Genomic DNA, 144,179 nt, shown 5'->3' on the forward strand with positions numbered 1-144,179 from the left:
GAAACTCTACTTAAATTTTTGGTGAATTTCTCAGACATCCTGAACCAATTTTCTGAAATAATTCTGAAGTAACTCTTGGTTTGTCTATTTTTGTCATCATATATGTGTTCATGCCACCTTAATTTTAAGTTTACTACTAATAGAAAGCAATTTTATGCAATTTTTATGGAATTTTGAGTTGTGAACTTGATTTGTTGTGTAAATTGTGTACAATTGTTTTAATCTTGTCTTAAATGAATTATGGCATCAATATGATGGTTTGTTTTAATTTTGTAAGATATATGAAGATAGCTTGAAGAGTAAATTGGTTTTCTTGATATTTCTTGTAAGGGCTTTAAAGGAACAAGTATATTTCAAAATTAAACATTTTCCAATGGTTGAGTTCATGATTTCTCTGTCATCCATGAGGGTTTATTTGGCTTAAAAGGAATTATTAATTTATCCTTAAGTTAGGTAAAGCTTGATTCAAAAATTTCATCCATATTTTAATTATTAAATTTCTTATGCTAAACCCAAGGATTATGAATGCTCGTATTGATAGGTGGACAAATTACTTATGAGGACAAAATAAATCTCGCTATGTTTTGAAAAAAACCTAGTAACAAAGATCACAAGAATTGCTACCTTTCCTTAGCCTATAACTAAAACATGAAACATGTAGCAAATGGAGAATCACTTACCTATTAGGGATGTGCTTGTAAGAGTCCTTTCAGTGATTTCAACAACCATATTTTCCTCAATGACTTAGAGGCTTTCCCAGTGCTTTCTACAACTTCTCCATGATGCTCCAAAAGAGATCTTCATAGACAAAAAAATTCAAATGGATCAAAGCATCTCACATATAAAATCAAAGGTAAATGAAATCCCTAATTTAACATACAACATATAAGTGAAACAATAATCAATTATAAACCATCCAAGTGATCAAGGAATCTTGCAAATAACATCAAAATAGATGCAATTAGGAAATAACAAGTACTTTTTATTAAATTCAAAGAAGGACAAGCTTATAGCCTAGTTTCCTTGATGTCACAAGCCTCCTGCAATGGTATTCATTCCTCCCCTTTATGACAAGCTCTTTAGAACCAAAATCAACAACATAAGTTTACAAATTGAAGTCCATTTTCATCCTCTAGTATTGTGCTCAATTTATAGGAAATAGGACGAGGTCTTTGGTTCCTCTTCTCAAGCAGTATGATTCTTAAGAGGAGGATATTAGTTACATGAACCAAGGGATGAGGCACATGTATGTAGTAATTCGAGGTTTCTAATTTGGATAATATTCCTCAACCAAACCTTCTAGAACTTTCTTTTTAATTTTTACTTGAATGACCAAGATTGCACAATTTATAGTGGAAGACCGTGCACAAAATTGTGCAGGCCACAATGGTAAAAACTACACATCTACAGGTAACGGTAAGGAAGCCTACACATATACTAAAAAATGGTTTTGAAGAAGTGCAACCAAAAATTCCTTTTGTTCCTAGTATTTTTTTACTTCAACTTCATAGGGGATTCACTTGAGACACTCATTCGATGGAGAGAGATCCAAATTGAGAGTCATGGTGACAAAATTTAGTGTAACATATCACCCCATAAAGTTCAAAGCCAAAAAATATGTTTGATGACTGAAGTTCTTTATCATGTCAAAGGTTCAGATCAGAGACCAATTGGCTAAGGACATGAAATAAAAAATCAAGGATTACCATATCATTCTCTCATATATATAAACATGACTGAGGTAGCCATTCCCATACTCAGAGTAAAATTATCTTAATGAATCAGTATGGAAATACATTTGGAGATCCATGTAACCACAAGGCACAATATGGATGTAGCCATAAATGGATCTGTTAGAGTCGGTCTTGTCAGTCCTCCGACAGAGATCAAACATGCTCTTACAAAGTGATTTTAAGGTGTCAAGGTCAAATTTTATCATTTCAGTGAGTCTTCAAGCAAAATTTGGTCACTAGGTACTAGGTCTAGGGTTTGCTTTTACTCCTGTCAAAGTTGTCCAAATGTCATTCCATGTCACCGTTCAGCTGAGTGTACCATCATTTAGATGGTTTTCATTATCATGTCAAGTTCCACTGGGTCATTTTACACCTTGTTCATGCTTCAGTTGCGCCTAGGTAAGGTCATTTCCCTCTCCTAGGGTTTTGAAGGCAATTTATCTTGGACGATCAAATCATCGGAAAAACTTGTATCCTGATGTTCATACACCTTCCACTATCCTTAAAGTAACTTATCAAACACTTCCCATCACTGATATCCCCCAAATTCCTCATTTTCGCACAAACCCTAGTTTCTTACTACAACCTGACAATTTTCTAGGTTGGACCTGTGTTTTGCCTTTTTGGACCCCTTCCCCTCACTCAATATTTGAAATTCCACTTTCCCCTGCTTCTTAACATCCCTCCCTACTTCCAAGAATTTTCCCAAGAATTTAGAAGCCGCTTATCCCCTTCATTTCGATTCATTTCGACAAAACTCTTGTTCCACACATCGGGATAGGTTTTACTCCAATGATGTTTCTGAGAAAGAAAAGATGAATTTGGGAAACTTGAGAGAGGTTTCTATCCAAAATAAGCCAAGGAAGAAAAACCTCCTTCACGTTTTACACATGTGTCATGGTTTTAGAGAAATGTCAAAAATACAATTGTCTCGGGAAAATTGATGCACCTCTTAAGTGACCTTGGGAAAATCAAGTTTTCTCCTAGCTCGGTTGGCAAAATGACTTTTTGGATGAGTCAAATGATAACAATACACAAATATCTTTCCAATGAGCTATCATGAGCTCAATTTGGAGTTCAAAAATGCATTCAAAAGTTGACTATAACAGCACTCTGCCTTGAGGCAGCCTCATTTGGCACATTTTGACCAGTCTTGGGAGATTTGACTTTTTCAGGGAAAATGAACTCCAAATTGAAAAAATTTACTTTTTTTGGAAATTAGACTCAATTTTCTTTCCAACGAGCTATCCTGCACCCAATTTGGACACTAGGAAGGCCTCCAAAAGTCACCTGGAAAAAGGCGTGGCGCACTCGGAGAAAATTTCCAATGTAAATTTACACTGGCGCGGCGCACTGGGAAGTTGCGGCACATAGAGCTTCCAAGGCTGATTTTTTTTTTTAATTTTCTCCAAGATTGCCCCAAAATGCATGGATTGCCATTGGTACAAGTAGGTTGAACTTCTCTCATGGTTTTTCATCCAAGATTGATGGTTGTTGATGGTGTTTGATGAATGGTGAAGTGTGTTAAAGAAAACAAACCCTATCTCTTCAAAATTTGCCAAGGAGATTGCTGCTAGGGTTTTGTGTTGCAACTAAGTATCCCCTCACCTCATCACTCCCTAATCCCATACTCTCCTTACTTCCCTTATTCCCCAAGTTAACATACCCCCAAAATTCACTAAGCCCATGCTCCCAATTCCCAAATCACTTATTCCTAAGTTCTATTATCCCTATTCCTAAACCCTACCATTCCCTATCACTCTCCTTCTCTCATTTCACTTGTAAAATCCTCAAATCCCAATTCCCAAACATAGTCAAGTGACTGTCCTCACCTTCACTTGATTGAACCACATTTTTCCCACACTCCACTATACCCATTGTCCCTATTCATCACAGTCCCTTCCTACTTGGCACATATTTGGCATTGAAATAAAGGGTACCAAATTCTCTTTTTCAACAAGTTGCTAAACATACACCTTGCATGGACATTATGGAGACAGACACTAAAACATCATATGAACAAGACAGTCATTTCCACCACTGAACTACATGCACCAAGAAGGCATCAAAAAGGCAAAAGAGGAAAAAAAAGCATGATCAACTCTGGATATTGGCCAAGGAAATCTTTGGCCCACCATAACACTTAATTAAGAAGCTCCAGCCCAAATTTCAAGAAATTTGGGGTAGTTTTGGTATTTTTGTAAATTTTTGTGCAAAAAACAGGTTTTTTCTCCCTGTGCGCCGCACCATGTGGCGCGCACTTACGATAGGAGGTTCCAAATGCAAAAAAGTTTATAGTTTTGGATTTTTCAAGAAAAATTATGATTTTTTGTGCATGGCCAAGAAGTTTGGGCAAGTTTTGAGTCCTCAAGAGGTCAAAAACACCCTAAAATTGACCTCTCTGCCCCTAATTCCACACACAGAAAGCATTCTTGGGAGATTGAGGTTTTGGAGGAAGAAATGGGCACCAAATTCAGAAATTCCACTTGGGTTGGAAAGTAGACAGGTAGGTCTTTCCAACAAGCACACTTGCGTTCAATTTGGACTTCAGAAAGTGCCTTAAAACCTGCTCCAAAGTGGCGCGACGCATAAAGTTTTTGGCGCGGCGCATAGAGACCCAAAGGCCAAAATCACTTCCGCTTCGCGAAATTTCGATTCGCAATTTTCTCCAAGTGGGCCCGCTCATTTACAATACATTCTTCCCAGCATCAATGATAATTTTTTGATTAAAATGATGACTAAATTTTTTCTATATATGACTATTAGTAGCTAATTTACAAGATCTTATAACATGACTATAATTTAATCATATTTCTTTGGTCATTAATTGGTTTTAAATGATGACTAAAATTTGCATATATATGACTATTAGTAGCTAATTTACAGTATCTTATAACACGACCAACATTTTGGTCATATTTCTTTGGTCATTAATTGGTTTTCTCAAGAATTCATATAATAATATATTTTGTTATATATTTGGTCATTAACTGCGATAATTAACAAATAAACCAATGACAAATTAATGACAAATTTTATGACTAAATATAATACTAAATGGTAAAATTGAGTAAACAAATTATTGACTAAGCTAAAATTAACTAAAAGTTGGTCGCATTATAAGATACTGTAAATTAGTTACTCTTGGTCACCGACTGAAAAATGGTCGTTTATATGCAAAATTTAGTTGTTATTTTAATAACTAATTAATGATTTTGTACTAGTGTATTTGCCATAGTGGTGTAGTTTAAAGGTCGCTCTTTTATGCCATTACGGTAGAGCCAATGAAAAACAAAATGCAGGAATAACAACTGGGGAAAGGCTCCTTCATATCGAAGCTTTGGAAACCAGTTCTTCCACAATCGTACAAAAACCATAACAATGAATAGAGGCCTATATGTCATGATCAAAAGAACACGGGGAGGTAACATTGTAAATTTAGAATCCCAAACTATAGAATAAAAAATAATTTAGCTCCTATTCAATCTAATGGCAGTCACAATCACGATGATGCATTGAGAGGTGACAAGAGTCAAATATGATTCATTGTTGATTTTTGAACTAGAGTCAAAGATGCTAGGTATGGTCATTAAAGGCCTATTGCTACAAGAGTCTATCACAATGGGAATTGTTGAAGCTCTAGCACAATGAACACTACTAAGGCTCATGTGATAAGCTAGAGAAGGTTTGCAAGGGCTAAGAAGAAATCAATGTAAGTTTTTTTTTTTTTGGGATAGGAGGGCACACACAGACACACATATAAAACCAATCATTTTCTGAAGGAAAAATGCTTCATATATTACACTAAAATCACAACCAATTTGCAACTACATTTTGGAGGAGAGGCCTAACAATAATGGCTTCCTCACTCAACACATAGTAGAAAAGCCAATGTGTCAGCATTAGCTGCTACTTCAAAATAGGCTAGATCCTTTTTTGAAAGATAATCCTAGCCATGATATAATTTGCTAACTCAGCGTTGAAGGCTGAAAATTCTTCTAAGTTGAATTTGCTAAGCTCCTTATTTGTTGTTTCCCTGCAGCTCCTCCTCCACAAGAAATAAATGATTTGTTGTATATCATACACCAGATATCTCCAACATGCATCCTAATCATCTAGTTATCTCATAAGATAATTTTACCACCTTTCACATCCAACAAAAAAACTACATATTTTATTGCAATCCAATTCCACATACTACACAACAACTCCAAAAATCATGTCGCATTGTCTGCTCCTGATGAAAAATATCACAATGTCCATTTGACCAGTTTATTACATGGATTTTATCCTCAAATACCAAGCTCTAATGAAGTGCAATCCAAACTTTTAAACTTTGCAACTTAAGACATATACTGGGTTTTCGTTAGTAAAACGAAAAATGAAACATAAAATCCTAACTACAATTTTGTGCAAGTAGGAGTTAGACACTCACCTTCCTCCCAGTTACTTATGTTCCTTTTTCATTTATTTTGATACTCAAAAGTAATTGAATCAGATGCACTTTAGCATAAGCCATAAAATAGCAACACACAAGACAATTACAAACTTCCTTTGTAGTGAAAAGTGTATATTGCAACTGCAATCGAACTTGACAAAAAAGAGTTTAGGAAATAAAAATATCACGTGTTAACTAGATGACTTGGAGCAATAAAGCTACAGCATGGAATCAGGCAATGATGTGCAACATCCCACTCTAATTCTGTGAGTATACTACAAAAATTGGTTTCCTTAATTTCAAATTATATGTTAACAATTCGAAAGAATCAATTCATGATTTTGAAACATCTAGGTGGAGAACTGAGTTTGTTAAGTCCATCCAGATTTCTATTCCAACACTTTCTCTTATTTTAGATGAACTTGTGCACTGATATCAATAGAATAAGCTGAACACAGGTACGTACCCTACTCATCTTCTTAGGTTGCAATTCAATGTCCCTATTATAAATTAAAAGAAAAAATATCAAACAAAAAATAAATTAAAAGACAACTCGTTTTTTAATTTGTCTTTTGCTTTCTTTTGGCCTGTAAGTTGGTGCTAATCAATATTTGCCCATTCTTGCATTACATATGTTACTGATACCCAAAATATTCCATGGTTAGTTCCAACACATACATATAACAACATTGGTTTGTTTTCCAAGCCTGATGTGAGAACAATTGAACTTTAGCTACATCCTTTACAAAAACATTTTGTAACCAAAACACAAATCACAAAAACTCTTTGTGACCAGAATAGACTTATTTAGGAAAATCAAACTCAAAGTATACAATTTCATTTACGTTTACCCTTACTAAACACAATTAATATTGTTCTTGAAAAAAAAATTTCTCTTGGATGTTTACCAGCCAATATAAATCCATGAACATCACTAACCAAACATAAGTCCATATCTAATTTCCCATGTAAATGTGTATTTCCTTTCTATTATTTCCCAAAAAAAACCTCATATAAAACCCTCTTAGTACTTCCTTGTGATCCATGGATGGTAAACTGTTGGTGCCTAAGTTCCAAACACCTAACTCTAAGGCAATTAAGAGAGTTTAACCTTTGACATCCCCAGTTGGGGGAGAGATCTCACGTTTGGCTCATGACTACTTGAGCTAACCCTTGGAGCTTCACAAAATATTTATATCCTCACAAATGTTTCAAATTTATTGTTTATCATTTCAGAGTTTGTTGTTTTGACTATTATTTTTTTCTCCAACAAGTAGTTGTGCAACTTAAACCCAACAACAAATTTTCCATTTTAGATTTCTTATATATCAGTGAGAAAAAACGTACTTATAGAGTATATGTGGAACTTAAACCAAACAGGTCTCCTTTATAGATTTGTTATTTATCAATGAGAAAGAGAACTCATAGAGTATATGTCACACCTCCTCTCTAACAATTGATTTGTTGTCACATAAACAAAATATTTCTCCATGCTCCAGTGACTTGCAAGCTTTCCAACATGTTGGGTGACTGTTGAACAGTCACTGGGCAGGAAAACAACATATATTTCTGTTTTTTATTTTATTTTTTGGCTGAATGATGTTTGCATGCCCCTTTCAAACTTCATGTTGTCTGAAAGAATGTTGAAGCTTATGCTAATTGTCAAATGTTAGTGACACCTAAAAACTCTATAAAGGATTTTTTTTTAAAAGACATTGTTGGACATGTAATCTTCTCCTGGATTTTCATTGATGCCTTATCTTCCTTTGACATTGAAGGAACATGATAATTAATGGTTTAAATTTAACGTACTAACATTGATAATGTTATGTTTCAACTACTGTTGCCACTACAGTTCTCTCAACGTTCACTATTTACAGATCTCATTATCTTAATAAACGTTGATTGTGTTTACTTTTTCTTGCTCATATGTCAATGTTGTTGAACCCTTGATTTGGTAGGCTTCTAGTGGGTTTGCTCAATGCTATCACACCGAGTCAAACAGAGTCTGTGGGTTTACTTGGCATCTAAATTTTTCTCGCACTTTGGTACTTGTTTTGTTGTCACTGGTTGGCTGGCATTGCTTTATCATTGCTGTCATTAATGTGTTCAGAGGTTGACCAACTAAAATTTCTTCGATGTCTCTGCTGGCAGTGTGCCACTTTCACACAAATTTCATTTTCGTATATCCAACATCAATTGTGAGTGGATTTCCACAAATGATATTGCTGGGCATAACACTTAGACTTAAAATGGCTTCATTTGCACTAGTTCCACAATGGACAACACACTTGCATGAAAACGTGAGCTACATTGGGCTTCCACTCCATACACTAGGCTGATGGAATTATCCAATTGATTGTAGCAACTCTTATGAAGGGCATGCTACTCAAGACCTATCAAATGGTAATTTTCTTCCAAGCACAGTCCAGAGAAATGTGCATGAGGTTCATAAGACCTTATTGAAGAATTTTAATAGGGCTTGCAAAGGAAGCATGCTGACTCAACTGAATCCACAGTTATCATAGAAACTCAAGGAGAACTTCCCAAGGGCTTCAAACATGTCTTCTAATAATTCATACAGAGGTTCACCAAATTATGTAAACACCTCAGGTGCTGAATATATTGATTTTTTAATTTATTTGTAAACTTGGTAGTGCTTCCTTTATTTATATTACTTTTCCAAAATCATTAACTTCCATTTGTTCCAGGTGGCTTACCTACCCGAAGGAAACTAGATAGCCACCTGTCTACATTAAACCATGTCCAAAATTTAAAAAGGTTTATTGCTATCCATCTAGCATCATTGTTTTGACTGTCTATACTACTATTTAGATAAAACAAATTAAACAAGTAAGTGCATTTCATCAAATAAAATTCAAATTTGAACAGGACCACTGCATCAATCCTCATCCAAGGATATTACTGGGATTGGCGCTTTGGCACTAGAACTTGGAATTTCTCTCCTCTACTCAATTCTCCACTTTAGCGCTTTTAGAGTCTATTCGATTCTTCCCAGGGCCAGGTTATTTCTGTAGGTATGCATCTGAATTGTCACTATTTCCCTGAGAAGTTCAGCCCTGACTAGATCCTTTTCCTTGTTTTTCTCCTATGCCTTTGTTCCGTCACCCGCTACTTGCTCTCGATTCAGGGTCATGGCTTGTGCCACCACATTCTTCATTACCCAATACTATTGTATGGTTTTCCTAAATAGGGAGTGCTTTCCACAAAAATTCCCTGGAGCAGGAAGCATCATTTCCCACTCCTCCATGGGGATGTCCTGGTGCTTAATACTGTCATTCAATTCCCTCTCCCAACTCACAATTTGGGCTTTGATTTCTGACGGGTTCCCTACCATGTAAGCATCGATAATAGTCTTCATGTGTTCACTATCTGATTTCCTCGCGCTTTTCCTAGTCGGCTTGCTTGTTCCTTCCTCCTTCCTGTTTTCTCTCTTGCCTCTCTTGGGGGCCATGATACTCGCTGCCTATCTGCAACTTTCGTTTTCTTGTTGTTCTTCGTTCTCCTCACTGTACTGTCCTCGGTATGATAAGATACCTATCAAAGAGCCATCGCATTTATCAGAATTACAATAGTAAATCAAAACTATATCCCATTTACCCATTTTCTTTCCCTTTCCAGGGTTTGTTGCCTTCAATATTTTTGTCGGAAGGGGTTTAGAGCCAGTCCTCTTTTTGTTAAGGGTTTGTTCCTTGCTTCGATATCCTGCCATTTTCCTACCATGGCAATAGTTGGCGCACGACCTGTCTATTTTGGCCAGCCTCATAGGTTCCTCCTTGGATGAGGCCGGCTTTTTATTCCTCCATTCGTAGGATATTCCTGACTTGTAAATAGCTTCCCTCTAGGTGCTAGCTCTAAATCCCTCCCCCCAAGGTTGTTTTCTTTCTTGGTTCGCTATATTCTTTGGATATTTTTTCCCCCAAGTTGCTTCCTTTTTACCTTCTATCTCCCTCCCATCAATTCCTACCGGGCTACCTACGGTCATGCTTTGTCAGGGTTTACTTCAGCCTTTTGTCCATTTATGGTCCCCTCCCTTCCTGGGTGCGAGACCCTCCCTCTTGATCTCCCTACCCCGGGAATTCATAAGCACTTCTATATTGTTTATGACAGTGTCACAGGAGGTTCTGGTTTCCTTTTTAACAAACTTATGCATGTTCCATCTCAGATATCCTATTTTCCTACTGATATTAATCCTGGGCCTAACGAGGATGGGGAGCATAGGAACTACATACCAATTTTTAGATTTGATGCCACTTTCATCCGCTATCTAGATCTCTGCTCTTCGGCCACCTTTCCTCTCACCAGCTCTTCTCACCATCATCTGCATGCATTTAGCTACATCTTGATTTCCGTTAAGTTTTATGTCCCTCCCCCTCCCGTCCCTTGCCTTTACTACCACCTATCTGGAATTATTACCTGCACTGATCCCTACACCATCCTCTCAGGATGCTACCCCTCTGTCCTTACTGCCATATCCTCTCATTAATTCACACTTTCTCCCGATTGCTCTTTCCGTGTACATGTTGTCATTATCCTACCACTTGCTAACATTCTTCTGCCTAGCCCCCTGCTCACTGCCTTGCCCTCTTCTTTGTCATTCTCATCCATCACCACCCTCATACTCTTAGGAGTTATACCCTCTCTGCCTTGCTCCATCACCTAACAGCTTACCTATCTACTCACTTCATTCCCCGCATCTGTCCTTTCTCCCACTTGTCCTCTTCCTCCCCCTTCCTGGTCTCATCTGCCCGATCTCTCTAAATTTCCTGTGATGTTCCCTGATCTAGGGTTCCTCTCTCTTCCTTTGTCTTTTTCGAGGAGTTGCACTAATTTTTCCATCTCCTCCATCTGGAGTAACTCTTCGTTGCTTGCCTCCAGAGTTCTTCCTCCATGCCTACACCCCCAGTTTTCCAGGTTGTCTGCTAGTTCATTGCCTTCCTTCTCACATGGGTGGGAAGGATGTAGTGTATCTGTCCTATGAGTTTGCCGATCTCCTGCACCAGCCAGGAATTTCTCCAGCTGTTGATGATTTTCTCCGATTGGGTTCCTTGCTATAGCTGTTTGACTATATCAATTATCATTTTCGAGTCTCCTTCAACCTGTAGATTTTGGTATTTCTCCCTTATGGCAATTTCTAGCCCTTTTTTAGTGCATGGAGCCCTGCTTCATTGTTTGTAGTGTTACCACAGTCCATTGCATATATTCTGAGATTCCTTCCCTTATTGTCTCTAAATACTCTGCCAATCCCTGCCTCGCTCGGGTTCCCTTTTGTAACCCCATCGAAGTTTAACTTAATAAACCCCTGTTGAGAACTTTTGAAGTGGTTGGCCTCCTCCACCTCATTTTTTTGGTGTATCCTGGTTGTCTTGTGTGTCATTCTTGGCTTTACGTTTAGGTATATCATTGTTTTTGTTTCTATTGGGTCAGTTTTCCAAACCTCCTCGTACCACCTCTCGATAAGAATGGTCTCTCTGATATTTTGTATAATTTGGTTCCATATCTCTGTTCTCGCTCTACCTTCCTCCTTAAGTATTAGGTGGTTTCTCTCGTTCCAAATATTCCACAGGCTAAAGCCTAGCAAGAGTCTCCATGCCTGTTCAGGATTGTGTTCTGGTAAGGTTTTTTCCTCCAGTTCTTGTTGTGTGTGGAGCATGAGTGTTCAGAGGTCTTTATTTCAGCTAGATGTATACCCCAAGAATTTTGTACACCCTTCCACACAGGGGGGTGCAGGGGGGGGACTTTTCCCCCTTGCAGAGGTCCAGGGGGGCTGACCCCCACCGACTGGGGGGTCTAGGGGCCAGCGATCCCCCGGTGGGGGCTCGGGGGCAGTGCCCCCGAAGCTAAAAATAGATGTAAAATTTCCTTGTAAAAGTATAGTAATTTCTAGTCAATCTGGGTCGTTCATTAGGTGGATGATCTAACGGTAGAAGTTATGTTTAGTTTAGGGTTTTTTTCCCTAGAAGGCAACCCCTCTCTATGTATGAGGACATTGTATTTTGAGGTTGTGTAATAGATGTGTATTCTCTATGTGAGAAACAGAGAGGTGAGACTGTGAGAGAAAACAAAGGATATTATAGCAGATCTGTTGTAGGTTGTGTCTCTTGAGTTTGTTAGATAATAGAAAGGAAGGACTGGTTGTTCAGTGTGGACATAGCCCAAACTGGGTGAACCATGTATATCTGTGTCTCCCTTGTTTTATGCATTTTCTATGTTTATATTTCTGCAATATTTTATGTGTTCCATTGCTCCGCAATATATAATTTTCTAACAGTTCTCTATCAGTGTTTTCATGCTATTTATATTTTTGTCACTGATTTCAAATATTTGTTGATGTTGTTTCCACAGGTTTACGCTCACTTTTCTTGGATTGGTTAGATGCTCTATGGTCTCTTCTTGTTCTCTGTAGAGGGCACATCTCGACAGGCCTTGCATTCCTTTTTTCCTCAGTTTGTCCCATGTTAGTGCTCTCCTGTGGCTCAGGATCGAGGTAAAGAATGCTACCTTCGGCCATGTTTTTGTTTTCCATATGCTTTCCCATTTTTTTGTTTCTGGATGTCTGTTCTATCCTGCTTTTAGTTGGTAGCCTTTTCCTATTGTGAACATACCTTTGATTCTGTCGCCCCATATTAGAATATCCGTCCCTTCTTTGATCGCTACTTTCCTTGCTGCCATTTCCTTTTCATAGATTTACCATTAGGGTGTTGCTGGTACTTCTGGCCAGTTTTCCTATTGTTTCCACTTTCTCCAATATTCGTCAGATTCTGGGCACCAGTAGTTTCATATTGTGTCACCCTGATTTACGCTGGTGAATTAGTGGATCTCCTTGAGCTACGGCTTGTTTTTGAGTTTTTCTCTCTATTTTCATGCTTCTTCCTTGAAGTTGGCTTTATCCCCTACTCTGACTTCCCAAAAGTTGTGCTCCCTAATCAGATCCTTGGTGGCACTAGCCAAATTCCATATTGCAGAGCCTTTCTTCTGGTTTTGACTTCTCAGCTTTCCTTCTAGAGACTTGGGCATCTCATATGTTCTCTCCCATAGTTTTTTCCATAGGTCTTCCCATCCTTGTGTCCATCTCCACCATAAATTTTTCCCCATTACCTTGTTCAAGATGTATGGATCTCTTAGACCGAGTCCTCGTTCTTTTAGGGATTTACTTAACCAGCTCCAGGATAGGAGTGCCCATTTCATTGTCTTGCTAGACCCTTGCCATAGGAAATTTTTAAACATATCTACCATTTTCTGGAAGATTGTTTTAGCTGTGGCTTGGCTGGTAAGTTGATATATCAGAATGGATTGAAGCACCGACTTTAAAAGAATGATGTGGCTCGGGATATTCAGCACCCTGAATGTCCAATTTTGCATTCTCTGTTGAATCTTTCCCAATAGGGTACTTCAATTGACCACTCTGTATTGCTGATCATTTAACAGGATACCTAAATACTTATTAGGGAAATTCCCAATTCTAAATCCCATGATTCTTGCTAGGAAGGCTTGGGAGGAATCTTGAGTATTGAAGAAATAAATTTCCAATTTCTCTTTACTTATCTCTATCCCAGAGGCCCCTCTGAAATATGTGATAATTTCCATTATCTTTTTTTCTTCTTTGAGCGTTGTTTTCCCATATAGCATGAAGTCATCGACAAATTTTTGGTGGGTTAGAGGGAGGTCATTTGCCCATAGTCTTAGGCCCTTCAGTTGTTCACTGTTAACTTTAGTTTTTATCCATCTTCCTAGTCCATCTGCTGCGAGGATAAATAGGAACAGGGATAGCGTCTCACCTTGCTTGAGCCCTCTGGATGCATTGAAAGCTTCTGTAGGTGACCCGTTTAGTAGTACTGACAAAACTGGCATGGTTATGATTGACATTACCCGACTTATCCACCTATCGTCGAAGCTGAATGCCTTTAAGATTTTTTGGAGGTATCCCCAATTTATTCTGTCATAAGCTTTGGCTAAGTCTAATTTTATCAGCATCCCTTTGGTCTTTGAATTTTTCAATGAGTGAATTTCTTCTTGTGCTACCACTATGCCATCTGTTATTTGTCTACCTTTGACAAACCCTGTCCGCTCCTGGGATATCAACTCTAGTAGTATTGGTTTTAGTCGATTCACCATAATTATAGCTAAAATTTTGTATATAACATTACAGAGCACTATAGGTTGAAATCATTATGGTTCTTCTGAGTTCTCTTTCTTTGGTATCAAGGCTAGCAATGTGGTGTTCAAGGTTGGATGCATTTGTTTTGTGCGTCTAGATTCTTCTACTGCATTCACTATGTCTTGGCTCATGAAGTTCCACATAGCTTGATAAAATTTTGAAGTGAATCTTTCATCCCCATGTGATTTATTCTTTGACATATTTTTTATTACCTCCTCCACCTCCGCTTTCATTATGACTCTTAGGAGAGCCAAATTCTAACCTCTGGTTACTAGTTTAGGGATATGTTGATTAGTTTTACCAATGTTGTCCTCCCTTATGATATTAGGTTCTATCAAGAGCTCTTTAAAATGTTGCACCAACAGTTTCTCCATTTCAACTTTCTGAGTTAGCCTATTGCCTTGGTGGTCCCTTAGGGAGAAGATTATGTTTTGTTGTCTATGTTGTAACATTGCCTTATGGAAGAATTTTGTGTTTCTTTATCATTCTTTTAGCCATTGGATTCTCAATTTCTATTTCCATAGGATTTCCTCTTGTTTTCTTCTTTCTTCCATATTATTTAGCACCAGTTCTTCCTCTTCTACTAGCTCTTCACTTCTTCCTTCATCTATGATTTTCTGTTGTATTTGTTTCACCTTTACCTAGTGTGTTTCTTGTTCCTTCTGAATGTTTCCAAATTCTTCTTTGTTCTACTTCTTTATCCTTCCTTTTAAGTCTTTTAATCTGAGTTGGCGGGTGTGCATTTTGTTTCTTCATTCCATCCTAGTCTCAGCCTCCTTCCACCAATTCTTCATTTTATCAATAAAGCTAGGTTCTCTTAGCCAGAATGCCTCAAACCAAAAGGGTCTATTCTGGTTCTGCTGATTCATAGATATTTCTAGTTTAATGGGCCAATTGTTGGCATTTTGGCACCAGTGTGGCGCTATGGTACAGGTGTTGTCCTTGATGGCAACTCACTTTGGTGACAAATCTCAGTTCAGGTGCTCAGAATGAAGGAAATCTTGTATACGTAGGTTCACCTTGACGAAGACGCATATACACGTGGGTTATACGTTCAAAAGTCGCGTATGTGTATACACGCACTTTTATGCACAGAAAAGCGCGTACATGGTGGGAAACGTTTTTTCGGTCCATGGTTGTTAGTCCTTGGAATTTGAACCTATGGTTTTGGACCATGGTATCTCATCAGATGTGTTGACCCTAGGTTTTTGGCCCTTGATATTGGTTTATTATGGTTTTGGACCGTGGTATTGTGGAAGGACTAAAACTATAAAAGAGGAAGGAGATCATGTGGCAAGGCATTATCTAATTTATTGAATATCTGATATTGTGCTAGATCTAGAATACTGGTGATTGGGTTATGGTGCAGATCTAGATCTAAATGAAGGAGGAACCTGAGCGAAAGAAGGATAAGGACTATTGATGGATCAAAATCTCAAGGCTTGAACATTGGTATCATTGTATGATTTTGATCTGTTATATGTGGTGCACTCTTGATCTATAAATCTTGGTTAACTAATGTCTGAATGTTTAAAAGAATAAATTATCCTTTATAGATCTGTACGCAGGTTCAGTGAAGTGCAGGTGCATATACACACTTTTTCTGTGAATGAAAGAAGCGTATATGCAGGTTGGTTGTGGTACAGAAGCGTATACATGCAGATTGATGAATAGTGAAGTAGCGTACATATCTTGATTTATGTTCTAGCTGTTTCTGTTTTATTGCTGCAATATTCTAGGTTTAGAATTGGTGTTTGATTACAGTTACTATGTTCTGGGTACAGCTGACAGAGAAGTGTTTATCTGATTCAGTTTTTGATTGGTGAAAGAGGTTTGGTTGATGCAGAAATACTTGATGTTTGATTGATATTACTTGTGGATCCAGTCTGAAAATTAATGAAATGAGGTCCCTGAAAGCAGAGAGAAGGTTGCAGCCTTCTGCAGGTAGGAGCCTGCGTACTAGTATCTCAAGCTAGTACAAGAACTAAGGGGGTTGGAGCTCCCTTCCAGGAAAGCTGGAGAACGAGAGAGAGTTGTAGCTCTCTGCAGGTTGCAGCCTGCGTACTGGTAAAGACTGCACCAGTGCAAAACATTGTAAAGAGAAGTTTCTAATTAAAAAGAAGATAGAGACGAATTGCAGCAGGGGGTTTTCACCCACATTGGGTTTCCTCCTTATATCTTGTGTTCATGTGTGTGACTGTCTTCTGCTCTGTTTCACTGGTTCTAGTACTGTTTATTTGCTTCTGATTCATAGATTAATAACTGACATCTAAAAGATAAATCAAATTATAAGTCTGCTTTATATACACGGTTTTCCCTATCTGAAGTTGTGTATATACGCGGTTTTTATTAACAAAAGTAGCGTATATTATCTGAAGTTGAAAAAGGAAATATTTGTCTTAATAATACTGATTCACCCCCCCCCCCCCCTCTCAGTATTATTTCCAACACCAATGGTACGACCCTAAACATGGGAGGATTGTTGCTTCATAGAAGATATATTTTCCAATGAAGTGTTCTATTGCTAAGAATCTGTTTAACCTGGATGTTATTTGTCTGCTCCCTCCTCTTCGGTTGTTCCACGTATATTTTCCATTTATGGTTGGGATATCTACCATTTTCAGTTTTTCTTGAAGGTCCCTGAACCTCGCCATCTCTGGCTCTTCTCTTTGCACTCCACCTTTCTTCTCATATTTTGATGTTTTCATGTTAAAGTCCCCTGCTATCATCCATAGTTTCTCCTTCAGAAGGTTTTCAAGCTGTTGTAGTTGGAGGAGGAAGCTCCCTCTTTCCGCTGGGGTGTGAGGGCTGTAAACTGCAGAGACTAGAAACCATTCTCGTTTTCGATTAGTCGGAATCTTCCCATGATTATTCTTTTCATTCCTATCTAGAAATCTACTATGATTTCTACAAGGTTCCATAGTATTTCTATGCCTCCCACACTGCCTTTCACATCTATGGACATGCATTCATATTTCGGTTTTATTTTATTTAAGATTTCCTCCATTTTCCTTCTTGAGATTTTTGTTTCCTGTAACAACATTAGTTGAGGTTTTTCTTTTCTTAACCTTTCTGCTAAGTGTCTCTATTTTCCTTTACTATTAAGGCCTCTTATATTCCAAGATGTAATTATCATTGGGGTACTTGGCTGGTTTGATGGAATATCGCCGATAGCAGTACTACTCTCCATGTATTCACTAACATTTCTCCCATGATCTGTATCGATTCCTATAGGTTTCTTCAACCTCTTTTCTTTTCACCTTTTCCTTTGCCCTAATGGTCTTGAGTGTTATCCTATTGAAGGCCTAGTTGTTCTACCATTTCCATTTTCCCTTGTCTCAGTTTCGCTTGGTATTGTTGAGATGTTTCTTCATATAGTCTTTTTTGCTCTTCTGGAATGAATCTTTTGTCCAGGTGTTTCCACTTATTTAATAGTTTCCGCAATATTTATTCTTCTGAGCTTAGTTCTTCTCCTTTACTTGTATCAATTTCCATTATTGTGTTATCCATCTTCTCCTTCCCTTCCTTTTCCTCCTTCTCTTTCAGTTTGCTTTATGCCTTCCTCTTGGTTTTTGATTTGCCTTGGCTTGTGCTACCTTCCTTTCCTTTTTCCCCTTGATTGTCCATTGTTTGGGTCTAGTTGTTATCTTCTTGTTGTTGTTGTAGGATTTCAAAACTATTTGTATTACTTGGCTGGGCTTTTTTTTGTTTCTTTCCTTCGTTGGCATTCTATTTTTTTTATCTTCTTTTTCATTTCATTTCTTGAAACCCTTCCTTGTCTTCTTGGTTTTTTATTTGCTCTTTATTCCTGCACTCCTCTTCTTCTATATTGATTGGGCATTCCTTGAACAGATGTCCATACTCATGGCATCTTCTACACCTAAATTGAATATGTTCGTAGTCTTGGGTTTGTTTCCATACCTCTTCGTGATACTCTAGCTCGACTATGTCTAGAATAGGGTCAACTATGTTCATGTAAACACAAATTATGGCGTATGAGGTGTATCTTCCTTTTCTTGTCGTTTATGCTATTTTAACAAAACTACTATTATGTTTCCTATGCCCTCTAGGATCTCTGGATCCCAAAAGTCCACTGGAAGCCCGAATAACCTAACCCATACTGGGGCTACCAAGAATTTTTCCTTGTCTGGGTTATAACATTCTTTCCAGTATCTCATGAACAATGCAGCATTATAATGAAAGTAAGGGCCATTCTCAAACACTTTTTCTTTATCTTGTAGGTTCGAGAATATTACTGTGAAGAAGCCTCTTTCTCCAAGCTTTAGCTCGATGTGGCCTTGGGGTTGCTATTTTTGTTGGATCCATTTGGTAAGGTCCTTTTCCATCGGCCATACTCCAATGAACTTGCATATGAGCGCATGGTCTTTCATGTAGCTTTTGTATCACTCCAATTTGTTCATTGGGATTATGAATCTTGGTTTCTCCATCGAACATGGTAAACACTTGCATCTACTACCTACCTACCATCGTGCTCTAAGGACAGGTCCTAGTTTTCTTGTTTCTCATGCCTGGTTTCTAGTGTTCTGGCATTCTCTTGCCACCGCGTCTTGATAGGATGGGATCTCTCCCCTCCTCTCCTCTTCTGTCATTTCTTTTGGTTCTTGGTTTCTGTGTCTATTGCTTGTTGTAGTTTGTGGTTCTTCCTCGTGCCACCTAACTTATGGCCCATTGACCATTAGGGTTGTAGAGCTCTATCCCTGTATTTCCTACAACGTTAAATGGTTGAATATATTGATTTTATAAATAGACAACCCTTTTTTTTTCCCAATCAAGGTCCAGTAAGAATAAAAAGCTTTTAGAAGGCTTTTACTCCAAGCATCTTGAATAACGTATAGGAACCGATCATATCAGAGAAGGAAACTATGTCATCAAGCTTTGAGCTGAGCCTTGGTCAACCTTCTCAGCAAACACACGCACTTCATGGTTCACTGCAACCTTCCTTAGATCCCCAAGTTTCTAATGCGACCATGGAGAGACATAAACCCTTATTTCCTGAGCGTATGGTGTAGAGAGTTTATGATCCAAGTGTGCCAGAGGGAACCCAGCAAAGTGGTTCATGCAATCTTCCTTCTTTTTCTGGCAACAAGGAGAAATGGAAAGAAAGGTAGTTTGAGAATCATCTATATGGAGTTGGAAGGTCAAATGTGATGGAATATGGATGCATTGACCGTTTAAAGGAAGATTCTATGAGAGGATCAGTTATGTCTATGTTTCTTCAATCTGGTGGGCATTTTGTTGGTACTGTAAGGGAGGTACCATTACAGTCTATGAATATTGTTATGGGGGATCCCGAACAACTCTTAAACAAGTTGACACACTTCAATGTTGATTCTCATGTGATGAAGCATGATGCACTATGGGCCTTGAGAAACCATGTCACATGGCTCTCAAATAAGGGTTACATTCGAAGCATGGATTATGGATCTAATCCAAGCCAATCAAAATTTGGTACGACAGTGGGGCCCAGTGCAGCCTATGACATGTATGAAAGCTTGTCTTCTTAAGTTCAAACAAAACAGAGTTTTGACAATAGGCTGCTACATGAAGTCATTTCTATGCAGTGCCTTCCCTTGGAAGTAGCCATATACAACAAGCAATCTCAAATGAATGAAACACAGAAATATATTGTGTCACCGATTGATACAGATATCAGAAATGGCCCTAGTCTAATTGCGTTGTCTTCTAGCTTTGGAAATAGTGATCGTTCTAATTTCTTTTGGCAAAGAGCCATAAATTATGCTCTTTCAAAGAACAGTGGCACTTTACCATTATTAGTATCAGCACACCTGAATATACCCAGAGTAGCTCGCGCAGCGAGTCTATCCAAGGTTACATATCATGTTTAAAATAAAGTACATGTTGAGGCATGCCAAATGCAGCATATGTATGAGGAACAGTTAAGAAGTGTCGTTGATTTCAGAGGTGGTATCCAAGCTTGAAAATCAAGTGAAACAACACCAAACATTTCTCACCAAGAATCAAGGTCTATGATGAGCTGAGAACAAGGTCAACTGGCAAGATTATTTAATAACATCACCATTCTAGTACAAAGGAGTTGCATTCAAGAAGAATTAAGAAATGAGTCCAACTCTAGTCAAGGAATGAGTCACATGGATAAACACACTCTAAGTAATGCTTGTAGAAATGTTGGTGGAATCAATCAAGTTCACAATGATCAAGATATAATGGATGCTCAGTGTCAATTTGCGATAAACAAAATAGCTGAACCATATTTTGTAGAAATTCCAGATATCCATATAGGTTGTTGGCAGCAGGTTCAAATGCAGGCTTACTCATGTGTCAAGGGATTTTCCTTCAAGGGGAACCTTGTTGGGTGACCCCAAAAAATTAGTTCTTTTAGCATTTATGGGATTGTGGAATTGCCTCAAAATGTTGTTTTGTTCTCTATTAGGAAACAAATATGTAAGTGTATATTTTCCAATGAGGATAGCTCTGTTCTTAATTGTGTAGAATTTGGCAAGAAGAGATATATAACCAACTGAAATCTTAGTGCTATCTCCTAATATAGGATGTCAAGGGTTTAGATGCTTTAGCATATTCTGAGTATTTCTCAGCTTTAGCAAAGGTAAGGAAGAAGTTTTGATATGTTTTTCTCCTCCACCCCTTGGATATACTATATAATGTTTCTACTCTTTCTAAATATTATTGTTTAATAAATAAAAAATTAAAGGCACCAAGGATATGCAGGCAACCTCTCACTCAAGTAATCACCAATTTTGGTTATCATTGCTACTCCCACCACTTACAGTAAAAATAGTTAAGATCTCTAATGAATGTTAAAACATTGGCAACAGATAATTAATTAGAGTGCCCTTCCAATAAAATATTATATATATATATATATATATATATATATTCCAAAATGTTTTGCAATGGCCATCTAATGTTTGCTATATACACTGCACAGTCACAAATGTGAACTACAAATTGCAAGGATGTCATCTCAATAAGTCCAAGAATACAAATCCATTCCACAAACTATGCAAGAGAATTGATGTAATAAGATTGCATGAGTGTATAAAAACAATACCCATGACAAGGCCCAAGAATGTAAGGGGAAGTAAACGTTGCATGCTAAAGTGAGGTAATGCAAATGCAATAGCACCAACAAGTATAGAGCTCGAGATGGGCATATAGCTTGTTAAAGAGGGAGAAAGGAATCCCTAGAATATCACCTCTTCCCATATAGGTGCATAGATTAAGACAACTATGGCATAAAGAAGTATGGCAACTGAATCTGGAGCCATTATTGACTTCTCTACATGGGAGGATGTAATGGGAGATGGAAACAACAGCAAGTCTAGATTAATTTGTGATAACATGTTCACCAAGGGGAACATCAAGCAACCCAAGCAAGCATCTATATGCCAATTTCCTTTCCAACTGATACGAAACGAATTATTTGGAAGAGGGTGGAAACGAGCTAAGCATTAGTACAATATTTCTAGTCCAACAGCTCCCTCTGCAATCTGTACATAGCTTGGCGTCTGTATGTTATATTCAATCTAAAAACAAATTGTATATATATATATATATTAGGATTACAAGTAATTATGAGGGTTACAAGCTCTTACAACGGAAATTTGGGTTTACTGGGTTTTGGGTCCAGATTTTGAATCTGGGCTCTGATACCACATGTGAGCACCCAACTATAGGTCCTCTAACTACTTCTACACTCATTCAAATAAATATCACTAATTTTCATCACAAGGAAAATTTCAGGTTTATAAAACATCATAAGCATGAACATATATTAATTTAATCTATAACATGTATAGCTTGTAACAATTTATCTGCAATATGTATAACTTGTAATAATTTACATAACTAAAATAAATGATTGATAATACCTATTCCAATAGCTTAGTTGAGATGCTCAAGAGCTCCTGACTCTGCTGGGATGCTCCTCTTGACTACCAGACTGGATTTACCTCACAACCAACTAGGAAGTAATTCCTAGCCCAGGGAACCTCCATAGGTTCCCTAGCCCTCTGAGCCCAAGTCCAACTAGATGTAGTGTGTCCAAGTTTAACAAACACTCTCCAGATCCAAGTTTGATCTCCTTCCCTCCCTTCTCTTTCCTCACATTCCTCCCTCAAAAGAAAATCCTCCAAAACAAAGCCAAGACCAATGATTTCCCCTCTCCTCTCATCATCCTTCCCCTTTTATGCCTATTCCTCCCATCCACCTCAACCACCTATCATTAATTTCATGACTACCCCTTCATCCTTTCATTTAGTATCCTTGAATTTTCTTACTATATCTTCTCCCAAGTAGATTTGAGAAGACATTTTGGGGATAAGATATGGATATTTAATTTGGAAATTAATTGGAGAAGACCATATCTTCTCCCAAGTAGATTTTGAGAAGACATTTTGGGGATAAGATATCGATATTTAATTTGGAAATTAATTGGAGAAGGCCATATCTTCTCCCAAGTAGATATTGAGATGACATCTTGAGATATGGATATTTAAATTGGAATAAATGGAAGGAGACCATATCCTATCCAAAATTAAATTTGAGAAGACAAGTTGGGAATTGATTAATAACAATGATAAAATTTGTATCAGTAAATAAAAATTACAGTTTCACAAATGTAAGTATAGACCAATATTTCTTGATAATTATGAGTCAATACTTTTAGTTAAATAAAATTTGCATGATAAGATTAAGTAGGGAATTATAGTTATGGCAGAAATCAAAAGAATCTAGGACCTATGACCTAGGGAAAGGTGACCCATTGCTGTAAATCAACATATCAAGCTGAATAAACCTACAATTTCACCACCTAACCTTGAACTGACAAAAGCTAACGTCCATCGACCTCCTAAACCCTTAACCAGAGCACCAGAGTTCCCAATGAAGAAAAGAAATAACACTCCAGACCAAAATCCACCTTCCACACAAGATGTAGAGACACCTAAATATCCAATGCCTCCATTGGCCTAGTGTCAACTGACCAAGGAGGAAGAACAAAACATAGCCCCTCTTTTTAATATTGAACAAGAACTAAGTAAGATATAAGTTCACATTCCTCTATTTGTATTAGCAAAGAACTTGACCTACAAACCACTAATACGAAAAATTATGGCTCCCTATAGGAAGATCACCCATAACAACACTCTCAATATTCAAGGAGACCGTCCACATGTGGATCATACACCTCATGTAGAGGAATAAGATGATGATAATCATCTTTTCTACATTACCTTGAATGTGAACAACAAGTTGCTACATGATTATATGTCGTAATTAGGGGCATCCCATAATCTCATGCCAAAATCAGTTATGGTATAGTTGGGTCTAGATATCACTAAACCATACCATGATATATACTCATTTGATTCAAAGAGAGTAAAGAGATTCAACATCATCAAGTACCTAGTAATCTCACTTACCAAAATATCCAATAAGAGCCTGGTCGTGGACATAGTGGTAGTCGAAATACCATCCTCCTATGGTTTTCTCCTTTCTAGGTCATGGACTAGGAAATTGGGAGCAAATCTTCAAATGGACATATCATATGTCACCATACCTGTTTTTGGAGGACAAGAACATATAATCTATAGAGAGGCTAAGCTCCTTTATGTTATTAGCGATGCTAAGAAATACGACAACAATGTATATGCCACATAAGAATCAATGGGATTCTATATTCCATAAGTCACTCCTGAACATGCTATGGAGATAATGGCTAGTCCTATGATACAAGAGCCAGCATACAGACTCAATCATGTTTGGAAGGCACATGAGCAGGAGTGATTTTGATACCACCCCTAAGGAAAAGCATCTCATTTTCCTATAAACTATAATTTTGTGCCACTAACAATGTCACTAAATATGAACCATTGGTTCTAGGATTAGAGACAACTCATAAAATGGGAATAAAGTATCTTGTAGTTTTTGGTGATTCAAAATTAGTAGTCCTAAAAGTGAAAAAAAATTATACTATCTAACACCCCCAAAGAAGGTCATACTACATGGGATATTATTGAGAATTATTTTGATTCTGTTAACAGTACAGTGTGTGCGGAGAAGATAATAAACTCACATATGCCTTAGCAATCACAACGAACAACTTTTGGCATCCTTCAGAGCTGAAATTGAAGAGTGAAGTGGAAATGCATTACTGACCATCTTTCCCTAACAACATTAAGAATTGACAAGTATTTGAAGATGATCAACAGTTAAAGAGGTTCCTAGAAATCATGGATGAGTTTTCAACAATCAATATTGACTTGAGTGAAGAACCACGTGATGATTGAAGTGAAGACTCTGACCAAGGTGACAATAACGAATTCCTAAATCAAGTAGGAGGACGTGAAGTTCTCCAACTAAATAATAGCTTCATCCCCAAAAGGTTGGTTCCTCTGGAGAAAATATTTGATTAGAATGATATACAAAGTAGTTCAGTCTTTAATCTAGTGGACAAGAATGTGGAAGAACATAACCTTGATATAGAGGAAAATCTCCAAAAGGTAAAACTTGTTAAGCCCTTGCAACTCGACTATAGAAAAGAGTTCGTTGAGTTATTCAAGAAATTTAAAGATGTTTTTTAATGGAGTTATGAAGATTTCAATACCTTTCATACTTCCATTATTCAACATAGAATACCATTGAAAGAAAATACTAAGACTTTTGTGGAGAAACTCACGAAATTTCATCCCATCCTATTTCCAGCGATAGAAAAGGAGATCAAAAAATCACTGGATGGAAATAGCATATTTCCACTGAGATATTCTTAGTGGGTGGCCAATTTGGTACTTGTCCGAACGAAAATTGGAGATATCACACTTTTTGTTGATTTTAGGAACCTAAACCAATGTTTATTGAAAGAAAATTATCCTCTTCCTAAGATGGAACACTTGCTACAAAAGGTAATAGGAGCATCCAAAATATCTTTAATGGATGTCTTCTCGAGTTAGAATCAGATAGAAATGCACCCAGATTACAAAGGCATGATTGGATTCACAATGTCGTGGGCTACATTTATGTATGATAAAATTCCTTTCAGGTTGATGAATGTCAGAGTTACTTTTGAAAGGGCCATGGATATTTCATTTGTAGGGGAGAGAGATTAGTTCATAGTAATCTTTCTTGATGACATGATTATTTTATCGAAATCAACCAAAGATAATCTAAAGCACTTAAGAAAAAATTTCCTCATGTGTAGAAAATTTGGCCTTTCATTGAATCCAAAGAATTCATTCTTTGCATTGCAAGAAAGGAAGTTGTTGGGACATAGTGTTATCACCAAAAAATGATCACTTAGCCATTTATAACTAGGTGGATTGAAATACACAATGTAGGTTTAATTTTTACCATAGTAAATTTGCTTTTACTATGGAAAATAATTTAGTAAACCATTTTTATTAAATTATTTTCGGATTTAAATTAAAAAAACCCATGATAATAATTAGATAAATCATCATTTATTTAATTTTCTCTACGAATAATTATTAAATCATTATTTAAATAATTATTCCTTGTTACATTTGACTAAATCCCTGATGAGTATTTGAATAAATCACTATTTATTTAATTTTCCTTATTTCTATTATTAGAATATTTATTTAATTTTCCTTATTTCTATTATTAGAATAATTATTAAATCACCATTTAATAATTATTTTCATTTCACACCTTTCTTAATTCTAGCAAAATAATTAATAAATAATTTTATTTGTTAATTATTTCTAAATAAATGCATTTAACCATTTTAAATATATTTTCCCTCTCCATTAAATAAAATAAAGTATTCCAAGCAATTAGATCTGAATTTTGTTAATATTATTTTATTAGTCTCCATTTTTTAGACTAAATCAATACTTTGTTATAAATAGGAGGGTTTTTCATTCACTCTTCGCCATGATCAGAATTATCGTCAACATTATCATCCTTTTTTATTTGAGCTCCCGTTTTGAGTTCTCTACTTTTTTTTGGGTTTTTCACATATTGAGAGAGAGAATAATTTTTTGAAGAATCAAGGAAATCGAAGGACAAATCCCATGGAGGGGGACTTACAAACCCATCTATAGATCTCCTTCACCAGGTGCTCTTAATAAAAGAATTTTTCAATCAAAAAAGTTTTTCCAATTGGGTTATTATGCTGGATATTTTATACTACTTCTTTGTGTTCTAGATCATATCTACTTTTAGTGCATGTTTTCTATTTGTGTCACTAGATCTGAATCCACAACATCGATCAACTTGTTTTTAGGGTCACTTGTCACCTAGTGACTTAAGTGAAGTATTTTTGGTACACCTCCCAAGAATTTTCACACTAGCAAATCGTGACCCCACAGTTGTAATAACAAATTTCTTGGGTGATTGAAGTTTCAGAAATTTTAGGGTATTCTATAGTTATTTTAGCCAAGTCAATTTCTACTTATAGTATTAAACCCTATTTTTTCATATTTTTGAATTATGGTGGGTTTTTGGTCTTTTCTGCAGGTCACAGCTACTAGTCAAGCAAGAGACAACAAGACTGATGCAATATCCACCAATCGAGACTTCGGGGAGAAGAGTGCACTTTTCAGCCCCATAAACAACTTACAGAGCATACATTTTCCTCATAAACAGGTCAGTACCTATGTTTTATAACTTTTCCATAATTTTTTTAATTTTTTTATAGAATTGCCAAGAGTGTTGTCTATAGATTGGTTTGGGTACTTTAGTTCTATTTTTCAGTCTCCCTAAGTCCTGGATCCACTCGATTTATCTCTTCGAGGAAGGAAATATCCCCTTAGGTTTTAAAGTACACTTGCACATTGTTAGGAAGATATTTGTTGAGTGAGGAGTCTAGGGCTTTCAACATTTTCAGCCAGTGATTTTTAGATCTAATCCATCAGTTTACAGATCTCCTCAATAAGTTTATTTTACCTTCTCTCCCTTTAGAGCTTGGGTTTTCCTTTTCCCCTTAGGATCCCCTTGAGCATCCTAGCTCTTAGAGTTTCACACTTATCCTTTGCACCATTTTTCACGTCTTTTCTTTGTTGTTTGTCTGCTTCATTTACAATAGTTGAGAGCCTTTAGATCCTAGTCCCTTGACAATAGATATTTTTTTCCTCTTTATGTGTCTTTTGGTAGCTTGTTTTCCCTCTCGTGCTTAGTTTTTTAGTAGCCCTTGTGGGTGTGGTTTTGTGTGCTTGATCGATTGTTTATTTTTTTGTCATTTTCTGATTTATTTATAGTATTTCAGCATTTTACTTTGAACAGCACATGACATCATGAAACATGGTTAATAAACTCATGCACTTGACATATTATTTTTGTGCACTTACACCTTATGAGAATGTGATCTTGGTTAACACCTCCAAGCAAAGACTTGAAACACTACACCTTAATAAATCAACACACATGGATTAAGCCCATTTGGGAAACAATGCCAAACAATCTTTGTAGTGCAGGTGTAGGATCAATGTAATAGGCTTCCAATAACATCCATCAGTCACTTTCATTGAGACATCAAATTTTACATATTAGGGAGCTTAAAATCCTTCACCATCCCATGGTCAAAGGCAGAGTGTGTTAGAAAATCAATTTAGAGGGGCTTATGCTAGGTCATCATGCAAGTAGTTCTCCTCGGGCCTACCCAACTCATGGCAAGGAATTACATGTGGTGGATAACTACCAAGAAGCTCAAGACTTGACCAACCCCATGGGACAAGGTAATCTTATGAAAAATCTTAGGAAAACACCTTATAGGACTGGCTATGGGAAGAAATTAGTTCTCTACCCCACCTTTTTCTAGACAACTCTACTTGTGGGGATTGAAATTTGTCAAGTAAGAAGTTCTTTGGAAGGCCATCTGAAACAATAGATCTAGAATTTTTTTAGGATTAAGATCACCTATAGGCTAGAGGTTTGTTTTTTGAAAGGAAGTGTTTTCTTTTATTAGAGTAACATCATTAAAATAGTTAATTTACACTTGGCACCACTGCACTAGGTGTTTTCTTGCTATTTGTTTCTCCTTTATTCCTATCATCACCCTTAGTCTAGACACCATTATGCCTCCAATGAATTTGTTGCATCAAATTCGAGGTCTTCACCCTCAATTCCCATTAGGACATATTACCCCTCCCCGTCGAGTTAGAGTACATCCACCCAGTCCTCCATCAGGTCATCATTCTGATTATGATTTTGATTATGCTTCTTCACTTAGTTCATCCTTTTATTTCACGTCTTCTCAAAACTATATTAGCGCCATGTTAGGCACCAACATGGGTGTGGGACCCCAGGGTGGTAACCCAAGTTCTAGCCGAGGTACACCCACCAGTGGAACCCCAACCGGTGTGGTCAATCCTACTCCCTTACTTTATTTTATGGATGGTTTAAGTCTCCCATATTTTAGCCATCTTATCAATGATCCTCTTCTCCATGATCCCACATGGCCAATTATGCCTATTAAACTCCCTTTAGACATCCAAAAGTGTTAATGTAATCCTGGAGAATATCAAACTAATCATGTTTGCTCCTTCCATATGTGTTGTTCATTAAATTCCACTACTAAAGACTCCATCTATCTTCATTTATTCTAGGGAACACTCATTGGAACTGCTGCTAAGTGGTATGTCAACTAGACTAGAGTAACCCATTCCACTTTAGGGACCGTTGCCACAACTTTTCTTTCATATTTCCAGTTACCTCTTTGTTATGATATCGGTACCTAAATTTTGAATTATTTCTGTCAAACCCCTTCCACTCACCTTTCTGATCATGTTCAGTAATGGTGTATAAGGAGGAGTATCAATAGAGCTCCTGATTTTGAAGATCGAGTCTATATGTATTAGTTCCTTCGATTGCTATTGGACCCCATTTCAAAATATGTCATGTCACACTTCCCCTAGTTTGAGGAAGAGGCACTCCAAATAGTCTTAAAATTTGATATGATCTATGCCCAGTCATGTTATGTTTACACTATCATCCATAATTTACGTCATCCTGGTGTTGCTAATGCACTAGGGGCATCGCATGCCATGGATAGCATAGTTGGAACCATATCACCATACGCTCCACCACAGATGAGTGATGTTAAACCTCAGGGGGGGACCAGTTCCACTTACAATTATCCCTCCCCTAATCCTTTTGACAGTAATCTTTATCCAGGTCTGAGCATGCCATATTCAAATCCCCATCTACATCAACTGATCTTAGGACTAGCTATTGCAACTTCTGCTTATACCAATTTTTCCCCATTTCCTTATTATTAGTATGCACACCCTAGCACTCCATCTTCTCTGGCACCAATGCCCCAGCCCCCCATGCCTGTTCCCCCTTCGCAACAACAACCACCTCCTCCACAAGGACAAGTGTATGCTTAGCAAAGTGTACCCAATCCTCCTAACCCCAAGAAAGGAAGAAGGGGAAAGATAATAATAACCGGAAGTCTAAAGGTAATTAAGGCAACCAGGTTCCTCCAACCAATACCCCGCAAGGTCCTCAACCTAATCTCGCAACCCAACAACAGGGTGGTCAGCCTAAGAAAATCAAGGGTCTTCATACAAACAAACGTTGTCCTTTTTTCGGAGTATACGATCATTACACTCATGAGTGTCCTCTTTTACCTCAAATGCGGCAAGTATGGGAATCTCAAGAAGCTTTTCCAAGATCACAACCATCGCTCCTCCTCCCCCACCTGCTTCATCTCAACTGGAAGTGCTTACCAGTCCTTACCCTCACTAAGGATACATAGATACCCAACCTACACAAGGTTAGCTAGCTCAACCAGCTCCACCATTCTTATGGTGAATTATGATGAGCTAAATACCGAGCAAGTAAACTTTCAGACTCGATTGTGCCAATATGACAAGCCACCTGCTAAGTCAGTGACTGAGTCCCAACCCAAAGTATCCACTGAGCCTCTTTCGTCATCTAATGGAACCTTACAAATCCATCAACCTAAGTTTGAGGTCATACCCACAATCCCTAAAGTTTGTTACGTCTAAATGTTGCTTCTGCTAAAGCCGCCCATACATATTGCATAGTAGATGACTTGGCGCAGTCTCCTACTACCATATCAATGCTAGATGTCCTCTAGATGTTCCCAACCTAATGGAAATCTCTACTGTATGCCTTGGGTGTGGTGCATCCTCAAGATGATCAGATGATTTCCGTTCATGTTGACAAGTTAGAACATACTCCTCTACCTTCATCCGTTTCATTCCAAATACTAGTATCCATTACAAACACCATTGTCCAATGGTGTATCATTGACGAAGGCACCTCCACCTAGGTGATGGATGTCAGTGTTTGGAAGCAACTTGGTTCCCTTGACCTATCCCCATCCACCATCACTCTTTGGGCATTGGATGGTCATCCTTCATGGTGCCTTGGCTTATACCACAATTATTGAGTCACAGTTGCTAGAAAAACTGTCCATATTGACATTGAAGTCATTGATTCTCCCTTAGAATATAACATACTTTTGGGTCATAGTTATACCTATGCCATGTCATTTGTGACATATATGGTTCACCGTAAGATTTTTTCTCCCCACAATGGAAATATCGTCACAATTGATTAGTTGACATACTATGATGCAAAAGCCCAGACATCACCTTCGTCCAACATTTCTTCCATGATTCACAATAAGAATATCTCATTTATCTTTCTAGGAGTATATAGATTCCATTTTTCTTGGTTCTTACTATGGCCCACCACCTACTCCTTGTGTGCCTATCTCATCAAGTGTTTGCATGCTCCAAGCATCAAGGGATGCCCACAAATGGTTCGATATGCCTTAACAACAAACCACACCTCCACAACCTGTTTCTCCTGACCCAACCCAACCTGTTGGTATTACTCTTCAAGAATAATTTCCTTCTACTAGTGTCTCTCCTAATCCATTTCTACCCAGAACCATTCCCCAAGCCTTAAACATTGTGGAGTAGTTCCTCTAGGCGACTATCCTTCTTGTTAGATAACTTTCTTATTTCTACCTCTCAGAGTTTAACTTACACCTGTCATGGCTATGTTGAGTTTAGCCAATATTACCTTGGGGATCCCAATATGGTATATTGATCTGCCCACAAACACTCCACTGAATCAATTGAAACCTTACACTTCTTTGACCCCGCTCCAACCAATTGTTCCCACCCCTACCTTTGCTTCAATTCCACAACAACCTAAACACAAGCCTACTCATGTTGCGAAAGCATCTGGCAAGTGGGATAAAGCCCAGAAAAGGGGACCTAAAGACAAGGCCCCCTGAGCCACTTCATCTCCTCCTAAGCCACCAAATCCTCTTCCTCCTTATGCTTTAGGTGATGTTTTCAATCATGCCACCAATAATTATCCTCAGATTCCTCATGTTAAGGATGTCTTCATTAATACCTTTCCTGATTCTAACATTCCTTAGGTCCATGTTACCTTACCTAAGTTAGCTAAGAAGATCTGATCATTACACACAAACCACTCATGCACTTTGTGTGATAACTATGGCCACTATTCCCATCATTATCCCTGTCTTCAAGATTTTCATGATACACTTCAATTGCTTCGTAAATTAGAGGCCGCTCGTAATGAGTCCACCTCTACTTTACCTACAGATTTTGGTCCCACTCCTACAAGGGGACAGGAGGTCTCTCAAACACGAATTGTGAGCCCTCCCCCTGATGTTGAGATGATGGATAGTTCTGCGCCTATTCTCTAGTTGTCATCATCCATCAGATTGATGCCTTGGAACTCCCTTGATTTATCCTCTTATGATTCTATTTAACCTTCTTCGATGAACACATATGTCTTGACATCGATAAATATTCCATCTACTAGTCATATGTCTCCCAGCCTTGACGATGTGTATGTGAACCTTGTCTCTCATGAAGATGTTTGAGGTAGCTCTTCTCCATCATGTGGTCTTTCTTCCTTCAAAATGCCCATCTTCCATTATGATGAAGAAATCATGGAAGTTATGACCACCCCTAATTACCCTTGGGATGATATGCACCATCATGTATACTTCCTTCCACAACAGACCCATGACCCATATGTTGTGGAGTCCAAGTATTTCATCCATGGTGAATTCAATTGCTTCCAAAATCCCATTCATGCACCAGATGATTTTGAAGAATAAAATATGGTTAACACTACCCCCACCATAAAAATCAACATTTCAAACAAACCTGGCATTGAAGAAAACATTGTCTTGGGGGCACAATGCAACCTGGAAGAAATTGACGCTTACACCAGGCTATTCAAGGAATTCTATGATGTTTTTGCCTCATCTTATTTTGAAATTCCTGAACTTGATCCCACCATTATTGAACAACATATTGACACTTGGCCTGATGCCATACCCATCCACCAAAAACAACAACCTATCCATCCTTCCAATCGTGAAGCTATCAAAGTTGAAATCGATAATCTCAAGCAGTTTGGTTTCATCTATCCTATCGAATACACCACATGGGTGTCTAATCTTGTTCCCGTTCTCAAGAAATAAGGCACCATCCATGTCTGCACTAACTTCCACGATCTAAAAAAATCTTTTCCAAAAGAAAAATTTCCCACACCCTTCATAGACTAGGTCATTGATGAGTGTGCAGGGCATGAGGTTCTATCATTTATGGATGAATTCTACAAATATAATTGAATCTATATTGGTTATGGAAATCAGTTGAAAAATTATTTCACTTGTCTGTGGGGAACCTTTTCATACAAAGTCATGCCTTTCAGTTTGAAGAACGTTGGGGCCACTTTTCAACATGCCATGTCCTATTTCTTTCATGACTTGGCTCACATTATCCTTGCATATCTAGTTGATTTCATTGCTCGTTCCAAACTTCGGGCACAACACCTTCATGATTTGCATATAGTGTTTCTACGATGTTGGAAGTATAAAATTTTCCTTAACCCACTAAAGCGTGTATTTTTCTTTCCTGTTGGACATATTTTGGGCTTCATTGTGTCCAAAGACTGTATCACTCTTGACCCGCTCAAAGTTCAAGCCATTCTTGAACTTCCTCCTCCTCGTAACTTTTGCGAGTTACAGAGCCTCCAAGGCAAAGCTAACTTCCTTTGTTTGTTTGTTCCTGACTATGCCATAATGGCTCATGGGTTCCTTTGACTCCTTCGATATATCATTCCAATCATTTGAGATGACCAAGCTCAACAAGATTTTGATTCCCTAACACGTGTTCTCACTTCTCCTCACTTGATTAGTCCACCAAAATTTGAAATGGATTTCATCTTGTATATCTCGAAATCCACCTATTTTGTTGCAGGGGTCATTATAAAAGAAGATTCTTCAGGAATTGAGCATGTCCATTACCATGTCAGTGAGATCCTCAACCATCCCCTTGTTTCCTATTCCTATGAAGAAAAGCTAGCATTGCCTCTCGTGTTCTCAATTAAGTTGTGACCAATTCCAACACCATGGATTTTCTATTGAGTCAATGGATCATTAGCAGGAAGTATGCTTGTTGGATCGTTATCCTTTAGGAATTAGATCCTGAATTTATCACAGGTAAGAGTAAGAAAGTTTTGGCCCTCATTGAACTCATTTCCTAACTACCCACCAATGAGCCTATTCTGCCGGTTAATGATGATATTCTAGATGAACACTTGTTTGTTATTACCTCTGATGATCCATGGTATGGTGACATCCTCACATATCTGTGAACCCAGAAATTCACCACCCATGTTACTCATGATGATCGATGACGTGTCAACAATATACTTTACCATTGTCTCATACATCGTGAAGTTGAGCAAGTGCTCAATGCCTACCATGGAAGCGCTTGTGGTGGTCACCTCTTCAGAATGGCCACTACCGAGAAAATTGTGTGTGCTGGGTATTTTTGGCCTTCTCTCTTTAGTGATTGTATTAAGGTGGTCAAACACTATTCGAATTTCCAGTTATATGCCCCTAAGGAGCGAGCTCCACCTACTCCCTTCCACCCAGTTGTCGCAGCCAGTCTTTTCTGTAAATGGTATATTGACCTTATGTATTTTTGACCCCCATATTCTAATAACCACATGTATATTATCATGGTCATCAACTATTTCACCAAATGGGCTGAAGCCATGCCAACGTTTAATAATGTTATGACTATTGCAGCCCTCTTCTTTTTCAACCACATTATCACTCGATTTGGGGTTTTGAAAAATTGGTATTAGACCATGGCCGACATTTTGAAGATGAGATATGGCATGAGATATCATCTGAGTTGGGCTTTGAATATCAATATTCATCGTCTTATTATCCCCAAGGAAATAGCCAATTTGAAGTTGTCAACAAGATCCTCAAGAATATGCTTCAATGGACATTGAATAAACATAAGATCAACTAGGATTTAGTACTCTTCCCTACTTTGTGGGCCTATAGAACTTTTGTGAAGACCACCACCAAGTTCACTCATTTCAACCTTGTTTTTGGAGACGAAGTAGTTTTACCAATTGAGTGTGAAATCCATTCCCTTCACCTTTCCGTCGAACTCCTCTTCTACACCCAAACCTTAGAACAATTACTTATAATTCTTGAGCATGGCTCCAAAGGTTGTTGTGTTGCATTGCAAACCATCGAAGCAACCAAAAGGTACACCAAAGCTTAGTATGACCACAGAGTCCACCCTCGTACCTTCCATGAAGCTGACCTTGTTCTCGTGTATGACCAAGCTCATGATGTCCTGTGATGTGGGAAGTTTGAAACATTGTGGCTAGGGCCTTCTATCATCCATAAGTTCTTAGGCAAGGGGGCATACCTATTAGAGGATCGAGAAGGAGAAATCCTTCCCAAGCCTTGAACTGCACTCTACCTCAAAAATTTTTACCGATAGCATTTCCCATTGAAATGTGTGTATCTATTTCTTTCTTCTTGCATTTAGGTAGTTTGCATCTGCCAAATTCTTTCACAATATCTTCTTGCATCTTTTAGATGGATCCATCATCCACACCTCATATCGATTTTGCTGATGGTGCAAGTCGCTTCACCAAGAATATTGCCATTCGTTAGTCTGCTCCAATGGCATTTGCATTAGATCTGCCACTAATAACTAGGCCAAATATTACATTGTTATAGGCTTGTTAACCTATGCCCTTGATTTTCGCATCCTTCAACTTCATGTTTATCTTGATTATTTGCTACTTGTCATGCAATTGAATGGTGTTTGTCCTGTGCATAATCCTGTTTTATTTAGTAAATATCTATGAGTTGAGATTTTGGTGCATGAACTTGAATCCATTTCATTCAATCATGTGCCTAGAGGCCAGAATCACTATGTAGCTACCACTACAAATAACATTCTAAATTGAAACTTATCACATGTAAGAGGACATCCATAAATAAATGGTGACCAAAATCATCACACAAAAAATATGCATAATCACAAATATGTATCTCCATATAATGTTCTGAGTCCACTACTCTAAATACATCCAACATGCTCACTAACATGTTATCATAAAAAAAATGGGGACGCACATGTCCCTATGCCTAATCACTATCATCTGGACATTCCTGAGCCAACAACTCCAATTCCCCAACTCGTAGATCTCATATTCCCTGTCCAGCCATCGCCATGCATTGCACAATTCCTTACCACTCCAAGGGAAGGCACATACACTCATCTATATAACAATATTCTAACTCATGCCACCCATGCTCTATCACCCCAGTCAGAAATATGTCACATCTATGTCAGAGATCCTCGAGTAGAACATCATCATCTGGTCTTTGTCGTGATGAGGTTCCCCTTTGATCTACAACCCTAGGTGTTGCAGCTCATCCCATGTATCCTACTGGCCTCACCGATGTTATATCTGCATACCAGAAAGTTTATAAATCAATACCACATACACATATTTCATAAACTATAAATGCATCAAATATATAGCAAATTTCACTTACCATCTGGGCCCCATGCTTGTCCTGGTGGAAGTTGTAAGTCAGGATCCCCCTGATAGTTCATGTCATTTTATGGATAACCATCTATGTATAGTGGCATCTAGTCCCAATGAGTGAAAAAATCACGTCAAAACACTCGTCTGAATGCCCCTCCACCTCCTCATCACAGTAGTTTCCCCCACTGGTGCATCTTGGGCTCCTCTAGGCCCCTATCACAGATTTGAACATGAGGTCACATAGTGGGGATCTTCTCAATGAAGAGTGAGCATAAAACTGTCCCAAATGAATTATAGTTGTCATTCGTCCTCCATATGCATAGTGTCAAGTATCATTTCAATGACGAAAACATCATCTCAGTCCACCCATAGTAGGTCCCTCCCAACAAACTCTCCACCAGCATCATCTGCCCTCCAATAATATGGTGGAAGGCATGGCTACCATAGCTCCATAACACCACTGTGGCTATAGCTCGTGTCTTAAGCATCTCCAAGTCATCAATCCAGATGGTCTTGCCCTTAGAATGACTACCCGATACACAATGATGCTCATTAAACTCATCAACATGCCTCCCACAAGGTAGCACTAGATGTATCTCCCCTACCAACCCCAAAGTGGGAAGTCCTATCAGAAAGTAGATGTCGGATTGTGAGCTCGACCCTATGCCCCTATAATACAAAGGCCTCCTGATCTAGATCCCAGTAACTAACTATCCTTGATAACAAGGGCTCTAAAACCCTCATCAAAGGGTTCTCTAAGACATTCAACATGCCATATCATGCCAACATCCCTCTCACTGATTGATTCCACTGAATCTCAGCATGAGGTGCCTCAAAATTGTGTTCTTGCCATAATATCTTTAACTCTACCATACCTTCAAGATATCATTATGTTTTTTCAGTCAAGAGTAAAAGGCATTCATGACCTGGGCTTAGCTTCATGTCTTAGCAAACCACCAGTATTTCCCATCCTCTGAGCCCAGAAGGTAGTTTTTTCCCTCAAAATTGCATTGGGCGCACTTGTGGGCCCCATTTTTGTGCTCTAGAGTGAAAATCAGGCCCCCAAAAGTGTGTTGCAACCATGAGGATGACCAGGCGTCCCACGCAAAGAGCTGAAGCCCTAATCTGAAAATCTAATCCACCAAAAGTGATGAGTATGGTGAGGCCACGTACCTCCAACTTGCATATCCTGATTCGGATAGTAGGTTTGTCCACTACAATCTCCAAAATATTTAGGGCCTTCTCCTCCTCCCCAAATTCTTGACAACTCACTCTACAAATGCACTAGATTTGGAGGCAAAAGGCCCTTTTATAGGAAAAATCCTAGTTTTTCTATCACCCATTATGACCAAACCGGAGCTCAGTTTGACGAACCGTCAACACCATTGGAAAGCTATCACTACATTATATTATGGGCCTCCTGTTTTTTTTTGTTATTTAAAACTTCACCCGAAAGCCATTTTTTCCATGATGTCTCAATTTGCTGCCTCTTAAAACCAAATCTCTTCATTTGAGACAACCGTACTCTGGTACCACTTTACCTTTCCACTAGTTGACTTGCATGTCGATTTTCACCATGACTAACCACCATTTAGTCATGCTTTGATGGTCCCCTATAGGCCTATCCCATGTGGCAACCTCATCGAGTCACCCTTCTTCAGAGCATCTGAGATGTGCCACCCCTGTATTTATGGAGCCTATTTTGAGTCTCCTTCAGTTCTGTTACAGTGTTTCATTTGTCGTCATGTAACATTTCTCCAACTTTACTCATTTTTTCCTCCATTTATTCTACTCCATCTTTGTCGAACCTGTATTTGAGTCAATGACCATCCCCTCTAGAATCAAGTCATTCGCTGCTAGGTTAACCATTTTTACTAGGCTCTGACAAGGGAAGTCATCAATGCACCACTCATTTTGTTTCCTTCCATCATCATCCCTGTTGTTAGTCTGCCAGTCACTCTACTATGTTCCCTCGTGCCTTTGTTGAGGATTCCTCATTTCCTTAATTTTGGCGGGCTCTCTTCTATCGACCTCAACAAATTTATTCCCGAAGAGTTCCATATTCCATATTCCATATTTTTTTGGTAACTTAGATCAAGAAAAGGGACTCATTATTACCCTCTGACTTGGTTGTTTCTAACATGCTCGACATCAACTCCTTATCACGTGATTTAGATTCGTACACTTGTGGGTTCCGTGATGCAGACGATTGTCCCAGTGATTCCTAGGTATGTGTGAGATGTTTCAGACCTCATGAGAGGATGGCTCTATAGGTAGATGATTGGCCTCTAAATTAGACATAAATTAAGCCCATCTAACCATCCTTCATCATATTAAACCTCTCATTTTTCATTAGATAATGTATTTTAAATGTTAATATGTTTATTAGGAAGGTTTATGAATAATTGCATTTGTGTGCCAAATATTATTTATTTTTGTGGAATATTATGAGAATATTGGGAAAATTATGAATATTTGGAGGAGGAGATAATTTAGGGAGTTTCTCCTTACTAAAGGAGGATCAATATTAAATAATAAATTGACAAGATATTATGGAATTATAACACAGATTGTGGAACTCCAATGATTGAAAAAATCTAGGAATGTGTTCCCTGCCATTTAATTCAGATTCCTAACATTGGGAACCATATCCACTAATCAAGGGATTTTGGTGGGGAAAGATTCCTCCTTTCATGGGGAATGATTCCTAATAACCTTTTATAAGTACCAAATCAAATTTTCCTCTAGGGGAGATTTTTATTATTGTTCTTGTGGAGAGAACTCATATTTTTGCATCTCCATTGTATTTTCTTGCAGGGATGTAATTGTATTGATGAAAATAATGAAGATTGGTGTCATGTTCAGCTTCTAAATATTGTTCTCCTCCATACGAATTATTTTCCTTTGGCTTGGCCATCCCAAGAGACTCACATCCCTTTTGTATCATTTTTTCAAATTCTTTACACTTCTTATTCAAATGCATCTCTTGTTCTTGTTTCTTTCTATTTCTACATTTAGTATTAATGATTTATTGTTGTAGGATTGAGTTAAACGGTTGATGTAAGTTCCTTTGTAGGATAAAAAGCATCATATCATCCTTGGAAAATATTTTTGAGGTCATAATAATCATTGAGCTACTTGGATTAGTTTTCTTATTCCCAAATCTAGATTTCTGGAACTCCTTTGTAGCAAAGAACAATAAAATTATGTTATTTTTTAGATCATGATAATGAGCTTCAATCAAGTTCATTCCACTTGAATTAGATCACAAAATAATTCTATATAATAACAAAATTTACCCCATTTCATTTTCACTTTATTAGGTTAAGAATTTGATAGATTTACTAGCTCATTAGTTCTCCAATTTCTGGATTTTAGACTAGTAATTTTACGTTGTTTAATAAATCTTTTCCATCTATAGATGGATTTGTGGATAGATGAAGACAGTAATGTGTGTTGTTTCTAGAGCTTCTACATTTCAGGGAGAACTCATCTCACTCGCCTCATCCAAGCCTCATCCCCATGTCACCAAAATCCACTAAAATCTCAATCCGAAATTCTTGTTTTAGAAGAAAAAATTGCCATTTCCATTGAGAAAATCTACCCATCTTGAAGCCCATAGTTTATTGTTGGGTAATGTATTCCACCTCCATGCCTTATTTTTCTATTATCCAGCTCTCTAGAGCTCCATTCCACCTTCTATACCACTTCCTAATCTTTCGTCATGTTCTCGTAATAAAACAAGGGATCTTGTAGGAACTAGTGCATCCTGTAGGAAATGATGTAGCAGCCTGTTTTGAGCCCGAATTCAGAAAATTCATCATTTAATATAGGATTAGGCCTCTACTTTACCTCCAAGCCATCAAAAACATTGTACCCCTCTTCCTCCACACCTGTCTACCCTGCCAAAGAATAAGGAAATATTATCATTTGCATTTATAAAATGAAAAGATAAAGAAAAATAATTCTTTTTATTTCTTAATTAGCACATGCATGTAGTAATTAATACTCACTAGGTCATATTCCATGCTCAGTTACTTTAAATCATCACATGTGATAAATAGGGTTGATTTAGGTTTCTTTTACATTTAGTTCCTAATCTTTATGCAATTAGAATATGTTTCTTTCCTTGTACTTTATTTCTTGCAATAGGTTAGGGTTTCCATTTCAGGTAGTTCATTTTCTACAATTAGTTTAGGATTTGATTTTAGTACATGCACTCCATTACATTATGACAAAAAATGAAGGACAAATTGTATGTTGCATATATAGTGCCAATACCTCTTAAGTTTGTACGAACCCTGTGCTGGTAATTAAAGTCGGTAGCCATGGGAGTTGCAACATCCTTGTTGCAATATCGAGGCTCATCACTTTTTGGCGCCATTGTTAGGGAGGTGTCAATGTATGCATTTTTTTCTTCCCTATTTGATTCATTTCTTTTTACTTTTTGCAAAAACAAAAAAAAAAATTGAATTAGGAATATTTCATTTCAAAAATAAAAAAGTGCATTGCATTAGTATTTTCATTCAATCATAAAATTAAAAAATTCTCCAACACCAACCCACCCCCCATTTGATCATGTGGTGTAGTAAGAGCCACATCACCATCCACTTTTACAAGTACAAGAAGAAGATATGGAAAATAATGTAGAAGAAATGGATGGAGATGATGACAATGAGGAGGATCCTCTCGAATTTCCCATTCAAGATATAATTTGATGGTAGTGTGAAAATGAAGAACATCTCTCCATCTTTTCCTCAAAAATTTCATGGTCTAAGGTCAGAGGATCTGGAAGCCTTTCTCATTGAATTTGAAATTGTTTGTAGATCTTATGATTACTTATTAAAAACTCAAAAACTGAGATTGTTTCCTGCAACTTTGAAGGATAGAGCTCTTAAATGGTTCATGAGTTTAGGGACTAATTCAATAAGATCATGAGTGATATGAAAAATATATTTATAGAAAAATATAAAGATCATGATATTAAAGAATAAATCTTTAGAAAGAATCAAAGAGAAGATGAGAGTCTAGATGATCTAATAGAGAAGTTCATGTATAAGGTTAAGAGGGGAAAACTACATCATTTAGGATCTGACACACTAAAAACCCTCTTACTTAGAACAATTAGGGATAAGTGGATTTATCTCCTTGATCTCATGAGTGGAGGTGATGTATACCAACTATCATTTGAAGAAATTTTTGAAACATGCAAACACATATCAAGAGGAAGGGAAAGATTAAGTAAATCAACATCAAGATCGATAAGTCAAGCTAAACTTGGAAATTTCCTTGATAGCTCTAAAACAGAAATTCCTAGCAATCTAAGTGAACAAGTAGAAATCTTAAGAATTCAAAATGAGAAAAAATAAGATGTTTATATTTGTGTCATCCATGCATAATCACATGATGTTAAATATTGCCCCTCATTACCAAGGTTAAAGGAAGTTTACCAAGAGGACAATGGAGCAAGTCAATTACCAATGCAATTATGTTATGTAGCTCCAAGAGGACCATGACAACCTATTCAACCTAGTATTATGCAAGAACATAATTCACAATTTCAATCTTATGCACATCCATATCAAAGTAATTGGAACACACCCTTTCCTTGGCAACATTGGCCATCTCAACCCCAAAACCAATCTTGGAAACAAGGTTGGCAAGTAACTTATGGCAGCCATCCACAATATCCTCAATATCCGCCATACCCAACTCCATGATATCCCTACCATTCACCTCCACCACAAAAACAAACCCAACCACATCCATCTCAAATATCCATTCCTACTCAACTGCCTGTACCACCATTTCCAAACCCACACAATGAAGTACCCCAACCCACTTACAATGCTGAGGTACAACAACTCCAAATATCTCCTTTCGATCTCAATGGTATTCATCTCAGCTTAGGAAGAATATTCAAAAAAATATATTCTTTTGATGCCATTGAAGGACAACATGCAGAAAAGCAAGATTCAAAAGAGAAGATAAAAAAATCACAGGTTGCACTTGATGAAGAGCAGATGGCAAAATCAGAGATTGAGAAACCCCCCTCATGGTTACCATAAAATCCTCCATGTCTTCAAGAGAACAATAAAAAAAATAGGAATATTTGAAGGTCAGAGAAGAAGAAGACATCCAAGATGATCCATATCATCAAGTGGACCAGGCGCATCACAACTATATTGAAATATGGTTCTAGACAGTCATTAAAGTGCAGCGACACTCTCTTCTTCGACTGTGCTTGATCCTTTCAAAGTCAAATAATTTGGTCTATGCAATCCAGGTACATGTCAAATCATATATTGCAATCCTACATGTTAGCTTATCTGTCATCTTGATGTGCACATGGCTCCATTGGAAGTATTCTTATACTTGAAAGTAATCTTGTTTTTCAGGTAGGGTAGGGTAGAAAAAAAAATGAAAAATAAGGGGGAAAAATAAAATCTCATGTTAAAACCTCCTTTAAGGCACCTGAGATTGGATCATTGATTGAAATCCTCCATGAGGTGGTCAATGGGTTGGGGAAAAATGGAAAAAGAGAGAGAGAAAAAAAATCCTAGGTGAAACCTTCCTTTGAGGTGCCTAGGCAGGCCTACTAGTTGAAAACTTCATCGAGGCAGCTGGTAGACCTAGAAGAAAAAAAGAGAGAGAAAAAAATGTGCTCCATGTATCTCTCTGATGAATGTAGGTGCCCTCCAACATCTTCAAGCAAGAAAAACAAGTTGGCACCAACAAAAGAAAAAATAGGTTAGACCTAGTCAAAAGAAGTCAAATTTTTACTTTCTCCTCCTTTGCTCAAATGCTTCAACATGACCATGGCCATGCAAATCCATCACCCTCATCTATTTCCACCATCCACTCATCAATTCCAAGCTTCTACCACTCATTTTCCTTGTTGTCCTAAAAAACTACAGGAATGCTCTGTTATACTACAGGAAACAAAAATACGTAGAGAAAAAAACTACCTGTGCCATATCTTGCAAACCATGCATCCATTTGCCAAGATGTTTTAGGGGGAGATGCATATGGATGATGGTAACATGCTCAAGAAATTTGATCAAATTCCAGTGCACATCTTTTGAGAAATCACCCTCCATCACCTACAACCATTTTTGAATTTTCTCAATATTCATGCATCCATTTAAAAATGTATTTCTTGTGAAGATGCAAATGGAGGATGGTAATATTCCCAAGAAATTTCAAAAAATTCCAAGGAACAATTTCCAATAAATCAAGCTCCATCACCTTCAGCCATTTTTAGTTTTTCTCGAGATTTGTGCATCCATTGGCAAACGTTTTTTTTTATGGGGAGGTGCATAATTATTATGGCAACATGATCGGAAACTTTCAGGCCAATCCATTCTACCATTTGGGAGATATCGACAAAACAAGTCTGCTACAAGAAGGTATCCTGAATTACTACAGCATCTCTACAAGAAGGCTGAAAAGAAGCTACAAGAGGAAATATGATAGAGAAATGGGTCAAAAGGTTAGGTATTCTTTAGGGAAGGTTGATATAGGTCCCCCAACACTTGAACATCAATAAGAAGACAACCCATCAACAAAATAAGATCAACAAAAAATAAAAAGCTAGCCAAGAAGATGTACCTAAGTCATTAGTAGAACAACAACATCAAATTAGCAGCAACATGCATGCCTCTCCAATAACCATCATGTAGGTATAGGTATGAAGTATTCTTGGCCTCTTATCTTGAGCATATTATAGTTAGAAATTTGTTGTCAATGCATGAGAGATGATGTTTTATAGGATAAGGATGGGTCAGCAATCTCGACCACCTTCAACTAGTTAATTCCAACTCACTCATTCACTCATGCAATGTGGAAAAGTCAAATTATGAAGGGTGATGATTTCATTGAATGGGAACAACAGTTAAAAGAAGAAATTTTTGCAAAGGATAAGTCACCATAGCACTCAAAGCCCTCCATCCACTTCATATTCACTATCTATCCATCATTCATCCATCCCATTTCATAGTTTCAAGAACAAACCCTACACTCTATTTCACCTTGAAAATTTCTTGGAAAAAACAAACAGAGCATCCTCTCTATTTTCACAAACCTACACTACTCCCTTTGAGCCCTAACATCATCCTCCAAACCCTCTACATCATTTCTCATCACTCCCATACAACTAAAAGACTTCTGAAATAGAAGGAATGGCTGCTACAAGAAGACGGAATGTTGCTACGAGAAGGAAGAAAGGAACAAATGATGCTAAAACCAAAAAAAAAATGGGCAGCGCCTAAGAAAGACCTAATCAAAATAGAAAACTCCAAGGAAATTAGGCAACCATCTATGCCACAAAAGAAAAAAAATAACGCAAGCTAATGGTCTCAAGAAACAATGATTTTCAATGCACAAATATATTTTTTGGCATGTACTTGTAGAACTTACAGCCAAGATTCTTAAGAGAAAGGATTGGGGAATGCATAAGAGAGAGGCCACGATGGCCACGAATGAGGCACAATGAGGTCACTAAGTTTCTCAGAGGATGAGCAACACTTTCAGCAGGGGAGTATGATGGGCCTCTAAATTAGACATAAATTAAGGCCCATGCCTCTAAATTAAACATAGATTAAGGCCCATCTAACCATCCTTCAACATATTAAAACTCTCTTTTTGCATTAGATAATGTATTTTTAGCTTTAATATGTTCATTAGGAAGGTTTATGAATAATTGCATATTTGTGCCTAATATTATTTATTTTTGTGGAATATTATGAGAATATTGGGCATATTATGAAGATTTGGAGGACGAGATAATTTAGTGATTTTCTTCCTACTACAAGAGCATCAATGTTAAATAATAATCAACAAGATATATGGAATTGTAGCAGATATTGTGGAACTCCAATTAAGAAAATCTAGGAATGTATTCCCTTCCATTTAATGTAGATTTGTAATATTGGGAACCAGATCCAGTAATCAAGGGATTTTGGAGGGGAAAGCTTCCTCCTTTCATGGGGAATGATTCCTAATCATTTTTTGTAAGTACCAAGTCAAATTTTCCTCTAGGGGAAATTTTTATTAGTCTTCGTGTGGAAAGAACTCGTATTTTTGCAGCTCCATTTTATTTTCTTGCAGGGATGTAATTGTATTGATGAAAATAATGAAGATTTGTGTCCTGTTCAGCTTCCAAATCTTGTTCTCCTCCATATGACTCTTATTTTCCTCGGCCTTTGCCATCCGAAGAGCCTCAGGTCCTTTTTGTATCATTTTTTTTATTCTTTTCACTTCTTATTCACATGCATCTCGTGTTCTTGTTTCTTTCTATTTCTGCATTTAGTATTAATTATTTTTTGTTGTAGGATTGGGTTAAATGGATGATGTAAGTCATTCTCAGGATCACAAGAATCATTTCATCCTTGGAAAATCTTTGGAAGGTCATAGTAATCATTGAGCTACTTGGATTAATTTCCTTATTCCCAAATCTAGATTTCTTGAACTCCTTTGTAGCAAAGAACAATAAATTTAGGATATCTTTTTGAGAATTCTAACGAGATTCAATAAAGTATATTCCACTTTAATTTGATAAAAAAAACATTATATTTAATAACAAAATTTTCCCCATTGCATTTTCACTTGATTAGGTTAGCCATTTCATAGATTTACTAGCTCACTAGCTCTCGAATTTTTGGATTTTAACTAGTAATTTTTCGTTATTTAATAAATCTTTCCCATATATAGATAAATTTGTGGATAGATGCAGATAATAATGTGTGTTGTTGTAGAATCTTCTACATTACAGGGAGACCTCATCTTTCTCACCTCACCCAAGCCTCATCCCCATGTCACCAAAATCCACTAAAATATCAATCCGAATTCTTGTTTTATAATAAAAAATTGCCATTTCCATTGAGCCAATATACCCATATTGAATCCATTTTTTTAGTTCTAGGTAGTTTCCACTACCTTCATGCCTTATTCTTCCATTATCCACCTTTCCCAAGCTCCATTCCACCTTCTAGAACACTTCCTAAGCTTTTGGCCTGTTCTTGTAATAAAACAGGGGATCATGTAGGAACTAGTACATCCTATAGACACCCTGTAGGAAATCATGTAGCGGCCTGTTTTGAGTCTGAGTGGATAAAAATCATCATTTAAGCTAGGATTAGGCCTATACTTGACCTCTAAGCCTTCAAAACCATAGTACCCCTCTTCCTCGACACTTGTCTCCCCTGCCAAAGAACAAGGAAAGATTAGCATTTGCATTTATAAAATGAAAAGATAAATAAAATTAGTTCTTTTTATTTCTTAATTATGACATGCATGCAGCAATTAATACTCCCTAGATTAGATTCCATGCTCAGTTAGTTTAAATCATCACATGTGATAAATAGGTTTTAGTTAGGTTTCTTTTACATTTGGTTCATGATCTTTATGCAATTCGTATATGTTTCTTTCCTTGTACATTATTTCCTACAATAGGTTAGGGTTTCCATTTTAACCATTTCATTTTGTGCAATTAGTTTAGGATTTGATTTCAGTACATGCACTCCATTACATCATAACAACAAACAAAGGAGACATTGTATGTTGCACATATAGTGTCGATACCTCTTACGTTTGTACGAACCCCAGGTTGATAATTAAAGTCAATAGCCTTGGGAATTGTAGCATTCTTGTTGCAATAGCAATGTTCATCAGTAGCCCCTTACATGACCAGATAGCCTTATATGTTGATCTAGCCTCAGATGAAATTCTACAGATGTGATGGGTTCAATTTCCACCGCTTGAAGTGCCCACAACATGCATGTCTCTTTCAGATAATCCATTCAGATCTTCAGAGCCTTTTCCTATTGAGCAGGGCTTGCTTAGTTGTTATACCCCTTCCCTATGTCAGATTGAGGGACATTATGTCTGATGTACATAGATGTTATTATATTCAATCATGGCCTATGTTTTTCCAGGCACATTATGTATATGGGATCCATTATATTATTTCTTAGTCCATTGATGCTAGTGTAGCATGTATCATGTATCATGTACTTTGTAGCTCAGTTCCACATTGTTGGACTCATCATTATTCTTTGTACGTAGTTATCTCGGTGGGTATGGGTATGGCTCCCTGGCTTCATTTGATATCATGTACTATCTCATAAAAGAAGACTTCTATCAATTTAGTAGGTCTCATTGCCTCCATTATTTTTCCATGCTTGACTTGCTTCAATTCTCTCTCTCTTTGACTCCCCATTTTGGTGTCTTGTGGAACTGCAATCTACAACGTATTTTGGTTATACAATTTTCTCTTAACACTCATATGTGTGGGGGCAATTTTTTATCACCAAAAAATGATCACCTAGCCATTTCTAACTAGGTGGATCAAATTAAACCATGTAGATTTAATTTTACCATAGTAAAATCACTTTCATTTTGGAAAATAATTTAGTAAACCATTTCTATTAAAAAAATTATGATTTAAATAAAAAACTTATGAGAATAATTAGATAAATCATTATTTATTTAATTTTCTCTAGGAATAATTATTAAATAATTATTCCTTGTCACATTTGACTAAATCCCTTAAGAATACTTAAATAAATCACTATTTATTTAATTTTCCTTATTTCTATTATTACAATAATTATTAAATCACCATTTAATAATTATTTCGATTTCACACCTTTCTTGGTTCTAGTAAAATAATTAATAAATCATTTTATTTGTTAATTATTTCTAAATAATGGTAATTAACCATTTTAAATATAATACTTTCCCTCTCCAATAAATATAATAAAGTATTCCAAGCGATTAGATCTAAATTTGGTTAATATTATTTTATTATCCTGCATTTTCGAGATTAACTCAATACTTTGTTATAAATGGGAAGGTTTTTCATTCATTCTTCACCATGATCATAATCATTGTCGACATTATCGTCTTTGTTTCTTTGAGCTCCCATTTTGAGTTCTCCAATTTTGTCTGGGTTTTTCACATATTGAGAGAGAGAATCATTTTCTGAGGCCTAAAGGACATCAAAGGACCCATCACATGGACATGGAATTTGTTATGAAACCAGCTCAAGAAAAGATAGAAAAGATAGATCAACGCCTTAGAATTCAGCCTCTTCGAGGGGGCAACCTCCTTTACATTACATAAATGAACAATTCTTGGATGATACAAATGAAAATACCTCCTTTCTATATATAGGAGTCTAAGGGGTCATAACATAATCAGAGCTGACATAACAATAATAATGTAAGGGCACAATAACAACAATAGTGGGCTTCTATGGGGCACAAGAGTAACAATATGGGCACTACATGGGTACATCAATATAATAAGTGGGTTTTACTAATAACAATAAGGGGTTACACTAGTAGTATAGGGGCCTAACATGCCCCTCTCCTTCAAAAAGTGTTGTCCTCAACGCTTGAGCAGTTCTTGATGCTTCTGTATAAAATTCTTGTCCTCCCATGTGGAATCTTCAGTAGGTAGGTTCTTCCACTTGATGAGATACTCTGAAATTGATCAATTTCATAGATGTCGGGTTCTTGTTTTTGTGACTACTCCAGGTTCCAATATGAGTTTTCCTTCCTCTTCAATTTCTGGCAATATTGTTTGAATTGGGATCTTTTGCAACTTTTTAATAAGTGGCCATACTTCTTTGTCCTTCTTCCATTCATCCCTTGCTTCGTTTATCCAATCTAGTTGGATAATAGAAATAGCACAAAACAATGCTTCCACATCCTCATCCTTGAAGAGTCTTCCCATTCGGTAAGGTCGCCATTTTTTAAGTGCATGTAGTATTGCCAACATTTCCTTCTCATAAATAGCTTGCTTGAGATGTAGCAGTAAAAATACCCAATCACCTACATCAAAACATTTTTCACTACAATGTTGATCTACCTGTTGTTTCGTTTGATTTTGCACCGAAGTGGTGTTATCCTTTAAAAGTTGGAGAACTTGTTGTTGATGCTCGATGTGATCTTTCATTGCTTGAACCTTTTTCTTCTTGATATGTCCTTCTATCTCTAGAGTTTGAGGAGTGGTAATTTCTTCCAATCCTTTACAAGATATGGTCGGATTCATTTCTTTATGCTCGATGTGATCTTTCACTTCTTGAACATTTTTCTTCTTGATATGTCCTTCTATCTTGATAGTTTGAGGAGTGGTAATTTCGACCAATGAATTACAAGATATGGTTGGATTCATTTCTTCTTTCTCGATGTGATCTTTCACTTCTTGCACCTTTTTCTTCTTGATATGTCCTTCTATCTTGAGAGTTTGAGGAGTGGTAATTCCTGTCATTGCTTTACAAGATATGGTCTGATTCATTTCTTCTTTCTCTAGGGTGGGGTCCTGGCGTATATCTTCTTCTTTTGATGTTTCTTGATCCTTTTCTTCCTCCTCTTCATATTCTGTGTAAAATAATTTATTCTCAGCACACTTATGACCTTTAGTGTATTTGCTATCACAATTGTAACAAAGCCCTTTTTCTCTTTTTTCTTCCAATTGTTGTGGTGTAACCCTTGTAGGTTGTGGAAGGCTAGGAGAAACAACACGTCCATCTTTATAGTTGTGAGGGGTAGACTTCCTTGTTGCCATAATTTTACTTTCAAATATGTCACAAAGCCTTTTTACTCTTTTCAATTGTTGTGGTGTTGCTCTAAATAAGGTGTTGCTCTTTGTATCCTCATAATGTGCTATCATTTCCTCCGTGAGAATTGACCACGTAACAAGTTGTTTACGAGAACAAAGCCCTTTATACCATAAAAATTGATCCAGTTCTAAATATGAAGATGTAATACATACCTTTTGTAACAGTGGTACACCATGTAGATCAAAATATTGCTCCATCTGAAGTATCCAATTTACCGGATCCTTGCCATCAAACTTTCGCATCTTGCTTTTTTTTTATTTTAGGACCTCGATCTTGAAACGATGGTAACTGTGTACTTTCGGATATTTAAGTTCTATAATTGCTACCTGTAGTAGCCCTCTGTGTGCTCTTTCCAATGCCACCAGTCTGATCCAATTTGGATTCTCCAAGGAAGAGTTATGCACAATCTCCCAAGATGACCTGATTATAGACTAGTTCAGTAGAGCGAACTTGTATGACGTGCCACGAGTCAATGTTTCAACCTTTGGATCTGAAAAAGATATACAAGAAACTATGGTCTGTCCTCTTTCTATACCTTCTTATGAAATTTCAATCCAATTCTCAGAGAGAAAGTTATGATGATTTTCCCCAGGTCACCTGTTTGGAATGTAATTCAGGAGTCTGCAAAAAGACCAATTTCCTCAGATCATATCTCCGCAAATATAGCGCAAACAGCTCTGAAATTAGGACCCAAGGTTTAGCGCGATTTCTTCTCAAATGGTTTTTTTTTTGTGACTTCTGAAACATCATAGAAAAAAAAGTTATAGTGAAAATGCCACAATGGCCTGTTTGGAGTAGCAAAACCCTAGAATCCAAAGCTTTGATACCAGATGTTATGAAACCAGCTCAAGAAAAGATAGAAAAGATAGATCAATGCCTTAGAATTCAGCCTCTTCGAGGGGGCAACCTCCTTTACATTACATAAATGAACAATTCTTGGATGATACAAATGAAAATACCTCCTTTCTATATATAGGAGTCTAAGGGGTCATAACATAATCAGAGCCGACATAACAATAATAATGTAAGGGCACAATAATAACAATAGTGGCCTTCTATGGGGCACAAGAGTAACAATATGGGCACTACATGGGTACATCAATATAATAAGTGGGTTTTACTAATAACAATAAGGGGTTACACTAGTAATATAGGGGCCTAACAGAATTATAAACCCATCTGTAGATCTCCTTCTCCAAGTGTCATTAATAAAATAGTTATTGATTCCAAAAAGTCTTTCCGATTGGGTTATTATAATGGATATTTTATATTGTTGCTTTCTATTCTAGATCATATCTACTTTTGCTACAAGTTTTCTATTTGTATCACCGTATCTCAATCAACAACAACCATCAACTTGTTGTTAGGGTCACTTCTCATCTAGTGACTTAAGTGAAGTATTTTTTGTACACCTTCCAAGAATTTTCACACTAACATATTGTCTCAAAAGAAGGTGTCAGGATCGACCCGTAGTCAGTAAAAGCTATTTCAAAGATTAGTTTATCTCATAACAAGACAAAAGTACAATCCTTCTGGGGTAAGATCAATTTCTTGTGCAAATTTATTGCAAATTCTACAAAACTCTTAAAGCGTATTACAAGTATGCTTAAACAATATATTGAAGTTAGGTGGAATCTAGAAGCACATCAATCACTTGAGTAGATCAAGAGAGCCATTATGGAAACCCTAGTTCTAGAAAGTCTTGATTTTACTAAAGAATGTAATTTTTTCTCCTTTGCATATTAACACACCATCGGGGTGGTTCTATTGAAAAAGAATGAATAAGGGCATGAACAAACTATAAATTCAATTAGTTTTTCTCTTAGATATTTTGAATTGAAATAAACAATGTTACAGAAAAAATCATACGCTATCGTAAAGGATTTTAAGGAATTTTAGGAATATGCGTTACACTAAAGGGTTATAGCATATGGGCCATTTGTAGTGGTGAAGGAAATTCTTGCTCAACCTGATAGTGATGGTCGACAAGGGAAATGGATAGCAAAGCTTCAAGAATATAATGTGAATACAAAGCCTACTAAAATGGTAAACAGTGAAGGACTAGCCAAGCTGCCAAGGAAAATCATGTTGCTCTTGAATCATCCACTAATTAAGACCTTTGTAATATTAGAGGAGAGGAGAATCCGTAATAACTGCCTCCTTAAGACAAAGAGAATCCATAAGAACCTCTTCATCTTCGAGGAGAGAATTTACAATAACTTATCCTTTTAGTAGGAAGGAACCCATAAGAACCCTTACCACTAGAAAAAATGAATCCACAAGAACCCTCCCTAGAGGACCTCTAAAAATTCAAAAATTATCCATGGTATTGGGATATCATATTCTTTTTCCAAAATCTCGAATGTTCACCTGAGCTACCAAAGGAAAAATGCATTTCTTTAAAACTGAAATAAATCAAATACTACATTATGGCCATGGGGGCTTCGCTGGGGGAGAAACACCATACCACATCCATTCATATTAGTAGACACATATTAAGTAAAAAATTACATAATATATTAAGCACATGTTAGGGGGTAAAGGGTTTTTATATTGACAATTATAAAAAATGGAGCTCAAAGTTAATGAAAAAATATAAAGTGGTATGAAAATTGTTAATAAAAAATGGATACCTACAATATTTAGTGAAAGTAGGGGTTTTTTAGATTGAGAAGGTGTATTGGGTTCATATTGGTAGGGGGTTAAATAATGTTATTTTTAGAGGTATTTTCCAATATGAAGTCAAAATAGGGGTATTGTATATCGTGCCACGAATGCATGTGATATGTCAAAGGTTCATTTAGTGAATCCCATGTGATTCTTGCTGAGGGATTTTTCTGGAAGGATCTTGCTAGAGTTCTACTCACTTTTGTAATGAATACCAACCATTATAAGTCACATCAGAATTCCATTGAGGAGCATGTAGAGGATATCAGTCATGGAAGGTAACAACTCACAAAATATTGAGGGAATGATACTATTGGCCCTCCCTCTTCAAGGATACGAATGATGTTGTTCGAGCCTATTTAGAATGTCAGTTATTTATAGGAAAGAAAAAGCTGAAGTATTTTTCACTAAATTCGATCCATATCTAGGTTCCTTTCTAGCAGTGGTGATTGGATTTCATCAGGAAAATACCAACTGAAGTGAGCAAGACAAATACATTCTCATGGCCACTTATTACTTCACCAAGTAGGTCAAAGTTATCCCAACACATAAGGCTGATGAGAATTCAATTATAAGTTTCTTGGAGGACATATCATTTCAGGATTTGGGTGCTCCAACAAGATTGTCACAGACAATGCTCTAGCCTTCAAGTCCTTCAAGATGCTGAAGTTTTGTCAAGATTACAATATATAGTTGTTGCATTCCACAACATATTAGCCACAAGGAAGCAGGCTAGCAGAGTCAACCAATAAGAGTTTGGTGAACATTATGAAGAGTATGTTGGATAAGAACAAGAAGAATGTGGATGAAAGTCTTAAATATGGCGTATGTGAAGACAAAATAAATACTGAAAGAGCTACCTGAACACATTTGTACCAACTATTTTATGGAATGGAGTAGTATTTCATATGAACCACATATTGAAAACAGTGAAATTATTGCAAGAGGAAACACTAGGTACCAACCCAGTGTAGACAAGGATCTATCAGATGATAAAGGTTCAAAACTAGAGAGATGAAGCCTTACCCAAAGCTGAAGCTCAACAACAAAAGGTAAAAGTTTAATTTGATAAGAAGACAAAGGAACAATACTTGCCAACTTGTGTCCTTGTGTTGAAATGAAGCTTTCTCAGAGCTGATAAGGGAAAATATAACAAGTTCGATAATCTATGGATTCACCCTTTAGGGTACCATAAGTCTTAGATAACAACACATATCAACTGGAGACACTAGATGGAGATCCTCATGGGAGTCCTGTAAATGGAAGGTTCCTTAGGAATTTCCTAAATTAACAAAAAAAAAAAAGAGTTGTTAAAAAACAAAAACAAAAAATTTATAGCTCAATGCTTTATATTTCAGTTTTGCTTTCCAATAATGCATGAGAGGAAACAGTTATGTTCTTGATTTATATAGATATCACATCACAATGGTTAAGGAGGCACTAAAATTGTAAAGTTATCAATAGACCGTAGGGGCCTATTGTCCCCCTGTAGAGCTGATGTTAGTGCCAGAACTGTGACATCTCATGAAGTGTAAGCTAAACTCAAAACTCAGGTGCAAGTGGGGAGGAACAATACACACTAGTGACACTCCCTGGCCAAGCTTGGGTGAAGTTCCATCGAGTGCACAACACTGAGATCAGGGTCATTGGGCACTGACATGCACACCTGAGCACAAGCGCATCAATATGGTGGAAGAAAAGACACTGGTAGAAACTGCAAACTTCCCAAATTTGATAGCAGAGACACTGGCCCATCCAATGGCCAAGATCCCTCCCACATGACGACTCCAACTAGGATTTCTACCCTCCACATCATTGATCTCCATACTTCCTATCACCTACCACCCACATGCACTTAGCCACCTCATGGATGTCGTTGTCCCACTCCTCCTCATCCACCTCACACTCCACATCACTCGCCAAACTAGGTTCCATATCCTCATATTCTACCCACTCACCACCCTCCAGGTGTTCCAACCCGACTACTTGGTATACCGCCTTAATGTCATGAGAATTTTAGTAGAATAGTTTCCTTGCATGATTACACGGTGGGGAGAGGAGAGCATTAGAGAGTCACAAAAGGTTCTGCATCACAGAGATCCATATTACATAGCTAATAAAGGGGGTGCGGGCATGGACACATGTAAAATGTCCATCACTTTGACATTGCCTCAGAAACTTAAATGGCTAGTAATAGTGCCATGATAGTGTGTGCCACATGTCCTCTATGGCATAATAATTGGTCCACGTGGCACACACTCGTTGCACCCCACATCCTACTAGCGTAATATGGTGTCATCCCCCAAGTCAACCTAAATCGGCTATAACATGAGGTATGAACTATAAAGGCATAATTGAGGTAAATCGTGACTCATTTATATAGACCAACCATATAAGCCATGAACCTCCAAAATAGTTAAGGCCAACATGACCTAAGTGAAAGCTTTGCAAATCTAGGTTAGGGTTTGGATATGCTAGAAATTTTTTTCTATAGGGTAACTTTCACTGCTTTTTGCAAGTCAATTATGTTTAAATATTTCTTTCAGTAGATGAAATAACACTTAAGTCAGTCATGAAAATATACATTGGGGAAGCTATAAATCACATGAAACATTAAATTATAATGATAGAATAAAGTTGGGAGCACCCCTAAACCTTTAAGAACTGAATTTTCCACACACAAATCTCAAAGTCTACTCCCTTCAACCAAAGTGTCACCATGGGAAAGTCAACATAGCTTCAGGGTGACACCCTCCCCCCATGACATCGAGACACGTGAAACTCCAATTTTGGCTTCAAAATTTCGAGATCAATTCATGCCATGACGTATTATAATCTTAACGAGAATTATACCAAGGCTATAACTGAATAATTTGAAGGCTCCCAACTGTCATCTCTAGAGCTAGGGAATAATCTAAAGAGAATGGAAGCGAAAAATTGTGAAGAAAAAGAGTATATCAAAAGACATGAAATTATTTCGTACCTACAAGTGAAGGATAATGGTGGAAAAATATCAACCAAATGAGGTAGAGAAATGATCTGGGAGAAAGTTATTAAAATGATTATTTAGAAATGGGAGCCACTAGAACTAGTGCAGGAAAAGAGTAAGATGGTCAAGAGAGCTCATAAAGAGATAGAGGCACTCAAACAAAATTTTGTAGAAATGTCATGCAAAGTCAAAGTAATAGCCAATTTCTTGAGTCAATTGACCAAATAGGAGGCTAGGAAGGAAAATTTTGATCACACCCACTTGACTACCAATGCTGCCCATCTAGATTGGAAGCACATGATGATAGTGCAACTGGAGGAAAAGACAAAAATCATGGTTTAAGAGGTGGAGAACTTTAAAGAGAGTTTAAGAAACTTTGAATTAGTAGAATGAAAACATGTCATGATTAGAAACCTGTAGTGTTGAATGAAGAAAGGGAAAATTGTGTCATACATTACAAAATACCTTATGTTGGTTCGATCATGAAAACTAATGAACAACTAGGAAAAATGTCAAGGGGGGACATAGTTAAGTCCTCATTTTAATCATAACCTAGTAGTCATAAGAATGTATAAAATAGTATATGCACAACTCATACAATAATATTTAATTATAACATGCTACAAGGAGTCCCTTGATAATTTTTATCATGATGTGAGTAATATGAAAAGCAATGTACAATTATGTATATTGAAGTTTATAAGTAAAAAATATTCATCTTAATGGGCATGGCTACCGGGTCTATTGTAGTAATATATTAATGGTGTTGACCTTATTCGATGCAGGATAGTATGTGTAGGTGAAAATTAAGAAGCACATATTCAATATGTACACAAATGTGCTAGAAGAGTAGCACGATATAAATGCAAGAGTATGTATGATTCAGAGTTGATTCATCACACCAAATGGAATAAAGTGTCGATTGAAAGCGAGAAAGATTAGAAGAAGTATTTTCTTTTTAGTATTAAGAAAAGATGAAATTTCTCTAACAATACGAAGAGTTTAGCAAAATACTAAAACCATACAAACCCAACAGAATGGGGATTGTAGCTTATCAGTTAATATTTCTTAGTCGTATTAAAATTTTTAATGTTTTCATGTATTGTTACTCAAGAGATAGGTACGTGATAACTTTCACGTAATTGAGTGGAAAATTCTAGAGTTAGAGCTGGATGAGACCTTCTGGAAGAACCCATTGTATTTTAAACCGAAAAGAGATCTGACTTTAGAATCGAGTTGTTGCTAAGGATAAAGTGCAATGAAAGCCTTTACTTCTAAAGAGGATACATGGGAGTAAGAATATTTAAATAAGAAAAGTTATAAAGAAAATTTTTTGGAAGAAGAAACTTGACAATGAACATCGAGGACAATTTTAATAAAAGGGGAAGAGAATGTATTATCCTATCATAGATGTAATATTGTTTTGGTTAGACTGAGTTATGTTAGAAAAAATGGCAGAAAATCTATGAAGAATATTGGAATAATTATGTAAATGAATAATTATTAATAAATAAATAAATGGGATGCATGTACCTGGGAATGAGACACCTAGAAATGAGATTCTTGCCAAAATTAAAATCTCATTCGTGTTAGATGATCCAAAAATACAAATTTTATCATAGGTTATAAAATTGAAATAAAATAATTATTAATTTAAGAAATTAAATTAATAATTATTATTCTAGAATGATTAATTAATGGAGACAATTAGAAATTAGTATATTGTTGTAACAAGATATGGCTCTACAAATGTGTCGTATCTTAGGCTCTATTTTAGGAGATTAGTTAGCTAGTTGGTTTGAATAGCATTTAATGTAAATGGACACTTGTTATTTAATAAGTGATCCATAATTAGAGGTAGTTAGGACATGGAGGTTATAAATAGCTCATTGCAAGAGTGTTTGGTTGTTCGGGAGTAAACTCTTGGAAAATCAATTATGTAATTGTTTTTTTTCTGATTAATAAAATTACGTGTGTGAGGACACTTCTGCCATTATTGTGGTATCAAAGCTCCAGCAGTGGATTTGAGGAGATTCCAGCTCTACAAGTTCTTGGAACACTCCATTGAATTGATTAGCAAATGTTTGGTATGGTATTTGTCCAATTTTTGTTGAAAAGGAATAGAAATTTTATTAAGAATTGAATAGCCCCTTCCAAAGAAATAAAAGTTTTTTACTGTGATTTTTGGCCTGGCGATGGAGGATTGGATTTAAAATCTTGCGTGGGTTCTTGGATCTGAGTTTTTTTATGTCACATTAGATTACTGTTTGCAACAGGTTAGTTCATCGTATTCATAAGTACATAAGCACCCTGCGTGAAAAGTTTGCAGGCTTCCAAAAATCTTTTCCCTTAAACCTAGTTTCATTCCTACCATCAATGAAAAATGAGTGTGGGTCATGCGTTAGTAGTTTTCACACTGCGCGGACTTGATGAACGAGGTAGGCGGGCTGGAACAATGAATGTAGGGAAGTAGTTATTGCAAGTCTGAATCGATCTATAAAGTCTCTGTATTTAATTATGGATGACATTTTCATGTTCTGAGCTTTGGACGCATAACATTGACAACATTTTCTGCACGTCAAGCACACAGAGCTTGTGTTTACGGAACAATCTGAATATATTAAATCTTCGAGCTCAGTATTTGAAAAAATCGGTTTCTATTGCAAGGGATTATTAATAAAGTTTTTTTTAACGGGAAACTTGTTGTTTGACGTTAAAGATTGATGCAATTTGCTCCAGGAGAACGACGTGAGGTCGGTTTTTAGCCATCATTCGAGAACATCAACAGCTCTGAAATTCAATGTGTAGGCTCTTCCGCAGGTGTACAAAATCTGCAGGTTCAGCCATTGCCAAAATACGGCCATCTGCTGTGAAGCGCAATGAACGGATGGCACCCATACGCCCTTTCTTGTTCTTGCAGGATAAGAATTCTAGATGAGATTATAGATAAGATTAATGAATGGGAGAGAAAAATCCAGTAAGTTTCTTAGCTAGAGAAATATCTTAAACTTGGATAAGAATAAAAGTGTCACAGGAGAGAAATGTAGATTTTTATGGAAAAGCCTAGGCAAATGGATAAAAAGGTCCACAAAAGTGAGAGGCTGCTAAAGGAAAATTTATCATAAAAGAAAGGTATTAAATACCCATTAAAGGGATCAACAAAGATTGTTAATTCCTTGGAAATAAATTCTTAACACAGGGTGAACTAGTGGATTATTGGTTATGGTTGGGTGATGAAAACATGTAATCTTCCCCAGTAAACTTCCATCGGGAATTGAGGTTAAAATATCTTTGTCATATCAATTGATTTTTCTCTTCTTGAAGTTACTATATTAACATGTATTACCATAGGTAGATGTTGGTTCTGATGAGTATGGAAAAAGAAATGTACATAAATAGTTATTTAATTATTGAATGCAATAATGACTTTCTCGATTATTAGGGAAAGATATGTATTATGAAATCTAATGGGAGAATGTCGGTAAAGTCAGATTTATTATTTTGTTGACGTGAAAATATTTTATTTGTACAAACTGATTGTGAGATCTTTAGATTATTTTACGGTAATATATACTAACTACTCGTAACCTAAATTTTCACTGTAAAGAAAAGAAACATAAGCTAAAATAAAATGGTCCCATGAAACGGGAATTAGGAGCGAGAAAGGTAGTGGAGAATATCTATGCAACATGGATCTTCTATGCTTTGGTATAGTAGTGGCATGATAGTTTTTAATAGAAGAAATGAAAATAAATTATATATATAAAACTTTTTGTCCTAAGTAGAACTGTAGCAACGACTGAGACCAAGCTGGTAATAATATTTGAAATTGATTAGTTTGGCTAAATCGCTTCAATCCAACTTTTCCAATTATTTAGAAACCGAATAGTTCCATTTGGATTTAAAATCATAAACGTAAACTTGTTCTAAGTAGTGAGTTCGACTCATTCATGAAGAATATCATGTAAATGCATCAATTAATTGAAGGATAGTTGAGCTTAAGATTAACTTGACTATCCTAGTACAAAGCATGTGGATCTTGGTAATAATGCTTATATAACTATGAATTAGAAAAGAGAATAGAATACTATTTAAGACAAAAAGTACGTAGGCATATTTAAATATGTGCAATGTAAATATAAGATATTAAAAAAATACCGAGTCAAAAAAAATAAAAAATCTTTTGATATAGAAAGTTCAACGATAGGTTAAGGTGAAATTGAAAATAAAAAAAAAATGCATACATATATACAACTATAGGATTAAAACTGGAAAGAAAACTAAGCCATCCAATTCGCTATAGCACCAGTGGGGAAATATGTAGCTACGAAAATCATGGATCATTAAAACACTATACGAGATAAGCGCAGTGAAATTATAAACATATGCGAAACTGTAATACGATTTCGCACTAGAAACAATATATATTACAAAAATATAATAGATGAAATAGGATCAGAGCAGTGTGCTTAAGTGGATTGCATATAATAGATGAAATAGGATCAGTGCTTAACTGGATTGCAGATTTCCGGAATATTTTGTGATCCGATGAACATGGGTGCAATCAAAAAATTGACCATAGCCATGTCCGTCGGATTCCAGAATATTTCGAGAATCTGCAATCTACTTAAAAATGGCTGATTCAGAGATTCAGAGTGTGCAGTGTTTTTAAATATCAGAAAAGGAGTAAAACTATTTTCTGTACAGAATACACCAATATTCCTGCTTAAGGAGGGGATTATACATACAATTGATCACTATAATAACTATGTCGTCATGAAGATAGAGTCGCCTAATCATGAGCCCTTAAAAAAATGAAAAGGAAGTAAAACTAGAACTAACTGTTTCAGAAATAGAACGATATTTAAAACAATTGAGTGATGAGTAAACTGGAAAGTGTGGTATGCCTTCACCCAGGAAATACACCTTGGCCGCCATCTAGAACCACTGACACTACTGCTATCACAATGTTCCCATGTGAGAAAGGCAGAGGTGGAAATCACGGATGAGAGGGTTAATTCTTCAAGGCAGAGGTACAGAGCATAGACACACGCAACGGATTTATCATTGTCTAAAAATTATAGTACTGATATTAATGAAGTTTATAACTATGGGCTGAATGTATATAACATAATAGATAACAATAAGGTGGGTAGGGTTCCACATATAACTGTATTCGACTTAATTGAGTCTCCATTGTAAACCCACAATGTATGGGTGAAATAACTTAGAGGGGCGTATAAATTTTATATATATATAACATAGTGACCCTGGAAACACCCAACATCAAAAAGAATGCGCAACCATGGTTAGGGTGTAGGTAAAGGGCAAGAGCTATTTCCAACACTATAGCATATTTATGACGCCTGACATGCGCGGGAGATAGCCCTTTATAACGCGCAGTTTTTTCTTTTTTTCCTATAGTCATCCGGGCGCAGTGCTATCTCCGGCGCATGTCAGAGTGTCATAAATATGCTATAGTGTTGGAAATAGGACTCGCCGTAGGTAAAGTATGTGGAGGATATAATTATTAAAGATGTGATGAGAATATCACCATATAAAGGTCAACCCATACATATATATATATATATATATATATATATATATATATATATATATATATTCTCAAAGTGAGACATAAAAATATTGATTAAGAACTTGAATGTATTAAGCAGCGGGAACTAAGGTTGCTACCTAGCTAAACTATTTATATAATCCTGATATTAGAACAATTGTATGGGGAAAAGTAACTATGTATCGAACTAAATAATAAGAGCCAATGATTAAAGAAGATATATATAGTAGCTTTGTTTTATTTTTAAAAACAATATTGAAAACGGGGACATGACAAAGCACTACCAAACATGAAAATATACCAAAGTGCAAACAATAATTTATGAGAATCAAACTTTATTAACGACACCCAATCAATTCTCCCAAGGAGGAACAATATGTAATGAAATAATTATGCTCCTAGAATAATCACTTAAGCTCTTTGATTATCTGTATTTTCGCATATCAGTGTCATGAGTCGGACTTACAAATTTATATGAAACAGTTGTATTTATATATTAATTCACACATTGTATACTTACATAAAACAAAAATCACTTTATGACTTTCTTACTATGCTAGATGTATTTATTTATAGTCATTCAAGGTGAAAGGATGATTGGTTGTTACACTGGCCCGTACCATTAAATGAATATTCCCACACCAAGCCATACTTCCGAACCATTAAATGAATGTTTCTACACCAAGTGATTATTGATAATACTTCATAAAAGAGGATCCTTGAAGATTTTATATAATAGTAGTGGAGTTTCGTAAAATTAACCATGGTATCAACAAAATTGATGCGAAGGTAATCACTATCAATAAATCCCTATATATTTTAAAAATAGTTTCCAGTCGCATTGATGTGAAGGCATCCAAACATGATTTCTTAGTTCCAGGAGGACCGTAAAGAAGGTAACATCATTTCGAAGGATGGCTCACCTTGTTATGAAACTCTTTTTGTTGACTGAATCGATCCAGGTCCTCTATGATCCTCTCCAATTGAAAGAGGAAGGATGCTTGAATGAGACACCCCTATATTCTTGGTATAGAGAGTTAAGCCCCTATTTATTGTCTTCCATTCAACTACACTATCTGCAATGTGATCAAACTATGTTGACAAAAATAACTTGTTTGGTCGGGCTACCTTTAGAGTATACATACATTGCTCGTCTTTATTGTTGTCAGATTCAATGTGGTGAGACTACCAACTAGTGGCTGCTAGGAAGAAGTCCACCACCCCGTGACCAGTGGTCAGATAGAAATCCGTAGTGCTTGAATTCTTGGAATGAAATACTATAGGTTTTGGGTATCGAGCCTCCGCAAGTAGAGGTCCAAGTTAGCATACACCTCATTGAAATTCTCTCCATAACTCCCACTATACTCTAGAATGTCGAGATAGTGATAGGGATCACAAGACAACCATTGATTGAAACGTCGAAGCAACCACTGTTTCAGAGATTCTCGGTATTGAAGAGGAATGATATTCTAGAGAAGAGTGAAGAAGCCTAATAGCGACCATATTTTCCCAATACTATTCCGCAACACTCTGAAACTTCATGAAGGGTTGGAGAAATGCACAAAAAGGAAGGATTACTTTGGAGAGAGAGGGGAATGGAAATGTGTTGGCAGATTGGTCTGATTGCAGCAACGCAATCGTGGAAATGCGAGCGACCACGATCTGTAGAACTAAATTCCCTGTGCACTTGGTGATAAAATCCCCGGTCACTTCGTATGCCAATATGGCCACCCACCGTGCCTACCTCGTCTCTATCAAGCACCGCCCCTCCACTGACTATTCGAAGCCTTTCGGCAGTAGCTCCGCTTCCCACTCGTCCACTGACGCCACCCCTTCGTCGGTGAGTATCCAATTGGGTGATCGCAATTTCATCCTCCCAATTTCATTTCAATTTTTTAAATATCCCACGTGACTGCCCAAGTTTAAAATGTGGTGGGAGTTGCCATTCAATGCAGCAACAACCTATTCACATCAATTAAAACTGCATTAACTACACTAAAACAACTAAGTCAGAGTGGTATTTCCGGTAGATGTTGGAGAAATGGATCTGATCTCAAAATGAATGGTGGTGGTTCAACATGCATGCTACTATGGTACCCGATCGTAATTAAGAATTTACTGAGTTGATGCCTTGATCAATGGCCATAAATGGAGACAGATGTAATTAAGGAGCATTAATATGTCAGTAGCTACATATATATTTTACTTTAAGGAACATTAATATATCAATAGCTACATATATTGGTGACCATAACACTACATTATACAAAGAAAATGATAATCCCTTAACATACGCATTAGAATTGTTCTGCATTCCGTCGAACATTAATATCTAGAGTATTTAACTACATCTGTACATGGAATTTTTAAAAATCATAAAATATATTATATTATGAAGGTTTCTGACGTACAACATCATAAGCATGTTATATTCTCGAAGTGGGTAGTGCACAACACCTTTAATTTGAAATACTTGGAATCTCATAATCTCATAATTGCGTAGTGAAAATCACTCAAAGCCTTATAAGAATATTACATTCTCATCAGCGCACAATGTGTAACCTTGCGAACACTTTGGAGAAATAATACGTAGAACATTTATTTACTGGTCGTATTGCATGCAGCTAAACGGACGTATCTCTTTAGAACCACATTATATTAGAATGTTTGACGAATTGCCAACACACGATGTTTTATGAACTAGAATTAGTACCTTAATTACTTTGAAGAGAAGAATAAGCTTATTATTCCTAGAGCAATTTTGTTTTAGGTTTATCACCACCAATTTTAGATTATCCTTTCTTAATGTAGTAATTTTAGATTTGGGTTTATTAGTATTTTTCAATGTATTCGGATTTAAAATAAATTTAAGTGTTTTTTTAGAGGTGAATTTATTTATGGGGAGATTTATATCAATAATCTTGTTATAAAAAATTCTTAACAACATATTAAAAATAATTTTTAATTTTTAATTAAAAGGAATAATATAATATTTTAATATATATTTTAACAAATATTAAAAAAATGTTTGTTAAAAACATGAAGATCTTTCTCCACAACAAAGAATGGAGAAGATTAGGAAAGTATGGCAGACGAAGAACTTTTGCAGCCATTGCAATAAAGGTGCACATCAGAGAGCCTTACATTGGAGGTTGCATCCAAAGAAATGTCTCAAGAGGGAAAACGCACATGTGAATGAATTAGTTGGTAAAGTTGTTAAACAAGTGAAACAACTACAAGAATATGATCCATTCAATTTTTGGAGTGAGAGATGGTGCTATTAGAGGTAGTAACTTATCATGGCCAAATTTTGTAAATCACATGTGAAATGATTGTAAAAGTGATGAAGTGTTGGACCTCACTTATGAATGCAACCTAGTGATCTTTTTGGCCATTTTATTGATATTTGGGGTACTCGTTTCTATTATGTTTATGATGTAAACTTGACCAATGAGTGAGTTATAAACTCTTGGAAAATATGGGGTTTTCTTAGGTCATATTTAGTCTTGTAAGACTATGTATTTTGCAAGTTGTATTACATGTTTGCATAAAGTACAAGTGCCAGTGCATCATTTATGGCTCCAAAGTACAAAGGTGAAGGACAAGGAAGTGTGACTTGTTAGTGCACTTATTGTGTACATGAGGGAGTACAACAAATTGCATAATGTGTTTATGCTTTTGCAAGAGAAAAATCTCTTGAGAGGGGAAGAATGACTCAAGTGGCTCTAGAAAGGATTAAAAATTGAAGTATTCAAATTTCATTGAAATTGAGACCAAAACATACAGCTCATCATCCTGGTTCCAATGGCGTAGATGACACTCAAATCTGAGTTCATATGTTCAAGATATTCGCAGTAAAAGTTTTGCTCAACTTTGCCCCACTAGCTAAATTTAGTAGGTCACCAACTAAATTTGGAGCACAACTAAAATTGGTGGATTGGATAAATTTGGCAGAACTCGCCAAATTTGGTAGCAGTTAAATAAGCGACATTTTTTCACTTTGTGGTGGTCATAAATGGTCAAATTGTCGAACAATTAAAATTGTCAGTTACCCAGCCTCATAGTTCCTCCCTGTCCTTCCATGCCTCCCCTCCTCCTTGTTTCCTCGGCTCTCGATTGCTGAGTTCTCCATTAGTTTTTCGCAGGCCTCTTGTCAGCTCCCCTTCTCGTCCCTTAGATTTCGATGGCCTTACTAGTTCTTTGCTCATTCTAGTGACTCTGTGGACAAGATGCACCCTTGAGATTCATATTTATCTGCGCTTATCTACGGAATTGAGTATCTTTCGATAGATGACTAGTTATCCTCTCTTCTTCAACCATTCCAGTGCAGAGGTTGACTTCAAGGACTCCGTGATCATGGACCAATATTTAGTATTAGGAAATATAGGAGATTTGGTTCTTATGAGCTCAACTAACTAGGATGGTGCCTCTATGTTGGCCTACCTCTCAGCTTGGATGGCTCCAAAAAATATGAAGAAGAATCACAAAACCATATAACCATATGCACAAAAAATTAACACACAAAAATTAAACTGGCGGAAAAGGGAGAGAACCATCATGTGGTCTCTCGTGCTCATCTAATTCACATTATTCAAATAATTTAATAATACATTTAAATACATGAGTAAGTGGTCTTAAGATAGTGTGTCTATCTTAGATTCACTTGGTCGAGACAATTTCTCAACTTACACACTAATTTAGGAGAACTTACTGGAGAGAATCTCTCATCCAAACTAGACTTCTTAGTTTGAGGAATTCTCATGATTTTATTTATTTTATTTAATAATTGGATTTATTATTGATTTTTAAGAGAGTGAGGCTAACATTCCCCCCCGCAATGATAAATCAAAAACGAACAAGCAACCATCTTCCAAGTTCTCAAGTTGATCCTCAAAAAACATTTGCTTAAAAAACTGCCAAAGCTGGATGCTGAAGAAACTACAATATCAAAAGACCATGAGTCAACTGCATATCTGATTCATGTCTGGATGTCGCTTGAAAACTCCATCACGTGCTAAGCTACAAAACGATCCAACTATCCTTTGCTTGAAAACAACATCGGGTGTCCACTGACACAATTTGATGAACGACTACTGGCATATTTGCTAATGATGATTGCCCACTGGCTGATGAAGATGCCCACTGGCTGCTTCGCTGATGTTGTCGAGGATTTTAGTTTGACAATCACTTTTCAATTTCATTGACATTTTCCCCCCTTCGTCCGCTGAAAGGAGAGGCATTCTTCTCCAAATTATATCTGAACTCCCCCCTTGTAGGTGGAGTATTTCACTGGTGTACTCCCCCGTTCAATTGCACGAGAGTACCATCTTCATTTGATTGTTGGCTGCAATATTTGTGAGTGAATCCGATTGTAAAACTTGTACAATCTTCTGGATGTCGATGACCATTCCCAGGGATCAATCCATGAATAATTTATCTTCAATCTAGCTAACTCTCGTTGGTTGCAGCATTTCTCTGATGTGTGATTTGACTTGCTGTAATGGCTACAAGGATGGAGATCAAAACATTGATTTTCCAGATGACCGATTCTTTGACAATGAGAAAATTTCGGTTTGTCTACAACTTGAGTTTGTGTGCATTTCTGTTTGTCTACAACTTCAGTGTGTGTGCATTGACGTCGGTCTACAAGTTGTTGATAACTTGTTGAGGTAATTTGTTCAAGTAATCCAGTACTAATGAACTGAATGGGCTTTGAAGAATCAAGGATATTCAAGTTGTTGTTATCTTTGACATATCCTAAGTCGCATTGATTTTGATTACTTTGAATTTCTTCCCATGGCTTGATGATGGGTTTGGAAGAAATTTGAACTGAAACAACTTCAACACTTAAAGCTGGTTGGATGAATGAAGTTGAATGATTAGCTTTCTCTAGATTGGTCAAAGACTTGGAAGCAACACGCTTCTCTTGCAACTCATTTCTCTACAGTTGCAACTCCATTTGAAGGAACTCAATCGTTGCATGTGCATGTTGAATATGCACTTGAATGTCAACAAGAGTTGTTTTTCTGATGTGTAATATACCTTCATTGTTTGAGAGGATCAAATTGTTAATAATATTTAACAACTGAATGCTTGTTGTGATGGGAACTTGTTGGAATTCACGCTCGCTTTCTTTTAATACTTGTTGGATTTTCAGAACTTGCTCGCTTGATGTTTTGTTGATTGTTGCACGCTCACTTGAACTTGTTTTAACAATTGATTATTTGAACTCACACTTGCTTGCTCTCATGCTCGCTTGATTTGATTATTTGAATGATGCTTGCTTTCTAGATGGCTTGCTTGAACTTGCTTGCTTGATTACTGACACTTTTTGCATTCTTGAATGTACTTACTGAATGTGTGGAGTTTAAAAAGGGAAGGGTGTCGAACATGGTCGAAAATGCACCCAAGAGACAAATGAAAATTTCAATCTTGATGAATCAGTTGAAGACTTACTTGACTTAATGTATTCACATTAACAATTCAAATTAGGGTACTGGTTACAATTGAGAATGCACCCATACAATTCAGTTAAAAAATGTTTATCTGCAAGTGATACAAAAAGTGTTGATGATGTGGATGTCATCTTGGCTTGAAATGCTTGATTTTGTAGTGTCCTTAACTTGATTGCTTTGATTACATGATGTGAAATGTGCTTGCTTGGAAGATCATCTTATCAAGTTGATGATTTGATGCTATGTGCTTATGAACTTAATCTTGATTACAGGAGCTTGAATAAGTGTTCTTATACTTAAGCTTGTTTATGTGCATATAGTTGTTTTTTTAAAGCATAATAAAGAGAGTGTTTTACAAATTCGACTCAAATCATGCAAGCTTTTGAAGACAAAGAAAAAATGCCCAACTCTTTTGAAGACAAAGAAAACTCATCAAATACGGTTCACTAGTTCCTCCATGAAATTAGATGCAACTCAAAACCCTAAGAACCACCATTGAATTTGTCAAAAGCTTTGGTTAGAAATTCATCTCAGGATTTGTTTGGGAGTTCAAAGGTAGGCCTTTTGTCAAGAAGCTCAACTACTTGTCAAGCGCATGTAACTTCTAAAAAATTCTCACCAAGGATTTCCTTGTCTCGAGGAGCCGAGAACCATCTCATTCCTAAAAGGAATCACCATCCAAACTACACGTCAAGCCTACAAAGCCCAATAAGATTTTCCAATCAGGATATTGAGAAGAAAGGTTCAAATCCAGCAGATCAACAACCCCCCCGTGCTACAAATTCTAGGAGAAAGAACAGTTTCTACTAGATGGCAAGACTTGCAAAGAAAACAAAAAACGAAATAGAATCCTGGTTCATCAACTTCATAGAGAAGACCTTAGACACATCCTTCAAAAATATGAAGAAAAATACAACAAAATCATTCATACCCTAAGAACTAAAATTCTCTGATACCACATGAAGAAGAATCACAAAACCATATAACCATATGCACAACAATTTAACATGCAAAAATTAAACTGGCGGAAAAGGAAGAGAGCCATCATGTGGTCTCTCATGCTAATGTAATTCACATTATTCAAATAATTTAATAATACATTTAAATACATAAGTAAGTGGTCTTAAGATAGTGTGTCTATCTTAGACTCACTTGGTTGAGACAATTTCTCAACTTACACACTAATTTAGGAGAGTTTGTTGGAGAGAATCTCTCATCCAAACTAGACTCCTTAGTTTGAGGAATTCTCATGATTTTATTTATTTAATTTAATAATTGGATTTATTATTGATTTTTAAGAGAGTGAGGCTAGTAAAATATTTGTATTGGGAGCTAGCTCCTCGTTCTTTTTTGAACAAAAAATTCAATACCCAATTATTTAAAAAAAAAATTGGAACTTGCCCTAAAAATATGGCAGATGGTTTTTGAATCATTATATTAGAATAAAAACTATATATATATATATATATATATATATATATATATATATATATATATATATATTAAATGGGGTCATGGGCCAACCCCCCTCCAACCCCTCCCTTATTATATCACATGTTAAAAAATAACCAACAACAATATTATACCAAGTGACCACCAAACAATGCGGGGCTAGCGGGGATCGAACCCTCATCGGTCACTTGGCCAATCTCTCCAAATGGGTGGCCCCATAACCAACACACCCCATTTAATATGGTGGTCAAACATAAAATACATCAAATATGACAATCCAAATGATTAAAAGGCTTGGCAAGTATGGAATTCAGGACTAGCCAAACTACATATTACCTTGCCAACTAGTGTGCCCAATGACGCTTGTTGGGAATTCCACCCAATGATTTTATTTAAACACAACATATTTATTTTCCCAACTGGCGGAACTGAGAGGAACCACACAGTGGTGCAGGGAATGGGCACTATTCTTGAGAAAGAATACTTCAAGGGAATATTCCCTAGAATATTCCATAAAATATTCCCTTTGTAAAATGTTGAGGAATCTTTAAGATTCTCTTGAAGTTGATTTTTGGTAAAGTCAGAATTATACCAAGTTTATACAAAGATTAACTAGAAATTCAACAAGAGTTTGTTTGCATGTTTGGTTTTCTAATCTGAGCAACATTTTCTAAAAGTAGATTGTTGAGGGTAGAACCATGAAGTTGGAACCTTGACACAAGAATCTACATGTAATATGAAACCCTACCTCGAGGCCCAAACTTGACAGTTTCAGAAGAAAGCCAAGTTTACACTCATTTTTCTCAATTTTTTGCAAGGAACACAATGGCATGATAAGTTTCTTCATATGAGTAGCAAATTTAAATCAACCTATAGAAGAGAATATTTGAGGAATATTTTCATATTCTAGCAGAGCCTAGATTTGACTGAGTTAGAAAGGGGTTGCGTTTGCAATCATTTTTCACATTTTTCACAAGAAACATAATGGTACGGGTAGTTCCTTTATCCAAGTAGCCAATTTTTAGACCATTCCTAGACTTGGAAGCATAAGGTGCTTTGTTTACATGTCCTTTTTATTTTTGCTGAGATGATGATTTGATTTTGAGATCCATGTATGCCAATTTGTTGGAGGATAATTGTATGCCACTTTATGTGAGAGACTTTTAGTTTGTCATATTGGAGGATATATTTTATGATTAAGTTCTTATAGAATAACATATCATGGAGAGACATGCCACTCTAGTTAAGGGGGGCTCATCCTTGTATTGACAAAGAATGCATCATGTAATCATCATCTTCTTGCAACAACTAATCAAGTAGCCCCCCAACTTGAAGACTCCTCATGCAAGGTTTTTTCCTTTTCCATGTTGACCTTCCTCACTTGATCTTCACTAATATATATTTCCTTGGTGAGATCTACATTTTAACTTACACTATCACTCAGATCTGGAACTTTCCTATCTTGTTTATGGGAAAATCCACCCTTCACTTGGCTAAAAGTTTCCTTGCTCAACTCGACATTGTGCAAGTCCAAGGCTCAAGGCTCAGCTTGGCCTTTAAGATTGCATAATGCATAGTCCTTGGCTTTTCCAACTACGCATTCTACAACTCTAGGGATCAAGCCTCACCCTTGGCCACAGAGACTGCACAATGTATAATCTATCCCTCAGTATGCCCAGGCTGAGACTGCGCATTGCCCAGTCTCAAGCCGCAAGCTTCCCCCATGGATAATGTGACGATAGAATGCACATTTCATGAAGCTAGTACCTTCCCCTAGTTTAAGAATTGCGTAATTTTTCCCCTCAATCATGTGGTTGATTCCTTGATGTTGCATTGTGAGTAATTTTAATCAAGCTAATTCATGTTTTCCATGAGTGCATTTTCCTCCTATATGTATTGTAGATGTTGAGAACTTCTCTTGATCAACCGCTATTATCATGGCCCTCAAAAGATCTATCTCAAAGGAAACTAAAAAAAGTAGCACCTGGGAGGAAGTTGAGAGTACTCCAGTAAACTTGCTAATTTTATCAAATACTCAATTGTTCATAGAAAAGGAGTCAAACATCACATGGAATAAAGTGAATGAGTCATTCTCTGCAAGAAGATTCAAAGAAGATATTCAAGACCGAAAAGTGTATTTCAATGTCCAAAGGCCAGGTTTACATAATATTGCATGCAGGTGCCCATCTTTCCCATCTACAGAAATTGTCAGATGGATAATATCTCATACATATTCCAAGACTATGACTCTTAGTAGTGCAAGTGGACAAACTCTTGCCTCTTTTCTGGCACCAGATTACCATCTCATGTATCATTTGTCAGAACTGGAATTGCTCACAGATTCTTACTTCTATGCAACTACTAGCTATTTGAGCACAATGGACATTTTCAAAGGCTTGTTGAAAGAGTCAGAAAAGTTCCCTCAGACACCCATCCACACCTACAAGAAAAAATATCTTAGGAAGGCTTATGAGTACATGATAGTTCTATATTATAGGATTTATGGTTAGTAGAGTATTGAGACCTTCCCCGAAGGTTGGGCGTTCTTGCTGAATTAGATTGTGAATGAAGGAAAACCATTTGACTGGTCATACTTGTTGGCCCAATAGTTGAATATCCATGTAGATAATGGCAAAAATCCTCACAAGGGAAAGTAAGATAGATTCTACATGTCTACCTATCTACTGGATGAAATATACATTGACAATTCATTTCGTGAAATGAATTAGACTTGTACACCAAGAGAGCATGTTGTGCACATTTACTACAAGTTTATTTCATAGTGCAGCCATGAAGGAGTAATGGAAAATATGGATAATGACTTCCTCATTCCATTGTAAAAATTAATCTTTAAGGAAGAACCACCTTTCATGTCATATGGGGCAATGGAAGTAGTGTCAGAAATAATAGATTGGTTTGCCTCACTAGATGGCACTTTCCTTAGAGTGTTTGGTAGAACGAAGATTCCACATCTTCTATTGAGGTATGCCACCCATAAGATAGTCATGCAAGAGAATTTTTACCATATTTCCATAGGGTTATCAAGCGTTTTTTACATGAAGAAGTAACAACCTTGACCCACTCTTCCTTTGCAAATCAGATTGTACGAAATTAAGAATTTTAAAGTTGCAAACACTTAAGGCAATGAAATAGACAAAATTCACATTTGTTCATTTAGACTCAATCTATATGATACTAAGAATTTTTTTAAAGAAGTTCCAGGGAAAATTTTAAGAACCCCCCCAAATTTACATGTATAATAAATGGGCGAATCTCCATGGTATATAGGAAAAATGGAAGGCGATTTTATCAATAATATGATATGTATATATAATTTTTTTGCGAATCTCTCACCAGGCATGGCGAATATTTTACTCAATTATAAAATCTTGTGTTTATTGAATACAAAAATGAAATCATTGCATTTCTTTAAAATATCTTTTGAAATCAAAATTACCGAAATTACATATCGATAACCTAGTGGGTGTAGGATAAAATTCACCCGTGCCATTCACAGAAAGCATGAGAAAAAACCTAATACTATATATAAAACCAAGAAAAATTCAAATTCATCACTTCTAGGGACCATATTTTACTCAATTATAAAATCTTGTGTTTATTGAATACACAAATGAAATCATTGCATTTCTTTAAAATATCTTTTGAAATCAAAATTACCAAAATTACATATCGATAACCTAGTGGGTGTAGGATAAAATTCACCCGTGCCATTCACAGAAAGCATGAGAAAAAACCTAATACTATATATAAAACAAATAAAAATTCAAATTCATCACTTCTAGGGACCTCGTAACCACCCTGCCAATACACAAGTATGTTCCTGTTTGCAATTAGAAAAATTACCCAAATTACAATCTGTTTACTCCACTTCTAGGGACCTTGTAACCACCCTGCCAATACACAAGTATTTTCCCGTTTGCAATTAGAAAAATTACCCAAATTACAATCTGTTTACTCCAACATATGTTGGAAAGTTATAGAAGGATGACTACTGCAATCAATCCATTCCTTTTAGCCCTGGATTTGTTTCAGTTTAAAACAGAAGTATACAAATATACTTGTCCAATGTCTATTCTTTAACCATTCACCTTAAGATGTTTTTACAATATAATTTCCTAAGTCTATTTAATATCTTCATTATCATAAAAACCAACCTATATTCATCTTAACTCCACATCTACCACTCTTAGGGGGATGAAATCTATTTATCCCTCTGAGCACTTGGTAGACCCAGAATTAAGATGGATCTAAGATAGAATTTCCCCTTTAAATAGTCTATGCTCACATGAATACCATGGGTTATCATAAACCTGGAGCTTAAAAATTACTATTAGTAATTTATAAAAATTGATAAAATTAATAGTTGATTTTTATTTTATTTTTATTTTAACCAAGCTAAAATGTTTAACATACATTAAATTACAACATCCATTTTTACTCTTGATCAGATCAAATATTTTTTCACTCTATGCTAGTTTGCATATCACGATATTTGATACCTCTCGGGGGTTAGTAGATCCATAGTAAAGATGGATCTATGCTGGTTTAATTCCCCCATTTAAATAGGCTACATTCCAAGTGAATACCATGGATCAATACCATGTGCCATTTTTATTTTTATTAATACTAATATTAGGGTTAATAATGTTTTTTTGCATGGTATTAATAACAATCTAGTCCATGGTATTTGTCCTATAGTATAAATATAAGGTGACTTATGGAGTAAATATAAAAAAATGTTTTATTTGTTTACCATACCTCTCGTTTATTTATATTTTTATTAATTTACCATACCATTCATAAATACAAGGTGACTTATGGAGTAAATATAAAAAATTGTTTTATTTGTTTACCATACCTCTCGCTTATTTATATTTTTATTAATTTACCATACCTCTTTTACAAATATGGTATTTGGCCCATAGGATTCACTTAAATAAAACCTCTTTCTTGAGACTTCATAAATAGAACGAGGGTTATGGACTAAATATAAAAAGAGGTTTTATTTATTTACCATGTGTCTAGTTTATTTATATTTTTATTTATTTACCATACCTTTTGAGTAAGTATAAAAGGACGTTTTATTTATTTACCATACCTCCACTTTACTTATATTTTTATTTGTTTACACCCTTGCATGTATATAAGGTGACTTATGGAGTAAATATAAAAAATGCTTTATTTATTTACCATATCTCTCATTTATTTATATTTTTATTAATTTACCATACCTATTTTATAAATATGGTATTTGGGCCTTTGGCCCATAGGATTCACTTAAATAAAACCTATTCTTGAAAATGGGCGAATGGATTCACTTAAATAAAACCTATTCTTGAAAATGGGCGAATGGAAGGTTGTAACTCCTAATTTCAAGGGCTAAATTTACCTTTTCTACCCTCTCCCTTAAAATAAGGTGGGCTATTTGAGGTGATTTGTAAAAATGTACTTGATACAAAATATTCGCCCACTAAAAATTTAAAACCCCTTAATTTCACCAAAGGGCGAACATTCGCCCCTAAAATCACCCCTATAAAGAACATTAGCAAAGATTCATTTTCAGTGGCTAAGAGGGGATTTTCGCTGGCCCAGGGAAGAAGAGATGAAGAATTGTTATAATTCCTCTGAGTCCAACAAACCAGTTAGCTTCGTAAGAACATCAGAGGTTTCTCTACAGAAGGAATTCAGGCTAGAGAAAGTACCAGCAAGAGGGTTCAACCTACTGTGTGAAAAATGTAAGAGGAAAGTTGCACACAGTCCAGTGGAATATGAAAGAAGATCCAATCATCTTCAAAGTGGCCATAATAGTAGAAAAGAGGAGGAAACAGAGGAAGCAAGAAGAACAGATGAAGCATAGAGATGAAAAAGAGCAAAGGAGATTGGAAGAAGAAAGCAAAAGAAAAGACTAAGAATAAAGGTGAATAAAATAAGAACAAAAAGAAGCATGGAAATAAGCTGATGAATAAAAGAGGGACCAACTACTAGGAGAGTAGAGTGAACAATTGTAGGACTAGGAGATTTCTCAAGAAATTGAGGAGTTGATTGTGATTTAACACATGGAGGTGGAACTAGAGCTATTGAAAAAATATTTTGATCTCATGCTGAGCACTCAGTAGATAAACATTTAGTCTCCCCCTCCTCTGACAAGAGAGCAAGCTCCAAGTGAGGAATATGAAATTGTTCCTCTTGATGAGTGTCCAACCATGGAAATGTACAATCTAACTTGAAATGAGATTCATAAGAATATTAGACAAGCAAGGAAGAAACATTTTCTGAAAAATCTCGCATCTCCTGGATTCATCAGAGAAAGGGGGATTTTGACAGACACCAAAAGGAATCCAAACGCCATTTCTGCGGCTAGCTTGGTCATCGTAGGTTCTACCAAGTCAAACACAAAGTATTTGATGGTTGAGAAAAAATAGTTGGAAAGAACTTACAGGCTACAAGGAAAGAAGTTGAACAACTTCGAGAAGAGTTGTAGAATGTAGCACTCGCACAAGTATATTTGGAAGAACTTAAGGCAACCATATTTTGTGAAGTATCAACATTGGGATAAATCATGTAGAGCCTTTATGAGGAGCTTGTCACCGTGCATAAATAAGTTCTCCACTTGCACAACATACAAAAGAATTTTAAGGATAATGCTAAATCCCTTAAGGCGATGCATACATCCATCATTTCCATGCATGAGTTTTAATGCAATACAAATGGGAACCATCTGAATTGGCAAAGAAAATAAGGCAACATGTAGAGTTTGAGAAAGTACAAGTCCAGATGATCATTCAAAGTAACAAACAATGCACCTCATTCATTGCCAATATTCATGCCTCATATGCATGATTATACAACATCATGGATTTCATGGTGAAATTGCACAAGATCCCATTAGTTGGCTCACTCGCTAAATCCAAATGCAGGAATCAAGTAAGGAAGGAGGTTGAAGAATACTTTCATCAATTTAGACATCACTACCAAAGAAAATCTTGAAGCGAACATGAAGAATATGAAGAAGTACATTATTGGCCTTGTCTATATCAATACCATGCTTCTCCTGCTAAATAAGGAAACTCAAACCAATTCCAAATCAATCTACCCATATGCCATGGAAGCTAGAGTCCACTTCTAGCCTGATCCCATTACATAGTTTGGGGGATTCATCACACACTCTAAATCTTGGCACTGTCATGTGACTGAGAACCTACAAGTCCAAGTTGCTAAGCTGGAGTTTCGCCAAACACAAGCTTAGCATTTTTTTGTCTTATTAGTTTGTCTAATTGGCTCTAGCAACTTTTGTCCTATATGGGTACATCTATATTGTAATGTTCTTTTGTAATTATTTTGTAAGTGAAATTCCAAGTGTTAATTATGAATGTGGAGAGCCATTTTGTAATGAAGTTGAAGAATCATGAGGGATCAAGAGTCACAAAAGAAAGATGAATTTAATCACCCCTATTGTTATGAACATGTCCTCATAACTCATGTAAAGGGCATTTGAGAGCTAAGATTTTATCTATGCTTTTAGCTTAGGATTAGGAGCTTCTCCATAGCATAGAGGAAGTATTTTTCTTTGGAGGAGAAGGTGTTGACTTCATGTTCCACTATTGGGACTAGTGGTTCGTCAATGGTATATTCATTCATGGAACTTTCACTTTAATAAAAGCTCAGAGCCGACACATTTTCATGCATATGTTTTGAATATAATAGGAATATCATTATTGTGTTTCTAATATATGTTATTTAATTTATGATAATTCTTATGAACTATTTCATTTACATTATTATGAATCTTGTTGAATTCCTATTGTTGTATATTCTCATCATGGTCAACTTCTGAACTATTTTGCAAGCTAACTGGTGATGTCTTTTATACTCATGTGTTGCTTGCAAGTTGCATACTATTGCAGGATTCTAAGGGGCTCACTCACTTTCCCTTAATCATGTTAGAACCTTTCATGCATTGCACTTGACCCTTCACAGATTCACACACTTGTCCACCAAAGTCACAAATACACCATTCTATGTGTTATTGTAGCCAAGGCACATCATTAAAACCCACTGCTTCAGAAATCAGGCCATATTTTGTATGGGTATCCTACTCCAAATGGTCTGAGCTCTGATTGGGATTTCATATCCGGGAGACTCCATAAATGTTGGTGGTTCTAGAACCATCAACAAGTTATATCAGTCCTGACTTCATGGATATGTTTTGCTTGAATAAGGAGGTGCATGCAAAATCTTGGTTGGTGAAGTTGGTTCACATAGCATGATTTTGGGTATGGATTAGTTGTCCATTCATAGGACTAAAGTGGGCTACTATGACAAGGATGTTGAGTTCCTGGATGGTTATGGGGAAAGGATAATCTTGTGGGGTAATAATAAGCATACATTAGTGAGAATTATTACAACTATACAGGAAATTTACAGTGCCAAGGAAGGGTGTGTATTGTTTGCAGTTCATATTTCCAGTTATAAAGGAAGGATGTTGAGGATGATGAAGATTTGAAGAGGTATTCAGTTTTGCAGCAATTTGAGGATGTGTTTCCTACAAATATTTCAGAGTTTCCTCATCATAGGGAAGTGGATCTCTCTACTAAGTTGGTACCAGGAGCAACACCAGCATCTAAGGCACCTTAGAGAATGAGTACTCCATAGTTTGTGGAACTGAAGTTGCAACTTAAGGAAATGCTTGATAGGGGATACATAAGGTCAAGTATGTTTCTTTGGGGTGAACCAATGTTGTTTTTAAAGAATAAGGATGGATGGTGCTATGAAGTTCTGCATCGCTTACAAGAAGTTGAATAAGGTGACTATCAAGAATAGGTATCCATTTTTGCAGATTGGCGATTTGTTTGATCAGCTAAGGGGAGTGTCAGTGCTATCAAATATGGACCTGAGATCAATATATGATCAGGTGCATATCAAAGAAGAAGATATTTACAAGGCCGCATTCCATACTGGGTATGGGCATTATGAATTTGTGGTGGTTCCTTTTGGTCTTACTAATGCTCTAGTTACTTTCATATATTTGGTGAACCATGTGTTACATCCTTGTCTGGATTATTTTGTGATAGCATTCATTGATGATGTATTGATAAATTATAAGAATGAGGAAGAGCATGCATAGAACCTCGAAGTAGTGATAATATTTCTAGGAGAGCATCAATTGTATGCCAAGATTAGTAAGTACCAATTTTTTTTAGATTGAAGTTCTTTACATGGGGCATGTTGTTTAAAAGGAAGGCATAGTAGTGGACCTAGAAAATATTAAATCTATCATGGAGTGGCTAGATTTTAGGAATGTGGATGAGGTTAGATCATTCATGGTATTAACAGGTTATTACAGGAGGTTCATCAGGAACTTCTCATGGATTTCCTATCATTTTACATCTTTTCCGTTAAAAGGAAAGAAGTTTGAATGGATTGAGGAGTGTGTAGCTATCTTTGAGAAGTTGAATAATTTTCTTACAAATTTCCAGTCATGAATATTACAGGTCGAGATAAAAATTTCATTCTATGTACAAATGATTGCAAGAGAGGACTTGGTGGAGTCCTAATGCATGACTGATAGGTGGTATCCTATCAGCTAAGGAAGTTGAATGAGCATGAGTATAACTATGTCACTCATGATATTGAGTTGGTAGCTATCATTCATGCCTTGAAGATGTGGAGACACTATCTTGTTGGAAGGAGGTTCATCTTGATGAGTGATGACATTGGTATGAGGTATTTGTTTGGCCAACCCAATCTGAATGTCATGCAAGTTAGATGGTTGAATACCCTAATTTATTTTGACTTCAAGATCATATAAATTAATAGAAAGGAGAACAAGGTTTCATATGCTATCAGTAGGAGAGTTCATGTGAATCATATTACAACAAATATTTCTTGTGGGATATACTTGGAGGAGAAAATCATGTAGGTAGGACAACATGATGGCATGTATGAGAATTTGAGGCATAGGTTGTAGAAGCAGGGTGAAGGTGATATGGATGAGGAGTTTCACCTCGTAAAAAATGGCTTTGTGAGATTCAAGAACATGATTTATGTGTCAAACAATAGTAAGCTCAAGTATCTTATCTTGAGGGAGTTTCATGTCAATCCGTATTCAAGTCACCCACGATATCATAAGTCTTTGATAGAAGTAAATAAGTTATATCATTAGCTGAACCTGAAGAAAGAGGTGGTTTAATTTTTTTCTAGATGCTTTGTTTTCTTGTATATCAAATTAGAGTGTAAGCATCACGTTGGTTTATTACAACCTATTTTGAATGCAAAGTGTAAACGGGAGGGAATTTCCATGGACTTCAATAAAATTTTGTCGAGGAAATCGAAGAAAAATGATTCCATCATGGTTGTGGTTAATAGGTTGAATAAGGTAGCTCACTCCATTGCAATAATGTCTACGAATTCGGCTAGTGAGGTAGCTCAGATCTTCATCGGGGAGATAGTGAGATTGCATGGTGTTCCCAACAAGATCATATCATACATAGATGCCAAGTTCACTTCTAGGTTTTGGGAAGAGTTGTTTGTAGGACTGGAGAAAAGTTTAGTTTTTAGTACAACTTATCATCTACAGAAAGATGGACATATAGAGAGGGTTAACAAGATTCCTGAGGATAGCTTGAGGATGTATGTTAACCTGAAAATACTATATCAATACCAAAAGATATATATCTTCTAATACCAAAAGATTACAAAGTTTCTAACACAGGTCACTATCAATTTATCATTAATATGATTTCATTTCAGTATGATAACTCATAAATTCAATCCACCTTTGAAAATTGAGAAGAAAACATAAAATGTAATTGTTCAAAGTCAAGGACTTCCTTTTTGATGCCATATTTCCATATACATATATCAGTAGAGCTTCTTTAAAATGGAATAATTAAATCAGCAAGTGTTGCTACTTGTCTGCCCATAAACCACTATTTTGAAAAGGTAATTGATCTTACAAATAAAAATACCAAGAAATCTCCTCATTAGCTAGATTGTCAATTTTCCTACACTAATATAGCTTAACTAAAAGATGTTATTGAGAAAGAAACAAATACTACATAGGAAGCAAACATGAAGCATTCCCATTTATTTAGTGGCCATGATCCTTTAGCATGCTTGCAATTTAGGAAGTAATCTACTAGATTACCTTTGACAATAAAGTGAATGAAAAACATGTAAACATGGTTAGTTTGAAACATGATTGTTTAAAATTCAAGCAGCTTGACGATGCAAAATTTTCAGCAAGCAATTTCAGTAAAGTTAAAAAGAATGGTAGTTATGGAGAGAAATGTGAATGGGAAATATGATGAATTTCCCATTGAAACAGTTCCCACAAATTAATTTTATACAAATAACAATGAACTTTCCTAATGCTACTACTAGCCTACCTACAAAGTTCACATGAGGAAAGCTATAAAAATGCAAAATTCCTCTTAAAGCTTGGGATATGGAAAAATTTGGTAATTCAAAGGATGGATACACAACTTGAAGATGCAATACTCATGAAGTGTAGAAAATTAAAAATCAAAGCTAATACATGTTAGCAACCTTGAAATGGGTACCAATAAAAAATAAAAAGATTGCAGAACTCCAAAGTACACACATATCTAGGAGATGCATGCAGATATGAGGTTGAACTGCATATATTAGAGTTTTAACTCATTTCACTGGTTGGTCATTTTACAACCAATTTTACTAGATATTGATCAATGCAATCAGCCCAAGGACTATCAACTAGTGATTTCACTATTCAAAGTGCATGTCAAACAACATTGTGGCACTTGAATCCACTTCCAAATGCAATATGCCAAATCTGATTTCCTTTTCGAATATGTTCTTTGACCTCAATGTAACTGAGTTCATACAAAATTGAGCTTGAGGAAGTGTTTCCAAAGCGATGTAGAGTCATCCTTGAAGCCTCTATATGTATTGGCTTGAGATGAAAGTTCTTCTGAAGCACATCAACCAATGCTCTTCCTCCAACATGAATACAAATGCTCAAATGCAAGCTTAAAATCTAGAATATAGGGTTTTATCTTCATATTGAAGACCTTTCTCCCAACAAGGGTGGCAAAGAAAATTAATTTCTCACTAATGGGAAGAACAAGAGGTCTTAGAGTTGTGATATTAGTCTTCAACAGTCCTCCTATTATGGGTATAAGTTCTTTGGATAATGACATACCGAGCTTGCTAGCTTCATATTTATCCTGATAAACACCATTGAATGCTTTATCATCGACTTATTTATGAGTTATCACAACATGGACAAGCTTTTAATTTTCACGACGATGGTCGGAGCACTTATTTGAAAGAAGAACTGGAGATCCCCCAACACAAAATATGAAATTGGGTACCAACATTTACATTTTGTTGCCAAAATACCAATTATGTGTAATGTTTTCTATGATCATAACTATTTCATATTTGTGTCTATGAAATTGTAACAAATACTTGATAAGATCAATGGAAATAAATCTTACATTACAACCCATTCCACCCAAATTTAAGATCTGAATGTTCCCTCTCAACATATACCTATTCACAATCATAACAGATAGTGAATGAGTTGCATTGAATAGACTGTAACTCACCACAATAATCGAGATATGCTTGGGTTTCAAGCCTATTTTCTTAAAAAGATTGCTTAGGGAACCAAACATGACCTGCTCGACTTCTTCTCATGCTATGGCCATGGAGGGATGAGGGGGAATATAATACATTGTAGTAGGAAGATAAGTGTTGTCTTCTAAACCCGATCGTTCCAGTATCTTTGCCTATAATTCCAAGGTTGAACCTTGAAAATATACCAAAACCTTCGAGTGTTCCATAAAGTGTTGGAAGTTCACTTTAAGGCTTTTATGGGACTTTTAGCAGGAGTAATCCATAATATACACAAGTTGAGGGTGAGACATCATATAGACCATGCACCTGAAAACAAGAATGGCCAAATAAACAAGAAAACTCACAAGATTGAATTGTAAATGGATCTAGAGGAATCCATTTCAAGAAGCATACGAACCATACCAATAATGATAGGGATCAATAGTAGAGTTAAGACATGTGTTATAAGATAATTATAGATGAGTTTGTCATATTTTAGATTGACACTCTAAAGGAAATCGAGAAGTATATGTGACATACTAATCTGGATAGCCAATGCATTAGAGTCATGATGGTTTGTTGGCTTGATGGGTGTTTAGTTTTACCCATTATAGTATTATCGTTAAGTCAAACTAGGTCTTGAGAAAAAAAAAATTGGATTTTGAATTTACCCTTCAAGCCAGACTCCAAGAAAGTCTCAGGTATGAGAACTAAGCTATAAATCTAATATTTTAGAGGGAAGAAAAAAAATATTAAAAATAGAACAGAGGATTCCTACATTGGGCTAGAAATTTTGAAGCTAAATGATTCCTGTAAGAAGTCAAAATTGATCCAAAATAAACTCTATGGCTACCATTGTCCATTGATTTTCCATGAAAATGATACAACTGGAATGGCAAATTTTAAAAATTCCACCTCTACAAATATTTCTTTCTAGCATGAACGTCATTGAAGCTCCAAACAATGAAACCTCAATATGGTCATTCAATCATAGAAAAAAAAACATATATATCATAGTCATCAATAATTTTAATTTAGAAATCAAATTGCAGAGAGTCAAGAGTATGAGTAATGAAATTACACAACAAGGACAATACTTTAAAAAAACAAGAAAGTCATCATAAACATCAAATCTATATAAGATAAACATGATGAAAAGGGGAAAGGAAGAAAACAAATTGATAGAAAAGTAGGACAAGGTATGGCTTAAGGCACCATCTATCGATACATTCGTGTTTTGGAGTCATGCCCTTAGTCTGCACTTTAGTTCTAGTAGCCCCAAAATCTGAAATCTTGATATAAATTTTTGCAGATATTATCCTATTAATAGACTTTAGATCCCTGTGAATAAACCAAAGACTTTATAGATACTCCATGCCCCTTGCGACATCTGATGCCCACTTCATTGTTAATTTTAAAGGCACTCAAAGGTTCCGTCTCTTGCTAATTTTGAAGGCACTGGGTGGTTCTATCTCCTATTAATTTTTAAGGCACTAGGCAGTCCTGTCTCCTACTAATTTTGACAGCACTCGACAATTCTATCTCTTTTCCAAAGGCTACCTCATAGAATCCCCCTTGGCATCCTCTATAATAATACACCAAACCATAATTTTCTACAACCCCCTATGAATCTCACCACATTCTGATGCCTAAGAGTGGCCACCATCTTGACTTCCTGTGTTAATTGTTGCTCCAAGATTTAGGTTTTGTTTGTATTTTCCTCCATCCTCTCAAGGATCTTCAATGGAACATCCTCACAATTGTAGGTACCTTTATAAAGTTTACCAAACACACCCTATGAAAAAGGAGGACCTGTGTTGAGTTTTATTAAGTCAATGGTGCACTCATCATATTCTTCAAGGCCATCGATAGGGCACATGTGATCCATAGGAATCTGTGTAAGGAAATATTATCCAAGGGTACGAGCATCTATGTTGTTATGGGATACATTGTGGGCTATGAACCTACCATGGGTTCTTGTCCTAGTTCACAAATCGAGGTGCATTAATATTGTTGTTATGTAATTGTTTGAGCCAACTTTGCCATCCATTTCTATCCATTATGTACATGGGCACTGTTGTTCCTTAAGAAAATACCGGTTGTAGAGAAATTGTGCTTAAGACATTAATAAACATTATTTTACTGTCACTTATTTGTTACTTAGATATAATTTGTGTTCTCAAATGAAGGACCTAGAAAACTTGGTCTTTAACCCTTAATACATATGTGGCTGGAAAATATCAGAATGCTATTTGTTCCTAGATATAAATGATAAATGAAGAAAGCTTGAAGGAAAAGTTAAAGTTAATATGTTGATATTTCACAAAAGCTATTATCCGTCACTTAGAAGAATTATGAAAATGAGAACTGAATCATAGACAATATGCTGCTTAACACAGAAACTACTATTTGTGACCCTTGGAGAAGTTAAAGATAATATGTTGATCTTTCACAGAAACTATTATCTATAACTTATAAAGGAAGGTGGAAAATTCAAGTATAGGAGCGCTCTTTTAAGGAATTTTAACTTCATCTACATAAGAAAATAAAGAACTAAAACTTCATTACTATACTTGAAAGAAGAAAACATAACATGACACATGACAGAGAAGGTTACAAAATTATACCCAACAACTCATGGAAACTTTTGATTCTTTCATTAATCAATGATGATATCAGGAATACAGTGGCCTAGTCTTCGATTTCTCCAAAATTCGAACCCTTTCTTTTTAAATTTTCCTCTCTCTATACATTGTGGAACAGTTCTTGATTTCTCAAACTGATGCATGAGAATTCAACCCAAGAGAAAATCATTGTAATTAAGTAGACGTAGGGGGTCATGTATTTTAGGGAAGTTGGATTCCTAAGTGATCAATTAATGTAATATTTAGGCTTTTGAGTGCATAGAATAGAAATTAATTAGATAATGTGAGGATGTTGTAAATTCTCTCGAATAAAGGAGAACATGAGTGGCTAATAATGACAAAAGAGTTAAAAGTAAATTATAACTCTTAAACATTTCACGATTCGAGGAACTAGAGCGAGAGTTCTTAGGAATTCAATGAGATTAGAAGTGGACATAGAGGATAGAGGACATTTAGGAGTCAGTTCAGAAGATCTAGGATTTGAACTAGAATTAGTTCAGAGAAAGCTTTCTGGTATAAATGTAAGCCAATGGGCAGAGTAAAGGAGGAGGCCATTGATAATGAAGAACACGATTGTGAGAGACAAAAAGTCTCTCATATGTAATCAATTGTTTATATTTATATATACAGAGCTTTTTTCCAGAACTGTATGTTGGCATTATCACACAAGTTTGGTGCTATGACACAGGTGTTGTCCATGATGGCAACTCACTCAAATGACAGGTCGTGGTTTAGGCTCTTAGAATGAAAGAAAAAGAGATATATGCAGGTTCCTCTTAACCAAGTCACGTATACATGCGGGTTCGACGATCAAAAGGCGCGTATACGTATGCACACTCTTTCATGCGAGGAAAAGCGTGTACATGTGGGAAAACTTACTTTTGGTCCATGGTATTTAGTCCTTGGTATTTGGACCTATGGTTTTGGACCATGGTATCTCATTCGAAGTGTTGAACCCAGGTATTGGGTCCATGGTATTGATTCTTTATGGTTTTGGACCATGGTATTGAGTAAGGCCTAAGACTATAAAAGGGGGAAGAGATCATTAGGCAAAGGTATTGACTCAAGCATTGAATATCTTACAAAGAGGAAGATCTAGAATTGGGTTATGGTGCACAACTAGATCTGAACCAAGGAGGAACCTGAGTGCTAGAAGCAGAATAAGTTCTATTTTTGGGTCAAGATCTTAAGGCTTGAATAGTAGTATCTTTGTGTGATTTTGATCTGTTATATTTGGCGCATGAGTTGATCTATAAATTTGATAATCTGGGTATAACTGATGTCTGAATAAGTGAAAAGGGTAAATTATCTTTTATAGGTCTCTATGCAGGTTCGACACAGCAGAGGTGCGTATACACCTGGTTCAATAACTCAAAACAACGTATACACTAGTTTGCCTTGAAACAGATGCGTATGCATGCAACTTTCACATATTGAAGTAGTGTACGTCTCACAAAATATGTTTTAGCTACTTCTGTTTATTGTTGCAGTGTTCTGGGTTCAGAATTGGTGCCTGGTCACTGTTACTGTTTTTTAGGTATAGCATTCAGAGAAGTGACTATTTGATTCAGTTTTGTTTGGTGCAAAGGGAATTGGTTGATGCAAATACATTTGATGTTTGATTGATGTTATTGATGGATCCAATCTGAAAATTTATGAAACGTGGTCCCTGGAAGAAAAGAGAAGGTTGTAGCCTTTTGTAGGTCAACACCTATGTACTAGTACATCAGCTAGTACAAGAGCTAAGGGGGTTGTAGCTCCCTTCCAGGAGAAGTTGAAGAACGAGAGAAGGTTATAGCCTTTTGCAGGTAGAAGCTTGCATACTGGTATAAGACTACACCAGTACAAAAAGATTGTAAAAAGAAGTTTCTAATTGAAAGAAGATAGAGATGCATTGCAGCAGGTGGTTTTCACCCACATTGGGTTTCCACCTTATATCTTGTGTCAATGTGTGTGATGATCTGTTCTATTTTACTGCACCTATTTATTGTTCTTATGGTTAATGAAGTTTTGAGGCACTGATTAAAGATCAACATTTAATGAATCATAAGTTTACTGATATAAGCTGGTTGCCTTAGACACAGTAACGTATATATGCAGTTTCCCATAGCTGAAGTAGTGTATACAAATCTAATTGTGAAATGAAAAATAATTGATTTGATAATATTGATTCACCCCCCCTCTCAATATTATTTCTAGCAATTGGTATCAGAGTAGGTCCTTCAGAAGAAGCTTGATCGCTTGAAGGAAGATCTATCATGAGGAGCAACTACAAAAAAGAGGCATCTATCAGGCCACCAATCTTTGATGGGAGCAACTTCATCTATTGGAAGGTAAGAATCATAGCCTATCTTCAATCTCTTGGTACAGAAGTTTGGGATATCGTGGAAGAAGGATACACATTTCCATCAACAACTCCTATAGATACGGCTGGTAAGAGGTAGTATGAAACAAATGCAAAGGTTGTCAATACTATATTAGGAAGTTTATCTCAATCAAAATTTGTCAAGGTTATGTAGCTCAAAACTGCAAAAGAAATATGGGACAAGATCGTTCTAAGCTATGAAGGAGATGATTAGGTAAAATGTGCAAAACTACAATCTCTCAGAATTCAATATGAAAATCTCAAAATGCACAATGATGAAAGTGTGGATAATTATTTCTTACGTATAGATGAGATTGTTAATCGTATGAAAAACTTGGGTGAAGAGATAAAATAAGTTACTTTGGTGGAAAAGGTTCTAAGATCTTTGTCTTCTAAGTTTGAATAAAAAAAAATTTCCATAGAAGAAAAGCACAATCTACAGAGCATTACCATGTCACAGCTGCACGAAATCCTAACTACTATCGAAATGAGAAAAGGGGGACCATCAGATAGGAGAGAAGCCACATTCAAAGCTTCAGGAAAATGAGATTACAATGATTCATGACATATGTTAGAAGGAGAGGAAGAATAAAACTTTGTTAAGAACCTTCAAGGAGGTTCTGGAAGATTTAGAGGTAAGCTACCTTTCAAATGTTTTGCTTGTGGAAGAGTTGGTCACTATGCAGCCAAGTGTCCTCATAAAGATAAGCTTGACAAAGGTAAGGAACCAGTTAGATGGAACAGAAAAAGGAATGTATGTAAGAAGAGCTATTATACACATGAAGACAGTGATGGATTTTCAATTAGAGATGAATATGAACAATGTAATGATTATAGACTTTTGATGGCTTTTTAAGATGATGATTTCTTGGATGCTATAGATGAAGATGATCTCTATGAAGAAATTTCTAAACTTAAATTCTGTTTAGAAGAAAAGAGTATGATCATAGATACTCTAACATTCCAACCTGTTGAAAGGGAAAAACACAATGAAAATTTAGAATGTGAAATTGTGGGACTTAGAAAAGATATTGAGAAAACAAAAGCTCTTAATCTTAGATTTGCTAAAGGATCTGAAACTTTAGAGGAGATTATCAAAGTGCAACATTCTCCTCTAATCAAAACAGGTCTTAGGTATTCTGAAGAAGCATCTCAAGCACAGAAGCCATCCACCTCCAAAAGTTATGTAGATGCAGTAAGGAGAAGTGAACAGGTTGACAATCGACATCCAAGGCATAAAGCATATCACCAGGTAAATCAGGGCCAATCTACTTCAAGGATGAATAGAGAACACCAAGTAAATCCAGGGCAATCTACTTCAAAGGTGAACAAAAGTTACAACCAACCGTAGGTAAATCATTCTCAATTTGCCTATGGAAACTACAATCACCTGGATGGTAGGTTTGATAACCACAGGAGTTTCTTCAATGGCCAATGTTTATCTTGTCATAACTTTGGAAACAAAGCTACTCAATGTGTTGCCTACAAGACCATCATGACTAGAGAAGCATGAAATCAAAGGAGTGTGACTGGGATCATGAAAAGGACCTACAATAACTTTTCTGCTCTTGAAAATGAAATAGAATGTTCTATTTGTAACAACTTCGATCATGAAGATTCTTAATGCAGGAGTAGGTTTCGGTAAACAACTCAGGAGGAGCAAGCTTCATTGAGTCCCAAATCATGGAGAAAGAAAGAACTGCAACTAGAAAGATGTGGTATAGCCTTATACGCGGAAGGACAGGAAAATCAATGGTACATCGACGGTGGATGGTCGAAACATATGATAGGTGATAAAGAAAAACTTCAGTCATATAGTGCCTTAGAAAAGGAAAGGAAGGTCTCATTTGGAAATGACACCCCTGCACTCATAAAAGGTAAAGATTCTATTCTTTTGAAAGAAAAGGTCAAAGATGGAAATGTTATGTATGTTGATGGCTTAAAGCATAATCTATTCAGTGTCAGTCAAATGTGTGATCAAGGAAATGAGGTAATATTTCGATCAAATGGATGTATTATTCATGGGCTTGATACAAGAGAAATAGTGATCAAAGTCATAAAAACTCCAAATAATGTATACTTACTCAAGGGAGGACAACAACAATGCTATCTAAGCAAGGATGATGAACACTGGCTATGGCACAGAAGATTGGGGTATCTAAGCTTCTCTCAGATAAGGAAAGCATGCAAATATTAGGTAGTTCGTGATCTCCCTGACATCAGAATTCCAAACAATACAATATGCAAATCATGTTAGTTTGGCAAGCAAACCAGAACTAATTTCCCTGAGAAGGATGGATCAGCTAGTAAGCCACTTGAACTTGTCCATACTGATGTATTTGGTCCATCTAGGAAAAGGTCACCTCAAGGAGAAGAATACTTCATATTGTTCATTGACGACTTTTCCAGGATGTGTTGGATAGGACTTCTTAAGCATAAAGACGAAGCTTTTGAAAAGTTAAAAGCATTCAAAGCCTTGGCTGAAAGCGAATCAGATCACAAAATCAAATGCCTCAGGTCTGATTAAGGAGGGGAATTTACCTCAGATGAATTTTTCATTTTTTGTGAAGAACATGGAATAAGAAGGGAATTCTCTACTACAAGGACTCCTCAGAAAAATGGAGTAGTGGAAAGGATGAATAGAACGGTTCAACAAATGGTTTGTGTTATGCTTGATGAGTTTGGAACTCCCGTAACCTTCTGGGGTGAAGCTGCATTTGCTGCAGTTACTGTTCTCAGCAAGACAAATGTCCAGGTGAGAAACACTCAAACTCCTCATGAACTTTGGTATGGTAAGACTCCTATGGTAAAATATTTCAAAATTTTTGGAAGAAAACGTTACATCAAAAGGACTGATGAAAACCCTGGCAAGTTTGAACTTAGAGCAGATGAAGGCATTCTCCTTGGTTACTCTTCCCAAAGCAAATGATATAAGTGTTACAATAAAAGACTAGGAAAAATTGTTGAAAGTATTGATGTAGTGGTTGATGAAGAAGGAAACAATCCAAGGCAGGTAAAATCTGAAGATTTCGAAGATGATGAGGACTATCTTTCAACATTAAATCAGATTTATGATGAAGAAGAAACCTATGAGGCACAAGAAGAATAGATAAGGGTAGAAGAAAAGACTCCATCTAGGTACGTTCAAAAGAATCATCCAAAAACTCAAATTTTGGGGCAGAAAGAGGTAGGTGTACAAAGAAGAAGAACTATTTGAAAAGCTTCAAGCTATCTAGCATTGCTCTCCTCCACTGAACCATGAAATGTAAGTGAAGCATGCAAAGATGAATGTTGGATCAAGGCCATGATTGAAGATCTTGAGCAGATTGAAAAGAATAACACTTGCGATCTGGTTCCTATACAAAATCATAAGAATGTCATAGGGACAAAATTGATATTCAAAAACAAGTTGAATGAAAATGGAGATGTTATTAGAAACAAGGCCAAACTTGTTTGTAAAGGGTATGCTCAACAAGAAGGCATAGACTTTGAAGAAACTTTTGCACCAGTTGCTAGACTTGATGCCATAAGAATATTCCTTACTCTTTCTAGCTTTCAGGAGTTCAAAGTATATCAAATGGATGTGAAATGTGCTTTTCTAAATGGAGACTTAGAAGAAGAAGTATACATTGAGCAACCAGAAGGATTCATACTTGGGAATGATCCAAAACTTGTATGCAGACTCAAAAAGGCTCTCTATGGTCTTAAACAGGCTCCAAGTGCTTGGTATTTTCGGTTGGACAAATATCTCCATCAACAAGGATTTTCAAAAAGATCAATAGATAGCAATATATATCTAAAAATTGACAATGATAAATTGCTAATACTTGTTGTGTATGTTGATGATATCATATTTGGTAGCAATGAAGAAACCATGAGTCAAAACTTTGCTTTGGTGATGTAGAAAGAATTTGAAATGTCCTTACTTGGTGAGCTCACATATTTTCTTGGTTTACAAGTCCAACAAGACAAAGACGATATTTTTCTATCACAAACCAAGTAACTCAAGCAAATCTTGAAGAAATATGGGATGGAGGATTCGAAACTAGTATGTACCCCTATGGTAACAGGATGCAGCCTCAGCGCAAATGATGAATCAACAGCAGTACATCAACCAACCTATAGATCCATGATTGGTAGTTTTCTCTATCTGACAGGTACCTAACCAGACATCATGCATGTAGTGGGAATAGTTGGAAGATTCCAGGAAAATCCAAAGGAAGCACACCTTCAGGCAATTAGGAGGATTTTCAAATATCTTCAAGGAATGCAAAATTATGGCTTATGGTATCCTAGAGATACATATCTCACACTTCATGCATATATAGATGCAGATTGGGTAGGAAGCGTGGATGACAGAAAAGGCACTAGTGATGGTGCATTCTTTATGGGTTCTAGATTATTATATTGATTCAGCAAGAAACAAAGCTCAATTGCATTATCTACAGCTGAAGCAGAATATGTGGCTGCTGCACCTTGTTGCACATAACTCCTTTGGATGATGCAAACATTGCAAGATATTCAAATCACTTGTAATCCAGCTATCTCCATTTTTTGTGATAATACAAGTGCAATCAGTATTTCAAAGAATCCAATCATGCATTCGAAGACCAAGCACATACCTATCAAATATCATTTTCTCCAGGAACAAGTGCTTGAACAAAAGGTCTAATTGGAGTATGTTCCCTGCAAGGAATAGGTTGCTGATATATTCACCAAACCACTGCCCAAGGAGACATTTGAATACCTCAGACAGAAGATGGGAGTAGTTGATGCATCATCTTGCTGTTGAAACTTATCTATTTCATAAAAAAGTGGTTGTAGGCGAGTTTCATGAGGATCATCCGCATACATACACTTGTTCCTATGGATACAGTTGCGTATATGTTGATTTGAATAAAAACAGTGGGCCAGACTTAGGATGAAAAGATTCTAACATGGGTCTGAAAGAGACCATCTGGCATAGGTTAAGGGGGATCATATACTTCTAATAATGCATTGTTGGCATTATCTTAGAAGATCTTGGTTCAATTTCACTATTTTTTTTGGTTTCAGGTGGAACAAGTGTTGAGGGAGAACATGGTTGCTGGTCTGAATGATGATTGACAGATGCTGCTTGTTGATGTCTATGATAGTCTTGTTGTAGATATTCTGTCTCTATGTCATGTATTTCTTTTATTATCAAGGTCATGTAATGGCCTATTTTGGTTTCCCCACTATGCCTAGCATGGATGATGTAATGTTCTTGTGTAAACTTTTGGTGTATTCCCACTTAGTTGGGTGGATGAGTCAATATTGGTATATCCCCACTTGGTTGGGAGATGGATGTATGGTGATAGGAAGGTCATTTATAATGTATAGAGTCATGTTCTTTCTTGTAGAACATCTTTTTGTAGACCTCTCCTACAGTCAGGGGGAGCATGGACAACATGGGAGAGCAGAGATTCCAACATCTATTCAATGGGAGCATAACCCTTTGCCCTTGATGTCGAAGGGGGAGAATGACTTTGAGTGACTTGGGGTTGCCATCAAGTCCAAAGGGGGAGATTGTTGGCATTATGACACAGGTTTGGCGCTATGACATAGGTGTTGTCCTTGATGGCAACTCTCTCAAATGACAGATCACAGTTCAGGCTCTCAGAATGAAAGAAAAATAGATATACGCAGGTTCCTCTTAACCAAGTCATGTATACACGTGGGTTCGACGATCAAAAGGTGCATATATGTATGCACACACTTTCATGCAAGGAAAAGCGTGTACATGTGGGAAAACTTATTTTTGGTCCATGGTATTTAGTCCTTGGTATTTGGACCTATGGTTTTGGACTATGGTATCTCGTTCGAAGTGTTGAACTCAGGTATTGGGTCCATGGTATTGATGCTCTATGGTTTTGGACCATGGTATTGAGTAAGGCTAAGACTATAAAAGGGGGAAGAGATCATTAGGAAAAGGTGTTGATTCATGCATTGAATATATTATGTAGAGCAAGATCTAGAATTGGGTTATGGTGCAGAGCTGGAGCTGAACCAAGGAGGAACCTGAGTGCTAGAAGAAGAATAAGTTGTATTGTTGGGTCAAGATCTTAAGGCTTGAATAGTAGTATCTTTGTGTGATTTTGATCTCTTATATTTGGTGCATGAATTGATCTATAAATCTGATAATCTGGGTATAACTGATGTCTGAATAAGTGAAAAGGGTAAATTATCTTTTATAGATTTGTACACATGTTCAACATAGAAAAGGTGCGTATACATGCTGGTTCAGTAATTCAAAACAGTGTATACATTGGTTTACCTTCATACAGATGCGTATGCATGCAGGTTTCACATATTGAGGTAGCGTACGTCTCACAAAATATGCTTTAGGTACTTCTATTTATTGTTGCAGTGTTCTGGGTTCAGAATTGGTGTCTGGTTACTGTTGCTGTTTTTTGGGTACAACATTCAGAGAAGTGACTATTTGATTCAGTTTTGTTTGGTGCAAAGTAAATTGGTTGATGCAGATACATTTGATGTTTGATTGATGTTCTTGATGGATCCAGTCTAAAAAATTATGAAACATGGTCCCTGGAAGAAAAGGGAAGGTTGTAGCCTTTTGTAGGTCACAACCTACATACTAGTACATTAGCTAGTACAAGAGCTAAGGGGGTTATAGCTCCCTTCCAGGAGAAGTTGGAGAATGAGAGAAGGGTGTAGCCTTTTGCAGGTAGAAGCCTGCATACTGGTATAAGACTGCACTAGTACAAAAATATTGTAAAAAGAAGATTCTTATTAAAAGAAGATAGAGACTAATTGCAGCAGGTGCTTTTCACCCACATTGGGTTTCCACCTTATATCTTGTGTCCACATGTGTGATGATCTATTTTGTTTTACTGCACCTATTTACTGTTCTTATGGTTAATGAAGTTTTGATGCACTGATTAAAGATCAACATTTAATGAATCATAAGTTTACTGATATACGTTGGTTGCCTTAGATACAGTTGCATATATACGCAGTTTCCCATAACTAAAGTAGTGTATACAAATCTGATTGTGAAATGAAAAATAATTGATTTGATAATATTGATTCACCCCCCCCTCTCAGTATTATTTCCAACACTATATAGATGTGTGGAATGAATATCGAGTGATTGTATTACATGTAAGCTAATAATTCGCAAGTTTTGTAACAGGGTTATAGACAAAGTTCTATAGGATGCACAGAGAGAAGAGAATGATTCAGAGGAGTCATTAGGGATCTTGGAATCCCGCTGAAGAATCAGAGGAAGCTCTAGAGAGGAAGCAAAGGGAGAATTCACGGAATTAAGCTCTAAGGAATCGAAAGAGTGGAAACCTAAAAACCTGAACAAAACCCCAAAATCGCAGGGGAACCAATGAAAATAGCGTAAAGTCTAAGTAAAAGGGACAAACGAAGAAGTGAGGCGTTGGCAGAGAGTAACCATTAGATCTTAGTGATCAACGGTCCAGTTTAAAAAATAGAGGAACCTAAATCAACTATCGGAACCAAATGATGGAGTAGATCAACGGTCATCGCATGTTAAAGAGCATAGGAGTTAACACAGTGAAAAGGCAGATTTATAACCTCGGGTGGTATTTCAGATGAAAAAGTAGTGGTAAGTGGTATTGAGGGCTTGGCTTCGATTCCACTAATCAGAGAACACATAGTAGCATAGGAGTGAGGGGAAACTGCTTTATCAGGTGGTTAATCCCTGTGTGCGTTGTCAACCTAAAGCAAATGTGAACCGTCAGATCTACTAAGAGTAGATCAACGACGAAGGTTTAATATGCAAGTTGGTCGATTGGGGATCAGGGTATGGAAGCGACATGCGATAATGCAAAGGGCCGATGGGTGCAGACGCGATGAAGTTATGAGGGTTTATAAAGCTTGAAGTCTGATAGTTCAATCGCATATCAAATGTGGAGGAGGTGTGTATTAATGTGACCCGCGGAGGAGCCGATACCTGATTGTGATAAAGGTGGAACCTCGGGAAGCATGTCAAGACCATACTAAAGTAGAAAGGTTTGTTTTGTGGGTATTTCCTTTGTAATGGTTTATAAGGAAATAGCATCGATTGAAGGTTTTTACGTGTTAATTATATATAAACAATGCTAAGAAAGGAAAAGGTTATATATACATGGTTAAGGGGTAACGAAGGTTATGAGGGTTGATTTAATTCCCAATATTTGGATTTTGCCTAAGAGTTAGGCTATGTTGGGTTTTATCAAATCATTCAGTAGTAAAACTGATAAAGGTCCTTAACCATTGATGGTTGTAGATTTGACTCCTTTGTGGGTTAAAATACCTGGGACTAATGTGTGTATGCATTGTATATGCACACTATGGGTGTAAGTAGGGGCGGGGGGGCAACCTAGCATCATTAGTGGTATCAGAGAAGAATTGTAATCAGAGCGGGGAAAAGATTTCCTATGAAAAGGAGTTTGCACATAGAAGACGGTAATGTGCATAAGTTAACTGATGAATGATAGAGGCTATAATAGAAGATTGTAGGGGGAACTTTTGAAGTCCCTGGGAAATTGTAGTAGTTCCAGTAGAGGCTTGGAGTAGATAGGAACAAAGGATTCCTTGAATAAAAAAAGAGAGCAAGATTGATCTTGGAGACCAAACAGAGGAAAATCCATTCAAAGTGCAGAAGAATGGGAGAACAAGATCATACATAGATCTTAGAGGTAAGATAGTGTGTTTTGTTTCAATTTGAAATTGAAGATTGTGGTTGCAAATGAAGCATCTAAGCAAAGGACAACAAGAGAAGGTGTGAGAGGAGAACTAGATGTGTTCTTGAAGGCAGAGTAAGGAAAACACTCTGAAGGAGAAGTGGCAGTGAACCTGAAGAATCCAAACACAGATTGGACAGAGAGGATAGCTGAAGTGTTCTCAAGAGAGAGTGAAAGATTGCAGAAGCCTAGAAGGAGCAAAGGTGTTGCTCAAGAGGAGTTTCTAGATAGAGGACCCATGCTTACCAAAAGAGTGAGTGAGGAGAGCTTAGTAAGGTAAGATTGCAGTGACGAGGACTAGCTGTTGCAGATGAGTGAGGAGCGCATGAAGAAAGAGGAGAAGAAGATGACTACCGATAGTCATAGCAGAGGTTCAGAGAGAAGCCATGGTAGAAGATATGAGAAGAAGAATGCCAAATCAGATGGCAAGAGGATGAGTCAATAGGAAATTGACAAGGAGATTGTGGAGTTAAAAGAACAACTCGATGCATTAAGAAGAGTACTAGAGGAAAGCTAGAGACTAGGTTGGGTCTTGAGGAAGAAGCCAGTGAAGTGGAATAAGTTGTAGAGAAGGCTATAAGAAAGGCAAGTAAGATGGCTGATGGAAGACTCAAAGAAGCTGAGTTGGAAATCAAAATCGAAGTGTCCATTTTTGAAGCAGAACAAGGTGAAGTTCTGAGAGAAAATGAATACTTGAAGATTGAAACTTCAAGTGAGGCCAAAGGGTCACATGGTTTTAAATCTGACAATTTGTGTATGTTTGCAGGTGAAACATGTAAAGAAGGAAAATTTGCTGATATTTTCATAAAGGAGGAATAAGACAAGTAGAATATAAATTCTATTATGGAAGAAGATGAGATAGATAGGTCTCATATACAGTTGGGGAAAGATATCAAGCAATGAAGTGAAGGGCTTGAGGAGATTGAAGAGGATACCATTGAATAATTTCTGAATCATATGAAGAATTTAGAACAGCAAGGAGATATGATGGCTGAAACATCAAGTGGGACCACAGGGTCTTATGCTTTTAACACTGATGGTTTGTCTGTCAATGCAAAAGAAATGCAGGAGAATATTAATGTAGATGGTGAGACAAGGATAGCTCTTAGAGAAGGTAAACAACAAGAGATTAAAGGAAAAGTTGAAGAAGAGACTATGTTAGTTGAAAGCAAAGTAAAGGATCATCAGTTCACTATGATGATAGGCACAGTGAAAATAGCCATGGAAACTGTTGAGAGCGTCAGTAAGAAGGAAGGACATCTACTGAAAGATGTTAAGAAGGAAGAACCCTATGCAAAGGATTTAACCTTGGGAGAAGGAACACTAACAAAGGAGTGTTTTGCATAGGATGAGCAATCTTTTGAAACTGTCAGAAGTATGGAAGATTATCTTTCAGAAGATAAAAACTTTGAACTAAAGGAGGATGGAGAATGTCTCTTAAATGAGAGAAGAAGTGATTTATTGCAGCAAAAATAACTTAATAATGCATTGATATTTGAAACTGTGATAACACAGGAAGAATTTCATGTGAAAGAAGGATATGAAATTCAGTCTGAAGAGCTAATATGTGAAGCAACAGTTGAGGCTATTGAACCTTATGATTTTCGAATTGATAATTTGTGTGTAAATGCAGGAAACATAAGTGATGTTGAAATACTTGCAAAGTGTTACAGAGAAATTGCATTGCTGGAATATTTGCTGGGAAATTCAGAGTATGACAGTATAATTGCAGAAGAAGGAGTTCACTATAGTGGACAAGAGCAAGAAGACATCATTAGAGTAGATGATGTGGAAGAGAGTCTAGTTGATAGTCTCATGAGTTCTTTTGAGAATTCAAAACAACATACTGAAGTGCTGACAGAGGAGAAAGAAACAGAGCAGCAAACTGAATTGTTGCTGAAGGAAGATAAGGCACAGAAGCCTTATGTTTTTTATTTTAACAAGTGTTTTGTGAGTGAAGGTTTTGTTATAGATGCTGCAGGAAATTTGGCACAGATGAGCAGCCAAATAAAAATGGAAGAAGAAGATTCTATGGAAGAATTTAATCCATGCAACGAAGATGCTCAATTACTGGAGAGAATGTTGAAAAGTCATGGTTTAGTGCAGACAAAAATAATCATGAAAGAGGGAAAGGATGAAAGGGAGGCAGTCAACATAGGAGTCAAAGCAAAAGTTGAAGCAAGAGCAAGAGCAATGTCTACAAGAGCAAAAGTAAGAGAAAAAGTAGACCAGTAACTACAAAGTGAAAGTAACCAACAACAGTTTGAAGAGTTAGTGGACAACAACAACAACCTGAAACAAAGAGAAAGAGGCAGAAGTAAGTGGAAATGTATGGACCAGTCCAAGGATGTACTGGAGATAGAGATTGAAGAAATGTGGTAGATGATGATGAAGCAGTCCAAATGGAGGAAAATTGTAGCAGTAGGAAGCATGATCAATTAGAGTTTGAACCAGATTGGCAAGGAGAAGAAAATGGAGCAAAAGACAACAAAAGTGCAATAGCAGCAAAGGAACAAGACATTTGGGTGGTTACAAAACAAAGTATGGGATCCAGGAAGACAAAGATTAGAAGACACATGATCAGGAGATCATGATATTTTCTACTTTGGGAGTCTGATGCAGGAGCATTCAACCCAAGAGAAAATAATTGTAATTAAGTAGACATAGGGGGTCATGTATTTTAAGGAAGTTGGATTCCTAAGTGATGAATTAATGTAATATTTAGGATTTTGAGTGCATAGAATAGAAATTAATTAGATAACATGAGGATGTTGTAAATGCTCTCGAATAAAGGAGAACATGAGTGGCTAATAATGACAAAAGAGTTAAAAGTTAATTATAACTCTTAAACAGTTTCATGATTCGAGGAACTATAGCAAGTGTTCTTAGGAATTAAATGAGATTAGAAGTGGACATATAGGATAGAGGACATTTAGGAGTCAGTTCAGTAGATCTAGGATATGACGCAAAATTAGTTCAAACAGAACTTTCTAGTATAAATGTAAGCCTATGGGTAGAGTAAAGGTGTAGGCCACTGATACTGAAGAACAAGCCTATGAGAGATAGAGAGTCTCTAATATGTAATCAATTTTTTATATTTATATATACAAAGCTTTATTCCAGAACTGTATAGATGTGTGGAATGAATATCAAGTGATTGTATTACATGTAAGTTAATAATTTGTAGGTTCTGTAACAGGGTTACAGACATAGTTCTATAGAATGCGCAGAGAGGAGAGAATGATTTAGAGGAGTCATTAGGGATCTTGGAATCTAGCTGAATAATTAGAGGAAGCTCGAGAGAGGAAGCGAAGGTAGAATTCATAGAATTAAGTTCTGAGGAAGCGGAAGAGTGGAAACCAGAAACCCTAAAGAAAACCCCAAAATCGCAGGGGAACCAATGAAAATAGCATAGAGTCTAAGTAAAAGGGATGAGCAGAGAAGTGAGGCATTGGTGTAGAGTAACCATTAGATCTCAATGATCAATGATCCAAATTAAACAACAGAGGAACCTAAATGGACTATCGGAACCGACTGATGGAGTAGATCAATGGTCATCGCATATCAAAGAGTGCACGAGTTAACGCAGTAAAATGGTGGATTTATAACCTCGAGTGGTATTTCAGGCAGAAAGGCAGTGGTAAGTGGTATCGAGGGCTAGACTCCGATTCCACTAATTGGAGAACACGTAGTAGTGGAGGAGTGAGGGGAAACCGCTTTATCAGGCAGTTAATCCCCGTGTGTGTTGTCAACCCGAAGCAAACGTGAACCGTCAGATCTACTAAGAGTAGATAAATGGTGGAGGTTTAATATGAAAGTTAGTTGATGGAGGATCGAGGTATGGAAGTGACATGTGATAATGCGAAGGGATAATGGGTGCAGACCAGATGATGTTATGAGCATGGGTTTATAAGTTTGAAGTCTAACAGTTAGATCGCATATCAGATGCGGAGGAGTTGTGTATTAATGTGACCCACGGAGGAGCCGATACCTGATTGCGATAAAGGTGGAACCTTGGGAAGCGTGTGAAGACCGTACTAAAGCGGAAAGGTTTGTTTTGTGGGTATTTTCCTTTGTAATGGTTTATAAGGAAATAGCGCTAATGTAAGGTTTTTACATGTTAATTATATGTAACCAATGTTAAGAAAGGAAAAGGTTATATATACGTGGTTAAGAGGTAACGAAGGTTATGAGGGTTGATTTAATTCCCGATATGTGGGTTTTGCCTAAGACTGAGGCTATCTTGGGTTTTAGCAAATCATTCAGCGTTAAAACTAATAAAGGGCCTTAACCATTGATGGTTGTATATTTGACTCCTTAGTGAGTTAAAATACTTGGGACTAATGTATTTATGCATTGTATATGCATACTATGGGTGTAAGCGGGGCAGAATCCAGCATCAGAAACTTCCCAAATTATTTAACTGCTTCTTTATCTATATGAAGTAAAAACTATTATAGAATTTTACGGAGGGTAAAAGTCACCTCAAAGAACATGAAAGAATGGGAACATAACTGAATTCAGAAGGGGATGATAACTACGGGCTTGCTCTGTTAATTTGCTTTCAAATTCCTCTATAAATGCCCTAATGATGCTTAATTCATTTTAGTCATAATGAAATGTGTTTAGCTTGTGTAATCATGGACTTACATGGGCATTTTGATTGACCAAAATACAAAGAATACATACCCGCTTGTCTTCCTCTTTAGATTCAGCTCTAACCTTGATTTTCCACTTTACATAGCGAAATTAATGCAAACCTTTGATTAATACGGAACTCAAAAGAGTTAATCTTTCTTTATAAATATGTCAAATCCGCTTGTTCAGCACTCTGTTGACTTCCATTGTAAATCACAATCACCCCGATAAATCACTGCAAAACTTATCTTTATGCACCCTTAAGTAGCATAACTATGGTAATATTGGACTTATGCATAAATCCTTCATATTTGCGCTTTTTCCATTATATATCTTTTATAACATAAATATGCCATAAAAAATGCTTTTTCTGCTTTTAATACGGGCTCCACACAACTATCGAGGCATACCTCTTCCGCCGATATATCCCCACCGTAGATCTGCGCTTTCTAGATCAAACGATCTATAAAGATTTTGGGTGGGACATAAGCTTGGAGAATACCTACCTAAAATGGTCGGTTTTCTCTCTCCACCCGACAGCTACGTGTCAAATGATAAGTGGGATCGGGTGAGCTCCAATAAACACCACTTACCATTTTTGCTCCGCCTGAAATCCCACTTGTAACTTTAAATCCTCCTTTTTGTACACCTCATGGACCCACTGGGCTTATAAAACATAATATATATATGCCTCGGGTATGGCCTATTCAGTGCTTATTTCTATTATAATCCTTTATAATAGAAATACATATAAAAATGCAGGGCTTTTCGATATAGTGGACCCTCCAAGACTTTACAACGAAATATATATATATATATATATAGATATAGATATATCTATTTCGGGTTCGACCCTTATCGCAGATCGCAATCGGCGGGATCACATACATATATAATAAGCACTCTATCTTATTTTGGACCCACCGGCATTATAAATGCAATATATAACTTTTCGGGTCCGCCATCCCAAGTCACAATCGATGGAACCCAATGTCCATCGCTCTACGGTGCAGTGGATCCGACAGGACTTTAAACCAAAATGTATATACCTTTCGGGTCCGGCTATCATGAATCACAATAGGTAATTGTTTGAATAAACCAATACATATGCATTCGGTGCTTCACGGACCCGCCAGGCTTTTAAATATAATATATATATTTTGAGTTCAGCTCTTTAACACTTTAACACTTATTTCTTTTGTGATTCCGATATATTACTTTTTTTCTTTTATGTTTTGATTCTGATATGCAATTTATTACATCTCGCTCTTTCCTTATGTCTTTTTTTTTTAATATTTTTCAAGTGATTTTTTTGAATGAAACAAAAAAAAACATGTTACCACATCTGGCTCCACCTGGGGATAGTGCTTTTGCCACAAAAGCACTAAGAATTGTAGATTAGTGCCTTCACTTCGAGCATGGAGTCATATATTGCTTCGCATAAACTAAAATGCTATGGCATTTGTACACTGATTTCACTCAGGTATTTACAATGAAATGATGCTTATTCTTTAGAACTAGACGTAATGCTTTAAGTATTTCCCATTAATAGGTAGCTGTAGAGTTTCACCATCAAGATTCTCAAGAATGAAGGTATTATTGGATCTTACTTCAGAAATTCTAAAAGGACCATACCAGAGAGGATCAAACTTCCCATGTTTACCCTTACCTTCTCTTATGGTATCCCATCTCAATACTAAATCTGCAACTTTAAAATCAATTTCCTTGGATTTTCTATCAAAAATATTTTTCATCTTGGATTGATACATAATCAAGTTGTCTCTTACCTTGTCCCTGTTCTCCCTTAGCTCCACCACTTTGTTCATTATTCTTATCAAGGCATTTGGTTCTTATTTCACCTCCTGAATCATTGCAATCATTGGCTTCACAATTTTACTTGGAAATAGAACCTGAGTTCCATATACTAATTGAAAACGTGATTTCCCTGTAGATCTTCTTGTAGTTACTCTAGCAGCCCACGGAGGAAACTTTAACTTCAAATCCTAATCTCTTTTATTTTCTGCAATGGTTTTCTTAAGGATCTTCATCAATGTTTTGTTAGTAGATTCAGCTAATCCATTTCCCTGAGGATGATAAGCTATTAAAGGGGAAAAAATAGCATTATACTTGTGACAAAAAGAAAATGAACTTACTTGAATTGAAGACTTGAGCATTGTCTGTTATAATTTTAATGGGGCATCCAAATCTGTTGAAAATATTTTCCTCTAGAAACTTCATTACTATATGATCAGTTTCTCTCTTAGTAGGAATTGCCTCTACCCATTTGGTGTAGTAATAAGTTGCTGTGAGAACCAACCTGTGTTGTCTGCTCGAAGGTGGATTGATTTCTCCAACAAAGTCCAATCCCCATTTTCTAAATGGCTCCTCTATGAAAACTCGAATCAAAGGTAAAGGGGCTAATCTCTTTTTCTCAGCAAAAAGCTGACACTTCTAACAACTTCTAACAAACTTATATGTATCACCAAATAAAGTAGGCCAATAAAATCCTGCCTTTAGGATCTTATGTGCAGTTACTTTCAAACTGTAATGTCCTCCACAAAACCCCTCATGATAATCTTTGATTGTTTCTGTAAATTCTTCCTCTGTTAAGCACAGCAATAAAATTCCAGCAGGATCCTTCCAGTACAATCTGCCTTCCAGAATCACATATGGTTGTGCCTTGATCTTTAGTGCCCTATAATTTGTTCTATCTAAGGATTGGGGGAAAGAAAGAAAGCACAAATAATGAATTATATGCTTATACCATTCTGAAAACAAACATTTATACTTGATCTTCATACCTAGATCTTGATCTCCTTCACTTTCTTCAGTTGCTTTTCCATCCACAGGTGCCAACAAGTTAATTCCCAGTGCATAAAAGTTTGATTCTGTCAACATTTTTGCCAATCCTTTTCCTTTCACCAACTTTGTGGGTTTTATGTCCAAATCATATTCTTGGATCTTGGCAATCCACTTTCCGCTTTTGCCTTCTATATCTCCCTGTAGTAATACATCTTTCACTGCAGCATTTGGCACATAAACAACGATTTGGGACTGTAGCACATAAGTTCTAAAATCTTTCAGGCATTTTACCAAAGCATACACCTGTTTCTCAAGAATATTATATTTCAGCTCAGAATCCCTAAGAATCTGACTGAAGAATGCAATTGGGTGCTCTCTCTCTTCATCATTCTCCTACAGTAAGACAATAGCTATTGAACTTGATGATGCAAATGAAAAAGCTTGGAAAGACTTTTGGTAATTAGGGTTGATTAAGACTGGAGTTCCTTGTAATGCCTCTTTAATCCTAGAAAATGATTCTCTAGCTTCTTTGGTCGAATTCACTTCATTATCCTTCTTTAGCATATTAGTAATTTATTTTACAATTTCTACATAGTTGGATAAAAATCTTCTCAGGAAGTTTATCTTTCCTAGAACTTTTGAATATCCTTTTTACCCCTAGGCAATGGTATTTTTTGCACAACTTGTACTCTGGCTGGATCTATCTTCACTCCTTCTCTTGAAACAATGTTTCCCAATAGTTTTCCTTCTTACAAAGAAAAAATGGATTTCTTGGGATTTAAGGAAAGTCCAAATCTTTTACATTTATCAAAAGTATTTTTCAAATGATCCAAATGTTCTTCATCACACTTTGATAAAATAGTAATATCATCCAAATATATTACTACAAACTTATCTCCAACAAAAGCAATGTCCATAGCCCTTTGAAATGTAGCACCTGCATTCATCAATCCGAAAGGCATTCTGACATACTTAAATGTACCCCAGGGAGTTGTGAACGTTGTTTTCTTCTTATCCTCATTATCCACAACCACCTAGTTATAACCAGAAAATCCATCTAGCATTGAAATTCTAAAAGATCTCGTTACCTTCTACAGCACATGATCCATCTTAGGCAATGGATAGTTATCTTTCAAAGAAGCCCTGTTGAGATTTTTGAAGTCCACACACAACCTTATTTCTCCATTTTTCTTTCTTATCGGTACTAAATTAGCCACCCAATCAAAATACCTGAGTGGGACTATTATTTTGGCATCAAGCAACTTCTTAACCTCTTTTTCAATTGATGGTAGAAGCAGAGGATTTATATGCTTAATCTTCTATTTGTAGGGTTTAATTCCCTCCTTCAAAGGAATCTTATGTTGAATAATATTTACATCATAGGTTTTTAGATCTTCATAGGAACATGCAAAGACATCAACATAATTCTTGAAAAGTTTAATATATATAAAATTAGGTGAAACTCCACCATATAATTTGACTAACCTGGGATTCTCTTGAGTTCCAATGTTGTAATCCTGAATATGTTCATCTTGTGAAATTTTTCCTAAGTCCACAGTCACATAATTGGAATTAAAAAAACTTTCAAGAGGAACAAGTCCTTTGGAAAAATATTATCTTTCAATTGAAAGATCTTTTGATTTGCTATTGAATCTTTTAAACCATAGGCTTCTACACTTTCTGTCGTCTCTTCTTCATCCTGATCAATTTCTCTGCCCTGGAACGTTTCAACCATAGTCAAAAACTCCTCAATCTACTGGTCATCCTCAAAAACTTGCCAATTCTTAACATTATCAGGAACAGAAGGTCTGTGTCTCATTTCTACCTCATATATTAGTCTTGGATTAATAGGAGGCTTGAAAGTAATAGCAGCCACAACCAATGAATCTGCCAATCTATTCTCATCTCTTGGAATGAATTGAATGCTAAAAGCTTCAAAAAAGTTCTCAATCAAATCCCATACCTCATTTCTGTATGCCTGGATCCTAGGATGTTTTGTTTGGCAATGATCTTTTATCTTCCTAATAATTAGCTCCAAATCTCCAAAAGCAAAAATTGACTTAACACCAATCTGTTTAGCTGTTTGTAGAGCAATAATCAAGGACTCATATTCTGCCACACTGTTTGTTGCCTCAAACTCTAATTTAAAAGAAAAAGGGAACATATTACCTCCAGGTGCAATTAGAAGAAAACCAACACCTGTTCCTTCCTTGGAATAAGCTCCATCAAAAAAACATTTCCACACTTCTTCCCTTTGCAGCTCTGAAATTACATTGGCTGAAGCAAGATGCTTCTGATTATCTTTAGCCAGCTCTGCATTATCATGTAGTGTGAAACAAGAAAAGTCATCCTTCTCCTGACTATATACATGTGAATTTCTTGCTCCATTTTTTGTAATTGTTTTTACAAACCTAGTTTCTTTATACAATCTCCTCTCCCCCCCACCAAAAATTGGTATAACAGCATATGCAAAATCTAGTTTCAAAACACCTCCCAATTTAGCCCCCAAGGACCTAGATAGAAGCATTCCAAATCTAGCAGGAATATCTGCTACAACAACATGCATGACCAAGCTTCTAGCTGGAATTTGGGTTAGTGACACTGCCAGATCCTTAATAACTCCCAAACACTTGACCTTGTTTGAATCAAAAGAATACAAATCCCTATAAGGTTTGGTCACTTGTAGATTTAGTTGCATCACTGACAAAGGCATAAGATTATGTGAAGCTCCCGAATTAAACATACAATTATGTAGGAGGAAATCATGAACCAATAGGGAAATATAAAAGGATGTATTGAAGAATCTACTTCCTCTACATGCGGAGCAAAAACCACTACTGGTTTATCTTCCTACAGATTCACAATGTTATTTATATTCTCATTTTCTTTTAAATTAATAAACTCAACAATCTCCTATTGATAAGTAGGTGTTTTTGCCAATTCTATAAAGGGAACTTGTATTCTTACCTTTTCTAACTCCTTAGTAAGACTAAACAGGTGACCCTATTTAGTAGTCCTTTCATTCTCATCTTCACCTTTCTTCATGATTGGAATTACTTGAGGAATTGAAACAAGTTTCTCCAAAGGGATTTTTCCAGTTTGATCTTGAGAAGACTAACCTTGAAGTATTTATGTCTTTCCATTTTCATTCTGCTGCTGCTTTCCTTTATTTACTTGTTTTACAGGCTGAGATTCTTGTGGAGTCACCTTTGGTGAGGAAGTTGAAACTTGCTGCTCACTTTCATTTTCTTGATTTCTTAATCTTTTCCTAGATCTTAGGTCATATTTCTTATGTAGTTTAGCCTACATAAAATCAGAGAATTGTTTCCAATATTCATCAATTTCATTTTCATCATGAATGGCATCTGCTTCATCATACACATACTCTTCTCCTTCAATGCCAAGTTCATCTTCATCTACTGCATATAATGTAGAAATTTGTTCTTCAAGTTGTTCTTCACTAGGATCTGCTTCTATATATAATGGTGCTTGAATTTGATTTTGATATTTTCTTTCCTTTTGCAAGATTTGCAAAGGCTATCTTCTGTATTGGGGATTAAAGTTCTTGTTATACTCCATTTGTCTCTGAGAGTTCTTATTTTCTAACTCTAATTTATTTACCTTATCTGACAAAATTTTAATTACATTACACATATCCTGTAATGCTTGACTTTGAGAGGATTCCATCTTTGCCTTTCCATTGTCTTGTATAGGATGTGTTTCTGGTGCTTTTCCTACAGCCACCAGATTTACTTCTATCTCTAATGCATCAGTTTGGATCTGATCAAGGGTTGGAGCTCTTCTTTCCCTTAATGTAAATCCAAAATTTGATTCAAGAGCCCCTGCAAAAGTTATTTTTGCACCAGCAGGAGGAGGCTTAATCTTTGCTAGAAGACTATTGTACAATTTGTTAAATCTTATGACAAATTCAGCCACAATTTCATTAGACTTCTTCTTTATGGCATTAAACTCTGTTAATGAATACCCATGGTCTCTTTTTTCTCCCCATCTTTGAATAAAAAAATGTTCCATCTCTTCCTAAGAATGAATAGTATTATTGGGAAATCCTTTAAACCATTTTCTTACTTCTCCATCCAAGAACTGAACAAAATGTCTTAGAGCAACATCTACATGTTCAATACCTTTGTTTGCTGCAAAATTGCAAAATACTGACACATGATTCTCTTCCGTTTGTTCATCTTCCCCTATAAAATGAGGAAGACTTTTGAGGTAATCCTGTGGAATTTGATTTAATGGTTGTGGCAATTGAGGAGGTGCATATCTATTCATCAAGAATGCAGGTACTACCATGTTTATTTAACTTTGATTACCAATAGATGTGGAACCTAATTGAGAGGTAAATGGAATGTGCAAAGGTGGTAATGTGGTTATTGGTTCAAGTTGAATAATTATAATAGGTAAATGAAATGTAATAGACTAAAAAGATTGGTCTTGACAGCTAGGTTCCTGAAATGAAGATGATGAAAAAGATGACTCTCTATCAGATGAATGTTCGGATAAGGTGCTGCCTGATGCAAACAATGTAGGGATTGTTGTAATTGGGATCTTAGACTTCCTAACCCTCCTAGAAGCTAGCCTTTCAACATTTGAAAGAGCTTGAACCTTCTATTGTGAAGTGTCTGATCTTGTAAGGGGTCTTCTTGAAGCCAGAATTATTATATTGATTCAAAACAACCAAATATTTCCTCCACACTGAGCAACCAGAGGAAAATGTGAAAAACCCAAGGAAAAGTGTTCTTGTCTTCTCTCCCCGACAATGAGGCCAATTAATGTTGTTCCTTAAGAAACCAATTTCCCGGCTGTAGAGAAATTGTGCCTAAGACATTAATAAATATTATTTTACTGTCACTTATTTGTTGCTTAGATGTAAGTTGCGTTCTCAAATGAAGGACCTCAAAAACTTGGTCTTTAACCCTTAATACATATGTGACTGGAAAATCTCAGAATGCCATTTGTTGCTAGGTATAAATGATAAATGAAGAAAGGTTAAAGGAAAAGTTAAAGATAATATGCTGATCTTTCATAGGAACTATTATCCGTCACTTAGAAAAATTATGAAAATGAGAACTGAATCATAGACAATATGCTGCTTAACACATAAACTACAACCTATGACCCTTAGAGAAGTTAAAGATAATATGCTAGTCTTTCAGAAAAACTATTATCCATAACTTGGAAAGGAAGGTGGAAACTTCAAGTATAGGAGCACTCTTTTAAGTAATTTTAACTTTATCTACATAAGCAAATAAAGACCTGCAACTTCATTACTATACTTGAAAGAAGAAAACATAACATGACACATGACAGAGAAGGTTACACAATTATACCCAACAACTCATGGAAACTTCTGATTCTTTCATTAATCAATGATGATATTAGGAATACAGTGGCCTAGTCTCCGGGTTCTCCAAAATTCGAACCCTTTCTTTGTAAATTTTCCTCTTTTTAGACATTGTGGAACAGTTGTTGATTTATAAAACTGCCCAAATTATTTAACTGCTTCTCTAACTATATGAAGTAAAAAATATTACAGAGTTTTAGAGAGGGTAAAAGACACCTCAAAGAACATGAAATAATAGGAACATAACTGAGTTTAAAAGGGGTCGATAACTGCTGGCTTGCTTTGTTAATCCGCTGCCCAATTCCTCTGTAAATGCCCTAATGATGCTTAATTCATTTTAGCTATAATGAAATGGATTTATCTTGTGTAATCTTGGGCTTACATGGGTATTTTGATTGGCCAAAATACAAAGAAAACATACCCGATTGTCTTCCTCTTCAGATTCGGCTCTAACCCTGATTTTCCACTTTACATAGCGAAATTAATGTGAAAGTTCTATTAATATGGAACTCAAAAGAGTTAATATTGCTTTATAAATCTGTCAAATCCACCTGTTCAATGCTCCGTTGACTTCCATTTCAAATCACAATCAGCCCGATATATCACTACAAAACTTAACTTTATGCACCCTTAAGCCGCATAACTATGGTAATATTGGACTGATGCATAAATCCTTAATATTTGTTCTTTTTCCATTATATACCTTTTATAAGATAAATATGCCATAAAACATGCTTTTTCCACTTTTAATACGGGCTCCGCACAACTATCGAGGCATACCTTTTTCGCCGATATATCCCCACTGTAGATCTACGCTTTTCGGATCAGGCGGTATATAAAGATTTTGGGTGGGACATAAGCCTTGAGAATACCCACCTGAAATGGGTGGTTTTCTCTCTCCACCCAGCTGTTATGTGTAAAATGATAAGTGGGATCGGGTGAGCTCCAATAAAAACCACTTACCATTTTTGCTTCACCAGGAATCCCACTTGTAACGTTAAATCTGCCTTTTCATATGCTTCGCGGACCCACCGGGCTTATAAAACATAATATATATATGCCTTGGGTTTGCTTTTTTAGCGCTTATTTCTATTATAATCATTTATAATAGAAATACATATAAAAATGTAGGGCTTTTCAATAAAGCAGACCCACTAGGACTTTACAAGAATATATATATATATATATATTTCAGGTCCAACCCTTATTGCGGATCGCAATCAGTGGGATCACATACATATATAATAAGTGCTCTATGTTATTTTGCACCCTCCAGAATTATAAATGCAATATATATCTTTTCGGGTCCGCCATCACAAGTCGCAATCGGCGGAACCCAACGTCCATAGCTTTGTGGTGCGACGAACCCGAAGGGACTTTAAACCATGATGTATATAACTTTCAGGTCCGGATATCATGAATCACAATCAGCAATTAGTGAATGAACCAATACTTATGCATTCGACAGTTCACGGACCCACCGGGATTTTATATATAATATATATATTTCGAGTTCGACTCTTTAACACTTGTTTATTTTGTGATTCCGATGTATTACCTTTTTAATTTTGTGTTTTGATTCCGATATGCAATTTATTACATCTCCCTCTTGCCTGATATCTATTTTTTTAATATTTTTCAAGTGATTTTTTTTAATGAAATAGAAAAAACATTTTACAACAGGCACAAACACACCTCCATTAATGGTCTACAATATTGCCACACTCTCGACGAACATGGCCTTCTCCAAGCCTATGAAAAATCCTTCAGTGAAATCATATTACATTGTTGTATAATTTTCTCCTTCTAGCATTCTCAAACAATTTGTCTACCCCCACACCCAACTTGATCACATGTAGTTTACACTTCGTCAATATATTAAAGCCAACCTTAAAAAATACATTATACCACCATGAAAATACAAAGAGCTACACTATACCCACAAGGTTTATTTGCAGATAAATTGAAATAATCATAGATGACATCTATTCCAAAAACTATTGGTTATCTTTAATTAAACCTAGATTTGTTGAGATTCAAGGATAATGAAAACCCACAGTTCTCTGCATGGGTATTTTTGGGTTTTGTTCAAAGTAGCAGATCAAGAAACCAAAATGAGAGATTGCGACATAAATCACCCAAATATAATGATTGAATCTTTCAATGCTAGAAGACGATGACCAAGAATGACCAAGACCATTTCTCCTTCACTAGGTTGAGGGCTTCGAAGGGACAAGGGCTAATTTTCAAGAGGCAAGAATTGGGAGGCTGGGGGCAAGGACAGTGGGCGGAGGTGGTTCTAGGTAATTGAGAATGGAGGACTTAAAGCATAACTTTTTGCTATCGATCACCTTCCTCTATCCCCAATACCATAACAAAAAATAGAATGGATCACATCCACGTGTTGAAAAATAATTTGTTGGATGATGATGAAAATGGAGGGATGGGATTTGCTGGGATGAATCGGTTTTGCTGAGTAAAATTCATCGACAAAACATCTTCAGTGTAGAAATAACACTATGTCATGAGAGAAACAATGTAATAAAAATAAAATATTAATTAAAATAGAAAAATGCCAGTTGAGATGATTCTATTAATTTATCTCAAATTAATGTCTTAAAAGGCCCCTATGTGTAGTAGTGCTTCATAACTCATATTCAAATTTAGGAAGAAGATCCTAACTCACTTAGTCAAAAATTCATGGAGACCTTGTAACTCTCAAAATCCCATAATGATAGCACCAATGGGGGATTCAAAAAGCCATTAGATCAAGGAAATCAAGACTCAACATAGGGTGTGTAATAATGGTGCAAATCGCTCCTAGTGTCATATTCTTGCTACAATAATAATCAAGCTCTCCAAATGTATAGAAACTGTGATAGATCAATAACATTATACTCTAGTTCACTAAAATGTTGGAAATATGACTAAGGTAGTTAGGAGGATGAGGAAGCGAGGAATGATAAGAATACGTAGATTTGAGCTAGGAAATAGCATATGAAATGAATCCTAACACCATTCAGACTGATGCAGATTCAACTTAGGATACTTTTCCAACACTCACTTATCCTATCACCATCTTCTTTGAGCTATCATACACACTAGCTTGAACACTACACTGTCAAATTAGAGATTCCCTAGGGAACCTTCATATGGTGGCAACTTAATCCTTCATAATATGAAATGGAAACTCTTGTAATAAATTCCTAAATACCATATTATAAAATGAATTAGACTACACTTGTTGATGAAACTTTAGATAGAGTACATGCACATGCCAAACAATTATTTTATTATCAAAATAATTCAGATAGTTACAACAAGATTCACCTCTATGATATAGAGTTTCAAGGTGATATTTTCCCAAAAATCTAAAAGCTAATAATAACCAAAAGGCTTATTTTTTAGCCTAAGTCAATAATGTGACTTATTTCAAATGTAAGCATTATATTCTAACATTGTCCTAGATGATATTTTGAAGGCAGAGGTTTATATGTGTAAACCTCAAGATTTCTAGGTTCCTGGAAAGGAACATATGGTATGTAGATTGGTTATGGCTCTTTACGGTCCTAGATAAGAACCAAGATATTGGTACATCAAAATTGAAAAACATTTGTACAATAACATATTGAGAATAATATTTTCTGATTAAAATCTCTACATTAAAAGTGATTATAGTGCATAGATATATTAGTGGTATATGTAGATAACATCATCATCATAGCTAGTGAGGCCAAACCAATTACCATGATAAAATTGAATCACATTCAACTTTTGACATTACATATTTAGTCTTCCTATAACATTGCTTAGATTTTGAAGTTTGGCATACTCAAAATTACGTTTTTACTTTACATAGTAAGCGCTCAAAATGTCCATTAGACAAAATTCAAGATTCTTGATTGTAAAAATACATACATATATGGAGAATTTGAAACTTTGTGTAACACCCTCCTCCCACCTTTACCCAAGTTAACTGGTCTGTCAAGTTAAACACGTGATGATAGGGTACTATGATGTGATTCAAATCCCCATATATAGTTAAGGAAGTGGAACCCATAAAAAAAAAACAATTCTGACCTTCCACACATGTTATAAAACCTTCAGTAGCCAACCAACCCTTCGAGGTGACCATCCCCTAAGATAACTTGACATTTCCCCTCCCCAGAGTCTCATTTTCTCCCATGACAAGGCATGCATGTGTCTCCAACCCTCTAGTCACTCCTACAGTAAGGAACCCACACAACTCTTCAATTTTTCAGCTAGTTATGAGCCAACGACAGGAGACTTTGTGCCACATTTTCAGAGCCAAGAATCAGGCCACTGCTCAGAACTTCATGAAAACTTAAAAAATGATAAATAAAGTTGAGATAAGATTACTAATGTAAATATTTAATCAATGACTAGATTGGACCCCTACTAGCCATGATAGACATTTTGTCAAACATGTCACAAATATGTAATCTACATGTCATCAAAACATATCTGAGCATAAACATTTCATATTTATTTGAGATTAATAATGAAGAATTGAGGCCTTATCATAATAATTGAATTATCATATATTAGGTCACATATTCATTATTCATTCATTTTCTATTGGAAACATGATAAACTCCATACTTTAGGACTATCATAAAACATCCTCATATCAACATATATTCAACAAAAATAACAAATATATGACAACCATAAAACTTAATATGAACAAGTATATCTACCCATTGAATACAAGAGGAAATGAGTTTTTATTAACATATGAAAAATGGAATGAGGTCTAGGACTTTCACATACCACCTAACAATAGATTGGTTGAACCAAATCTTTCTTTCAGCCAATCACCCCCCTACCAGATTCTAGGCATCAATGTGGGCTATCATGGAACAAATCCAACAAAACCAAACCAAGTCTTCCAGAGGAAAAACTACCTCAACCCTTAAGCAATGGTTCCACCTCACGACCTAACATCACTAACCATCACTCGATTTCCCTCTACCCAAGTTGTCAAGGTCTCTAGAGTGCTTTTTCCAACTAAGGCTTCCATGACTAGTAACTCAGCTCACAGTTGTTCTTAGGCTTCCAAAGAATTTTTCTAGACAGACCTTCCAGGACTAGTAACTCAACCCACCAAGGGATTCTAGAGAATTTGTCCAACCAAGGCTTCTAGGACTAGTAAATCAACCCACCAAGGGATTCTAGAGAATTTTTGCAACCAAGGCTTCTAGGACTAGTAGCTCAACCCAAGTTGTTACAGGGCTTCAAGAGCATTTTTCCAACCAAGGCTTCTAGGAACTAATAACTCAACCCATGGACATAAGTAACATGAGAACCAACCAGAAAATGAAAGGAAAGAAACCTACAACACCCTGGCTATCCAAGGAATGTCAAGGCTAGACAAAACCACCATTAACCCAAACAATCCTCCAAGCCAATGACATATCATAACCAAGAAACCACATGCATGTGCCATGCATGCTAAAGATAACAAGGAAATCATAAATGCAACTTGGTACGTGAAAGTAAAACTTGATGTAGCTGTTGATCCCGATCTTTTCTTATTCCTTCCTACTATTCCTTTCCCTTCTTACTCCAAATCCTAAGTATGCCACACTCCTCCAAGAGTGCTCAAAGAAACTCTGTGTGTCCAAGAGTATGAGAAAGAGACTATAATAGAAAACTCCAAGTGAAAACTGACAAAAGACACATTGATCCTCATAAGCTTTTTCATTAATGAGGCCTCCAATTTCTTCAGTTTTCCTGTATTTTCCTTGATTTTCCTCCTCACATGTAACCTATGACCTTTCACCTTCCTTTTCTCTTAATTTTCATTTTTCTCATAAATAAAATTCCAATTAATGCTACTTTGCTTTTCGAAATCCTTTTCGATTTCCTTTCCCAATTTCCATAGCTATTAATTAATCATAATTGATCCCCATCTCTATGTTTTTGCCCAACATTTAGGTTGGAATATGTGTCCCATGACCATGGTCATTATTTTTCCTTTATTAACTTTATTACATGGATTTTTTACTAGGGTTGTTACACTTTCAGCTAAAGTAGACTCAAAATCAACAAATGAGTCAGTTTATAGGCAACTTGTGCGAAGTTTGACTAAACTTACAATCATTGGGACATGTCTTAGTTTTTCAATTAAGTAAATATCTAGGTTCTTCATAGAACCTAAAGTAGAACATTAGATAGAAATAAAAAGTTTTTTGAAATATGGTAAAAGTACAATAGATTTTGGATTACTATATGGTGAAAGTGATGCATTTCATTTAACTCGTTATATAGATTCTAATTGTGTGGGATCAATAAACAATTGAAAATTGATAGCTGGATATGAGTTCAATCTTGGAATGGATGAAATTTTATGGGTTGGTGAGAAACATGTAGTTTCACTTTCTTCTACAGAGGAAAAACATAGGGAAAAAATAAAAGGAACATGTGAAACAATTTGTCTTAAAGGAATAGTTGTAGACTTGTTGCTTGAACAAACCAAGCCAATAATTATTTTATGTCACAATTAAATTGTTCTAAAATTACCAAAGAATACATTGTTTTGTGAGTGCACCAAAAACATTGATGTCCATTTTCATTTCATCAGAAAACTTGTAGAAAATTAAGAGGTTCAACTTCAATATCAAGACACAAAACAGTAGATTGCAGACAATTTCACCAAGCCATTTGGTCAAGATAAATTTCTCAAATTTTGAGATAGGTGTTGTGTATTTTCCAGAAACACCATTAAGGGAGTATATTAGAGTGATTATCAATAATATTCATTTATTATTAATTAACATTTACTTTACATAAATACATAGTATATTAAGTGATAAAGCATTTACAGTGAATAAACAGGAAGAATTTACATACATCCTTCTCCTCTTCGTTCATATATATGTAAGAACACATGATTTTGAATGAAAATATAAATTTATTGTTCTCATATCATCAATATATTATTTTATGCATTTAATCTCGGTTTAATCCAATAATAATATTCGAGTCTAAAGTTGCTCAACCCATATTTTCTACACTAACAAAGAGAACATGGCATGTTTTTCTTGTATGCAATATGAAACAAAACACCAATACATGACATGTCCAAAATATTAAGAATTATTAATTTCTTTATTGAGAGTAATATAATAAAATTTTTCTTGAAATAGATACCTAGAGGTATGGTCTGGAGAATTTTATTCCCAATTTCTTGACTATGTTTTGCAGTCATGTCTAAGGAAATAAATCTAGCACCTATAGCATTGGCTTGTATATAGTTTAAAATAATCCCTTTTGGTTTCCCACAAAATTATTATTAATTACGATAAGACCTCATAACTCCAACCTAAGCTCTTCATTTAAAATTCTAATGCACATAGAAATTCACAAAGTTAATAAATTCATTGTGATATTTCTATTGGAATATTCCCTTTTAACAGTCTTAGTCAACCCAATAGCTCCTTCTTTGGCTGCATTGTAATTAGCTTTCCCTATATTTCCTATGAAACCAACCACAAAATATACATTGACGACTCTTCCCTGCAAGATATCAAAAAATACATTAGAGGTAACAAAAACCAACTTACCATAAAAAATTCTAATTTTAATTTTAGTATGTTACTTAGGTTAGAAAATAGGGGCAAATACTATCGTAATATCCATTTGGTACCCCTCTTTTTTTGTGCATGGACTACACAACACTATCACATATCACATAAACATTTTCCTAGTTTCCAAGTGATGAGGACTTTATGCAAGGCACCACATATTAAACGTTTGTACATATGGAGTAAATTGTAGGATATAGTAAAGTTTTTAGTGAGACATAATTCGCTCACTGAGCCTAATTTTGTTTCCCCAATCCATGAAGCCACTATGTACATATGATGTAATCTCAAAACATGGTCTAATAAAAGCAAGAGAATGGATGTTATTGGTATGGGGGGCTATGATATAAAAAGTGGTATGGAGAAAAGGGCAGAGATAGGCTAGGATAGGTTATTATTCTGGAATAATGGGTATCAAGTAAATTTATCATCTGAGATTAAACCAAAGGTTGGTGTTTAAAGAAGTTATGAAAGGTTAAGGCACTGGAAAAATTCCAAAAAAATTTGTGGCTAGTCTTGATGAACAAAGTACTAACACATAATAGTTTGTAGAAGAAATCTAAAAATGTCCCTAGAATATACATTTCATGTAGGGAATACGATAAAAATGTAAGTCATTTTATCATAAAATGTCCTTATGTAAAGAAGCTGTGAGAAAAAGTGGACCAATTCATAAGTTTTAGGAATGGTTGGGAGGGAGTCTCTATGAAGCAATGTTTGAAAAGTATGTTATCACCACTCTCCTTTGTATAAAGGCATATCCCATTTACTGACCACAAAGTTTTTCCCTTTAGGCTTTCACACATCAAAGAAAATCCTTGAAGCTTAATGCTACTAAATGTTGTGTTGTAGGTACTTAATTGCACTGGATAAATCCTAAGGGACTAAAGCTAAAATGCATGATGGAATATGAGGTTGAATATCTGATCCAAGACATGTACAAGGGGATCTATGGAGGTCATTTTGTATCAAGGGCTACAACTCGTCAAATTAGAACATTTGGGTACTACTAACCTACCATGTTTTCTAATCTTCCTAAATTTATGAGGGCTGATGTAAAATGCCAGACATTTGTTGGAAGACAAAAGCTCCCAACATTACCTTTGAAGCATGTCCAAGTAGAATCCCCTTGCAATAGTGGGACATTTACTTCATAGGAGAAATACATTCCCCTTTCCAATGGCCAGCATAGATGAATCCTTATAACTATTTATTACTTTATCAAATGTGTAGAGGCCATTCCCACCATATATGTCACTGATGACATTATCATTAAAATACTGGAAGAGAAGATATTGTCTAGGTTTATTTGTCATAAAATAACATTAATCATACAACACTAAATCCTTTAGATCCTTTAGGATGTTATCTATATATAAAAAATACAAAATCATCCCCATCTATTTATCTGAATACTACCCCCATGAGAATGGCCAAGTTGAGTCTTCAAATAAAAATCCCATGAAAATTGTCAATAGTACTTTAGCAAAGAATAAGAAGGCATGGGACTCATAGCTTAGGTATGCACTATGGGTGAACATGATAAACACAAAGAGAGCCATAGGGAAAGCATTTCTCAACTAGTATTGCATGGATGTAGTGTACCTATTCATCTAGAGTTACTTATGATGAATCTTCTACAATATTTAGTAGAAAAAATAGATAAGATCCAAAGGAGAATAAATTAGTTGGTGAAGGTCCAAGAGAATATAAGTCAAGATCACAAAAAGAGAAAAGAATATTAACAAAGGATGGAAGGAGTTGTTTGATAAACAATTCAAGGCAAGTGACTTTAAAAAATGAGGCCTAGACTTACTGTGTGACAAGAGACATGAGGACCCATGCAAGCATGCCAACCTTAAAAACCTATGGTTGGAAATATATGTCATTAATGATAAATGAAACAAAATCTCTAACAAATTCCATTTCACTAACCGGAAGGGGTAATGGTTTGATTTTTCTATCAATGGGAGACAGCTAAATAACTTGAACTCACTTTTAAGGGGAAGCCATATCATAATTTCACTACTTTCATTCATTTCCTTTAATTTATAAATGGCAGGACAGTAATCATTTTCTCTAAGTGGCATGACTATAATAACAACTATGAGGTAGATATAAATTCCAAATACATCAATATGATTCCCATTCCCTCCATCTAAATGACCACTTATAGCTTTGAATGTGTTAGTTTGATTTTCAACTTCTTCAAGTTCACTTTTTGCATGAAGGATTGGTATTAGATTCTTAGTATTACTTCTCATAAGATCCTAAGTGTTCTTGGCATCATTCAACACTGAACTAGATCTCTTCATCAAGCCTCTAAACTAGTTAAGTAGATATTTCATCATCAATACTAATGGGTTGACACAATCTACCACTAGTGATCCTCTCCTAGTTTCCATGCCATGTTCATTATGACCTCATTATCTCCTCCTCTTAGCTATGTACCTACTACAAAGAGCCTTGAAGAAATTAGGTTGAAGGAAATTCCTTCCCCTCCATTTTTAGGAAAGAGCTACACACCTTGCTAACAAATTGAAAAGGATATTTCCATCTCTAATGTCCAAAAACCAAAGGGGGTTTATTTAGGAAAGGAAAGGCATTGACAATATTATATTGGTGTAGGAGGTGTTAAAAATAAGCAAAATAAATAAGGAAAAGGAAATGGTTATGAAATTGGACTAGGTTAATTCATTTGAGCGAGTTAGACACTCATTTCTTTATTTTATTTTACATTAATTTGGTTTTAAAAAATATTTTATTCATTAGATTTAGGCTTGCATATGATCCCCTTGGATTCCCCCCATTAGTCAATGGAATATCGACATCCATCGTGAACCAGTTGCTACTGGAATGCCCACTGTCACATGAACCAATAGTCACGGGAACAATCTTTGTGAACTAAACCAAGAGCTAATCAAGGGAATAAAAGAACCTTTGCTCGCCTACCCGAACACATACTCTCAATACCGACGCTACCTCTACCTCCATGTCAACAGTAGCCTGCCTAACTTGATTGATTCTATTGAATGAATGAAGAAAGTAGTTCTCATCCAATCAGTGAGCTACCCCAATAAGTTTTTGTGGGGTGAAAAGCCCCATCTCCATACCAAATTTTCATCCTTATGTGTCGTAGCACAAATATTGTTGTTTATGATAGATGGATATTAAACACTAAACATAATTATAATGGTATTGTTGGCAAGTACAAAGTTCATTTAGTAGTTAAAATCTATGTGCAAAGGAAGGAATAAATCATGAATAATGTTTTTACCTATAGTTAAGATTACAACCATAAGAGTTGTGCTAGATATTACAATGTTTCATAAATTTCTTGCTAATAAGATGGATGTAATTTTTTTTTATTTTTTTTTGAACAGGTGATATATGAAGAAATGGAAAAACCACACGGAGTTATGTGACCTAGCAAAGATAACCTTTTTAGTAAGTGGCATAAAGGATTGAATGCTATGGAAAATTCAATACTATAGAAATGCAAGCAATGTAGAGGCGAAGACCTACATATTGGGAAAATTGAAGATCTAAAGAAATGTAAATTGTGTTAGTTATAGAGATAGCTAGCCATAGCTATAAGACAGTTGAAATAAGATTTTTTTATGAAATATAAATATCTCTGCAAATATAAATTGGTTTAGGTTTGGTCTAGAAAATAATGGCTGACCAATGGGAGAACTCTCAAAATCTCATTCTCAGTTGATATCGCAGTAGGAGAACTCATATTGCACAAATTCAAGAAATCTAGAGGTGGTTGGAAGACTACATGTAAAATGTATAGGGCTGTAAGATTTATAAACATTCAGGTGCGATTATAATCTGCCTACAAGTTTTGAAAAGTAAATTAAAATACTAAGCAAAGAAAAAGTAGTAGCGAGTAAAATTTTTAGAATTCTCCCATTGATCACCCACTTTTTTCTATACCAAACATAAACCAACGTATATTCATAGATATATATATTATTCATGAAAAAAGGTCTTATTTCAGGTGTTCCATAGCTTTGGTAAGCTATCTTTGCAACTAAATTAATCACCTAAATCTTGGCATGCATAGATCAATTATTATTTAAGATAATCACGATTCTGAAAATGTGGTGTATACTCCAATGTGTATGTACAAACCACTACAAGTGGAAGACTTTTATTTTTTGGAATGAACAATAAATAGATTTATATTATTTGGAATGAACAATAAATAGATTTATATTAGAAAATGATGTGGACAAGCCAAACAGTTAAGAGAGTACAAAAGGTGGAACAACTGTAAAGCTATCTGTTTCAAAAGAATACACATAAGTTCAAAAACACTGCTAAGTAGCTGGGATACACCTATTGTTCAGTATACAAAAATAAAGATTCTAGAAGTATAGGCCTTAACAAACTTGAAAAGAAAAAACACCACTTTAAATGAATTCAAAACACTTGTAAATTCTCATTATCACTCAGGGATCCTATTTGATTCCATTCATGAGCAGGGAAGAAGTGGGATGGTTGTGAATAAGACAAAGCCAAAAGATGGAGCGCACACTAAAAAGAAATTGTTTGGAAAAAACAAACTTACAGAAAATCGAAATGCGTTGAGTGTGGTATTGTGTCGATTGAAGAGTTAATTTTCCCGTTTAAGGGTTTTACTAGAGGTCAAGTCTGTGTTCACAAAGAAGGGAGAGATCCATGTTGGGAAGATTTGCACTTCTAGAGCCAGTCCAAGGTAATGACTCACAAAACATGGCCGTGACTTGTGGCCCATAAATTATGGAGTACTGAAGAGGTCTGCACTTACACCAAAAAATAGACCCCAAACAAAAATGAAATCTCAAGACAGTGTCGGTGAAATAGAGCTATACATAGAGTAGTGGAGCGTTAAAGAACTCACCTTAAACTAGCAGACCCCTATAGCTTCCAAAATAATCCCACAAAGAATCGAACATACTATCATGTTAGGCTAGTGGTTTATGACAAGCTCCATCCCAAATCAATAATATGTCTTCCTCGTCAGTTAAAAGCCCTCGTATTGAACCTGAACCATAAAATTGAAACGAGAATAGGTAAGAAAACCCTTGAATTCAAGAATAAAATCAATGTAAAAACCCTCAATAATTACTGGACCATGAATGGGTGTTCTAAAAATCTTAAGAGATTGTTATTATATAGTTCATCACTGGAATGAAATTTTCTCATGTTCACGGCTAACTTCTATGCGGAGTCGACAAGGATTTTTCCTCAACTGATGACGTCTTTGTTGAAGCTTCTGTAGGGGAAAATTCCTTATATTGAAATTTATATAAGGGTGAAAACAGAAGAACCCTCAAAAGTTTAACTCAGGAGAAAATTAAATGGGTCTTGGATTATCTCAAAACTAATTTTTCCGCGTGGGGTTTGGATGTGTTGGTCCATCGCAAAGTTCATAGGGTACGAAGAGAGTTGGATGTGTTTTTCCATCACATGGTATGAAATGGTGTTGGTACGAAGTTCCTTTTAAGAGAAGGCCACGAAAATTTTAATGTATAATTAAAATTTTAACATATTATCACTTGTCATTTTTCATAGGTAATAATATGACAAGTGACGAGTGAAAATGTATGCATATACAGTTAAATGAGTCCATCTATAATTCTCAACTTATCTTTGTCTTTACTCTATACGTGTAAATTGTATAAATTTTAAGTTGGTTTATTTAAAGGAGCCTTTTTATGGTTTATATGACACCTATGTAATTTCTTTAATATTGATAGGTGTTATTTAAACAGTATGTTAATATAAAAAATTACATTTTAATATTTATTTAAATGAAAATCATTTATATGAACTTTATCATTATTATTATTATCCAATTTTAAGGTCATAACCAAGCTATACATGAAATTGGTTGTATGAAACCCCCTTCTTTGTGGGACAAGGGACCCACTTCTGCGTAATGATTTGACTGCTAAATCTATGAAGGTATACATACTCTACCCCCTTGGGTTATTTTAATATTTATTTATAATAGAAACCTTAATTTTATATTAAGTTTATAAAGAAAGATGAAATAATTAAAAAATAAAACAAATCTTATTATTTAAATAATAGAAAAGACATGCCACAATGTAAAATATGAAATGACAACACATGGACTATAAGAATGTATGAATGAAAGAAATGCTTGTTAAACCTACATAAGACAACACATGGATTACAAGAAAGTATGAACGAAACACGCGTTATTTTAAAATAAAAAAACATCTTATCATTTTCTCATTTATTCATCAATTAGGTAAATGGATTTTGCACTTTCTTGTGTTTTCCTTTAAGGAAAGATTTAATTTTGAGTATGGAAATACTTTGTAGAAAGGTTGGATCTTATCTTTAGGTAGTTGATCTTTTCGGCTATGGGTATTGGCAAAAGAAATGGCTCCAATAGTTACTAAAATACATTTAATATTTCTTAGCTCCCAATCTAATGGTTTAAATAGAATAGCTTATCGACATATATCAACCACATTTTATTAATGTGGTTTTGCTAGTATTAAGACAAAAATATAATTTCATCTTAAATTAATGTCTTAAAACCTTGTTTTCTGTAATAGTGAGCTATTGTGAGCAGGATGATGAGAGTAGGTGCGTAAGTTTCTTCATTGTGACTCATTAATAGAGGAAATTAGTGGCATTATGGGGACACAGATGGACAAGGCGAGAAGTAGTTGAATGACCTAACCTATAAATTGAGAGAAATTGGTAATATTAAAGTGGCAAATTGATAATATTAAGGATATCTTGGAGGACACAACTATATCCATGGAGATGCTAGCTACTGAATATGACTTTCATAGTAAGTTCATATGAAGAGTATAGATGATAGGGTGTTATAATGATTTAAGGACTAGATAGGTGAATAGATCAGATACTAATTGTGTGATGAGGTGCATGTGAAGCCTTAGTATAGGCACCGAAAAGAGAAATTTGGATTGAGTAAAATATTCTTGGGGGTTAGCGACCATACAATCAAGAACGTAAGTGGATCATGGAGGAGTGTGATGGATAAATTAATTCCAATGTGCCTCTCCTCATGTATTTGGTAGGGATGTATGATAGAGCTTCCTAAATTCTGGTGGACCAATTTTAGCATGGATAGGATGAATCATGTAACCATCTAACTTCATATTCACAAGCTGAACCTATCTGAGGTGTCATGAGGGGAAGGTGTTGAAACTGAGTTTTATATATCATAGATTGAGGATTTGTGAAGGTTGACGTGATGTGGAGAGAAATATGTGTTCTTGTATGACGATGTTAGTTCTTATGAACATTGGTGTGTTGGAATTATGGCTCTAGTGTTTTCCTTGATGAAAACCTACTCTAATGTCTAACCTATCTTGATGATTTATGCTTTCATTGATTGTATGAACTGATGTGCATAGTTCATGTCTGATATACATGATCATAGTAGGATAGTATGGTTGAAGGAAGATCTCCATTTAGTATGTCTCTTGTTTATCAATGTAATTGATGTAGGTCTTGGATGGAGGATATTTACTCATGATTGTAAAGGTATTACAGGTGTTCTATTAATTACCAAAGTATCTTGATGATTGAAAATGGGTTTCACAATAGTTTCAAGAAATACTCTTGAACAATACTCTCAGGAAGCATAATACTCTTAGGAAATACTCTTGTACACACTCTTCCACAATATGTCACGAAATAAGGGCATAAATATAACATGCACAACATGATACACTTTGAATTTGATAGTTAGTGCATAGAAATTGGTTTACCTTAGGCATGTGGTGTTGTAAGGGGTTCACTTTTGGATGGATAGATAGTTTGGGTGCACATAAAATGTGTTTAATAAAGATGATGACACAAGCACACACATTGAGTGATATATTGAAACACACCTGATGGATACGCATATCATATGACACACCTGGATGAGGATTTTTAAAACACATCATGTACTAGATGAGTATGGTCTCATGGCATTGAGTTTCCAATTGATCAACCTATAGCATATGTGTTTTTGGAATACTAAAGAATAAGCCTAACTTTAGTAGACATTTATAAACAACTCCTAAAATTATTTCACTAAATGTCTCTTCTCAATACATCCTTCTAATAAAATAATTCATATTTTAGTATATTAAAATAAAATTATGTTTACATAATCATGCATATATCATATGTTCTATAATAACCCCCAATGTACATATGATTGATAACAAGTTACGGGGCAGGCAGGCCCCTCAAGGAAAACCCGTAGGGAAACACTAGATATATCCCAAGCAATGAGTCGCCACTCATCAATCAAGAAAAATCAGCATGCAAGCCTTCATAAAGGAACCCTTAGAAAAGGGTACATCTTTGAAATTCTCAAACAATGGGAAACCACTTATCAATCTAACAAACTAGGCACATACGCCTACATAAAATATCCCTTAGAAAAGGGCGCATCTCTCAAATTCCTGAAGATAGGCATAAAACCACTACAAAATAGGTCGAAAACCCAACTTATAACCATGAAGAAAATGGCACAAGGTCACCAATTGAGCCGACATGGAATAACCCAGAGCAGATTTGATAGGAACCAAAATGATCGTGAAGCCAAAAACATGGCCAACCCGATGCAAGAAAAATACCCATGGTAGTAGATAAGTAGAGAAAAAGGATCGCAGGTCCAATGGCATCATGAAATCCTTCACACTGACGAACCCCATCCTTGATTGTCTCTATCATATTGTTCCCTATCACTAGCTAGCCAACACTACAACTCATTGCCGATAAAATTTCATTGATGATGGCATTGAAAGGATCAAAATCATTTCCCAATGCCCCCTTGTTATGTATATCTCTCACCAAGGAAGAGGAGTCTAATATGCTCTCCCTCAGTGAAGAAGAAATATCATTATCCTCGCGGACTACAAGAACGAACCTTGCAGCCTTTGGCATATTGACCACGACCAAACCTACAACTGAATCCACCTACTCTGACTACATTGCATTGGATAACACCTCCTCATGCAACCATTCTGATAAACTATCAAATCCTAGAAATCCCTAGCCCTTGCAGAAAACCCTCGCAAATTCCTCTCCATTCACATATGATTCGAAAAATGTAAAAAGGTACTATTTTAGTATAATATTCTCCCTCATGTGGCATTGAATAATCCTTCATTGAACATGATAAAACACTTAGTAAAGTGAAAGGTAAAGCACTTGAAGCCACTCATTATGTTGTGGCGCATTACAACATTGGAGTGACTAAATACTTATTTAATGCTTCACTTGTTTCATGGAAAGATTCCTTGTTTCTTGAAATGGGAACAACATGCCACATGAATTTAAGAGGAGATTTCTTCAAAGAATTCATTGATGATGTTAATGGAGAAGTATACATTGTAGAAAATTCAAAACACAAGCCATCAGGGGTTCGCATCATCAGGCTGAAATTTCATAGAATTTGAAACTTTCTTCTACATGATGTTATATACCTCTCACTGTTAAGGAGAAACCTGTTTTATTTGGCCCACATCCAGCAGTAAGGACACTCCATTAATATATTTGATACAAAGGTCAAGGTTAGAAAATCACATATCACTCACTTTTCATTACTGGGATAGAAGAAGAAAAACTTTTGAAGCTACAAGGAACCTCTACCCGTTCAAATAATTTTTCATATAGTTATCATTATGTTGAAGGTACACTTCCATCAAGTATTTTATGGGATGCTATATTGGGACATATGAACTATGATAACCTTTTTTTGTTGAGGAAAAATGGTGTTATTGGTTTGCAACTATTCCTATGAAAATTAAGCAATGTGATTCTTGTATCTTAGGAAAGCGCAACAAACAATAATTTTATGATTATCATTCTAGAGCACATAGAAAGATTGAATTCATTCATTCTGATTTGTGTGGCCCTATGCTTATTCCTTCTGAAAATGGGAATGCATATATGATGAAATTCATTGATGACTACACCAAAATGTGTTGTGTTTATTTATTGAAGAACAAATCTGAAGCATTTGAAACATTTAAGATCTTTCATGCATGGATTGAAAATGATGTAAAATATCCTATCAACTCTATTCGTACTGATAACAGAAAACAATATACTTCAAATGAATTTGAAAACTATCTTTTCTAGCATGGGAGCAAACACCAAACAATCATGCCTCATAATCAGCAACATAATGGAGTAGCTGGAATAATCAAAAGGACAATCTTAAATATGGTACGTTCAATGATATTTTTCAAAAATTTTAAGCTGATGTTTTGGGATGATGTGGCTCTATGTGTTATGCATATAACGAATAGGTTTCCATATCATACTATTAGAAACAAGACTCCCTATGAAATTGGTATGGCCACATTCCTTTGATGAGGCATCTGAGGATTTTTGGTTCCACTTGTTATGCCTTCATAGCTAAGGAACAGATAAACGAACTCAGTGCAAGGAGTCATAAATCTATATTCTTAGGGTACTCAAATACCTCCAACTAAGATTGTCTCTATGATGAAGTGAATAAGAAGTTTATAATATCTAGATATGTGATCTCTCTTGAATCTTCCATGATTGACAATGTTGTTGAGCAACAACTTAATTGCTTGGATAGATTCAGACATGGAAAGTATTTTCAAGATTTTGATAATCATATTCCACATGTTGAAGGGGGGATCCCTATACTGGATCAATCTATGGAATCTCCATCTCAAGCACTCTCTCCCTGATGTAGGTTTCAACTACCTGTAAATTCTAATCCACAATTTTAAAAACCCACACAACAATTACACTCAAAACATAAATATAATTCATTTAATATCAATATATTTACAATATAATATTGGCCTCACTATGATTGGGCACTTGATCATACACCACACCTCTCCCACAATCACACACAAATTTTCCAGAGCACCAAGATGGTTGCTTGGAATATGCATCAAATGAACAAGTACATTTCTTGTTTATTCGTTTGCAATACTCCACCAAAAAACCAAAATAATATCATATCTCGAAAAAATATTTTACAACAAGATAGCTTTTTTCTTCTCTAGTTCTCCACATACTCACTAATTTATAAAAATCATGCTAAATCTAAAATAGGATCAAGATCCATAAGGAGCAGATAAGACCCATTATTTTAGTAGTAATTTGGAAAAAAACTAAATGAAGAGTATTTTTCTTTTGTTTTTCCCTTTCCTTTTTTTTTTTTTTCCCTTTTTCTCTAGCTTACTCCATAATATTCAATCATAATATTTCTAGATTCCAACAAATTATTAAAAAATTAATATCATTGCAAGAATAATCCAACTTGTTCAAAAAAATAATAATATCTAATAAAATTTATAAAAGTTTTTTGATGCTCCTGCATCAGACTTCCAAAGAACAAAATATTCCTAGAATCTTTTCCAAGAGATCTTTAACCTTATGTTGTAACTTTTCTTTGGCTGAAATTTTTCATGATGACTTAAATTTCCTCCGGAATCCCAATATTCTACATTAAAAAAATGATGTCTATCTTGGTATGCTCTTAGAAACATAGTTTTCTCATTTCTTCTAGCTAATTCCTTCATGAAGTTTTTTGGAAGGACCCGAACCTATAGAATTGAAACCATCTTTTCGGTGCATGAAACAAACATGTTAGAATTAATTTCAATTTTTTTCTTTATGGTTCCCATGTTACTTTCTTTGCTGACCGCTTCCATTTCTTTTACAAAATATTCTTCATTATGATTGTCTTCATTTGGAATTTGGTTTTTTTCAGACATTAACTTCTCACTAGTTTCCAAAACAACCTTCTCCTTGACATTCTTCTACTGTTCATTTATAATAATCTCTTCATTAATAAACATTTATTCCATGGATACTCTTGGTTGATCTTTGTTTTCTACCATAAACATTTCTTTGGTTATCATATTCTCGTATTCATTGAACATATCTTTCTCTTATCAAGATAAGTGATTTACCTAAATTACTGGTTCACATTCCTTGCATTCTACTTCAGCCTTCAAAAATTATTTGTTATCGAGCATTAACACCTGATTATTTCTTGCATCCTTTAATGTTAGAAGTGTATGTAATTTCCCATATTTCTCAATACTGCAAGTGTTATGGTTCCAATTATATGTTACGCCCTTGTCGTATTTCCAAGGTCTTCCTAGCAGAATGGAAGATGTCCATTGGCAATACATCACACAAAATTTCATCTTTATAACTTCTAATTTAAAACTCTACCTTACATTTCTCAGTTACCAAAACTTGATGACCATTTTGTAACCAAGAGACCTTATAAAGTGTAGGATGTGGTGTATTTTTCAAGTTTAATTTTTCTAACATTTCAATAGAGACTATAGTGTGTATGCCACCACTATCAATCAAAAGTGTGTAACATTTACCTTTGGAGTTACACATAGTTTCGAACAAACTCCTCCTCTGAGAGAGTTCTTTGGTCTCTTTTTCTGCTTGGAACAACACTCTTTTTAATAGCAAAAATTCGCCTTCCTTAGTAGCATTTACAACTAAAACTTGATCTATATCCTCCTTCTTTTCCTGTGTCACATGAGCACCTCGTTGGCTTGCTGAGTTATGCTTAGGAAATTCTCTAGACATGTGTCCTAATTTCCCACAATTGAAACACCTGGGTTGATAATCTCTTCCTTGACCTCTTCCTTTGGAAAATGATCTCCTCCTTCTAAAATCAATTTCTCTTGGTGTTTGACTACTAGAAATTCCTTCTTATTCCTTTGGATATTGAACTCCTTGTCTACTGGTTTATCCTTTATCCTCTACAGGATTTCTTCCTCTACTCCTCAAATTTTGTTTCTGGGAAATCTTCTCTTCTACTGTCAAAGCTGCTTGATATGTATTGTCCATAGTTTTCAAAGACAAGAATCTAATTTCATATTGAATATCAAACCTTAAACCAGTAATGTACCTTGCAAATTTTTGACCATTCTCTTCTACATGTCCAACCCTAATGTTTAATTTGTAAAATTACTACATGTATTCTTTAACAATCATATTCCTTTGTTTAAGGTTCTGCATTTTCTTAAAAATATTAATAAGATAATATCTAGGTGAGAATTTACCTTTAAGTTTTGCCACCATCCTATCCCAATATTTAATTTTAGCTTTTCCTTTCCTCCTGCATTCAACTTATACCTCATCCCACCATAGGGATGCATTTCCTTAAGTCTAGTCACTGTATACTTGACTTCCTTATCCTTGTCAACATCCTCATCATCAAAGTATTTATCTAATGCATGTATCCAATCCATTAACTCATCAACAGTAAAGTTACCTTCATATAATGGTACTTCCATTTCTGGCCTAGAAGTCATATTACGAAACATCTTGAACATTTTATCCTCTAGGGTCTCCTCTACTTCTTCCTCACTAGAGGCCTATTCTTGAACACTGCTGACATTTCCCATTTCAATTCCTCTTTTTTGTGCAGCTTCCATGGCTACCATCCTCTCATGAAGTCTTCCCAATTCTAACAGAAAAGCCACATTTGTTGCATCCCTTCCCATTCATGCTCCCCAAGTTTCTTCTCTAGGTGCTCCTCTTCAATATTCAATAACTATTGTTGCTACTCTGAAACCACTAATCCACAAATTTGAAAACACACACAACAATTACACTAATAACTCATATATAATTCATTTAATATCAAAATATTTACAGTAAAATATTGGCCTCATTATCATTGGTCATTTTATCATACTCCACACCTCTCCCACACTCACAGATAAATTTTACAGAGTACCAAAATGGTTTCTTGGAATATGCATCAAATCAACAAGTACATTGCTTGTACATTCATTTCAAATACTCCACAAAAAAAACAAAATAATATCATATCTTGAAAAATTTATATTAAAACAAGATAGTTTTTTTCTTATCTAGTTCTCCACATGCTTACTAATTTATAAAGTTAATTCTAAATCTAAAATATGATCACTATCCATAAGAAGTAGATAAGACCCATTATTTTAGTAACTAATTTGGAAAAAAACAAAACTAAGACTACTTTTCTTTTATTTTTCCTTTTTTTCCTTGTTTTTTTCACTAGCCTAATCCATAATATATGACGATAATGTTTCTAGATTCCATATAATTATTACAAAGTTAAAACCATTACATGTGAAATCGAACTTCCTAAAAAAAAATAGTAATATCTAATAAATTTTATTAAAGTTTGTCGAAGCTACGGCATCACTCCCCAACATAAATCTCCAACCACTGATCAAGATGACATTTTGAGTTACGTGATTGACAAAATTGGGAGGCTAAATCTTGATTGAGCCCCATATCAATCAATTGAGCAACTTGGGTCATCTTAGAAAGGTCGTCAAAAATAGCTGACAAAGACACATGAAAGTGTCCATCTTGATGAGGATGGAAAGACAAGAATTAGAAACTCAACCAGACAGAATGGAGGTGATGTAGACGATCCTTATTCACCTATTTATATGGATGTTTCTTATGATTGTGAACTAAATTTTTCTACATATTTTGAACCAAATTCCTTCAAAGAGGTCACTTCTCATGATGAATTGAAAGAAGCAATGCGGAAATAATATGATGCATTGATAAAAAATTACACCTAGAAGATGGTTGATCCTCCATTGGGAACCAAACTAATAGGATGAAAGTGGGTCTTAAAAAACAGCTATAAAGAAAATGGCTCACTTGACAAGCATAAATCTAGGCTTGTGGTAAAATGTTTTTCATGGAAAGAAGGGGTGTATTTTGAGGAGGATTTTTGCCCCACAAAAAAATGGGCTACCATCCGAGAACTCTTTGCCTTGGTAACTTAGAATGGTTGAAAAGTCCATCAAATGGATGCAAAAATTTATTTCTTGAATGGAGATCTGAGAGATAATGTTTTTTTTGTCCCGACTAGAAGGATTTGTTTTCAAGGGTCAAGAGCAAAAAGTATGCAGGATTGTAAAATCATTGCATGGCGTCTTGCAAGCAACGCAAGCCTGCTATGAGAAGTTGACTAAGCATATTCTAAATCACAATTTAAAACATTATGATCTTGATGATGCATCTTGGTTTTCCAAGAAGGTTGGAAAAATAGTTGTGTACCTTGTGGTGTATGTAGATGATATTTTGGTGGTAGGGAACAATGAGAATTACATTGCATCCATAAAGAAACACCAGAGGACATGTATTGAATGACCAATTTAGCATAACTTCACTAGTATCTTGGTATTGAAGTAACCCTGCATTCAAAGTTTATATTCCCGACTTAGAATAATTACATTGGAGATATGTTGAATAGGTTTGACATGGCTAAGTGAAATACTTTAACTACTCCAATGGAGCAAAATTTAAAGCTTTCATCCATTGAAGGAAAATAATTTGAGGATACAACAAAGTATAAACAGCTCATAGGAGGTCTCAACTACTGGACTACTCCCAGACCAAACATTTCACTTGTTGTTGGAATCATGTCCAAGTTCATTTATTCCATATTCTGTACCCTTGAAGCTGCTTCATTTTTAGTTTCAATTTCTTGATGTAAACTCCACATTTCTTCACTTGCTGCTACTGTAATTTTTCTTTGACTTCTTTTATATTTGTTCTAAGAAATAATTTAGGCTTTCATACCCTATATTCTATAACTTCCTTTTGAAATATTCATCAACTCATGGACTACTACCATAACTCTTCATCTTCCAACTATGAACTTTTCCGTGCTTCTTCCGCTTCATATTCTCGATCTTCCTTTTTCCATATTTCATGATAGTATAATTTGATCTCTTCTTCACTCAATTTTTGAAAGGTTGTTTCAATTATTTTCTCTTCATCTCTATACACTTCCATGCCCTTTCTGACATATTTTTCTTCATACTCTTTTATCTATAACTGTAGCTAGATTGTTGTCCTGTCTAATTGCACACTCAAAATAAATGTTAAAAACATCTCCATTATGCTATCTACAGTAAGATTTCTCTATTTCTTCCCTGTTATCTAACTTTTAAATTGCATTGAGGGTATCTTCCAATGTTATGCTATTATCTTATATTCTCATCAAAAACTCATGAATCACTTTATCCTATTCTTAATCATCAATTGTTGTTAGATCGCACACTACATGAAGAATTCTAATTGTTGCTTCATAACTTGTTGTTATAGTGACAACTTGAACCTTCAATTCTTCATCAAACATGGCACTTTCCATACTTCCAAAATGATTCCTTGGTTCAAAGAAGAGTCCACAAATAGCATCAACATAATTTTCGGCTACTCTTTGGTGAGATATTTGAGCATACATGTGCTCATTAACAATTTCTTTTTTTTTTTTGCTAAGGCAAGAGCGGGTCCTTCTATTCATTAATTTTTTAACAAAAAAATGATACATAGTGCACAATGGAGACCAAGGAGGTGAGCCCAACCACAACATATGGTTCCGAGATGGAATTTCACACCATGGGCCGAGGGCCCACCAAACCGAACCAACAGTCCACCAATGACTGTTCGATTCTCTGCCAAAGATCAAGCAGTCTCGAATCATATTGGATGGCTAACAAGCCCACCCTTTAACCTTAAAATCAGACCTGGTGAGACCAATAGACCATATTCAATAAGCATATCAAGTCTGATTGGGGCAATAACTATCGATCTCTTTACCCACCCAAAATCTACCACCTGCGCATGATCCCGATGAGGTCGTGCAACTAGCCTGATATTTAAGTTCTGCTTCGAACCCAAAGTTGACTTAAAATTTGGTCCAATAGACAATTTCAAGTTTGGTTCCCTGTTATCTTTCTTGCTGCTCTCCACGCAAAATTCCTGGGATGGTTGTAGTTTTGCCGACCTGCTTCCTTATTATCGGCAGCCATGTTCCCATGACTAAGGTTCCCTGTTTTAGTTTTGCTGGAATTAGGGTCCATAAGTGTATCTTTGGCCCAACTAAACCTATGTGTATTCTCCAGCTTGAATACCATTAATATATACAGTACCAGAATCAATTCCCACCCGAAGGTCAAAAGTAGACTTTAGATGGATACCTAACCTCCTCCACCCATTTTTCCTTCTACTGCTTTCCCCTGTGGACCAAAAAATTTCTTTGTTGCCCATAGTCTTCATCCTACTTATTCCCCTTCCCCTAATAGAGCTCTCTATCTAAGGTCGTCTATATGGCACACTCTTCCCTCAAATGTCCTTAGGGGATCCCTATCCAGTCATATCTAATATTGGTTTTTGAACAGAACACACCTTCGTCTGCCAAAATATCTGCTAATATGTTGGCTTATCTACGCACATGAATAAAACTAAGGGTTCTCATGTTTTGCAAGTGTGATTGAATGCATTGATAGACTTGTAGTAACCTCCAGTGTCTCAATACTCTTTCTGGTGTTGATCCATTACTAATTTTCTTGACCGAATTAATTATCAATTCAGAATCCACTTCAATTATGATGTTACGTAGATTAGAGTCCCGAATCTTAAGACAATGTTCCATGGCCATGAGCTCTACCATATTATTGGTGGCCTTCCCCAAATGATAGTGAAAGATTGTTTTTATGAAACCTTTTTCATCTCTTAACACCCCTCCATACCCAGCTATTGAAGGGTTTCCTTTTCAAGCTCCATCTATATTACATTTCATAAAACCCTGAGGTGGAGGTTGCAAAAATTCCTTATCAGCTGATATATAGCTTACTGTTTTGTTTGCGGCCTTGGGGGAGAACCCCTGCAATCCCAAATTTAGTAGTACCTGCTCATCCTAAACCTAAGGTTGGTTTTCATGGAGGATTTTTAAAAGGGTTCCTATAGTCTCTTTGAGTTGTCTTGTAATCTAAGTCATGATGCTTTGAAGTGACCCAATCTTGTTCTTGAAGATTCTATTGTTGTATTCTTTACAAACATCCTAGATTATAAAGCCTGGAGCCAAATCCCATGCCTTGTTGATTACTTCATTTGTTGCGAAATTTTTCCTCCAGTTCCTCAAAGTACTAGTAATGCTGCCAATGTCCATGCCTGTTTGTTTGAAGACTGAAGCCACCCAATTCCATAAGATGGAGGTGGATGGGCATAGGTTGAGAAGGTGTTCTATAGTTTCCTCCTGTAATTCACATAGTTGGCATCTCGATGGTCTAGCTACCCCTCTTTTCCTGAGATTTTCCCAAGTCAGGATTTTTTTATGCTACACTAACCACATGAATAGTTTAATTTTCATCCAGTTTTGGCTTTGCCATAGGTCCTTCCATACCTTATCAGGGTTTCAGAAGTCTAGCCCCAGGGCTGTTCACTTGGCCTCTTTGAGTTTAAAGTTTCCTTCACTGTTTTTTCCCCATCTTAGTTGATTTGAATATGTTGATATTAGAATCTCTCTCTATTCCAAGATGATTATAAGATCTTCTGCTTGGGCTTTCAATGGGGAGTCATCACTGTAAACTAGGTTCTTCCATTTTCTCCATTTTCCATCGTTTCTTTCCTAATCCCAAAAGTCATTTAGTCTGCATAACCCTTTATCATTAGTTTCATTCTTGATATTGACAAATTCTTCTTTTAACAGTTTATGTTCCTGTTGCCAATTATCCTCCCAAAACCAAGCGAAGTTTCCATCTTTGATCTCCCAGAAACTATGTTTCTGAACTATGGCTCTATCTTCCTAGGCTTTGTTCCAAATATGGGAGCCCTTGATAAGCCCCATCATCCTAATGTAATCCCTTTCATACCAATTTCCTGCATATTTCTATTTCCATATTTTGTCCCAAGGAGAAACTGATTCTTTTAGCAATCCCCGCCATAGTTTTGCCGCCAAGACTTTGTTTAATATTTCAGGGTCATCAAGTCCCAAACCTTCATGTATCTTTGGCTTACATATTTTGTCCCAGGCTACCAATGCCCATTTCTTCTTCTCTTCTCCCTTGCCCCAAAGAAAATCCCTTTGGATACTTCTGATGAGTCGCATTACTCCTTTAGGAGCTAGAAGGACTGAGAGCATGAATATGGGGATATTTTGAAGGATAGCTTTTGTAAGTACTAGCCATCCTACTATATTCAAAGACCTGATAGTCCATTTCCTGATTTGTCCTGAAGCTTATTAGTGACCGGCTCCAAAACAACCTTGCTCAAAGGTTTGTCTGTTAGAGGTACTCCCAAATATCTAGAGGGTAGCATATCTCGTTGGAAGCCTAGAATTCTAGTGAGGTTTCTCTGAATGGCAATGTCAGTATTAAAAAAGAAAATAATAGAATTGCTTAGGCTTACATCTGTCCTTGCAGCCATAGCAAAGTCGTTCAGGATTTGTTTGAAGGCTTGAGCTTCCTTGACTGTGGGTATGTCCTGCAGCATGGTGTCGTCTACAAATTGTTGATGGGTCAGGGCATCTCCATTTGCAGTGAGTTTAAGACCATGAATTTAGCCCTCTCCTTTGGCATGTTTAGTCGCATTGCCAAGTCCTTCCATCATGAGAGTAAATAGGAATGGTGAGAGCGAATCTCCTTGTTTGAGACCTCTCGAGAGCTTAAAGGTCTTAGATGGTCATCCATTTAGCAGGATTGAAAAATTTGGTGTGGTTACAAAGGCCATTACCCATATTATCCAATTATGGAAAAAGCCATATGCTATCAGTACTTCCTTGATATAAGCCCAGCTCAATTTATCATAAGCCCTTTCTAGGTCAAGCTGAATGATCATACCTGCCTGCTTATTACTCTTAAGTGAGTGAACCACTTCGTGCACCTGAATGATGTTATTAAGAATTTGTCTACCTTCCACATATCTTTTTTTCTCCTCAGACACTAGAGATGGGAGCAAGGGTTTAAGTCTGTTTGCAATTACTCTTGAGATAATTTTATTCACCTCATTACATAATGCTATGGGTCTAAATCTGTCGGGAGTGATAGCATTCTCTTGCTTTGGAATTAGGGCTATGAAAGAGGTGTTGAGCACTTTCAGAACAATTTTGTTCTTCCTTGAGTCCTCCACCACATCGAGGATATCATGCTTGACTATTTTCCAGCACGCCTTGAAAAAGTCAACGTTGAAACCATCTAGACTTGGAGCTTTCCCACTTTGCATTTCTTTGATGACTTCACTGATTTCCTCTTCATTCACTGGCCTGTTAAGGTTATGATTGTCTTCTCATGTCACTAGCTTAGGAATATACTTTGAGAAGTCCTTGATACATTGAGATCTGTCTATGAGAGGCTCCTTAGCTATGTCTTGGAAATGTTGAACCAGAACTATTTCTATTTCTTGGTGTGTGGTGAGCTGTTTTCCTTGAGTATCTTTGATTTTTAAAATCCTATTTTGCAACCTATGATCCATGGTAGATTTGTGAAAAAACCTTGTATTACTTTCTCCTTCTTTTAACCATTGAACCCTTAATTTTTGTTTCCAGAAAATCTCCTCTTGCTTGCATAAGCCTTCCCATTCTTGTTGAACATGATCAACCTATTCCTCACTCTCCTTTGTGAAGCCCTCTATAATAATGGTTTGGTTAATTTCCTACAGATTCCATTCTAATTCTTTTTCGGCTTCAAATATATTTCCAGATACATTCTTATTCCAGTCTTTAAGCCTTTGTTTAATGTGTTTCAATCTTTGTTGCAGAAGGAACATTTTAGTTCCCTGACCTTGTGTGTCTTATGTCCACCATTTTTTAATATTGTTGATGAAGTCCAGATGGCTAAACCAAATGTTTTCAAACCTAAATGGTCTATTTCTTGGTGTTCCTATAAAGGATGCTTCAAGTTGAATAGGTCAGTGGTCTGAGCCTCCAAAGGGAAGTATCATAGATACCAGGTTATGGCTTGTGAGGATGAGTTACTTCGAGATAGTGAATCTATCAAGTTTAGAGGCCACTTGAGCTTTTCATCCTCTCTTATTATTCCATTTGAAAATGCCATTAATTGTCTTTGTATCAACCAGTTTCATGTTGTGTATGAAATTATGAAATGTTATAGAATCTTAGCCTAGTGATTTGGTTCCCCCTTTTTTTCTGATAGAGACCTGATCATATTGAAGTCCCCTGCCAAAATCCAGGGGATACCTGGATGTCTTGCTTTAACTCCTCCAATGAAGTTAGTAGTCTAAGTTTATCGTTTGGCTTCTGTGGATCATAAACATTTGTGAGTAAATAAACTTCCTTGTCCCCCAAAGGTTGGATAACCACTGATAAATACTCCCTAGATGCTTCAGCATCTAGGATACCAAGTTTCTAAGGGTTCCAGGGCATGATAATCCCTCCTGCTTCTTTGTCTGATTTAACTTCTAGATATTCATATTTGATAAGCCATTTTCTATGTATCTCTCTTATTTTTTCTATTGAACATTTTGTTTCCTGGATGAAAATCATATTTGGTTTTTCTTCTTTCATTCTATGGCTAAGATTTCTTTGCTTCCTTTTACTTCCTAGACCTCTAATATTCCATGTTGTGAGCTTCATTAGGAAATATTTGTAAATGAGTAACTAGTTAGGTCTTTCATCTTACCTGAATCTATCATGAGTTTTCCACATTCTATCAGCAACTCATTCTGTTTTTTCCTAACTCTTTTCCTTCCTGGGTTCCTAGGAGCTAGCCCTAATGTTTCATTCATTGTTTTCACCCCTTCGTTGTCCTAACTATCACGATTTCTTTTGAAACCTGAACCTTTTTTCTGGGTTCCCCATAGGGATAACTGTTGCACTCTATCAAACTCCTCTTGAGGTAGCAAATCGATTCCTTTGGTAGTTCCTTGCTCTAGGAACTCTTCTAGATCTAGATACTCCCTATCAAGAATGTCCTGCAGTTCATGATCCTCTATTCCCACCTCGCTCAGGGTCATCTCTTTGTCCCTATCGAGTTCCATAGTTTTCATCAAATCCTCCTTTTGTTGGTTGTGTTCAGACATATCCTCCATGCTCTCTTCCTTTTCCTTCTCTACAGGGCTTTCCTCTAGTGTCTAGTTCTCTTTATCATGTTCCTCTTCTTCTTCTAATACCTTGAACCTATTCTGACTTAACTGCTTTTCCTTATTGATTTTTTTTAGTACTTTCTCCCTCCTCTGCCTCTGCTCCCCACTTTGTTGTAGCTTTCAGTTTCTTTCCCTGATGTTGCTTTAGTTCTTCTTTCCACTTTGTTTAGTGGGCATTCCCTGAGTAGATGTCCTTGTTCATGACATCTACGACATCTGAAAGGAATGTGCTCATAGTCTACTGCTTACATCCATTCTTCATCAAAAACTTCTAGAATTATTTCATCCAGTAGAGCTCCAGAGAGGTCCATCTCTATGGATATACGGGCAAAAAAGGTGTACTTTCCCATCATTGTGGCCTTTGATATTTTTACAAAATGCCCTAGTTTATTTCCTATTGCGTTTAATGATTCTAGCTGCCAATAGTCTAGAGGTAGAGAATAGAGCCTGACCCAAACCGGGACCGCAGTGAATGTCTCACGCTCCGGGACAAAATTCATCACCCAAGGCCACATATAGAGACTTGCAGCAGCATAGAAGTATGACCCTCCTTCAAATACCCTCTATTTATCCTCTATGTTTGTAAAAACTACAGTGAAGAAACCCTTGGATCCAAGGTGCAGATCTATATCCCCCTTAGGTTTCCAATGACTCTTTATCCAAACATGTATATCTTTCTCCGTAGGCCATAACCCTATGAATTTATAGATGACTACATAAGTCACCATATGTTCCCTATGTGCCTGTAGCACTGGATCACTTAACACCACTCCGGGTGTAATGGTTGCTCTAGGCTTACATGGTCTAGTCCTATCTCTTGTGTCAGCATTCTGATTTCCTTCTTTTGTTTGTTTCTCCCTTTTGACTTCTTCCTGTGTATCTTCCTTCCCCTTAGAGCTTCTGTTATCATGTTCCTCTCCTCCTAAAACTTCGGTTTCAATCCCCAGTGGTTTCTTGAATCTATTAGAGACTTCCTTACTATAGGAGGGAGTAGAACTCCCCCCTTTTGCCTCTCCATGGTGCCCAACACTAAAATTCTATAGTAAACCCTAGCTCTGTAGTTTTTCTACCGGAATCCACTCTCCGACAATTCTAAAAAAAAAAATGAAATATGTGCTCATTAACAATTTCAACTTCACTAAATTCAACATTTGTTGCTGGATTGATGAGATCTACACTTTCATCTCTAGAAAATATTCCTTCATATGGAATTTGGTCTTTATTACTCAATCATAAATGCCTCAAACCCTTATGAAAATAGCTTGTCACTAACTACAATCATACCAACTAGATCACACTTGTTATTCACGTCACAACTCTATTTAAAGTGCCCATATAGATGTGTCGTGTCAAACTGGGATTCACGATCATCTTCACCATCCATGTTATAGTGGGGTTAACAAGAATCTATATGCTCTTTCTCTACTTCACATATAGATGCTTCAACTTATCACTCTGCAACCTTTTTTGTGTGTTTTTCATCCATATGCATGTTTGCATGATGGGTTTCACTTTTATAGTACTTTTTACCATCATCCACATTTGTGTGGGATTATCTAAGATCTGTTTTCCTCTTAGAGTCTTGCTCATTTACTCTCAGACTTGGAATTGACTTTCTATTGATTCTTCAATAGACTGTAACATAATTTATTGCTTTATGTCACTTTCCTTTATACTAAAGTCTACTTCCAGTGTCCTCCATGTTTCCTAGGAAGAAGTAGCTTTTTCTACCTTGCACAAGGAATTCTCATACAATGCATGTTTTATAATATTCAATACTAAGGCATCAATATACTTCATCATATGGGTTATTAGACCGATACTCAATTAACTCTTTACATCAAAGAATTTTTTTCATTTTGACAGTTTCCAAAAAATAAAAATTTTACCAGTAATTTTGGAAGTGTTACCATATATATCTTGATCCATTCATCCTTGAATTGTTCTACTTCATCTATTTTTCTTTTATATGTCCCAGTTGTGGTGAGAACCTCTATGAACTCTTTGAAATACTTTGGTTCTTCCTTTCAATTTATTTTCTCAGTTTTCTTCAGTCTTTCTTTGTGACCCATGAGTGTCATCATTCTTTTGTCCTTCATCTTCTTTAATTATTGTGTCATCCCTATATAAATGAAGGTCGTATAGACTTGATTATCTTTAAAACTAAGAATTTTAACCTTCACTTTAGCGGTGGCTCCCAACAACTACTAGAAACCTTGCTAAGCGCTTCTACGGAGATTGTTATGGAGGCTCATGGATAGATATTATGATGGAGACTCCTTCTTTGGTTAGTGGAAGTGTTTCTTTCCTCTTGATATGGTCATGTCTTTGTAGGCTACTCACCTTAATCTTTTATTATGACGGTTTACAAATTCTCAACGAGCTTTAGTTTCTACTTGTGGATCAAAGGATGCAAACTTTGATTTACAAGCTACTCACAATAGCCAAGGGTCTTAGTGGAAGTATCTCATGACCACCTTAACTCCTTTGGTTCTCTAAAACCTTTCTAAACCTTGCTTTGATACCACTTGTTATTTGGAGACAAATATAAACATGTAAACACAAGAAAAATAAGTACATATGCTTCTACTTGAATAAATAAGTTATATTCATTAATTATTCTATCATATACATCCACTGAGTTCTTGTTATTCTCTCTTATTACTTCACATTACAATGACCCAACCATGAGTATAGAAGCACTAAAGTTTATAAATATGAAATAATGAAAACTCTAAGTTTCTTTTCCTCATGCAAACTATGACTTGACGCTTTAACTAAAATTTTCTAACTTCACTTTAACATAAATCAACATTTTTCTTTTCCTTAACTTAGCTTTTCTTGACAAGGCATTAACTTTTTCACCCTTACTCAATTGAATTCTAATATTAGACTTAACTTTCCTTCCTTCACTTAAACTAACTCCTCATATATTGCATGCATATGAGAGTAGTTACTATTTCTATAAAGTGAAATGTTTTTTTATCTATGAAAAAGTTGTGATCGATGATAGTAAATCATATAGAAAATTTGGGGATAGGTTTCTACGAATTGTGTGCTCTTATAATTTTTAAATTTCTATACGAAAGTAGAGTTCATTTGGTTGTAACACATTTGAATATTTCACAATGGTTAGGCCAATTGGGTTGTTGATTCTATAACATTACTGCCATTCATATAATTTTCATATTGGTTAGTTTAAGGCATAATTGTATGGAATGATTGTCTACATACTTCAGTAATTGTTAAACTTATGAATTTTGATAATCGTGAAATATAAAAAGTGAGGTGTAGTATGGAATCACATAGTTTCAAATTGAGAAAATCGATAAGATGAAATGTTTCACGATGCACCACAAACATATAATGATGGGTCATCTGGGTGTGTTAAACCAGCCCCAATGTGGGTGACTATAGGGGCATGACAATGGATTTTTAGATTAAATTAAATTTTATTCGAGATGTATTCTTTCAACCTCCCTTATAATTTATTTATATGTATCTCTATTAAATGAGGGTGATAAATCACATAGTATTTATTCCCTAGTTTCAAATGATATAATTACTAATATTACTTCATTTCCTAATAATGCATTCATGGTTTTTTAATTACTAGATGAAAATCTTTACTGATATCTTATTACCTGACAATAAATTAGTATCAAAATATAATAAACTACATTTTGTGTGTTTGTGTGTGTGTGTGTCTATATATATATATTTCATAATAATAGTAGAATTTTTTTTTACAATGAGAAAAAATTTAAATACTAAAATATTATCTAAGAAATAATTAAACTATTTTTATTTATCTCTTTGATATATTTGTTGTGAATTGAAAATAAAATTGAGATGTGAGTATAAGGCATATGTAAGAATCAAATTTTGACTTTTCCTTTAGAAGGAAATGAAGGTTTAAAATGCATATATTGATGAGCTTGTATTTATTTACTCTTTTAACTTCTTTATGTTGTATCTAATTTCTTGCAAATTTGTATCAAAGTTTTAGTTGAAGTGATTTAAAAATTTTCACATATTTAAAAATAAAAATATTAGCTCGTGGATTGTAACTCATTTGTCAATCACCTTATTATGAAGTATTATGTAAAAGCATGAGATTTAAAGTTCAAATCCCCATGAGTTAGGCTAACCAAACAATAATAATTTTTATTTATTTATTTATTATATTTTTTAGAATATTGTATGTATATTGTAATTGTTTTGAAATTAAATTATCTTTAATTTACTTTTATATAGTTTTTAATATAATTTTCAAATAAATATACCTTAACTAGTACAACCACATTAAAAATAGTAATGTGGTTGATATAGTCGAAGGCTTCATTTGTATCTACCATTGATAAATATATAAGAAAAAAATTATTGCAAAAAATTATTATTATTAACTTTGAGTTTATTTAACCCTTAAGTATCCCAAGTCTTGATAAAAAACATAAGTGTTGAGAGTTTCTATCCTTTACAACAAAGATATAAGGTAGTTTTTCTAAAATTAGGTATGCTTTGAAAATTCCTAAGAAATTGGTGGGAGTTTGGATATCAATTTTTTTAAATTTATTAAAAGTCAATACAACCTAAAAATCTCTCTAATACACTAAATTTGTTGATAAGAATTCAGAGGAAGCATATGCTGGGAATATTCCCTTCAGAATGAATCTAGTTCTTCAATTAAGAAAATAATAAAAAATCAGTAGATCCTCATCCACCTTAAGTTGAAATAAGAAACTTTTCAAAATGTTATATTTTAATTTTATAATTACTCAAAAAATTAATATAATTAACATATTCTAATTTAACATTTAGTTAAAAAAGATTAATGGAAAAGAACAAATATAGTATAAAAGAAAGAAATTGATATGATTAAATTTCATGTGGTTTGAATATATATTTTCAAAAATTTAAAATATAATTATCTCCTAGAAACTCATGGAATCTCTCTCCAAACTTCTTGAATGCAACGACATATAAGTTGTCTTTAATTGTATTAGTAAATATTGAAGGTATAAAAGATGAAATCATATCTGAGAAATCTTGCTAGGAAAAGTTGTCGTGTTCTTTAGAGTCAGCTACCCCCAAAAAATGAAGAGCCTTACAAATAGTTGTCTTTATATAAGATAACATGAATGGTAAGTGAAATAGGAGCCTCAGTATAGGCATGAGATAGTCTTAGTCATCAAGGTGGTCGACTTCGGATGCAATGTTAGAGTCAATTTTATAGATGCTAGAGTGTTAAATTGATATGGTTTTGTCTTAATTGTTAATTGTCTTAAATGTGTTCCATCTTAGGTGGCCATTTTCTAAAATATAATGTTTTGAGTTAGAACATTTTTGTCTCAAACTATTTTTGTCTTAAATTTTATGTTTAAGACAATTCAATTGATATTAAATTTTATGTAAAATAACTAAAATAAAAAAGTGACGTTTTAAGAAAAAAATTCTTTTTCCTAAAAATATATGTTAGAAGTGCCCTTCGTGTAGTAGTGCACTATTAACAGTGTTTGTATTTTCTGAAGAGTGAACTTCTCATAAATTTATAAAACATAAATATAATTAAAACAACTTAAAAATTAGCATAATTATACAATGAATATAAAACACTCCAATAGACAATTCATCTTAGTTGATTTTTTATTTTAGATAAATTTAGTATTAAACTTTTAATATATATATATATATATATTTCACATTTTATTTTTATTTACATTATTGATTTTCTTTTTTAATTTTCTTATTTTGAGTTTAAAATAAATATATATAGAATTAATAGTCGAGATCAAATTATTATAACTAAATTAATTAAAATTATATAATATATCATTTTACCTAAATAATTTATTCAAAATTATAATTAATAGAATCTTATTATGGGGAACGATATTGTATTAAAATAGTTGAAGAAAATATAAATATGAAACACTAATTTTGATTCATAATTAAAAATAAATAAATAAATGAAAATAAGTTTAGTTTATAGCGGCTATATATATATATATATATATATATATATATATATATATCTATATATATATATATATATATATATATATATATATATATATATATATATATATCGAATTTTATTAATTAAGATTATCTTGAATGATTGGGTGAAATGGCTACTAAGTTTTCATTTAAGATCAAATCCTCTCTAATGATAAGATGAGCAATAAATCTTTAATAAATATTGTTATAGTAGATTTATTATATTGGTTGTGTTTGAATGTTTATAAAACATTAGTATAATTACTCTAGAAGTTGTACATAATTACAATTACTCATTAAATCATTAAATATTTTTTTTTTTTGAGATTATAAATTTTTCATTAATCTACTTTTGTATAAGATTGACATTTTATTTTTTAATATAAATAATTTATTTTTTAATTTTGAAAAATTGTGATTTTATGATTTTTCTAATTACATCCAAACACAGAAAATAATTATACTATTAAAAAATAA

The 144,179-nt window shown here is 35.6% G+C and overlaps 3 pseudogenes; all 3 read right to left on the minus strand.

Moving 5' to 3' along the window:
- Positions 1–21,330: 21,330 nt before the first annotated feature.
- On the minus strand, positions 21,331–58,416 carry LOC149201835 (uncharacterized; annotated as a pseudogene).
- Positions 58,417–80,695: 22,279 nt separating this feature from the next.
- Positions 80,696–82,159, minus strand: LOC149201836 (3-ketoacyl-CoA synthase 4 pseudogene; annotated as a pseudogene).
- Positions 82,160–82,698: 539 nt separating this feature from the next.
- Positions 82,699–83,509, minus strand: LOC149201837 (serine/threonine-protein kinase STY13 pseudogene; annotated as a pseudogene).
- Positions 83,510–144,179: the final 60,670 nt, after the last annotated feature.

This window comes from Pinus tabuliformis, chromosome 2_1 (assembly GCF_031772625.1).
Source record: "Pinus tabuliformis cultivar Carrire ecotype Pingquan chromosome 2_1, CPIR1, whole genome shotgun sequence".
Taxonomy (NCBI): Eukaryota; Viridiplantae; Streptophyta; class Pinopsida; order Pinales; family Pinaceae; genus Pinus; species Pinus tabuliformis.